The sequence below is a fragment of the Taurulus bubalis genome (genome assembly GCF_910589615.1).
Source record: "Taurulus bubalis genome assembly, chromosome: 9".
Taxonomy (NCBI): Eukaryota; Metazoa; Chordata; class Actinopteri; order Perciformes; family Cottidae; genus Taurulus; species Taurulus bubalis.
In genome coordinates this window covers 11,865,176-12,009,354 of record NC_136597.1, presented here as the reverse complement: position 1 = coordinate 12,009,354, position 144,179 = coordinate 11,865,176, and the positions used below count along the sequence as shown (strand labels likewise).

Genomic DNA, 144,179 nt, shown 5'->3' with positions numbered 1-144,179 from the left:
ATGATGAAATGTAAAATCAAACTAAAGATTGACTCATCACAAAAGGGTTAAAGACAGTGTAGACAAACCTATCCGCGTATGTAAAGGAGGCACCGGAGGCAGGTGGAGCAGCCATGTTTGAGCCACCAGTGTTACCTCTGCGACTGCTGAGCGAGCTTGTGTTAGCTTGTGCAGTGCCATGCTAAAGCAATTTGCAGCCTGCGAGGATCTGGGCATGGCGGACTGGTGTGTGTGTGTGTGTGTGTGTGTGTGTGTGTGTGTGTGTGTGTGTGTGTGTGTGTGTGTGTGTGTGTGTGTGTGTGTGTGTGTGAAAAGAGTAAGGGGGGAGGTCGGTCTGCAACTGTATTGGATAGCTGCGGCATCGACAGAGGCAGCGTGGTCAAAGAGAGGCGGTGACTGAAGCATATTTTGTCAGGAAAATGTATTCGTCCTTACTATGCCTGCTCGAAGAGCAGTCACTATTTCTAGGATGTAAAAATAGAGTGACACGTGCACACACCTGCGCAGAGAATATTTATTCATCTAATGATTACTGTCTGTAATTCTGACTAATTGCAATATGCAGCTTGACATAAAATGAGCGTTAGGGCACAGAATTAAAATAAGCTATCACGGTTAGCTTGTCTAGATTTTGATAGTATGCGATGTCTTTGGTGAAACTGCGTCTGGTTTTAATCCGCTCGGAAACCAACAGAGGTTTCAATCAAGATGGTCAGAATCCAGAGCGGCTGAACAGCGAGGTCAGCTTCTTTGACTCCGTGTCAGGAGGATTTAGGATGTGAACGTCCCTGAATATTCCTCTGCACACTGCAGACACAGTGACTTAAATATTAATTATTCAATTCCTTCCTGTACATTACCTAAACACTGACAGTAAAAATGTATCTTCCCTTCAGAAAATGACAGAATATAGATGATTACTTTCTTTTTCTTTCGTCTCTCTTTCCTGTTATTCATTTATAACTATGTCTCGATTTTGCTACGTGGGATTTTCAGTGCAAGGAAATTATAATGTGTGACATGATGAAGTGACAGTAGCCGGCGCCCACTTCCCATTCTGTGTGGGTGAAGCAGCGTAGCCATAGTAGCGATAAAATGTTAATACCATATAGCTCCTGGGTTACCTCTTCGGATTCTCCTCACTATGTGTGGACACTATTAATGTTTTAACGGCTCGACTGTGATTTATAAAGCCTGGCTCAGGGGCCGCCCATAGTCTTGGATGAGGTCCAATGTGGGTCAAGCGGGGCTCATCTGGGGTTTTTAATGCAACTTTGGCCGAGACTAATCTAGCACAAAGCCTGACATTAAGTATCTTAGAGGAAGATGGAGAGAAGTTTCTACATCCCAGGCTTTTCAGATTACGTCTGTTGGCTGTGGTGTCCCTGAGTAGGGGTCCTGTATGCTCCAATGAAAGTAGAGGAGAATTAGGTGACTGAGCCTTTAATACAGCGGCCCTTTGTAATCATATCAGGAGGAGATGAGGTTCTATAGGGTGATGAGAATTCGGGGGAATCCTTGGTGTGACCTCATTTTTAATTTTTTTGTAGTCTTCTGGTACAGTATGTGCATTTGATACCAGGTGAAAAAGAGGGAAAAAAGTATGTTCATCCTCATGTCGTCAGATGGATATACGACCCCATCACACAAGTTCAAGTTCATGGGTGCAGCCGCTCTGTCTGTGGCCAGTCGGGGAAAGTTTAGAGAGTCTGTGGCCACCCTGCAGTACCGGAGGAGGAGGTGGTTGGTTGGGTAGATGGGGGGTACATAGCCTTTGACCTCTGTTAGAGTTGCTATGGGAAAGAGGCCGGCCGGCTCAGTAATGTACGACTGAAAAGGCCGAACTGTCAGAGCTGTCCAGCAGACGTCAACCCCCCACCACACACACACACACACACACACACACACACACACACACACACACACACACACACACACACACACACACACTAACTCTCACCCATTCACACATACTCACAGATGGCACGGGCCAGCTTGGGAATGTAAGCAGCGAGAGAACGCTTTATGTTCATCAGACACCGTTATAATTCATCCAGCCTTTAGAGTTACACATTACGAGTCTGCACCTCTTCCTCAGTGCAGACCCGCTATTGTGTTGGACCACTCGTGTCTCATTTTTCAACCTCATCCTACACATCTGAACACCCATTGTGTGTGTGCTGTGAACTTATGGGCTTATAAGACAGCAAATATGCCATTGCTGTGGTGAAACAACACTTGTCAGAAAATAAAAGAACTTCTTACATTGCAAAGAAAGAGCTTTGTCTCCCTCCACAAGTTCTATAAATAAAATCAACCACAAAAAAGGCGTCCCAACTAAAACATAGCTCAAGTCCTTTCAACCAGAATCCATTCTCTGTGGCCCACGCCTCCATTCTTGTGGTATATTCTCTGCTTTCCATTTGTCTAAATAAACTGCATGCATAGGCATATAGATAAAATAATCTGTGGCACAATTTAGGCATATATTTCTGTCTGCTCAATTCAACATTGCCAGTGTTCAATGTTTAAGTGGCTGCGTGTCAGAGAGGGCATGCAAATCCACTGATTGTAATATGTGCATGTTTCCATGCCCCCTCTGTAAACGTGTGCAAGTGTGTCCTCATTTAAGGTTGCATTCACTCAGGAATAAAAGAGCGCGTATTTGCATACGCTGCATGCTGTCTGCAGAGAGGGAGCAGTCAAAAAAAGATATCAGAGGTGGACAAAGAGAACGAGGACAAATCCTTCATTGTGGGGTTGGTGGGAGAAAAGGCTTGTCTGAATTGGGGAGTGGGTGAAAATTGACAGAGAAAGAGTTTGGGCTGGTTCCCTGTGGGGATAAAAGCCTTAAGATCCCTCCATGCATACAGCCTGAAAATGGGAGAGAAGAAACAACATGCAGAGCACAGGGGCCTATTTTGACAGGGCATGAAAGGAAAGTTTGTTTTTCTGAAACACTGCCTGCATTTTCTGCAAAACTAAATATCATGCCCAACAACCAATTCAGCTGTTTGTTTGCAGAGGGTTAGGTTTGCAGAATCATTAATGCCGTCTACATATTGGTTCTTAAAACACATCTCCATAGACTTGCTTTGCAGCCCTTTTATGTGTTGTTTTACCCGGTTGCCTTTTGGTTTATTTTTGTTTTAATCTCTTTTATAACACATGTTGCAAGTGCTTTGCAAGTTTAGAAAAATGATTTTTAAACAATGCTTTTAATTATTAGGAGTTTTCAATCTTCTAGTTATTCAATAAACACATTTTCTGTTATGCTATATTGTCAATGGCGTCTAATCCTAATGAACGTATGTATTGTAGTGGAGAAAAAAAACGTAATTCTTTCTTTCTTGTGAAATATTATTACTGTGTAAGAGTTTACGAAACCAAGTTTTATTCTCATGCTAATGAGTCCCTCCATTGTTTATCCGCAGGATGGGACAGGACCTGTAAGCCTTTCTGCACTCTGGAGGAACCTGCTCGGGCACGAGGAAATCATGGACCAAACCCAATGACATGCTGTCATCAGAAACTCTCACCACAACGGGAATTCAAGAGATTATCATCACCTAAATAAACGAGAAGAGTTGCGGTGTGTGCTAAAGGACTGTTGAAACAAAAGAGCTATTCTGTAAGCCTGAAATGTTTAACTCAAATATGTCTGTTATCCATGAAAGTGTATTTCAAGATATATATGTATTCATTTTCAAGTCTGTGTAATTTTCCATGTTTATGTTCCTACTTATTTCTCACTCAATACATTACGTGCATTTTCATAGCTAATGCATGTTTCAATTCATACTTTATGAAATCATTGTTCTCACATTGAAATAGTAATAAATACAATTTAAGTACATTACTGAAAAAGTTGATTTGTTTTAAAGTGACTGCTGACATTGAAATAAAAATAATGGGAAATATTATCATCTCTGTGTTACAGTTGTTTTTTTGAGCAATTCTTTTGGTGATCAATTAGGCAGTGAAACAATAGATTATTACACTGATGAAATGCCTTTTATATTTAACATTTTCAACAGCACTTTGTCTTTAATCTTAAAATATATATTAAAATAAATCTAAAATAGACAATGTATTAAGAGTCAAGTCTGCAGGACCCTTTCTCTCATTCTCTCTCTCTTTTCTGTTTTTAGATTCAAATGGTAATGTGTGTGAGGATCATGTGAGAAAACGTTTGAGTGACCTCACATTAAGTTTTAATTAGGAGGAGCAGACAGAGGGACGTGTGTTGAATCAGTGTGGGAAAAGAAAAGTTAATTGCTCACAAAACTCAACACTATAGAAATGATATTCATTCCCCTTTATTTATTTTAACAAAATATAATCAAATTGTGCTGATTTTTTTTTGCTGTGAAAAATTCAAGTACTAAACGAATAGCATAAAAAAGTGTGTTGTATTTGAAAATATGTGTTGTTTGCTTTCAATCTCAATTGACTGCCCTCCAGGGCCCAGTTTAGACGATTAATCAGGTTTTGGGATTACAGGCCTTCCTGGTGTCAGCTGGACCTCAATCAGTGTCCGACTGATCTGTGTCCGGAGTCAAACAACAGATGGACACGTGCAGGGTCAACAAGAGATTATCTGTCTCTTTAGCATATGTCCCAAATGTATAATGTCCTCTCCATTAAAATTAACAACGCTATATCTTAGATTTAGAAGTTATATATATTTTAAAACAATTAAACAATATTCCTTTAATGGGATCACTATAATATATACTGTATGTATATGATTAATGGGCCAAAATGTATCTTAATTTGTTTTAAAATGTTTCCCTAAAATACACAACACGTTTTTTTTTACTTCTTTATTTGAAATGAATACAATGTAAAAGCATCCCTGTGTCATCATGACAGAGAAATTAAGATAAAAAAGCAAAACTTTACTGATTAACAGTAATCACAGCAGTATAAGTACGAGAGCTATTGCATAAAGATATGCAACTTAAAAAAAACTAGAATACTATATATATTATATTTTCTACGATCGACTAAATAGAGGATCTAGAAACCAACATAAAGGTAAGCTATTGATTACAATAAACACCAAACAGAAAACAAGTTTACAAGCAAAGTGAGGACACATGGGAGTTGTAATAAAGAACTGACGGGTTTTTGTTTTTTTGTGTTCACATCTGCTTGAATCTAAAATCACACTCATGTATCAGTAGAGCTCTCTCTCTCTCAAAGGAGAGCCATGCAGGAGTTAGCATGTTTTCAATCCATCCAAACGCTGTTCAGCGACTGATTTTGGTGATTAGTTCCCCCCTCTGGATGACTGGAAACTAATTAATGAAATCATCCTCTGTGGAGTGTGGATGGAACGAAAGCCCAGCATTTTCAATTGATTTTGTAAAAACTGTTACACTGGTGATTTTCATCATTAAACTTATTTTTCTTTTCCCTGGTTGCTCTGCAAATGTGTGTTTTTTTTCTGTTTCTATTCTGCAAACACGTGTTTGACGAGAGCTCCACGCATAATCACGTCAGCTTCAGTGTCCTATCGTCTCTCTGCAGAAGCAATTGCTTGAATCTGCTACTGGGGTTGAATATTGCTTTTCGATGAGTGTCTTGTGAGGCGGGACTGCTGGTCAGGGACCGGTTGGTGAAGTCCCTGGAAGTCAGCAGGAGGTCAGAGGTCATGATCTGGACAGTCCCCCAGAGGACCTTAAACAGGCTGGAGAGACGTTGAGGTCAGGAGCCGTCTGAGCCAGAGCCAAAGGTCAAGGGCCGCTAATTAAGTGGCTATTTCCTGCTATTCCCCATTGACCACTGGACTCAGAGAGACAGGAAAAGGCCAGGAGAAGTCTATTTACAGGAAGTTAATAAAACCTGGTCACTAGAAAACAAATTTGTGACTGGTCAAGATAATATGGGGGGTGGGGGGAGGGGGACAACAACAACAACAACAACAACAACAACAACAGCAGGTTCACCTCTGAGGATTTGTTTTTAAAAGGAAAACAAATACAACTTCTAAAATAGCATTTAGCTCTGATTTAGAGAGGACACTTTTGAAAATATAGAAAAAATAAAGCCATACATCTTCTTGTAAAGTCTGATTTTTATTGTTTTAACATGATTTAGAATTTCTTAAGTATGCAAAAAAAACCCATAAATGGATGATTTTCAGTTCAATAATCTCAAATTGAAACCAATTTCCACTTCAGAAGCAACAAGAGAGAGAAACAGAGGCGGGACCTCAGAGCTTAAGTTAAAGAATCCAAACCTTTTGGAGGGAAAGTCAGGAGAAGCTGTTTATGCCTGTCCAGCCACTGAATGAGCCTATGTGTATATGTCCTTTAGCATAAGAATGGGGATGGGGCCTGTGAACTCCTCTGACACTGACCTTTCTACCAGGATGTGAATAGTATCGCTCAAGAGCTGCCGGCAGCCTTTCAGTCAGACCTGCGCCTTGCCCTCGCCTAAAACTCCTAATCAGGCTGATTTAATGCATCCTACAAGTCCTTCCTCACCACCCAACTCACTGCCGCTTCAGAGGAGTCGCCCTGCGTCATTTTCTGGAAGCACACTCACTCCTCACAGCCCTGCCTCTGGGCCCCTGCATTTTGGAAAGTTAGAGGAGCTGGTTTAAAACAACAGGGTGCCCTTTCTCCTCCCAAAGAGTCTGGGTCTCTTTATAATCAATTGGTTCCTCCCCTAAGGAGCGGATGCGTATTCCAAACTATGTTGGATTTCTTAAATAGTTTAAGAATGGAAATATGAAAAGAAAACTATTTTTTGAAAGGATCCAGTGCAATGCAGGCTTCTTTCTGCTGTCAGCTGAAATTGACTGCATGATATAAATCAAATACGCCTGCATTTAGCTAATTGATTACATTTGTTTTCAATGCAATGAGTAATTTTAGAGCATATATACAATATATCTTTGTCATGGGTAGAGACCAATAAGAAATTATCTGGAGAAAAACAACTATAGTTAGTGCTGAATGGACAGTGCCAAGGAGAAACTTTATATGTATATATATGTATACACTAATTAAATGAATACACCATTTTAACAAACTCATCACAAAATACATTTACACACCATCATCTCAACATGAGACCTCATGTAAAATGATCACAAAAGAATATCAAAGTGAAAGAAATTTAAAAAAATAGAAACAGGTTGATATTCCTACAATGATCCAATAACGTTTTAGTTAACCTCTGGTTTTGGGGTTTAGCCTATATCATGTAAATAAACTGATCACATGTTTATAAAGATATTGCTTTAATATTCCTACAAAAATATGTAGATATAGCCAGTTTATAAATTCCCTAATTAATGGTTCCATGTATTTTTAAAGTACATGTCAATTGTCAAATTTAGGCTATTTATGTTTTTATTTAATAAAAACATGTATTATTTATTTCTTTTAAGTGGTTGTTTTAGTTTCCTGGATTTTAATTTACACCTTTTAATTTACGAGTTTACATCCGTGTTTACAGCCACAGTGCCTCCCTTGATTGGTGCGTAACAGCATCAGTGCCGCGTGCAGCGCCTCGTGCTGCAGCTCCCGGCCTGTAACACAGTTAATGGACAACCGGTGTAATGTAGTGTTGCTCCTCTGAGAGTCCGCCGCCCGGGCCCCGTGTAGGCTGCTCCTCTGTGATGTCGGCACATTAAGGATTGTCTGCTGGGGTTTAAATGGTGGACAATGACAGGAATTCAAAATAAACACATAATGTGTGATTTTTTTTTTAAGTTTGAATTTCTACGGCTTGCCATGCAATGGTTTTGGGCAACCCTTGGGTTGTTTAATTAGTAATAATGAAAACAAAAAGTGCGATATTTGTATGTATAACGAGACGGCCGAGGATACAAAAAGCACAGGAACTGTTTTGACGTAAGAGAGACCTATATGCGTGTGATACATATGTATTCTCTCCAGAAATAATCAAGCAACAGTGTGCTCAACCTTTTGATTCTAGTCATAACCTAAAAAATAAATAAAAAAGATCTATTTTTATTGACGATATTTTCTGAATAGATTTTCGAAAACGAAGTGAAATCGGATGTAGTCTTGTAAAGTGCAAACACGCTGTCAACACGACAATCAATGTCGAGTTTACATAAAGGACAAACTGAATTCACTTTTAAACGCGCAAAAAAAAAAAAAAAAACGTGAAGTCTAATTAACAATTCGGTAACACATTATAATAACTGCACAGTATGAAGCATTAGTTAAGTATGAGTAAACACTTAATTCATCATTCATCAAGCATTGTCCAACACTTTATGAATTATGGATTGACCATTTGTGAATGAAGTATTAACTAATGCTTCATAGTTATTATAAAGTGCTACCAACAATTCAAATAAGAGTAATCAATTCCTTTTTTATCATTTTTATTAACAAAATTAGTACTTGAAGTGTTTTTCTATTAAGAGTATTGCAAATTTAAAGTGCAAAATTAATTACATCCAAAATGTCATGACACAACCAATCCAGCCTTTTAAGAAGCTTCCTTACTAATAAGAAAAAGCAGTGGATGCAGGTTGAGGTTTTATGTAAAAACCTCTGAGGGTTTGGAGCAGCACAGGCAAAGCGACACCACAAAAGGCATTTACTTGTTTGTCTAAAGAACACAATAACCTGATTTGTGAGTGAAGAGAGGAAGCTGTGTGTGTGTGTGTGTGTGTGTGTGTGTGTGTGTGTGTGTGATCGTGTATGTCTTTTTTGTCACCTTGCATGTCCACGTCTATAATGTGAGCACAAGACTCAAGTGTGACATAAACACTGTTGTGACTGCTGTCTTGTGGTCTTCTTGCACCAATCCTCAGGTCGTGGTTTACATCCAGACTTTAAATTGGCTTTACTTGAATGTAAAATGCCCCCAGAAAGAAATTAGCTCTTTTACAAATGTACATCTGATTAAATGGAGAATGACAGAGGATCTCAATTAGACATTATATTTGTTTTGATAACAAAAACAGTGACACACGTCTAAAAGACTTTCGAGACAGGAGGGGAAAGAAAGAGTGACAGGATGTGAGAGGGAGAGATGAGCCATGTTGAGACACAATCAGCACTGTGCGCATGCTCATGAGGCTCATAAGAGCTTCACACTGTGCCAGTTGGCATTTTTCAAAAAGCCTCGTGCAGCCGTTCCTTTCTCTCACAAATCTGTCATGACATGCTGGTTATAGCTCGGCCGTGATTGGCTGAAGACGATGTGAATCAGCAGTCAAAGGTGAAAGGTAAAATGGAGCATGGCTGCTTGGAAATGGTCCTCAATGCGGCTGAAAGCTGATTCTCTTCATGAATAAACAATAATTCTAGATGCTTAAATCTACAATTTAGTTCTGTTTAAATCCGTATTCCTGCTGGATGAGCCATAAGCAAATGCTACAAATGCAATACAATCAAACCATTTGATTTTACGGTCTTCATATTGTCACAATAACGGTCTCCCTCAGGTCTTTGGGTCCATCGCTGCAGGAATTCAAAGCCACATTCCAACAGGCTGATTTTAGGGTGATTTACCATTCAGCATTCATATGGACACAGGGGACTTGAACCGTGTCTGATGTGTGGCTGCTGTGTTACCCTTTGACCCCAGACTGTCTGGAGGGCCACAGTGACAGAGAGTCAAGGTCAAGGGGACGAGGGGATGGGCATGGGCGTGAGCAGCATCTGATGGATGGAAGGGCTCCCTGTCTGGGAGTGCAGAACCCAGACTGTCCCAGACGTCTCTCTGAGGGGAGACGGTGTCCTGTGTGAACCCCTTTAGATCCCCACGTCCTACCCTGTCTGTTCCCACTCACCTCCGTGGCCCTGGAGGGGGAAACAGGGACTGCTGGTGTCTAGAGAGTGGCGGGGGAATAGTTCCCAGGCTGGGGAGAGACACAAATCTGAATATCACTAATCCTTTTGATGCAGATAAACACAAACCGACTTAATTTACCCTTTTTTGATTTACAATGCGTTCTCTCGGTCTCACTTACACAAAGCTTTTATCTTTGTCTCTGACAGCGGAGACCTTCTTTTCACTTAAATTAGGATTAGTTGTATTAATTATTTTATGTTAACTCAATGATGCTTATTGTCCACTTTCTAACCATAACCACAACTGTATGTTTTATTATTATTAGTATAGTCCTAATATCTTTATTGTTTTTATTCAAATTTCAGTTTGTATCAATTTATTAACAGATAATAATTTAAAATGTTGAAATGTCCAGCATCGTATATAATCCTTATCTATGAATTGCTATAATTTTCATTAAAACCTCAGATGGTTTCATTTCACAACAGTTCGGAGGCCAAAGGAGGTACAAGTATTCATTTATTTCACAGAAAAAATGAGGCAAATTGTTTTGGTACTTTTAGCACCCTTATCATCCAGGCTCACAGTCAAAGACACCAACACAGTAGATTATTAGTTATTCGGGTGATTGAACAGCTGTTTGAAGCAGAAGCAGCTCCCTCTACAGGTAATAGACGATATTTACACTTTCATATCAGCAGAACCCAAGTATACTATATGCCCCAACCCGCATGTTTTCTTTGCCAACTAACATAACCTGCCATGGACACACACACACACACACACACACACACACACACACACACACACACACACATACACACACACACACACACACACACACACACACACACACACACACACACACACACTCACACGGTCACAGACATAAGGCCCCCCAGACCTCCCGGGTGATCCGCAGTGGAGCGTGTAGCCACCTGTCAATCACCAGATCGCGGCCGCCTTAAGAGAGACATTTCGTCTGGGACAACGGCGGCTCGTCCCTCCCCACACATTCTGCCTCCCCTAGCAACCTTCACCGGATGACTGAGAGGCTTTGTCCCCTCACAACGGGAGTCCACCATTGAACCCAGGAGCCCGTAGCAACCAGAATTAGAGAGTGCCAGAAAGGGGTCTTTTCTGTGAAACGGGGGTGAAAGCTCTGTTCTTGTCCCCTTCGTCTGGGATTCATATCAGGAGCCTGAATGGCGTCCCCTCCTCCTTTTAAATGCTGGTGTAACGGAGCGTATGAAGGGCTAGCGGCGAGCGGATAGGATCATGGTTAATCTGCTGTTCCTCTCCACTGTGGTCCGATAGGGACACTTAAGCAGCCTCTGTGGACAGTTAGTGACGTGGGGAGGCCTGTAGGTACCTGGGGAGGCCGGAGCGAGGAAGTTCATCAGCAAGTTGCAAACAAGTGATGGGAAGTGGTGAAAGAGGGAGCATCGGATCATTTACTCTGAATGTACCAGTAAAACAATATGTATAACAATTTTGTACAACAAAAGCCTTTCACTCAAAAGTCACACAAGCCACAAAGGTCGGAAGAAAATTCATTATATCTTATAAGCTTATCATATATTTCTGTCAAATAAAATCCCTTCTGAAATCCAAGTATTATACCTAAAAACTTCACTGCAATCCACGTTGCTTACTTTTTATGCGTTCTACAGCTGCCCTTGAAAAGTGCTACTGTTGCATGCAGTATGCATTCAATTAGGAAATGACTACTTCATCAGTACACTTCACCTTGAACTTTGGCCCTCTTGTTCATATATCCGCTGCGCAGAGGATTGTGGGTCAGAACAGCCAAAAAAACATGCTTTCAGGCTTGCATACAGCATAATGCCAGGATATCCTGGTGTTTTGGGTGTATTGCATTTGACATGCTATTTATTGGGACACACTAATTTTCTGGCATAGTATGGCAGTATGGATATGGACAGCACAGTTGGGTCCACTGCTGTAGATGAGGACAGGACTGATGTTGGGACTTTATGGCACTTCCTAAGTAGTATTGGGCATCAAAAAGACAGTCCAGATCTAAATGGTCAGAGAAGTTTTGGAAATCAGATGCACCTGCTGAGAAATGACCTTTACGGGACACTGAAACTGCACAACACGTGAGCAGATTAAGTATAGAGAGAAGAGAGTATGGGCTTGAATGGTTTATGACTAGTTCTATGGACTTGTGGTTTCTTTCAATTGAGGCTTTTACTGCTCTCTTTATAAGGGAGTGAACATGGATCCCTGAATACTCCTCTAACCGCTGTAGAGCCTTGTAACTGTAAAGTGAATTCAGGGGAGTTTTACTGCAGAGTGACTGACACCTGTGTGTAAACTGTAAAACAATCAAATGAATACGCTGACCACATAATCCCTGATAGACATATTACATAGTTTTCTAAGAATAATGGTGAAAAATAAGAAGACAAAAAGCCAAATAGCCACTGCCAGGTGCTCTGACGCGACCTCCCACGTTGGACTTAGCCCTGTGATGCTCTGTGCATCTTACATCACACGATTACAAACTAATCTCAACCTACAAACAACATGCAGAGAAAACATGCTTTCCCTGGTATGTTCTTTATCATTAATGAGCGTCTCCGAGGCCCCCTGTATGGGAGTATGTTTTGTGCAGCTCCCATTCTACGCTCTCGTCCTAGGCCCTCTTTCCCACCCTCTCTTTCCCTCCGACCTGCCAATCAAAGATCATGATTGAGCCCGGATGGCAGGCAGTCAGTCATCAGCAGTGAAAGTGAGGCCTCATTCTCCGTCTGTCCCTCCCTCTTTTCATGCCCCCTTGCCTCTTCAAGTTTTTCCATCCCACCTTCTCTGTGGCCTCTCTGCTCCCCTGCTATCCCTGTACAGTTTTTGCTTTTTCCCCTGTGCGAGTCAAATCGGTGGTCAGTGTCTTCAAACATGGCTGTCATGATGCCATAAGGCTCGGCTCCATCAACCTCAGAGAGGATGGCCCTGTATCATTTATAAATAAGAGAGATTTAGTTTTAATAGGCCTCCGCATTTGCCCTGTAAGTGGCTGATGAATAAACATGAGCGGAGTTGGGACGGGAACGGCATGGGGGTAGTATGAGAAGAGGCCCGGGTTGTGTGTGTGTATGTATTTTGGGGGTATTGGGGGCAATGAGGGAGCCTTTCTTCCCAGCAGGGCTGCATCTTGTTTAATTGGAGCACTTGTGGCACCATTACCTCCTTTACTCAAACACGTTACTGATGACAAAAGAAAACAGCACTAAGCCGGCCTTTGTTAGCGAGGAGACGGGACGAGGCGATGGATTCCTCACTGCTACTCATGTGTGGGAATCATCTGCACTCCCACCATGAGCCGCTGCTGGCCCTCAATCAATGAGAAGCACTGCGGACAGGTGGACAGAATGGAGATCACTGCCATGATCAGGAAATGAACAGAAGGACAGAAATTAACTGCATAGGGAAACAACATTCTGTATTTAAAGACATCATGGGCCATTTATTGAAAGACTATGGTATGAAACTACTCCTCCATATTTCTAGCCAGCCGTGTGCAAAAAATAGCACCAATATTCAGTGATGAATCCACAAGAATTATCTCTATTAATCAATTTAAGTTGATAGACTTCAGCATACGTGTGCAGCCCTGCCGGTGACCTTACTCTTGTGCTACTCTTTGACCAGAGGTCACGATGATGACGCTGGTCTCTAGTTTGTTTTTGGTCACACAGTGTCCCGAGAGAGCAATAAGGGTGTGACCTTTACCCTCCACCTGACTCCACGAGAGAGGGGACACTGAAGGGCTCTTAAATGAGGGAAACTACTTAATTCCTTCTCATTTAATTGGTAAATTGGGATGTTTTTAATCCATTATGTTCTGCAAAATGTATTTATTAAAGTGGTTAAAGTTATTCAATTAAAAAAAAGAAGGACACTAAATTATATATTACAAATGATGTAATGAATAACTCTTTATTGATTCTCAAAAGAACATTACTACGAACAAACTTTTCAAAACAGGATGACGTAAATATTTCACTGTGGAACGTCTCAATGTAAAAACAAAATCCTTCAATGTCAGAATAATGCAAATTCACTGACATGTTACTTTAACCCTCATATTTAGCATTTATAAGCAGTATGCACATTTAATAAAGGGTTTATAGTACACTATAATGTGGTGTTTATGAATGTATTCCTTAGCAACTCGTCCTTTAACACCTATAGGTGGTAAATATATACATTATGGTGACATTGTAAAACCTCTCCATGAAGACACACACAATTATTTAAGTTGAGTTTTTTAATGCATATAATTGTAATTAAAGGAAAAGCATATGCAAATAAACATTTAACAAATTAAGCTGACAGCAAAAAAAAATGCCCCCCAAAAAGGTCTGTGTATTGTGAATGTGACCTGCAGTCAGTTATGTCACACAGACAGAAAAAAAAACAAAGATTTGAAAGCTCCTGTGGAAAATCCACTGCAAAGTGAAACTCAAGTGGTTTTGAATTAAACGTAATACAAAACATGGTTATAAATATTTCTCTCAAACCTACTTAAAGGAACCATTATATTTTCATGGTCATGTTTAAATTCGTTTCATCCCTGTTCTGAACCTTGTATTTAACAAGAGACAAATTCAGCAGTTTAAATAAAATTTACCCTACATTTTTAAATGAGGCAAATCAGTCCAGTAATGCCAATCACACTTAATACCAATATTTAATTGAATATCAATTGATTTAAACTGGAATAAATATCTTGGGAAACGAGATAAGATCTTATTCCATTGGCAGATTTTTTTCACTTCAAAATGTTTTTCAAAAAGACACACTGTATGAAAAAAACAGGTTTTGATTGGAGATAATTAACTATATGAAATGTATATTTCTGTCTAGTAAGAAAATTTAAAGGAACAAATGGGTCATGTGTGATAAACATGATCCATTAGGTCTAGCGTCAGGTCTGCTCCACAGAGAAATTCGACTCCACACTGAAAATAAAAGAGCATCACATAATTAGTGAAAAACAATGAAACTTCACAGACAAGTTGTGGCTCACAGTGTGTGGTGTCGTGGTTTTGATAAATGTATTTTTCTCTTTGGCCTGAGATTTGGCCTCTCGTTCTTCCTGCATACTCTATAACTCTACTGGGTCGATTACACTGACTGCTCAGCTTTTTCTAATTGTATCATTTTTATTTCCACAGTAAACATGACTTCAAGGTCACATTGAGGAGCGGCACATGCAGAGCTGTAATGTGAAAACCTCTATCAACAAACAGCACAGGTGAGCGTCACAGAGCGCAGGATCCACGTCAGTATTCACAATCTAGCCCACACTGAGTGACCGGGACACTGCAGGCCTCTGAGGCAGCATCACACACCATGAATATCTATTCCCAACAAAGGGCAGGAACTGCAATGAGTCACATGTGGCCTCCACAAATGTGGATCTGCTGCCACCAAGAGGACACTGAATGCAACACATTGCACAACAACAAAGGCACGGCCGGCATGGTTTGTGTGTTGTGAGAATAGCATAAGTGCATGACTAGAACACTGTTGTCAGACAATTTAAAAGGACACTTACATATCTTTGTTGCGCATGTGGTTGTTGTACTGAAGGATTGGTGGGACGGCCTCTTCCTCATCAGGGAGCTGTGGACAATTAGAGTTTCAACGTATTGATTCAGGAGCAAAGAGGTGTGAACAATGATGTGTCCCAAATTGTATCTAGTGAAATGCATTTTAACAGACCTGCATTTATCAAACATTACAAAAACACCACTCAAATAAGATCATTGAAATATAAGATATCTGGTATTCATTCTGGTGAACTTCACAATTTCTGTGAACGTCTGACTGAAATGATTTGATGTGATATTGACGTTAGAACTATGAAAACCTCTTTATAGTTGTAAAGAATAGTCTCTCACCTCCCAGTAGGGCTCATCATCAAAACAATTGTCATCTGCAGGATCTCCCCAGATAGGTAATCTTAAAATACAACCTGAGAAGAATACAAATGAAGTCACACAGTCAAAGACAGTCTGTCAGCACACACATCCACCTTGTTCAAACACGGTTATGTCACAGTTATTTACAGTACATACTGGATATTTTCTGCCTGGTTACTACTTACCGACAAGGATACCTCCACCCACACCGAAGCAGATGGCCACACAAAGACCCGCAGCCTGGAGACCACCCTGGCGTGTGGGTAACATGTCTTTGAAATCACCCTCAAAGTCAAAGGTGTTCCTGAGCCTTTAATACAAAAAAAGGGGTTACTCACAATGTTTCAGAAGAAAAGACCACATTTGGACAAAAAACTAAAATATTCCTTTACCGGTTGATAATCTTCTATCTATTAAAAAAGTGTAAATTACCTTGACCTCTCTATTTGTAGGACCACTCACCCCTCAATACCATAAACAGACTCTGTTGCAGACGCGGCAGTAATGGCTCCCACGATGCCACCTATGACGCCGGGCATGGCATGCAGGTTATGGATTCCACACGTGTCCTGGATCTTCAGGTGCTTCTCCATGAAAGGCTGAGAGAGACAGTTAGGATTAACTGAGATGATTTGAAAATCCTAATTTCACAGCAAAAGTAATGAGGTAAAACACATGATGTGCTATGTTAATAACTATAACCCAAAGAAAAAAATAAACAAAAAGTTTGAATTAATCAGCAACAAATATATAACTTTCTGTATGTTAGTGGAGGATAAAAGGGTTTTGTATTTTCATTAATATTGCTGCATTTCTGTAGCGAAGTGATGGCTTAATGAACACTTTCAAAAACTAAAGTGAGGCTTATCTCATGATAACTTTATCACAATAACCCAGATAAATGCCATACCGTGAGGTAGACATATCCCAGCGTGGAGATGGTGCCACAGCAGAATCCTACGATCAGAGACCCGTAGGGCATCAGCATGAACTCTGCTGCAGTTCCTACAGCAACACCTCCAGCAAGAGTGGCGTTCTGGATGTGGACCTGAAAAACATGTGCAGAAGAAAATGCATCTGTTCATCACAGAAGAAAATGCGTCCATCGACTTCAAAGTGGGGCACAAAGGTCATTGAATGTCGTGTTCACCAATTCATCAAGACGATCTATTTCAGGGCTGTCGTCTTGACAAACACACACACACACACACACACACACACACACCTCAAACCAACATGTCCATCGTACGTAACTGCTTAACTTTACGATTGTGACTGACATTAAAAAAAACTATAAAAACAGTGCTGGTTATTACCATGTCTAGTTTTCCGTGCTTCTGGAAGAGGCTGGAGAGCGCCACAGTAGTGAGTACAGTCGAGGCCAAAGCCAGGTAGGTGTTCAGGGCTGCTCGGTGCTGCCCGTCCCCGTGGTCTGTGATGGCCGAGTTGAAGCTGGGCCAGAACATCCACAGGAAGAGGGTGCCTGTATGCAGAAAGCAGCTTGGACCTCAAACATTCTGCACATCCACAGTAGATCCAGAACAACAAGAGGTATTATGAAAGTAAGTATGTCTTTAAATCATGCTCACCAATCATGGCAAAGACATCTGAGTGATAGACGGAGCCCTGCAAGCGATCGCTCAGGTTCAGGTTTGGCCGATAGAGCATCCACGAGATGGAGAGACCATAGTAAGCTCCAAATGTGTGGATAACCATGGAGCCTCCAGCATCTCTGGCCTTCAGGCGAGTACATAATAGCATTAGTAGGAGTAGATACAATAGTTACAGCTATAGGAATATCATGAGGTGTTCTACTTAGTTATTAATAGTTTAGGCGCATGCTTGGCTGCAGAATCAGAGAGCAACTGAACCATAAATACACAAATCTGAGAACGACATTCGACCTGCTTTGGGCAAGTTGTAAAAACCTTTAACTTACATGTATGATATCTAGGATTATATATTCCTCAACAGCAAACAATGTGATCCCAAACAAGGTCAAAACCAGCAGCTGGACTGCACTGACTTTACCAAGCACCGCACCGTAGGCTATTAAACATCCCGCCACACAGAAGTCTGCGTTGATCATGCTAAGGAGAGGGGAAAAAAGTCCAAATTTAACTGACGAACAAGGCAATATGGAAATCTATTGCAATCTGTTCTGCCCAAATATTAGACTAGGATAAGGAGGCACCTATTCAACAACAGTAAACCGTTAACAATTATGACATTTTGAGTACTGAAGTAATCATGCACTTATCTAGTATACTCTTTCTTTTTCTCATACTGCAATCACGTTGACACAGAGTTATTCGGCTGCATTTTAGAAGTATCATCTTCTCAGTAATTTGAGTTTCTGTTTAACTTCCAGCTTCTGATTCCACAAAAACTAAATATACAGGGGTATGGACATATCTTTACGAGATCCTGCCAGTTAGTAGGATCGGTTGCATTGAATACATTCATTAAAATTAAATAGCATAGGATGAAGGAATGATTCTAAAGTAAATACAAAAACATGATTATTTTGACTGAGAATAAAGCAGAACAATCACTTTTCAATTCCAATTTTGATCTTTCCATCACTGTCGAGGGAGTGGAACCAGCCTTGCATCAGCAGCGCCCACTGGAGGCCGAATGATGCGATGAGGAAGTTGAAGCCCACCGCGCCGAAGCTGTAGCGCTTAAGAAATGTCATCAAGAAGCCAAATCCAACAAAGATCATCACATGGACATCCTGGAAACCTTGCGACAGAAGAAGGGAAAGAAGAGGAGGAGGATGGGAATTTGTACAAAGAATAGAGATCCAAAGGAAATTGAAGGCTATTATCAAAATAAAGAAACCAGGATTCTGCTAAAGGAGGTAAGGAAAGTCATTCAGAGACATGTCTCCTTATTAGAACACCAGTACTGCCGTACATTCTCAGCTTATATCGGTATCCAACCATTTGAATTGTCTTTTGGTATAAGTATATCTATATATATACACTACCGTTCAAAAGTTTGGGGTCACCCAGACAAATTTTCAGTTCCTTCGCAATTTCTCTCATGAAGTAGCCTTCATTTTTAAGAGCAAGAACAGACAAGAGCGAGATTCACATGAAAGTTCTCTTTTTCTGGACATTTTGAGAGTATAATCAAACCCACAAATGTGATGCTCCAGATACTCAACTAGCTCAAAGGAAGGGCAGTTTTATAGCTTCTCTCACCAGCATAACTGTTTTCAGCTGTGCTAACATAATTGCATAAGGGTTTTCAAGGGTTTTCTAATCATCCATTAGTCTTCTATGCGATGAGCAAACACAATGTACCATTAGAACACTGGAGTGATAGTTGCTGGAAATGGGCCTCGATACACCTGTGTAGATATTTCATTAAAAACCAGGCGTTTCCACCTAGAATACTAATCTACCACATTAACAATGTATAGTGTAGTTCTGATTAATTTAATGTTATCTTCATTGAAAAAAACAGTGCTTTTCTTTGAAAAATAAGGACATTTCTAAGTGACCCCCAAACTTTTGAACGGTAGTGTATGTATATATGTATGTGTATGTATATATATATATATATATATATATATATATATATATATATATATATATATATATATATGTAAATATATATATATATATATATATATATATATATATATATATATATATATATATATATATATATATATATATACAGTATATATAATCAACATAAATATACAGCCTTGATTAGTGTCAATTCCATCTGCTGAGGAAGTCAAGCTGCTGTTTCCAAGACCAAGAATGAACCATCAAGCTCTAATATTAGAACAATGACCTTCACAAACAAACACATAATATGTAGTTTGATTTCTGGAACAGGTGGTTTCAGATGGTTTCTGTGAGACAGTTCACATCGTACCAGCAGTGTGGGGATACCAGCACAAACTAGACGGTATCAATTACAGCGTAATACAGTATCCGTCTGACACACCTCAGGGTACAGTCGGTTCCCACTATACTGTGAAACAATACATTTGCCATATAAAAGAATTGACCGCCCAACTCTTCCATCACATTAACTTGGATGCATTTTTACATTTCAAACAACACATTCTGCAGACATTTTCAGACTGTCTTCATGTCAACACTGGCGGTGGGCGTTGTGTTGAAAAAGAAGGTCCCGTGACTCCAGGATGAGGTCTTTTCAGTCACCCAAATGTGTCAGGATGTCCATTTATCAGCTGACACCCAACACCACTTCTGAGATGGCTTCACGATTGCCTGACACTGACACCATGGGTCATTGGGAAAGCGTAGAATACAACAACACCCATATATGTATATATAAATCATTGTATTGTTGTATTAGACGTGTCCCCCACAAACCATGGTGCTAGTGTCAGGCTATAAAACATTTGTATGTATTTTATTTATGTTATCCATACGAATACAAAGATGTAAACATTGCCACAGTTGAACTGGAAAGAAGAAAATGATAGGAGTCAAACCCCGCCCCAAGGGAAATGTGCACCTGTGGGAGCCGGAGCCTTGTCAGCCTGTAGGAATAAGCTGATCGGTCAAAAGACGAAGATAAATAAAATGATACATAAAAAGCTAAATGCGCAGCAAGAGGATGAATAAAGATAGATATTGAGTTAAGAAGTGCTATAGGTTGCTTTAACAAATTAAGAAATAAAAGTCAGGATTGAGATAATAGACATTTGGAAAAAAGAGAGTACAGTGAAGCGAGAAGACAAAAACCAAATGTAATAACTTACTTGGATATCTGTAGTAGAAGTCGTTCTCCAAGTCACTTGATATATTTTTAGCTTTTCTGTACTCTATCCAGTGTGGATCCGATTCTTCATTGTAGCGAACAAATATCCCAAACAAGATGATCATGGCTGTTTGCCACACGATGCAAACTGCTGGGAGACTGACACGGACATTAGTATTTTTTTGGCGGTCGCACAATTCCCTGAAGCTTTGAACACAGCCCATTGTGTTTTAAATAAGAGTTATAAGAGCTGCAGCTGAGTGATTCAAGTGTGCCGTTCTCTGCAAAAGTGACTTTAAAGGCCCTGAGCATCTCACGCTGAAGTGAAGAAGGGTGTTTGCTTTAATAGGACCCTCCCACAGTCACTCCCTTCCTTATTGGAGGGAGTGACTTGGTATGGACTAGACTTGTTTCAGGTAGGTGACACATCTCAAAGTAGACATGCATCTTACTTCTTTGTAATAATTTAACTCCATGCTTGTGATCCAGCCGACAGACAGCAAGGTATTGGAATATTTTCTTGGAACATCGTCCCTTTACACAAACCCTCTGAGAAAGATAAAAAAGTCATATTTGTATAACACATGGAGCTTGTCTCTATAGTGAAGGCTTCGACAGCACTTATGCACACTTGTCCTTTTCTACTCGTCAGAGGGTGGGAACGCTCATCTCCTTCAGGGCTGTGAAGCATCAACTGTAAATAATGCGTCTGCATGCCCCATTAGAAAGATGCACAACAGGTTTGACTCAGTCGACCATCACAGACGCAGGCTTCAAGAATAAGATGAGGGTCTGGTTTTTCCTTGACAAAAGTCTCTGCACTGTTGTATAGGCAAACTGTAAAACAATATATTTTAGTTAACATTTAAAGCTTTTATTTAGTTTAATTGCTCAAATAAATTACCAAATCATGACATTTGTGTAAAATAAAAAGTATGGTGCAGTATTTACAACTGGAACAATAAAAACATAGTAATTAAAATCAATATATGAAAATACACTCTCATAGGAGTTGTCATTTGTTGTATAAGGAGGGCGTTGCGGAAAAAGTGTCGTAATTTCCACTCAAGAGATTCAATATTTCGGACATAATTATGAAATTCTGCTGATTAAGACGGCTGATAAAAATCACGTCAATCCCTGTGTCTCAGAGTTAGATGAGAAGATGTATATCACTCTCATGTGTGGACAGTAAATATGAGGATGGAGCCAGTCGGTGAGCTTAGCTCAGCATAAAGACTGGAGCCAGCAGCATTTCTTAAGTTCACTTATAAAGCACAATACCTATGTTGAAGCTGTGCAACAAGCTCAATGTAATCTGAAGCTTAATGGAGGAATATTTCTCGTCAGTGAGCAGTTGTCGGGCAAACAGTGGTGAAAATGTGAAACTATTGCTGTATTATGGAAGACAAACTTGAAGGAGCGTGTAACTAATCCCTTGTTCATATACTGGCTGCTGACTTCTCGGGGATTACTGCATGACTGGCACACGTTAACTTGATGCTTTTGTCGCTTTCTCAGTCTTTAACAATGGTGATGTACCAGCGAGAGGAACCGCTCTCACTCCAGTGTGCACTACGTAACCTTTACAGAAGAGAAAGGGTGAATGAATACATTCAGCCTGCTTAATGTAAACAGTACATGTGATGCAGACATGTCCCGTTCTGCACTCAAATGTTATGTAAGTAAGGTCAGCGGACTTGAGAAAACCCAGCAGCTCCCAAATGTCATGTGCATGTTCCCACTGTGATGACAAATGGCCTAACAATTAAATAGAAGACTATGTTAACTGTTAACATCTATGGATCAAGAGTTGTAACTCAAGTGTAATTTTCTTATTTATCACTACATGTATTAAAACATTTGCTGGAACAGATCTGCAAAGTAAATTGTGAAACATACAATCTTCAATACCCTTTTGTGACATAACAGCTATTATACCAGATATGTCACTTACCCCTATTGAAAGGTGAAACCAACCAGCTAGAGTTCTCTTTTTCCAAAAGTGAAACACTCTTTCCCAGGAAACATGTCTTCCAAACACTTAGTTGGAAGACAAGCGGTAATAAGACTTCAGAGTCAACCTCAATGTCATTATTTTTATTTGTTTTAGCTTTTATTGCCGCAAACATTTTGAGGTAAATATGCTACAAGGAACATATATTATATATAGGAGTAGGCCTTTTTGTGAACTGCCAGTCAAATATCTTATAAACTGCATGGTCTCATGCTGTTCGGTAAGGCAGAACAAAATAACTGCAGAATGAAATGTCTTGTTGAATCATGAACTCACCAGGGTGAAATGAGCATGTCAGCGTCTAAACCTATAGATCATTGCACTGGTTGTGCGCTTACCAACGAGGAACCTCATTAAAATGAGTGAGCAGTTAACTATGCACATTGATCTTACTGCTCGGCTTAGCACTGCTACCTTGGTGATGTCATTTTGGCAGATGATATGCTCTTCAGGGATGATGTGTAGCTTTGATCTGCCTTGATCTGAGCACCGCTGTCAGGCTTGTTGAAGCAGCTCTTCATTTCTTCAGAATAAGGGAGGACATGTGGGGTCATTTCTTTTGCCAGTGAGTTATGTTAAACAAATAAAACATGACTTACGTTATATGTAGAGCATGTGTTTTAACTATGTCTGACAAAGTCTTTCCTAGCTTTTTTTTAACTTTTATTTATTCAGTGAGGTTTCACCACCAGTGAGGGGCAACTCACTGGTGATAGTGAGGGCGTGCAAGTGGACTTTCCTGACACAGATTACTCCTGCATCAAGATCTCTAACCTTCAAATCACAGGTCCACATCTCTAACCTTCACATAACAACAGGAAATACCAGTGAATTCCCAAAATGTGCATCCAGTGAGTGAGGTGATGAACTCAGTCTAAACATCCTGCTTTATAGGCTCTTCATCACAAGTCATTGTCAAGTGCAGGTGTTACTAATCTCAGTTTGTCATTACAGTGTGACCGTGAGCCAGCATGCATAATACCAGGACCTTGAAACTGGAACAGTGAAATGGAAATCAGCCGTCATTAACTGCATTATTTACACCCGTGCTTTTCCCCATTATCGTGACGAGAACACCCCAAACAGCAACACATCTTTTTGACAAGCCAACTTGTGTGTTGGCGACTTGCCTCCATACACAACTTACAATAAATACAAAAAATGCTTTTGCCATTTTATTTGAAACCAGTTTTAATGCAGCACATCGTTTAGTCCATTAATATATTCTCACTGATAAATATATTTGTCTCAGAAGGTATTTCTCTGCATGTTATATTTAGGCCAGATGCAGGAAAGATTCAGTTTAGCCCCAAAGCATAATACAGTGTGAAGAGACACATTTTCTTAATTAATGTCACCAAAAACCTAAACACATTGTGAATTTGTTGCTTCTAAACCAGTTGATTTAAACTCCAGCACATGCATTATCAAGGCTTTAACGGCCACTCTTTATAAATCCATCAAATGACGAGTAAGCTGCTGTTCCAACGTGTGAAACTCTGAATCAGGCAGAAGATACCTCTGGATGATATCTATTACAGCTTTCTCAGAAATGAACTCGTAGTCCTTCTTGTTCTTAAAGGGTAAATGTCCAGCGAGCTCACAGAGAGCAACATTGAAGGCGGATTCCTCTTTGGCACCGAAGCACGCTGTTCTTGGCCATACAGCGATACGAACACCTTTTCTTGAACAGTGATCTTTTTCGTCCTGTGTGCGATCACAGGGCGGACATCCCCTCGTCACGAACACATTGTGTGCAATATTACGGTCGACAAGAAAGTCTGTGACTTGACAGATGGCTTCGACAACTCTCTCCACCCTCTCTGATTCTGTGTAAAACAAAAAGCCCGCAGGAAAGTCCAACAAGCGAAAAAAGCTCTTTTCAGGAACCAGAAGCTTGACTGGCATAGATTCTATCTTGAGCTCATGATCCAGGTAATACCCATGTAGGTGTAAATGATTGACAGACGCAAATGCTCCCAGACTATTGAAGCCCACGCGGAAGCCAGGATCAGAGCTCAGGAGCACGGATTCAATACCAACCTGGATGGCAAAACTTGTCATGACCTGTGGGAAACAGCTGGACGGATCTGGAACAAGAAGACAATGGCCAAACTCCAAAGGGCTGACATTGACCAGCACAACCATCCTGCAGAGTTCATGCAATGTTCTCTTTTCATTTCCTCCCTCAACCTCTTTTATCATCTCAACTATAATTTCTTCTGGATTGATTTTGTTAAAGTTAAACTGCTTGCCATTGAACTCCTGCTGAATGCTAAGTATCTCCTGAGGCTTTCTTCTCTCTATTCCTCTTTCAATATTCAGCTGGGCCACAAAGCCATACGGGCCCGGCAGGATCCGGGTTTGTAAATCCCCCAGATGGTAGCGGAAGAGCCCCCTGTTCATCCTGTCTGTCCAGCCGGCTTGGACGGTTGTGTCAAACTTTGTTGCCGGTGATCCAAGTCTGTTCCCACTGCTCCGGTGCACATCTGCGACAAAGTCCTGGTTGCTATACACAAACTGGAGCGGCATGGTTGGATCTGCTGGGGAACAGTGAGGCAGAGAGGCATGGGGTTTGACAAAAGGGTCCACTATGGTGTCATTCTGCTGAATCATCAGAAAGAGAGCCTGTGGACATGTGGACACAATAAAGATTAGGTTAGTCTGCCATGATTTTATTGATAAATTAATCGTATAGACAATTAAATTGACTACAGTTTAGTGTTGATTACTATCGTAGGAGGACAAGAAAACCAGAAAAAGAAAATATATATTTAAATGGTTGCCAGTTCATTTTCACAGTAATTGATTAGCTGACATATTTAATTCCAGCTGTAGTATACAGACAATGACAAAGAGGACATGCACCCAAATAAATCCCCTTCACACTGATATGGGGTGGAGGAAGTATTTATTTCCTTTATTTGAGTAAAAACAGCAATAACACCCTGTTAATAATACTCAATTACAAGTAAATGTTGTGCAATTAATTCATAATTAAGTACAAGTGTGTGAATATGATCAGCTAAATGTACTTTAAATATAAAATGTAAAAGAAGTTGTAATACTGAGCCCAGCGTGTGTTTTACTATTATTGGATTATGACTGAAATGTTAATATATTTAACGTACAAAATATATGATGAATTTATAAAACATGCATTGTTATCATATTTTCATCAGATGTGATGAACAGAAAATCATAGTCTGCAAAGTAACTACTATCTAGCTAAAGCTGTTAGACTAATGCAGTGGAGCTAAAAGTACAACATTTCCCATGAATTGGAGCGGACTAGAAGTAGAACAAGTGCCATGAAATAGAAATAAGCAAGTAATACAGGTACCTCAAATTCGTACTTAAATACAGTACTTCGGTGAATGTGCTTATCTACGGAAGCGCATTGCATTCACTGGATAAAAAAAAAATAGACCCCTTTTCTCGTAATTACGACATCCCGATCTCGTAATTACGAGATCTTTTCTCGTAATTACGAGATCAGGATCTCGTAATTACGAGAAAAGATAAAGAAAAAGGAAACGTCTGTAAATTCTCTCTCAGTGGCAATGATGGGGCTATCGCAGTTAATCTGCTATTATTACCTTCTCGGTTTGAGACACTGGGAAATACTGATGTTTCTAAAAAATGAGGATGGTATTAAATTGAGTATGTCAACACTGCGCAGGCATCTCAAGGCGTTAGGATTGTTCAGGCGGAAAGCCCAGTCTGACGTGCTGGATGTCGCTCTGTTTCTGCAGGAGCAGTTGAACCAACACGGGATGCTTCATGGATACAAATTCATGCATTTGAAATGCATCCAATCTGGTTTGGTAGTGACTGTAACGGACCTCTGAGAGTTTAAAGTATTGTAATAGTTTGTTCCTTTTTTGTTTTCCTTTATTTTAGTCCGTTTTGTTACTGCAGTCGGTGCATTTCCGGTTGCGCTCTTATTTTGAAGGAACAAAAAACGGAAGTTGTTAGTAAGAAACGGGCAGAAAGGAAAAGTTGCCATAACAACGGAAAACAGTGATAAAAAGGTTACGGATGTATTAGTTTAGCACCTGGCTGATATGGGCACAAGGTTTGCACCTGTTCAAGTTTATATTTTGAGAAAACATTGTTTTAGATTGTTACGTTTTTTTGTCTGTGTCAGAGCTTAAGCTAACCAACTGCTATTTCCGTTTTTCTTCATAGTTCTTACGGTGACTTCAATAAACCTTTACGAACCATCACTTAAAGACTCCAGACTATAATTCTGCCGGGGATGCCAGAATGTCGTAATTACGAGAAAAGGGGTCTATTTTTTTTTTATCCAGTGATTGCAATGCGCTTCCGTACTTATCACTGATACTGACACATATTTGTGACATAAGTTAGCTTAGTTAAACTATAGCTCGTCAACTCTATATTACGCTTGCCTCCCCCACGAGCACGAGTTAATATAAGGTGTACTCACCTTTATATTTTGACATTATATCACTCAGATTCAGTGTCGAGAGACGAAAAGCGGATTAAACTCTTTGCTTCCTGAGTGAAACGTGTTCTTCTTCGTTGGTGTTATTGATGTATTTCCGGTTTCTTTTTTTTCAGAATAAATGTTTCTATCAGTTTCTAATAGTCTATTGTATTTACATGCTTATTATTTAATTTACATTTACATTTTAATAATCAATGACGTCCGTTGGTCATGATAGCGACAGAAGAGATTCTCATAAACCGTTATAAACATACATCATCAATTGAAAACAGGAGACAGTTAGTGATACCATCTTTACAAAAAAGGTAATGCTATATCATTTTGCTGAAGAAAGACCACTGTAGATCCCATACACTTAGCTAGTAATACAAATACATGTTAAGTGTTTTGTAATCTTCACTCAGTGGTAGAAGATGTATTCCAATAATTTAAGTATTGAAGCCAAACTAAAGAAACACTCAAGTAAAAATAGAAGTCTTGCATTCACTTATCAGCTAAATATACAACATATCAAAAGTAAAAGTCTTTGTTTGTCATCATGGGTTCTATCAGTATTTGAGTAAATGTACTTAGTTCAATTCAACCACTGCCTTTACCTAGTGTTGTAGTGGCTGCACATTTGTTTAGAAAGGCTCTTGTGCGCCTAATAAAGGCACAGATATAACCCAACCAACACCCACACACAAAGCTATTTAGAGGACATCTAAACTGTAAAGCCAAATGGTATGTGGGCAATATTTTACTGTTGAGCACCTTTCCAGTTTTTCACAGCTGATTCATGCGGGCTCAAGTAACTTTGAAAGAATGAGCAGCTAGCCAATCAGGCATCATGGTTATTTTAGTCTCTGCATACACATTTTGGAGATAAAGCAGGCAGTGATTGGCAGAGCTGTGAATGTCTGCCATAGAGTCCGAGTGCTCATCACAGTCAACAACTAAACTAGCTGGATTTTGAATTCTCGTTGAATTTCTCATACATAAATAAGGACAACGATGGAAGCCAGCAACAACAAAGTAAGTTGTGTCATTAATGATATCTTAAAAGTTATTGAAACATTGTAAAGAGAGTTGAGGGCACCTAACAGCTAATTGTTGCTTTTTCTTTTTTGTGTTTCTTCTGAAAGTGAAATGATTTAAACCGTGTGAGCGCTTTAAGAGTTAAAATAATAGAGTGTTGGTGGAACAGATGGCACCACCATGCCTCTAGTTATTTTTAACAGCATCAACAGTTTCTGTTACCAATACATCACATGATAACCTACATTCTAGCTTGTTAAATATCTAAGAATATATATTTTGTTTAAATTATATTGTGATTAAATATGTGTAGCAATTTTTTAATGGTTTGTAACCAAACAACATAAGTCTTAGAAAAATAGGAAATAAAGAAATGTATTGCCCTGATTGTTTTAGTTGGTATTTAATTACATTTTCATTGAGTTTTGTTCTAATCTGTTTTGTAGGTGGGACAACAAGCAGAAGATAAAGCTCACACTCTAAATATAAATATGACACCGAATACTGATGCAGAGCTCACAGCAGAGGATTCTCAGTCACCCCTCACAGTCATTGTCCAAGGTATGTCCTGCCTGTGGGGAACAAACAGTATAAGACTCATAATTAAAGTCTAAGTTGTTATGTTTTTGAGGCTTTCATCTGCTCCATAAATAACTCCAGCAGCTTTATTAATGTGAGATACAGTTGGAAGTTCTGAAAAGTTAGAAGGAAAAAAAGATTTTTTTATTTTTTACTCCATATATGTTTATTCATCAGATTGTGCTCACTCAAATGCATTTAAAAAGCCGCATAGATTAATTTGGCTTATCCAGTACCACATGGATGTTTTAATAATTAGTCTGACTCTGCACAGGGATCCTTTCTAATGTTTCCCTATTTGTTATGCTCCCCCCCCTCACACCAGGTCAGCCTGCCATTACTGCAGAGAATGGAGATCCCAACCCCGAGGTCCAACCTGGCCCTGTTACAGATAAGGAAAATGCTATTAAGCCAAAACTGCAGATAACCTTTGGCACATTTACTGTCAAGAATGGTGAAGATCAGAAAGTAGAGATCCCAGTGGTTGGGCACCCAGCACCAAAGATTGAATGGAAAAGAGATGGTCAGGCAGTCAAAGAGACATCAAGGCTAGAGATTTCAAATACATCATCATTAACCGTTCTTCATATCAGACATGCGGCCAGGGAGCACTCCGGTCAATACTCTATCACAGCAAGCAACAGTGCTGGAAAACATACAGGAGACATCACTGTGGTTGTTCTTGAAAAGCCAGACCAACCCACAGGGCCCGTGAGGATTGATGAGATCAGTTCTGACTACGTTGTCATTTCCTGGGAGCCACCAGAATACACAGGAGGCTGTCAGCTGGACAACTACATAGTGGAGAAACGGGAAACTCTAAGCACAGAATGGCAGACTGTGTCAGCAACGACAGTAAGAACCACAATCAAAGTCACCAGACTGAAGACAGGAAATGAATACCAATTCAGAGTATTTGCAGAAAATAGGTATGGAAAGAGTACTGCAATCACTTCTCCTATTGTAATTGCACAATATCCTTTTAATGTGCCCACTGCTCCTGGCACCCCGTTTGTGTCCACAGTGGCAAAGTACAGCATGGTGGTTGAATGGGCACCTCCAGAAAACGATGGAGGCAGCCCTGTCAACGGCTATCACCTTGAACGCAAAGAGAAGAACAGCATTTTATGGACCAAGCTGAACAAACTTGTTATACCTGACGCTCGCCTTAAAACAAGTGGACTGGAGGAAGGGATTGAGTATGAATTCAGAGTCTTTGCTGATAATATTGCTGGACTCAGCCCATCGAGCAAGATATCTGAATGCTATGTGGCAAGAGACCCCTGTGATTCACCTGGTAAACCTGAAGCTGTTGTCATTACGAGAGACAACATCACACTTCAGTGGGCAAAACCCAGGTATGATGGTGGAAGCACCATCACGGGCTACATTGTTGAAAAGAGGGAGCTCCCAGATGGAAGATGGATGAAGGCAAACTTCACCAATGTTATTGAGAATCAGTTCACAGTTACAGGTCTGACAGGAGGGCAAATGTATGAGTTTAGAGTAACTGCTAAGAATGGTGCTGGTGTTTGGAGCACACCTTCAGAAAGTGTAACCATCGTTGCACAGGATGTTATTGAAGGACCCACAGCGTTCATTGACCCTAAGTTCAAGAGTACCACTGTTGTTCAAGCTGGTGAGACATTCGTCATTGATGCTAATTACTTTGGGAAGCCCCTCCCTGCAGTAACGTGGTTAAGGAATGGAAAAGAAATTGACAAAGCAACACAGAGAACAGAGGTTAAAAACACCCTCACTCATACAACTCTGACAATCAGGGACTGTACACTAGCGGATGGGGGACACTTTGTCTTGAGCCTCAGTAACATGGGTGGAACTACATCAATCCCTGTTATTGTAAAGGTCCTGGATAGACCTGGTCCTCCAGATGGACCTCTGAAGGTGAAAGTTGTCAGTGCAGAGAAGTGTAGTCTTCACTGGAACCTCCCATTAAATGATGGTGGCGCCAGCGTTTCCCACTACATCATTGAAAAAAGGGAGACCAGCCGTGTTACATGGACAGGGGTTGAGCCTCACGTTGAAGCTGTCAGTTACAAAGTTACAAAACTAGTGCCTGGTAAAGAGTACATATTCAGAATTGCTGCTGTGAATAAATTTGGTGTTGGCGAGTTTCTGGAATCAGACCCCTTCATTGCACAAAACCCTTTTAAAACACCGAGTGCACCTTCTACTCCTACAGCCAGCGCTGTGACTGGTGACTCTATAGTGCTATCATGGGAAAGGCCTGAGACGGACGGGGGCTCAGAGATTGATGGCTACATCCTTGAGAAATGCGACAAAGAGGGTGTCAGGTGGACTAAATGCAACAAGAGAAGACTAAATGACCTGCGCTTTCGTTGCACAGCACTTGCTGAGGGACATTCCTATCAGTTTAGAGTATTGGCAGAGAATGCTGCTGGTGTTGGTCCACCCAGTGAGCCAAGTGAGTTTATCAAAGTATGTGAAGCTACTTACCCTCCTGGCCCCCCTACCAACCCCAAAGTGACAGACTATTCCAGCAGTACTATGTCTCTGACCTGGTCAAAACCCATCTATGATGGTGGAGCACCCATCCGTGGATTTGTCATTGAGATGAAAGAAGCAACAGAAGATGAGTGGATCGCATGTACACCAAGCACAGGTGTAGAGGACACAAACTACACCGTGAAGAGACTGAGAGAAAATGCAAAGTACAATTTTCGTATTTGTGCGATGAATGCCGCTGGAGTTGGGGAGTATGCAGATCTACCTGGAACTGTGATAGCTGCTGAGAAACTGGAGGCACCTGAGATTGAGTTGGACACTACCTTGAGGAAAATTGTCAGTGTTCGAGCCTGTTCCACATTACGTCTCCTTGTTACCATCAGAGGAAGGCCAGAGCCTGAAGTCAGATGGTCAAAGGAAGGCGGCACAGTCAGTCAGCGCGCTCAAATTGAGATCACAAGCTCCTACACAGAGCTATTGATCGAGAATGTCAACAGAAACGACACTGGAAAATATGTGTTGACTGCCGATAACTGCAGTGGCTCTAAATCTGCATTCATCAATGTCAGAGTGTTGGACTCTCCTAGTGCACCAACAAACTTAGAGGTAAAGGATGCAAAAAGGGACTCTGTGTTAATCTCTTGGGAGGCACCTCTCATTGATGGAGGAGCAAAGATTTCGCACTACATCGTAGAAAAGCGAGAGGAGGCCAGGAAGGCATTCACGAGTGTCTGCAGCAACTGTGTGAGAAACTCATGCAAGATTGACAACCTCCATGAAGGGAGCTTCTATTATTTCCGTGTTCTAGCTGTAAATGAGTTTGGCACTGGACTGCCAGTGGAGACCACTGAGGCTGTTAAGTTGTCTGAGGCGCCTCTGCCTCCTGGAAAAATCACACTCAGTGATGTTGCATGCGATAGTGCAAGACTCTCTTGGGAGAAGCCTGAACATGATGGAGGAAGCAAAATCACATGTTATATTGTAGAGATGCAGGCTAAGGGAGATGACACATGGACAATGTGTTCAGAGAGTAAAGCGCTGGAAGCAACTATTAATAGGCTGGCAAAAGGAAAGGAGTATATCTTTAGAGTGAGTGCTGTGAATGAAAAGGGCAAAAGTGAACCGAAGTCCCTTTTGGCACTTGTGACAGTAAAGGATACCGGTACTGAGCCCATCATTAATTTGCTGTCCAAGACATTCAGTGTGAAAGCAGGAAATGATTTAAAGATTGATGTTCCATTCAAGGGTGTACCAACGCCAACAGTAACCTGGAAGAAAGATGGTACCTTGCTGAAAGAGACAAGCAGAGTGAATGTGAACACATCTGACACATCATCTCAGATCGTTATCAAAGATGCAAGCAGAATAAACGCTGGCATGTATGAGGTGGCCCTAACCAACTCGATTGGAACCACATCTGCAGAAATCTTTGTCAATATTTCTGAAAAACCTGGACCACCCAGTGACCTCAGTGTGGATGAAGTGAGTGCTGACTTTATGTCTTTGTCGTGGCAGCCCCCACATTACACCGGCGGATGTCAAATCAGTAATTATGTTGTTGAGAAGAAAGATACAGGCAGCACAATGTGGCAGACTGTGTCAGCGACAGTTGCCAGAACATCAATCAAGATTTGTCGTTTGACACAGGGGACTGAATATCAGTTTCGTGTTGCTGCGGAAAATCGCTATGGCAAAAGTCACTTTATTGAGTCTGACCTTGTTGTTGCCCAGTATCCATTTAAGCCCCCTAGCCCACCAACAAATCTCTGCATCGTTAGTGCCTCAAAGTCCGTCATGGTGGTTGCATGGAGCAAGCCAGACAGTGACGGTGGTAGCCCTATTATTGGTTATCATATTGAATGCAAAGATCAAAGCAGTATTTTGTGGTCAAAGTTAAACAGAAACCCAGTGACTGAGAACCAGTTCAAGGTAACAAGTGTTGAAGAAGGTCTGATATATGAGTTCCGGGTCTTTGGTGAGAATATGGCTGGTGTTGGGCCATGCAGTAATGCATCTGAGCCTGTAGCAGCAAGAGACCAGTGCGATCCCCCACATAACCTCACAGTCACCAATATAACTAACAGCTCTGTTTCCCTCACTTGGGACAGACCAGAATATGATGGTGGGGCTAAAATTACTGGGTATATTGTTGAGCATAAAGAGCTGCCAGATAGTTGTTGGCTTAAGTGCAACTTTACCAACTTACTGGACACCTTTTTGGAAGTGACTGGCCTTTCAGAAGGTGAACAGTGTGATTTTCGTGTGATTGCAAAGAATGCAGCTGAGCAGTTCAGTGCGCCCTCTGAAACCACAGGACCTGTTACAGTACAGCATGATGTGGAGCCACCCAAAATTATTTTGGAGGACAAATTTAGACAGGTGGTGGTTGTCAAAGCAGGAGACCTCCTAAGAATAGATGCTGACATCTCTGGTCGCCCCAACCCTACAGTGTTTTGGTTGAAAAATGGTAGAAATATTGACACCAAAGGACGGGTTGAGATAACCGCAACAAAGATGCATACCTCTCTACTGATCAGAGAAAGTGTTAGGAAAGATTCCGGACAGTATATTCTGACCCTACAGAGTACAGGTGGCACCATATCTAAGCCTATCACCTGCAAGGTTCTGGACAGACCCGGCCCACCTGCTGGACCTCTCGAGGTGTCTGGACTTTCAGCAGACAAATGCACCCTTTCATGGGACCCCCCACATGAGACTGGCGGTGCTGAGATTATCCACTACATTGTAGAGAAGTGTGAAACCAGCCGCGTAGCTTGGACCCTTGTGTACGGTGACATGGTGGCAACTACCTGCAAAATAATCAAGCTACTAAAAGGAAATGAATACCTGTTTAGGGTGAGAGCAGTGAACAAATATGGGGAAGGCGAGACTTTGGAAAGTGAGCCCAAAAAGGCCATGGATCCCTTCACTATCCCATCTGCCCCGACTGATGTTGAGGTCACAAGTGCAACCATCGAGGCTATGACTATCTGCTGGAAGAGACCTGCCTCTGATGGCGGTAGCCGCATTAGCGGTTACATAATTGAGAAGAGGGAGAAGCAGGGTCTCCGTTGGGTTCGTGTTAACAAGAAGCCTGTCTATGATTTACGAGTCAAAGCATCCGGCCTGCACGAGGGATGTGAGTATGAATTCAGAGTCTTTTCTGAGAATGCTGCGGGGCTAAGTGAACCCAGTCTCCCATGCCCACTCACTTTGGCAGACGATCCCAAGTTTCTCCCATCCCCTCCTGCAAAACCCACCATAATCGATTCATCCAGGTCTTCCATCACTCTGTCATGGAACAAGCCACTGTTTGATGGTGGAGCAGCAGTAACAGGTTACAAAGTTGAATTCAGAAAATCAGCAGAAGAAGACTGGACTGTTGGTGTTCACAACACAGATAAAACAGAGTTTACAGTAACTGGACTCACATCAGGGACGGAATATGTTTTTATTGTCAGATCCATAAACAAGATTGGCATCAGCGAGCCCAGTCCTGAAACAGACCCTGAAGTGGCCATGGAGAGAGAGGAGGAGCCCAGGTTTGATATTAGCACAGATATTAGGAAGACCCTGCTCGTTAAAGATGGCAGCTCCTTCACTTTGACTGTGCCTTTCACGGGCAAGCCTGTTCCTAGTGTGACATGGGACAAAGCAGACGTAGATCTGAGAGTCAGAGGAATGATCAACACCAGCAGCTTCGTCACCTCTATCACACTGGAAGGAGCAACACGCGACGACTCCGGCAAATATGTAGTCAAACTGCAAAATGTTGCTGGATCTGCCTCTTTGATGCTAAATGTGAGGGTTTTGGATTCACCTGGTCCACCAACTCATGTAGCGGTTAAAGATGTGACCAAGAACTCTGCCACTGTTACCTGGGACATCCCCGAAAATGAGGGCGGAGCCCCTGTCAATAACTACCTTGTAGATATACGGGACATCAGCAGGAAAGGGTGGACAAGACTCACAGACAAATGCCGCCGGCTGTCCTACAAGGTGTCTGACCTGGAGGAGGGAGGGGTCTACTTCTTCAGAGTCACCGGGGAAAACGAGTACGGGATTGGTGTTTCAACTGAGACCAAGGAGGGAACAAAAATGACAGGTACAATCTGTGAAGACACATAAGAGATACTATATTTCGTATAAAAAGCCTTTTTACTGTGATGGGATTAGAGCCTAAATAGAATGTGAAAGATCGTAGACAACAATTAGATGCTTTAAGCACTTATTTCGCTTTTTGCACATTTCCTGCATTAAGAATATTTTTTTTCTTTTCAGATACAACAGATTGGGAGACAAATCAAGGAGCTTAGCTCTTCTTCTTTCCAGGGTTGAAGTAACCATCTTCTGATCTTCCAGATCCTCGTCTATATTTCTCATCTCACCCAGTATTGTTCCGAAAAATTTGTTAGCGAATGTGAATTAATGCGAATAGTGAATTAATGCAATACCAGAATAAATTAATGTTTTTAATTTGTAATTATTACATTTTTTAGAAGAAAATGCATCAGTTTGTTGGTTCACACAATAACAGCAATAACAACTAAATGTATCCTGTTTGTTTTAAATCTTATATAAAATTAAGACGTTTTTAACACAGTGGCGGGCCGTGCATTTTCGACCTAGGCCTTCAGTGCCGTCTGATATTGTTTACATAAATGTGTGCATGACGGGATGCTGCGTCATTAACGGACAATGCATGTTGTTCAACAAGAACCAGTCATATTTAGTTATGTAGCCAAGGGTTTATCTTGCGCCTATACTTCACTTTATTAATAAAAAAACAACACGATGCTGCATAGTTTGCACAAGATGGCAACCACTTTTATTCTCGTTCCACACTTCACTAGAACATTTCCTCTCCTTCCGTGTTTCCCTTCACAATAAAAGCCACCGAAATGTACATCAGAACACTGCTTCCTAGAGAACTGTCCAAGTACTCAATATAATAGCTTAGAGTTATAACAAAACATGACAAAACAATCCAACAAAACTGTGGCACTAAAACACCACACCTCTCTGCAGCAGCAGAAGCAGCCCAACTCCCAGCTGTTCTCCCCCCGGAAAAAAGCTGAGGTCTTGATCTTAGCAATAGAAAATCTTTGATGTGACGTGTCGAGTCTTGGCCAATCAGCATTAAGATGTCTACAGCGTCTTAATTTCCCTCAAACTTGTTTTTAATGGAAGCTAGTCAGCTTGCTATCACGTTAGTTACTTGTTTGGGTTGTGTATTGGCGCTGAAGTTACTTTTTGTTACGTTACAGTTTAGTCTTGCTTGGAAAAAAACGTAACGTGAAAAAACAGGCCTTAACCCCCTGGTCTGGTTCAGTTCACGCTGTCACTCGTTAACATTTAACCGGTACACCGGCGGATCTGGCTGTTTTTTTTTACTCAAAGTAGAATGAATCAAATCACGTAGTTGGGCTTAGCCAACAACGTGATGTTGTGGTCATAAGAGGCCCAGATATTGATAAGATGATGTGAATGAAAGAGTTTAAGGAAGGTGGAGGTCAAAACAGACGTGAGAGGAGCAGTACAGCTTCCCACTGTCCCAGTATTTCATACATATTGATAAAGCAGGGTATGCTAAATTCAGCCTCTGCTCCAAGGAGATTAATTACAGTAAAAAGGGCTCACATTTGGCAGATGTAAAGCATACATGTGTATGTTTTTTGTGTTAATTCATTTTTTTTTTAACATTTTTTATTAACAGCTCAGGAATGTTCAAGTAGCAACCTGTTTGTGCACTTTCTGAAGATGTTTTGCACTGTCAGTTCTGTTTTTGAATAAAGGGTTGGAAATTAATGCCTTTTTGTTTTTTTATCCGATTCATCGATCAATCAAAAAAATAATCAACCAATTAATCGATTATTAAAATAATAGTTACATGCAGCCCTAGTTACCACGTATACTGCCATCTACTGGTAGAAAGGGCGAACCCTTTACCCTGGTCTCATACAGGCTCTGCTCTGTGTTCACTCAAGAAACAGCACATTAAGATGGAAAAATAAATATGATGCTAACAGCAACAACAGCAACAACTACACACAAATTACTTTTATTAAACTATAATACGAACTGTGTTGCATTGAACAATGCACCGATTAATTGAAAAGTTTTCAATAAATCGTTGTATTGTTTAATGCAACACAGTTTGTAATATAGTTTAATCAAAATAATGTGTGTGGGTAGAGTTGTTGCTGTTAGCATCATATTTATATTTCCACCTCACTGTGCCATTTCTTGAATGAACGCAGAGCAGCGCCTCTGAGGAGACCAGAATGCAGGTTCACCTTTCTACCAGCAGGTAGCAGTATATGTGTATACATTAAGTTACATTTACTTGTGTCTTTGTTAATTAACTAGGTTATTGATACAGATGTATTTTATGACGTTTATTTCCTCTGATATGTAATGTTCATGGTTACTTTGCAGCATAGTTGTATACATCATGTATTTACTTTTTATATTTGTGTCATTTTAGAACCAAACATTCCTACATGGAGCAGCATGTGTTGCTCACGAGGCAATAAATGATGACAATTAAAAAATAAAGAGACAGTTGGTTTATTCTTATTAAACACGCATATAATTGACTTACCTCGTACCGCATTGAATGGTACAGAAGAGGTCAAAGGGCCAAGATGAGAAAATATATTTTTACATTATCAGTTCAAGAAAACTTTCCTTAGCTAGTCAAACAATGCACATTTGTGCTTTTATGTAACACAGTTACAAGTTCAAATAACTTTACCATGTGTGTACACTTGCCATCTCAAGTTAAGAGGACTTACATTCCAAATTTGTTTCAACTTGCATATGAATGTTATTTTGACTGATAATTGAAAGTGTGCTTGCTTTATAAAAAATAAATGACCAATAATTCTTACTTCTGTTCAAAAGATATACCATTTATTTGAAGAAAATATAAACAGACTGAAACATTCGCTACAAGTACATCTTAAAACACCCAAATAGAAACTATATATAGAAAAAACATGACTTTTTCACTGAAGGACAAGAGACTCAAATTATTTAAACTGAAATCTGTGCACGGTTTTCCTTAACATTGTTTCCACATACAAGTGGAGGCAATCTGACAGACACTGACAGGAGGTGTGGTTGTACTCTGACAAATTAGAGATAAATACAAAGGTTCATACATTTTCAATATGTGTGGGAAATGTGGGATACTGAGAACTTCATAAAACCATATAATAAAGTTTTCATTTTTATAACATTTCTTAAACATAATTCCAACAGCTTCACAAAAGGTTTTACGTGTTAAAACAACCAATCTACAGTTTAGAAGAGTTTTAGTCTACGGTTTTCACATTTTACATTTCTAAACCAAGCTTGACTTTGAGATGTGTTTGAGATTTACTGGCTATATTTATTATGATGTTATTATAATCTCGGGCGACTGTGGATCAGCGGTAGACGGGGACGTCCTTCAATCAGAGGATCGGCGGTTCGATCCCCAGCTGAGTGGTCGGAAGACTAGAAGAGAGAAACACAAGTACAGTACATTTACCATTTTTCTGAGCCCATGGATTCTTGCTGAGCACCGGTCTGGTTTAATGTTCATGAAGGAACTCAATGGTGTCATTCATATTACGGGTTACTCCAGGTCAAGGCAGTAGATTGTGCCATCAACATGAAGCCTGTGGGCACGTCTGAGCTCATGTTGTAAGATCTTCTCTGCTGCCTCGGTCACATCGAAGACTTCCAAAGGAAGTGAATCATGCAGAATGCCTTCGTGTCCCATCAACAGTCCAACCTGCATTCATCAAGGGTTTCTCCATGAACCTGAAGACATATAAAGACATTCACATTCAATTCAATTCAGTTTATTTTGTATAGCCCAACATCACAAATACAAGTTTGCCTCGGAGGGCTTTACAATCTGTACACATGACATCCCTGTTCTGGGACCTCACATCGGATCAGGAAAAACTCCCCCAAAAAGATGCTTTTTTTCCCTTTCACAGGGAAAAAAAGGGGAAGAAACCTGAGGGAGAGCAACAGAGGAGGATCCCTCTCCCCGGATGGACAGAAGCAATAGATGTCATGTGGCCAGAATGAATAACGTAACGGAGTTACAGCACATTCAATGAATGTGACAGAAATGATTCATATCATGAGTAGTAGGCATGGTCCATGATCCAGATAGCCACGACCCATTAAGCAGAAGAGAGAGGAGGGGCATCCCAGGGGCAGTGGGAGGAGAAAGCAGGGCCATGGCAGCTGGCAGGACGGCTCCAGGCCAGTTGCGTCAGCAGGGCCATGACCGGGGTCCTCCCCCTGGTTCCAGGCAGCCACGAATCCATGGAAAAAAAAGTAGAGTTAGTAATATGCATTGAAGAGATAATCATTTATCCAGAAGGAGAGAAAGAAGAGGTGAAGAGGAGGAGTGAAAAGAGGAAGAGAAGGAAAGGAGGAGCTCAGTGTATCCTAAAATGTCCCCCAGCAGTCTAGGCCTATAGCAGCATATCTAGGGGCTGGACCAGGACAAACCTGAGCCAGCCCTAACTATAAGCCTGAAACAGCCCTAACTATAAGCGCCATCAAAGAGGAAAGTCTTAAGTCTACTCTTAAATGAGGTGACCGTGCCTGCCCCCCGGACTGAAAGTGGAAGCTGATTCCACAGAAGAGGAGCCCGATAACTGAAAGCTCTAGCCCCCAACCTACTTTTTAACACTCTGGGAACCACAAGTAACCCTGCATTCAGTGAGCGTAATGCTCTTGTGGGGTAATATGGCAATATAAGGTCCTTAAGATATGATGGTGCATCACCAATTAAGGCTTTGTAGGTAAGGAGAAGGATTTTAAATATGATTCTCGATCTTACAGGAAGCCAGTGGAGAGCAGCTAGTACAGGAGTAATGTGATCTCTCTTCCGCGTCCTCGTTAGTACACGAGTTGCAGCATTCTGCATCAGTTGAAGAGATCCAAGGGATTTACCAGAGCAGCCTGATAAGACGGAGTTACAGTAATCCAGTCTTGAGGTAACAAATGCGTAATATTTGTATTTTATATAAATATAACATGTGTTTACGCTACGCTTAAATTATCAATCTTTTTCATTTCTAAATATTTAAAACGAAAACAGGGATCAAGCAATTCTGAAGCAAAAATCCTCTAGTTTACAAAAAGAAGTATAAACCAAGTATTACACATCTAATTTTCAAATACACTTCCAGTTGGTTTATTGGGTTAGCTCAAACATAATATTCAATAGTTTACATTAAACTTGGGTGCTTCGTTTAACTGTGTAAAACATAGCAAAGGGGATTTTAAATTAATGTTTTTAATCTACAACAGGAGAACACTATTTCCCCAAATCCGTGTCATCATCATCGTGGCTGAAAAGTGAGGGAGTCATCAATCAGAATACCCAGATATTTATAAGAGTCAAAGACCTCTATTTCACTTCCTTCAAGAGTGACCACCGAAGGGATATTAGGTGGCCTACTACGACTGTTTGAAAACAACATACGTTTTGTCTTGTCTGTATTTAGAACAAGTTTCAGTTGAAAAAGGGTATTTTGAACAACATTAAAAGAATTTTGCAGGAGATCAATTGCCTGCACAAGAGTTGACGCACAGCAATATATCAGTGTCATCAGCATAGAAGTGACAGTCAGCGTCCACCACATTTTGGCAACTGCTTGCTCTGAGAGCCCTGAGTTGAGGCGCCTCAGCCTTAAAACATCATGCTCAACTGTGTCAAATGCTTTGGACAGATCAATGAACATTGACGCACAGTGTTACTTCTTGTCAAGAGCAATACAAATGTAATTTACCACTTTCAATGCAGCTGTAATAGTGCTATGTTTTTTTCCTAAAGCCTGACTGGTAGGTTGATTAAATGGCATTGGTGTACAAGAACTCCTTAGGTTGTTTGCTCACAAGAGTTTCAAGAATGTTTAGCAAGTACAGATTAATTAGATATTGGCCCAGTTATTTGAAATAGCTGGGTGTCCCTCAAATGTAGTAGAGATTGCAGTTTAGTGACATTGGAATGTATTTTTTGTGGGAGATAGGAATGTTTCAACAGGTTATCTCTAGTGACAGAGAGACACCATCTTGAAATACAATATTAGTTTCCTCTTTTGTTGTAAATTTGATTCATTTGACCTATCATCATAAAAGGTCAAATTTAGCCAGAGCACACTATAGAACTGTCAGCCTCTCCAGGGGAAGATCTCTCTGACCTTTACGAGACTACAAAGGCAATCTGAGATGAGCAAGACTGGACTTTGGTCGGAATGTACGAAACACAGACCAGTTTTATTTATTTTTTGCAATAAGAAGAACAAATGTTTATAGAAATGGATAAAGTCAAAATAAGTAAAAGAAAAGACAAAATGTCAAAAGTTAATATCCCCCAAAAGACCATAAAATATGCCTTCTAAGGCGAATACCTCAACAATAGTTTTTATGACGTGTGACAGTTTATTGAAGAAAAGGAAATCTACTCAAACTGAGAATGGAGTCAGTCCTCTCTCCGACCATGGACACTTTACTGATGACAATCATTTGTGGACAGACGAGTGCTGTGATTTGGAACAGCTCTTGTAAGTCAACACTTTGATGATGTAAATCATGCGAGCAGATTAACTGCAGACAGAAGAATCAGAAGAATTGAGATACAGCAATACAAGTCAAATACAGGAATGTAATCGCAATGCCACCACTAATTCTGAAGGTTTCTACGCATTTAGGGGATTATTTAACTTGTGCTTGACATACAGAATTAGAAAATACCAAAAGAGTACTTTGCCATCTATTACTTTCCTGTTACCTCATGTGGCACCGTTGTTTTGGTAAGACCTTGAGTTTCTCAACTGTTCCACCAGTTAAAAAAACTTTTTACCCCATAATGCCTTTTTCTTTTAAGTTTTGTAGGAGGAGCCTGGTGTTATAATCTATGAGAACAGAATGTTCTCCTCATAAGAAGTGGAAACCGGGCGTCGTGGAGTCATTACCAGGGACAGTCACTACGAGTAGGTGATGCTTTTTTAATTGAATTACAGAGGAGTTGCCTTGAGGCCATTTTCTTTTTATCCAGGTGTCCATGCAGGAATGATAACTACTTGTCCTCACTGGTTCCAGTCGGTCCCTCCTCTGGTCTGGACTTTCCCAGTCACTACAGATGTTTCTTTTTCAAAATGTTTACCTTTGTTGACCCCAATTCAATGCACCCTATGAGGGAAAGGTAATACTTTAATCCACTGATGATAAACTGATTCAACAACATATGTTTGTATTGCTCTGCTTACATGGTTTTCTTTGTTCAGGTGTACATTCACTGCAGTACAGCTGTGTGCACTCCTGCAGCGGGCTACTCCTGTGAACCAACATGCTACAGAAAACGTAAGAGATTGATTTATAATCTGCAGAATTAAAGGAGCAATATGCACATGAATCTGAATATGTTTGTTTGTCTGTTTGTAGGGAGAGATGTCATGGCTGTGGACCAGACACATTCTGAGCCAATGGTTGTGGTTTCTGTAGGACCAGTGAGCATGGGAGCCTCTCCGGAATAAATAGCAGTGTCGAACTCAAGAATTTGGCCCAGATCATGAAGCAAAAGATTTGCATATGTGACATACTGTATATTGTAATGATTGCAAAAATACTACCAACGTGTGCTGCAGGAAGAATGAAATTGATCCCCAAAAATATTGTACACACAATTTATTAAAAGAAATTGGCTTTGATGTGCTGCAAATACTTTTTGATAACTTTTTAATTATGAATTGTTAGTGATGTTCTTACAAACAGGTTCCACTAGCAGTCATATTTCATTGTTCTTCTGAAACAAAACAAAATACAACAAATATTTCTATAGATAGAAATCTTTATTTTCGTGTGAAGCACATAAAGTGCCCAACCCTCATAGGTTTATAAGACACCAAAAGTACAGCTGCGGTGGACACATTTCATATAGTTTCATTCAATTAGAAATGTACTGGTTACCTCACCGCTGCATCTTAAACTAAACATGATGCCTTCTCTCCCAGGCCTTGCAAATCAAATCGGCTACAAAAAAGATTCCTTTAGGAATCCTTTGTTGTTTACTGAAACAACTCAAGTTTTTCACAGTTATCCGTCCAAAAGAAATCAACATAAACTGAAATTATTTTACTAAACAGTACATCCATTAAGTCCTCGTAGATAGGAGAGTAAAACAAAATGTGAACATCATTCTCAATTTCCCTGAGCTCACACAACAAACGGATTATGTCCTCCTCTGGAGTAGTTACACCCACTAGTCTCAAACTAATGGCAATGTTCCTGAGCATAAAGGTGCACATTGGGATATTTGTCTTTTGTTTAAGTTATATTTCACATAAAGTTTCACACTAAAGTGATCCTTTTTGAGACAATAAGTTTGTAACTTTAACTTACACCATACACCAATAGACTATTGTTGTTTATACATGAGAAACAGTTTGGTCCTAATCCTCTTAATATCACAAAGTAACCTGAGAATAAATCACAAATCGTTCAAATTAAACAGAGATGGATGGCAATGCAAAATGTCCCATTGAAATATATTTTTAGTTATTCTCTGATCAGACACCTTCACAACTATATTCCAAAGTTGAAGCATTTGACTAGTACAGTAGTTACAGGACAGGTAAGCCTTTTGGTAAATACAATAAAGGTAGCATCCAAAGTAGTTTGTCACATGTCATTCATCATGTTTCTCTCCCCTTGTTTATTGACACCTCTTAACTCTCACTCTCGAGTAAAGCGAGAATTTCCCAAACGTACTTACTAAACTAACTAAAAATCCGTGGCAATCGAATAAAAAAACAACACGAAATCCGGCTTTTCAATTTGTTATACATACGAACAGTTTCAAGATAAAGACACTGTAGGATGAATACGTTTTAACTACACAGCTCCAACTGTCATGACAGGTGCCGTTTGCGACTACGTCACGAAGAACGGGAACTCTACCGGAAGTAAGCGGTGTAAAAAAAAAAAAAGGAAAGAGAAGAAGTCGCCCAGTAGTTAACTCCACACAACAACAAAAGTACATCTTCGAGTCGAAAGTCTTCAGAATGGGCACTACGGCAAGTCAACTCGGGAAGGATTTGCTCTCAGAATATCAAGTAAGTGCCCAAAGAAAACACTCCATCGTGATGCGTTCACGTCCACCGAGAGGCTCAAGTTGTTTGTTTTTACGCTCCGTAATAAAGTAACACAGCGGTGTTAGCCCAAAGTTTAAAGGTAAAATACAACAATCAGCTGGAGCCTTAATGTATTTTGAAGTAACGAGTCCGTGTGATTTAAACTAAACATAACGCTCATGACTCAATGTTACCATACTTTATCTCGCTTATCAACACAGTAAAAGCTAATTGCTAATATCACCAATGTTTAGGCTAACCATGGATGTATTATGAGGAAATAAGACTCAAATGTATTGTAAGTATTGTTTCAGGTAATCTGTGGTCATTGTAATAATGCTCACTTTGACTTTTAGGAGCTGACATTCTTGACAAAACAAGAAATTCTCCTGTAAGTGATCAGCAGCGTGTTATATTACAAATATGTTAACTTTTTTTAAATTAAAAAAGCAATGAAATCCATGATTAAGCTCTTTTTTTGTTTGTTTGTTTAGTGCTCACAAGAGATTCACTGAACTGCTCACAAAAGATGAGAAAGAGCTTCCAAACACCAGAGTACCAGTGGAGAGGATCCTCACTCTGCCAGAGCTCAAGGTGATAACAAAGCAGAATAAATACTGTTCTCATTGCATGACTAAGACCGTCCTGTGCTTTGTGCCTTCTGGGGGAAGTGCTTCAAGTACTGAAAAACACCACTGACCCTTGTACTTGTTTCTGGCACAGTCCAACCCTTTCAGGAGTAGAATCTGCCATGTTTTCTCAACATCTGAATACAAAGACGGAAGCCTCACATTTGAGGACTTTCTGGATCTCCTGAGTGCCTTCAGCGACTCTGCTACTATGGAAATCAAATCCCACTATGCATTCCGGATATTTGGTGAATAACTTGATTTAGTTGGTTAGTAATGATATCTTTAGGGCTATGAATCTGTGTAATAACTGTATTAATACTTTCAGACTTTGATGATGATGGAACTCTTGACTGTGGTGATCTGGAGAAGCTAGTCAACTGCCTGACTGGCGAGACAGACGACACAAGGCTCACCACGGAGGAAATGAGACAGCTCATCAGCAATGTGAGTTCTCTCAGTCGTCTGCTCTTTAAAGACGTGGGGCGGGACACTCGGTGGCTAAAACAGCCTGTGGTTGGTGCACTGATGTGTTAGTGTAACAGTTTCCCCTTCATGTTTTTCAGATTCTTGAAGAGTCGGACATCGACAAGGATGGAACTGTGAACCTCTCAGAGTTTCAGCATGTCATTTCAAGGTCACCGGATTTTGTCAGGTGACTAAAAATCTAATTGCTGCCATCACTGATATGTACTTTAATCGGCACAATTATGTTCACTCCTAACCACTTCCGTTATATTTTGATTTCTTCACAGTTCTTTTAAGATTGTGCTGTGAAGACCTGCAGCGGGCTGAGGAAACACATCTACTTTTAACTCTCAAATGGTGTTTCATTTCCAATCAGAACAATTTTAGAGATTTGCCTTAAATTATATTTACCTATAGATTTTATTGCCTTAACTATTTGATGCATCCTTTGTGAAATATAAAACCTGTAATTTTTTTTATTTCTATAAAGAACATTTTAAATACTTCCAAAAAGTGCTCATTTATGAAGTTGCCTGTTTTTAACAGAACAAATACGAACTTGTATATCACAAAATAAATTCAGTCTTTTGCTGTGATAATTTACACTTCCTGGTATGTTGTCCAAAGTCCAGTGTCCACGTTTATTAAGGGGATTACATTATACTTTTAAGAACAAGCTACTTCCTCCTTGGCGACGGCAGCAAAGGTGTTCCATGCCCCACACACAACGTCAGCCACACGCATCCGCTGCTCCCTGAAGAACTCCACCCGCTGGGGCTCATCTGAACTCATTAAAGTCTGGTGTCCAAGTTGGCCATAGTCGCCTGAAATGGTGATAAAAGGAAAGACTGACCGGATAAGTTCAACATGTACTTTAGTGCTCTAAGCATATTCAATAATTAAATTGGTAACTGTGCTATAAAGATAGAACACATTTTCAACAGTTTGAAAATCGATTCGGGCGTCAGTTTAGCTTAAATTCAAACTTACCCCAGCCCCAAGTGTAGAGGTCCCCTGTGGCTGGAATTAGAAGATACGAGACAAAGGTAACAGATTTTCCAAGAACATGTGCATTAGTATACAAGCATTGTAAAGTATGGGTTCTCACTTGTTACTGCAGCTGTGTGGCGGGACCCACAGCTGACGGATCTGATTTCACATGAAGGCGTGACGTCCAGCAGAGCCGGGAAAGCCTGGATTGATATGAATACGTCTTCATGTTGTTCTCCCTCCTGAGGCTCTTCGGCGGGAGACGTGCTGTCATCTTGATGCAGTGCCCCTGTTCAGGACAATTAATGTTACAATTAAGGGGGTAATTCATTTACGAACAACGTAAAGCATTTCCCATACCATCTGTACATTTAATTAGTATTGTGATATTTCTACCGTAGCTCACCCAGTACAATGGAGCTGGATGACATTTAGTTTATGGGGCTTAAACGGCCAACAAATACAAGGGAAAAGATACAACAGAGAATCCTAATAGTGACCATATTTCCCCTGTTGTTCAGAGTTAATTATGCTGTGGAAATGCTCATATTGAAGCATGGGGTATTGTAACCATCATACATGCCACATACATGCCACACACACAAAACGATGCAGTTGAGTGCCGTGTATTTGGGGTGAGGTGCATCATCAGCATTGATGGATAGCATCGTGGTTAAAAATAAATAGGAGTTTGATTGTGCTTTTAGGTGAAATATCCCTTTACTGTATTTATTTTAAACTACTTCAATAGTAAAACAGATTTACCTGCTTGTTGGCTACTTTGCGGCTGCAGTGCTTTCCTCAGACCTCGTGATGGAAGTCCAAGCTGGCCACTCTCATTCCAGCCCCACACATAGAGATCGCCCCCATCTGATGGAAAAGGTAATTTGAGGTTGTTTTTTTGTTTTTTTTTTAAACACTGCCAACATCCTGGAAGACACTTACCACTAATACAGACAGAGTGCCAGCTTCCTGTAGCTATGCAGCTCATGGGCATCCCCAGGAGAGCCTCCACCGCTCTGGGCTCCTCCTCAGAGGCTAGGCCTCCGTGTCCCAACTGACCATGGCTGTCAAACAAACACATGCACACACAATAGATCAAGATATGCATGAGGGTGTTTTTTTTTTCATTTCTACTCGACAGATATTAGGTCTACCTGCCCAGTCCCCATGTATACACAGCTCCAGAGGCACTGAGGAGGATGGCATGCTCTGAACTCAGTGCCAGACTCTTGGCCCTCAGGTGTGGGCATAAGGTGCGGTAGAGGGGCGGTTTCATGGCTATATAACCTCCAGGGACCAACGGGAGACTCACATAGGGTCCTGGAAAGCAGCGAGAAGTGCACCGTTTAGCCAATCACCACATTATACTTTTAATAGCTGTCAAATGAGATTGACGTAAATTACCAGAGCTCTCGGCGGGTGTTTTTATTTCCATGCTCCATGATGGAGTCTTCTCTTCCTTCTGCAGATCCCAGGACTCAAGTCGGTCTGGGAACGCGAGGGTCAAGCACGACTCACTGATGAGGGCGTCCCTGCAGCCGCGGCTCTCTTTCACAGGAAGCCCGCTGCATGACTCACTGGAGACGAAGCCCGCGAGGCACACACAGCCCTCACCTTACACACAGGGAGGTTAATATCTAGTGTATGAAGAGTGTGATGTTATAGACGCATTGAACAAGGAATACGAGTCACAGACAAGAAGTGTTCGCGTCTCCAATATACTTACTATCCAAATGCAAAGATGCTCTTCGACTCCAACTTGCTCTTATTTGACATCCAGTCTTCGAGCCGCCCCGTCTGTCCGCCTGGCTCGTCAGCTCGGTTGGACCACTCACTTTGACGTCATTAGCAGCGTCGCCACGCGCTCCTTTCACCAACTTCTCGTGGACATGTATTTGTCCAAATGCGTTGAAGCCAAATCCGAACCACCGCATTAACTCTGTTTACACCGCCTGAGCCGTGCGACGCAGTTGTCCGCAAAGTTTTAACACTCGGATATGTAGCACCGGGATGTACTGCGCATGCGCTACAGTATTGTTGCAAAGTGACTTGGGTGACAGAAAAGTGACAATATAATTCGGGTGCAGAGGTTTTTATTCAGTGAATACTAAAATATACGACCAACCGTACAACCCTGTGAATGTAGTGGAGTGATAATAATAGTTATAACGAATATTAATAACAATAAAACGGACACAATTATGTGAATGACATGTGTTTATAAGACAAATGTGTGTTAATGTTGAAAGCTGCTTCGTCAGAATTCATACTATATATAGCAGTGTATAAAATGGAAAATAAAGATGACGTTTTTTGGGGAATAATCATGACATAAAGATAAACATTTGCAAATATCAAAGAATAACAATCCATGGTAAAGAATGTATAGAGTTGCCTTATTGGTCTCTAAGTCGAACAAAGACTTGGTGGTGGTCCATCATCATACAGTGCACGTAAATGATTTATTTTCTAACCCAAAACATGATCTTTTCCTAAACCTAAGGTAGGTTTGTTGGATAAACCAAAGGATATTTCTGGTAGAAAGCCCTTTCTCTATGTGCACATGCACAAACTTCTCCCATGTGCACATAGAGCACAATTTAGATGAATAAAATGTGTGGAAAAGTAATGTGAAACAGCTAACTACTTCAGTGAGAATATACTAGCTGTCATTTACTACCTTTCTTCTTTCATGATTTTTTTTACTGCTTTTCACAGTTTTTGGTTAAGACACGTGAGCATTTCAGGGTCGGCTTGTACACATTCAGACCAAAATTGATTTCCTGTAATAGTGAAATGATTTCGCTGGTCCCACATAAAGCTCAAAACAAAGCACTTTAACATTACCAGGAGGCACATTCACACGCTCCAGCTGTGTTTTCAGGGTTCGGTTCCTTTGGCTTTTTCACTCCCTTCCCTGGTCATGATGATGCTGTACTCCACGGCCTTGTCCAGACAGTTCTGAGCAGTCTTGGAAACAGGCTCCGGCGTGCCCTCTCCTCCCTTCGCCAAGACAGAAAGTATCTCCAGAGCTTCACTCTCCATGATCGTCTCAGCCAGACTCTTCTCCGCCTGCATCAGGTTGTGAACTATGACCACTCCACGGTGACACAGGTCGGTTATTTCACAGAGCAATAGCGACTGTATAATCTCTAGCCAGTGGGTTGTCTGAGAAGAGAAGAGGAAGGGATGTTAGCATAAATAGAGAAATTAATCATTGCAGTATGCCACAGTGCTGAAGTAATGGCTGTGTGGGACCAGTGAGCTGCTTACTGTTCCAGGGATGCGTGCACAGAGCTCAGGCTGCTCAGCGGTCAGCATGGCCAGAGTTCCCGCAGCAGCTTTCCGCAGCCTCTCATCCTCCTCTCCGCTGTAGAGCACCAGCAACTTCAGGCGATCGTTCCCTGTGGCCAGGTACAGCTTCTGCACCTGAGGACACACCACTTTTACTTCCACTTTTCAACACATCTGTGCCATGCAATCATCTATGGATACGCATCTTACCTCTGTGCTTAAAACCAGATTACACATGCACTCTGTGGCAGAGGCTCGGACCAGGTCATGCTCCTCAAACATGTAGCCTTCAATTTTTGGGACTGCCTTCTCCTTTATGATCTTTTGTCTGTAAAATTACATATGTGATCCATAGAGAAAAGAGACTTAAAAGACTTGAATCTTGACCTGCTCATCTGCTCATGACTTAACTTGCCTAAAGTCCTAAAAAATAGCTCTGGTAAAAATATATTTTTATGAAGCAAACTAGGATCCTGCATGTTTGATCATTACATTATTAATCTGTAACAATTTATGAAATGATGTTCCTTTCCTTGAGGTAGGTAAATAAGTAGGTAAACAAAATACATAAATTGCACTCTGGTTTCTGTATACTTGCAGGTTATGTCCCATTACAATTGTTTTGTACATGTATTCTGATGAGACTCCCCCTAGTGGCCAACCTGAGTCTTTCACTGATGCCGGCCAAGTTGGTAAGAGCCATGAGTGCCTCGAAGTTCTGCAGCAGCGTGCATTCAAGAGTCAGAAGACTGACAAGGGGGCGCACCATCTCATAGATCTGACAATAGAAAGTTAGACACGGTTAAATAGAAAAAGGTCTTTAAGTTTGTTTGTAATTGAGAGGGCTTTTCGTAGCATGCAATTCTTACCCGTTCTCCTGGGAAGGCTATCTGTGGGTTAGATGTGATGGTTATTTTTGCCAGGGCTTGTGCTGCTTTGATTTTACCTAAATCGGTGTTGTCAAATGCCAGTGGGATCAAAGCCTATGAAGGAAAACAGTCAAAACATATAATGTAAGCCTACTAAAGTAGGGTGTTTAGGTCAGTGTGCAGGCTAAACTATCAGTGTGTACTACCTTTCCTCCACCCTGTGCCACCACTGTGCCTCTGTCTTCCTGTCGTTCCACCAAAGCCAAGAATACCCTGTTGTGAGGAATGGCATTAACAGAAATTCTACAGAGAGAACAGTGAGTGAAAAATACTTAGGTGCCATTTTTCTACCTGGAGATACAGTCTCTACAAGCTTCAGTGAGGGCAGGACTTTCCTGTTTGACCATACACACCAATGCAGACACCACACCACTCTCCAGCAGCTTCCCCAGTCTTTTCTCAATGTAGGAAGGTGCATCCTGACACATGGAAAGACATAAATATAGGTGCATATAAAAAAAGAAATATGGATGTAAAATTGTTTTGAAAAACAACATAAGAAACAGGATAGTAGCAGAGCTACTGTGCAATATTTAACTAATATCATGAGGCGTTAGTATGCGGCAAATGTAGCTCTATATGAAACATTAAGAATTTAAATGGCACCTTGGGGTGCTCCTCAGGCACGTGCTGCTTTGCATACTTGGCCAGCTCCACCATCTGAGGGTCTGGCTTCTCCACTTCATAGCTGTTGGTGCAATTCACTAATGTGGAGCCCACAGCAAAGAGCACCGTCTTATCCTCAGACTGCAGGAACACAAAGAAAAACAAGGTTGTCAACACTACAAAAGTGTTTTGGGTATATTTCTATAGTGGTGGTTTCAAATACTACACACAAATACATATGAAGAAAGTCACTAAGATGCTCTTCTGAGAGGAACTTACTTCCTATTTGCACTGTATTGTCCATGTGTCACAAGTATTAAAACCTCCAATTACCTTTGCCAGCTCAAACATGGCCAGGAGAGCGTTCTTGTCATCCACCAAGTCCTCCTTTACATCGGCATCAAAAGTGAGGTAGGCGAGGCCTTCCACAGACCACCGGCGGGAGGTTTGGGGCAGAGACTCATTACACAGCCACCTAAAAGAGAAAGAGATACAGCTTGCTTCATTATCTGTTGCTTTTCACATTGTTTTCACAATGTGGACCAGGCGTGACACATTTCTCTTAATCTATACCCATGCTCAGGATTCAACAATCAAACATACTTCCTACACTGCTTGGCGAGCTTCAGCGTGGATCCCTCCGCAAACTGCTTCATGCTGAAGTCTGTCCCTCCAGCTGATCCAAGCTTGCACAAACCCTGTGTAATAACCATCAGAGCACCATATATCATTTCTCTTCATTTATAGATGTTCTTTTCTCCAACTATTTTTGATAAGTATACTTGCTTTGGTGCAGCACTTACCACGAGAGCTCTCACGCGTATCCTGTCGTTCTCGCTCTTCTTGTAGAGATCCTTCAGAAGTGCCACGCCGTTGGCAGTGATGAAGGAGGCTCTCTTTGCCTTGCCGGCCGCATGGATTACAGTCTCCACCGCTACCTGCTGGTGAGTTACATCTTCGGAAGCACACAGAGCGATCACTGCATCCATCATTCCTGACATCTCCAGAGTTCTGTTACCCACGTCGCTCGGTCCTTGGAGGAGCACCGACACTGTCTGGATGGCTCGCAGCTTGCCGTCTAGGCCATGTCGGCTAAAATGTTGCCTAACAAGAAATATGTCAAAAAAGCAAGTTAGTTAAGGAATGAAACTGTTCGGTCTATCGCCTGTATGAAGGATTTTTTTTTTATTTGTTCATAAATTATTGCAAAATAAAGCCGCCCAATTAACATAAACATTGGAAATTGGGAAATTTCCAATCTTTTAGTGCTCAACTCACTGTACATATTCTTCACATAGCTTGTTGAAATTCTCCCTCTCTCCGTCGCTCTTCAGGTCATCGTAGAGTTTGCTGAGTAAGACAGAGCAGCTCATGTGGGAGTTGTCTGTAAGTGGTGGTCCTTCTGAGAGCTCAGGGACTGTCCCAGCCACCTCCAGGATTTTCTTCAGTCCTGCAGAAGAACAAGGAGTTTATTAATCTAGCTGGAGCGACGCCAGATAAAAACTGGTGACAGAATGGCTGAGGCCGCATGCAAATTTAATTTGGAAAGAAACACTTCCTCTTCTTGCCACGGTAGTGCAACCTACTGAAACATTTAAATGGGTCTGTTTGGCAGAAGGACTGTTTTGTATCCGCCATAGCATAAAAATGTGAGTCTACATTCAGTGCAGGTGTGTTTCATACCCTGGTCTATCACCCACAACGTGAGGGAGTTATTCGGGTTTTTCAAGGACTTTCGAGGAACTTGTTTGACCAGGAGGTTGATGGCGCTGTCTCTGCCCGGCCCTGACACATTAGATGCCGGCATCATTTCCATGAGGTGGCGTAGCATTGAGCGCAGCTCCTTGGAGGGTTCTGTGTTACAGCCACACAGTCAATAACGTGTGAAGGCACAAGACAGAAAGCTCACAAAAAAAAAGCACTTTTTACTTTCATGTGTGGCCAACTCCAAAATTAAACATGATCAGAATCGAATCCAAACTCACCAGGAAGTATGGCTTCATCTTTCCCTCTGATCTCTTTGTTCATGCCTTCTGTCAGAGCCTCAAACATCACCTGCAGCAGGTGGCAGGCAGCCAGAGACACAGTGGAGGTTCCTGTTCCCATTACTGCACATAGCTGCTCCATCCCCAGCTCATTCACTATGGCCATGGTCTGGGGACATAACAGTGGGTGTAAGCAGTAACAAGCAGTAGAGGATGAAAGTAAAATGAACAAATTAAAAATAAGACTGTGGATACACCGCTTGTTTTATATATGAGTTCAAAGAAAAAAACACAAGTTTCTATGCCAGTTAAAAACAGGACTTTGAAGATGATGTAGTAAATAACTTTAAAGGGAACTGTCACACTTACTCTGGACTGATGCCCTGTGCATAACCCAACCAGGGTCCTCAGGGCAGAAAGGACAACATCCTCCTGCTTTGACTGGAGAAGGTTCTGAATCAGCTTCACTCCATCGTTACGGAAGATCTGCTCAGCTCCTGCATCCTCTCGAGACAATACCACTAGATTCTGAGCAGCCTGAAATTGTTTAATGGATGACATATTTTGGTTTTAATACAACTTTATACACAGATCAAGATGAAATGAACAAAAATCAAAACACATAATAGAATAGCAAATGATCACACTTTATGTTCCTGCCTTCTGAGTTGCCTTACCTTTTGTCGATCTGAGTCTTTTGCAGATGCATCTAGGAGAAGTGAAAACATTTGCTGCACACGAGCATCTGTGGAGTTCAGTTGCACCGACTACACGGAAGGAAAAAAATCCTAATTAGTAACAGTTTCTTCGGGGTACTGTTTCAAATACAATCCCTGACACATCATCTACTCAAAACACATCACCTTCTGCTGGATCTGTGCTCCCAGCTGTCTGAGCAGATCGTGGAAGGTTTTGTTTTTGGGCTCCATCTGGGCACACCTCTGAGCATCCAGAAACGCTTGATCAAGCCGACAGAGTTTCTGGAAAGCCTGAGCTCTCCGAAACCTGGCTTTAACATCCCCCGGGTCAGTATCGAGAGCTGAATGGAGTGACAGGCGTGACATTTAATATCGCAGTGTAGATACATCCATAGATCTCAATACAGAGTGACAGTTCAATATACCATGTTTACTTTGACCTGAAATGTGAACTATACACACACTTAAGAGTAGCAGTAAACAGTGTATTCCATCAAAGATAAGAAGGTAGGTGGGGGTCTGTGTTTTGAAAGTGATTCACAATTAAACCCAAGAGTCTCAAGATCATCATGAGTATCGTCATTTGAAAAAGCTGCTGTTGAGCATTCAAAATGTAATATTTTGTCACTTTAAGCACCCCAAACCCAATGTCATTCAGAATCCAGGTTAGGGGTAAGATACAGCCCATAGGTCCAACTAACCTCAGCAGGTATCTGGATGGATATATGTCAATTCAGGTAGCAGTAGGCTTAATTGTGTAATGGGAAGTGTCCCTTAATTTAAACTTGGATTACAACGTGTTTTTGTGCTCAGTGATCTCTGAACTCTACAAAATCCTCGGCTGTGATTAATCCCACCTTTGGAGGCATCCGCTTCTGCCTTGCTGTACTCCTCCTGTTTCAAGTAGCAGGCAGAGCGGTTTCGGTACAGGACAGCCCTCTCTGCTGGGCTGTCACTCCGCTTTATTGCTTTGGTGTAACAGCAGACAGCGCCCTGAATGTCTCCTGCCTTGAAAAGGGTGTTCCCGTCCTCCTTCAGGGCTGCAGTGTCCTGAGTTAAAAAGTAGGCATAAAAGGGCTCAGGACGACAGAAATGCTTCGAGTAAATGTTATTCTGATAAAATCTGCTAAACGAAAAAAAAGAAGCTCCGTAGCTAACTGCTTTTGTCTTACCTTTTCGTTTTCGCTCGCACTCATCTTCGAAGTGTAACACACAATATAGCGTTACTTGGTGTGGCGAATATGTAGTTTAATATTCCTCTACTTGGTCACAAACACCGCTAACTTCAGTCAAACATGTTACATCTTGCAACACTTCCGGGTTTCCGGAGCACGTTGATGACGTTTGGCTAACAGCCCCGCCCCCTCCGCCCACGTTCTATTACCATAAAAGGAAGAGGGGAGCCAGAGGACGCCTGACTCCATCTCGTCTTTATTTGGGTACATTTTCATTCTGTGGCTTTCTCCAGTCCATACAGATGGTTCTTATGAAAAGAAGAGAACTAGCAATTCAGGTTATGGATGCACAACCGAGCAACCTAGAAAGTTGCTCTTATTTATGGTTTTAACAGATGCACAAATGATTATTAAATGATGTATTAACCATTAATAAAGATCCCACAGTGCAAGAATATGGCCCCATGTTTGGTTAAATGTATAGTTTAAGAAGTCAAAAGAACTACTGGATAAAATCTAAAATAATGCAGTACTAACAAACATACAATGCTGATACAACAAAACCCAAATCCACTAATCCACATAAATTAATCCAGCCTCCTTCAGTATCCTTGAAGGGCGCTGGGTTCCTAGTTGTGAGATTCAAAATGTATGGTGCATTCATTCACACACGTAAAAAACACAAAAGGAAGTGTCCTGGTATGGCATTTCCTGCATTAGTCTCCTGGGGACCTTCATTCACCAGGACAGCCAAGCACCATTGTTGTGCTTCCTCTGTTGCTGTGGAGACAGGGCGGTTGCCTTTGGGATTTGTGCAGGTATACCTGTTAAGAGTCTCAAATGACCAGGGCAGCTTTGTGACTGTAGAAGAATAACCAGCAAGTTGGGATAGATTTCCTCAGGGTTGGGCTTGTTGTGAGACCTCATACATACCAGATCCACAGGATATCCACAAGGCTCAGCGACAACACCATAGACCCAAAGAGACGAGTCCCAGTCTCAAATCAAAATCAAAACCAGCTGTGTAAACATTTGTTCCTTATCATTACTTTGTTGTGTGAGAGATTGTGCTCTCACAACATGATTGTGTCAATACTGGTGTACTTAGTGGTACCAAACCTATTTTTTAAGTCTGGAAATATCTCTCATCCATTTCAATCACACACCGAATTTGAATAATTTTGTAGAGCTGATGAACAATGATCAGTCTGTTGTGACGAGAGCAAAACTAAAACAATACCATCTGTTCCTGTCATTTCGCCCACAATCTGCTAATTACTTATTTAAGTGCCAGCTCCTGTTTCCAAAACATGTAAATAGTTCCTGAATGATCGACCAAAAGAATCCATGCAGAGCATCAGTACATTTTCCACATGGGCTTCTCAGGTGTCATTCACCTGCACGCTGGTGTTCTCTTCTCTGCAGCTGTCAGGCTGGTCTTTAGCTTTGGTGATATTGTGACAGACTAGGCAGCACCGCTTAAGATCTTTTTTATTTAAGTGCTTCAGACAGGGAGGTAGTGACACCAGGGGTCAGTAGTCCCTCTCCAACAACATTATAAAAGCTGCATGCTGACATACCTTTCTTAAAGACCCCTCGTCCCATGTTTTAAAGTACTGTATAAAAAAAGAAAGTCTATCAATGTTCAAACTAGCTATTATCTTTCCCATCTTTGATTACTGGACATCTTCAGTACACCGTCAAATGAAGGCACAAATTCTTATTCACAATTTCCCTAAATTACAGTATATTTTTTACTCAAAATCTGCCACTGCACTGAATGCACAACGGGTGAGAAGTTGCCTATTATTTTCCAGATTTCTCTCCATTCACACCAAAACATGAATGATGAAGTTATTTTTTCCAAGGAAGGAAATTAAAAGGGTATTAATTAGTTAGTTGTTGAGAAAGTTTAGACTTGTTGGCAGATTGTATATAATTCAAATAGATTCAATTCAATTTATTTTTTATAGCCCAAAATCACCAATCAGAATTTTGTGTACAGAATGAACAATGTAACAGAGTTACAACACATTCAATACAACAACTACCACTACAACAACTAATAATAATAGCAGCACTGGATGTCATAGAATAATAATGATAATAAAAGCATTAATGGTATCGGCAATACAACTGTTGTTTGGGTACAACACTCAGAAGTTACTTAAAAATAAATGACATTTTGTGTCTTGTTTTTAGCCTACAACAAGAAAAAGCAGAGCAGTGCACACTGGCCCTATCAGGACATGTCTGTAATATAGCCTACGTTACTTATACCTTTAGAATTTTGGATTTTGGACTCTGGTGTATCAGGTCAGGTGATCCAGCCTTTTATCGCAGGTATAGGGCGGGATATGTGACTCATAGGCTGACTGCTTGGATCTGCTTGTTTACTGTGTGTGTAACCTTTTTTATGTTAACTATCTTTTTGTAATTATGCTTTCGTATATTTCGTGGTTCAACACATGTCACTCTGTGCGTTAAGCTGTAATATTTACAATAGTGCATGTATTCTACAATCTGTTAAAGCTGTTGGCCAATCACCGACCGATGCGCAGATCCTCACTTCCCAGAAGCCTTAGCAGCAGCAGCTCAGTGGTGCTAGCTGCTAGGCTAACTGGTTCAGTTGGTAATCTGTCAGCCTGGAGCTGCGAGCTCGCGCACCGCTGGGCTCGTCACTCTTCCGGATTACTCTCCTTTGATGGGTAACGTCAGAGCTCTTTTATTTTGTCCACGAACAGACGGGCTCCCAAGGTCGTACGTAACGTAAGTGTTAGCCGAGATTTAGGATGGAAAGTGGGGATCCAGGAAATATCAGCCACGTATTGTCCTAATGTTATCAAGCCTCCTTGCTATCGTCCGTAACGGCGGACATAAATCTGCCGCTCAGGCTGCTTCTCACGGATGCCGAAGGACAACTGTCCTGATACAACACCAGAGGTATCAGCCCCGACACTAAGGTTGTCCAGGGGCTCTCGAAGCTAGTCGAGTTGATGTTGTACCTGAATAACAGAACATCTGGTGGCTAACGCTAGCTTGTTGTTCAGCTGCATATTCATGACATCTGGTGACTGTTACAGGGATTATTAAAGTTTGGCAGGGTACGTTAATGCGGCTAATAGGTTAACGAGCCAAATGCACGAACTGGCTTCCTTGTATCCGAGCTCACACAGGATAAGGTCCAAATGCAGGCATTTAGGTGCTCTTAAGTTTGGAGAAACGCAATGTTGCTGGCTAGCTGCCCAGCGATAACGGTCGAAAAGTCAACCAAGTTGAACTGTAACAGAGGCGCCCGTTGAGTCAATAACCAAAAGAAGACTGTGAAAGGGTGATTTTGTAGTTTACAGTGGGAGGTATTGTGAATATTGAGGAATGTCTCCCTTTATGCTAATGTCCATCATGTGAGCAGTTTGGGATATGTGGTGCATTCACTTATTGTCACATACAGAGTTTGTTATATCTCTGTCAAGAACCTCAATTTGCAAAGCCTTTCTTGTTGGATGTATTCATCATGTGGCACAGACGATCTCAGAAATATTCGTCCTCTTGAGACTATTTTTCAGTCAGCCTGAGCAAAATAAGTGCCAGGTTATTATCCCCAAGCCCTGTGGTACTGCTTAGATAGTCCCAGTCGGAAAAGGGAGAGGATTATGATCGTATTGGATTTGCACACCGAAGGGATACGAGAGCACCTATTATTGCTGTGAGGAGATGCAGGACACTGTGATCGTCTGGTCCCTCACCCCCCTGATGACTTAACTTGTTAGATCAAAACAAAGTGTCTCTCACTCTCCTACACAGTTTCCTTTCACTTGTGCTTTTTGTGACGGTTCCTCTCTGGAGGCTGAATACATATTCTTTTGCATGCTCCATTAATCAGAAATTCTTTCTAAACAGCTGAAGAAGACCCTCTGATGTGATTTCAACGTGGCACTTGTGATCGAGGTCAGCCATACTGCCCATGCTGCCCCAGTAGATATGCTGTCACTATGCTACTGAGAGAAAAATGACATTTGTTACATTTAAATTCCTGGAGCTGCCTCAAGCAATTGAGCTTTGATTTTTAAAGAAGAAAAAAAGATGCTGCTCTGAGCCAAATTGGTCTATCTCTCGGCCTATTTCTTTGCAGTGCTGCAGCCCAGAGGGCAAACCGCTACGGCACTGGAGGCCAACTGATCGAAAGGGGACTGGAGCTGTACTGGAGGATTAGACTGTGCTGTGGGAGTGGGGACTGGACCCAGAAAGCAGGCCCACGGTGACACACATCATGCTACTGGGACACTAGACTCCCTGTTTGAGCCCCTTCTGTGTGGAGTTTTTTTCCTTCTTCTCCTGCAGTCTCATTGGTTTGGATGTTTGAGCACAAGAGCTACTTTGAAGGAGCCCACCGGTGGCTGTGGTTTGGCCAAAGCTGACAGACTGCTTGCCAGCTATTGCTGATTTAGTACTCTTGTCCACTGCTGTAGACCCCTTCGTTGTGGTCTCCAGTATGGTGAGTGGAGGCTGGAGGCATCGAAGGAGTGAAACTGAACCATTAACACTGGCGTAGCTGGTTACCTGCCATATTTTTTTCCTGCACTCTGAAGGATTGCATTCCAGGACTTTTTTTTCCTTCTCTGTCCTGGAAAGAAACAGTCAAGGTCATTTTTGTTTTATACATTTAATCTCTGGAAAGAAGTCAGCTGCAGAGGAGGATGAAGTTGAGAAAACAGGTGACAGTGTGTGGAGGGGCCATATTCTGCGTGGCTGTATTCTCACTGTACCTGATGTTGGATCGAGTCCAACATGACCCTGCAAGAAGACAGAATGGTGGTAACTTTCCAAGGGTAAGAATATTGCTGTGATGGTGGTGCATATTATGTGGAAACTCCTTTCTCTAGTTATGTTGTTGCACTTTTTTGTTGTTGCATGTTTTGTTTACCACATCTTAGAAAAATCATAATTTAACATATACATTATTCTAAATAATTGAATTAAAATTAAAAGCTTGATATGTCTTTTTTTCAAAATATATCAATGTTAATAGACATGTCCAATCATTTCCCTTTCGCTGTGTGGATATCTTTAGGTCGGCTTTGATCTCATCCTGCAATTTGTTACCTTGGTTGAATCTGAAAGTTTTCATTGCAGGATGCAGGTATGGTTAAGAGATGTTTTATGATGTAATACATCTGTGATTTATGATTTGTTTGTGGGTTTAGAGCCAAATCTCAGTTCTGCAAAACCGAATAGAGCAGCTGGAGCAGCTCCTGGAGGAAAACCACCAAATCATCAGCCACATAAAGGACTCTGTGATGGAGCTCACAGACACAGGAGCTGTGTCTCCCAGCGGCCACCTGCCATTTAGAAGTGCCAATGGTTCCTGGGTCCTACCCTTTGACGGCCGTCCCACTTTCCTCGCTGTCAAGCCCCAGGATTGCCAACCCGCTTTAGGCAGCCATGGTCAAGCAGAGGTTCAGGTGAGTTTGTGGTATATAAACTATTTTCTCCCTGAAGATCAAATGCTTAGTAGTATCACTACTATATGTATAAATGTCATTCCATACTACTTTTTGGGGTGTGTTTAGTGAGCAAATTATGATTTGTGTTTCATTTTAGATGCTGGACGTGTACTCCATCCTCAAGTTTGATAACCCTGATGGTGGCGTATGGAAACAAGGCTTTGAGATTACTTATGAACCTGATGAGTGGGACAGTGAATCACTGCAAGTGTTTGTTGTCCCCCACTCTCACAATGATCCAGGTGAGTTGAAAGGACATGACACACACACAGCAAAAGTTTATTGAAAGCTATAAATGTCTCGACTAGTCTAAATGTCTGTCGGTGTCTTAAGATGCAGCCTTGAGCATGTCCGAACCCTTTTTTTCAGGAAGTTAAAATTGCCTCTTCTGTAGACAAGCCAACTATTGTGAGGCTTTACCTGAGTGGGAGGCCAGTGATGGGGATGCATAAATCATTCAGAACTTGATTAATTTGTTGTTCTTATTCTTATTATTCTTATTAGCAAATGGTGACAAGACTGACAGCTTAGCTACAAACAATGGAGTTAGAAAGATATTGGCAGTGGAAAACTCTATTTATAGGTTGGATTGGCTAAGATTTTATTTTAGAATGACATTTTCATTAAGCTTGTTTACCAGCCTGTCACATGCTTACTAACTTGACAGTTGTTGACATGTTGACAGGCTGCAGAGACCTGCACATTCTGTTCATCAATAATGGGAATGGGTGTCATTCGGCGCTGCATTTGATGATTAAACTCTGCTGCAAAGTTTTGTGTCTTTGTAGGCAGTATTCAGTGCCCCAGGTTAATGGACGGTAATGTGTTGCAACCAGAACGCATATTGTCAGCTCACACTGACGACCTGTGAAAGCAGGTTAACTGGTAATAGGCTCATTTCACTAAATGCAAAGAAGGGATTTTAAGGGTTTTAATCCACTGCAGGTAAGCAGCTCAAACCATGCACAATGTTATAAAGACTGCAGTAAATAGTCCTGTCCCTCACAGCTCACTACGAGCACTAGATGCCATTTCAGTGGCTTTTCTAATCAGCATAATTGCAGAATGATGTACAACTTAGATCTCTTTAAAATATATTAAATTACAATATATGAGATACATATTTGAAAGGATATTTACAGACTGTGCTAGTCTACACTGTTGATCACCAAAAGTGTATAGAAAGTGATTTTAATTCACTTCCTTTGAAACCACTCTGCTAAAAAGCTTTCTAAGGGGAACAGCTCAACTTGAATTAATTATGAGTTTTATTTTTGATCCGTTGCGGCACTTTTCCACAGCGTTGAGTCTCTTACCTTCCCCCTTTCTTCTTGCCTTTGTATCTGCCAGCTCCATAAAGGGATGTCTGTTTGCCAACAGTTGTTCAAATTTCACATATTTATTCACTTGTCTTATTAGGTTGGATCAAGACTTATGACAAGTACTTCACAGACCAGACGCAACACATTTTAAACAACATGGTGGTGAAGCTGGCGGAGGATCCTCGCAGGAAGTTCATCTGGTCTGAGATTTCATTCTTCTCCAAGTGGTGGGAGACCGCAGACATACACAAGCAGGAGGCTATGCGCAAGTGAGTCACAGCTTAGAAAAGCCCACAGTTTGTTTTGCCTTTAAATTACCCACCTGACAATTGGTTGAGATTTCTTAATGCCTACTGGCCTTATGTGCAGTATTTTAAACAATAGTACCTGCTTGCAGAATGTGGTTGCTCTGAAAATAGTTTGTTATCTGGTTTATGTGACCTCCACCTTAAGGGCCGGATGATCCTCACCTTGCTTTTTTAATCCTCTCTGTTCAACAGACTGATCCTTGGAGGGCAGCTAGAGATTGTCACAGGAGGCTGGGTTATGACAGATGAAGCCAACGTTCACTACTTTGCCATGATAGACCAGCTCATTGAAGGGCATCAGTGGCTGGAGAGAAATCTCGGTACACAATCTGAAATGATTCCTTGCTTGAGCCTTTTAGATCATATTCAGACGAATGATGGTTAAATGTGTCTTTTTCTTCTCTCAGTGAAATGTTGGACCTTTTTCATCACCCCAATTCCTTTCACCACATTTTAAAGTTAAAATAATGCCAGTCGTCTTAAGGTTTGATGGTGTAATCTGAGCTTGTTATCCCACATGCAGCAGGTGTAGCTTCTCAGTCAGTGGGTGATACAATACTCTGTGCTACTTTAAGTGCTCCCTGCTGAGGATAATTATTTTTTAAAGGATGCATTCTTCCTTTATCTGAGCATAAACCTGAGCTACTTGCTTCCTGCTTACTGTCATAGGTGTTACTCCGCGCAGTGGGTGGGCGATAGACCCTTTTGGTCACAGTGCGACCATGTCCTATCTGCTGAAGAGGGCCAACCTGACCAGCATGCTCATCCAGAGGGTCCACTACTCTATCAAAAAACACTTTGCCTCCACGCGCAGCCTGGAGTTTATGTGGAGGCAGGCCTGGGGTGAGTGGCCCAGAGCCAGTGATGTCATCTGATTCATGTGCTTATCTTTGCTAAGCTCATTGCAGAATGAGTCACGCCACTTGTAATGGCCTTGTAAAGAGAGAGACGTTTTGGAAGAACAACCAGTGGGCAAAAGCCTCAGAAGCGCTATCGCCCCTAATTTCTCAATAAATTGGACATCGGCTGAAGATATTGCACTGTTAGATATTATCAATTTGTGTTGTGTTTTTTTGGTTCAATTTGTTCAGTTCTTTTTGCGGCTGTCATTTGCTTTTTGCCGCTTTGTCCAGAATGACCTTTGACAGTCCCCGGTGAACAATGTGGGTTTGATTGTGAACCTAGATTGCCAGCAAGTTTCTGAGCACGGTCAGAAATACCGGCCTTACTCAGCAGAACGTGCCTCATCATTGTGTTTGATTCGTGCCCTTTGAGGCTGCAGTCAACAATGGATGTCTCTCAAGCCAATGTTTTGATTTTGACTTCACTGCTTTGACAGACACGGGATCGAACACGGATATGTTTTGCCACATGATGCCGTTCTACAGCTACGACGTGCCTCACACCTGCGGGCCCGACCCGAAGGTCTGCTGCCAGTTTGATTTCAAGAGGTTACCAGGTGGTCGGATAAACTGTCCTTGGAAAGTGCCACCAAAACCTGTGGTGGATGCCAATATAGCAGAGAGGTGAGACATGCGGGGTGTTAAGTCTCCAAGTTACAGGGTGGAAGGGATCGATCCTGACTTTGTCAGAGAACACATTTTAGCTGGTTAGAGCTGCACTAATATATTGTCTGGGCTGATGTATTAGCTGAACATTTATTATTGGTCTCTATTAGAGCTGATTAGTTGTTTAAAAAAATATATATATCTGCAAGTATTTCAAATATCAGTTATTAATTAAGCAAAAGCTCCACATATTCTGTAGGTCTAGCACCCTAAAGGTAAGGAACAGCTGATTTCCTTTGCATTATGTAATGACATAATAAGACATTTGAAGACGTCAGGTTGGGCTTTAGTTCACTGTTTTTTGCCATTGTACCGACCAATCGAATACAGAGGCAGCTGTTGTGTATATGTTGGCCCTTTTTTTTTCTTTTTGATAATAGTAAATGTCAATACAGAAATGCAAAACATACGTTTTTATTTTTCCATTATGTTGATCCACCAAAGTATTTTTTTCAACTGTAAAACTGCTCTGTTTGTATCAAGAACGAAAGTTACGAAGGTAACTACGGTTCTATGAATCCTGGATATCTTCCGTCTTGCGCTTGCGCAGTCTCTCTGGACACTTCGCCACTATAACAGCCGCAATATCTACCGACATTGATGCACGCGCTCAGTATCGTCAACGACTCAACCCCGCAGCGCCACCAAGTCAGTCCGCACGGGACTCTCTGGTCGCTTAAGCCGGCCGCGACGGTGTAGCAACCTAGCCGCGCCGAGCGGCGCGCCCGTTAGCACTCCGCTAATTAGCCGGAGCGCTCCTCAGAGCGCCCTGCCAATCGTGGGATCTGCTGCTGTCGGCAAATAATGTTAGTCGATCTCACCCGATACTTCACGGCTGTAGAGGTGATGACCGGGGATAGGTACGCTGCCCGGCTCGACGGTCCGGATGCCGAGCGCACCGTTCCCTTCTACGAGGGTACAGCTTGTCGCAGCCTTTGGAGAGAGAGAGACCTGCGACTCCGACAGGAGGTCACAAGGCTACCAGTGACGAGCTCTGTTTACACAAGTTCAGCTTTAGCTGATGCTAACACATTCGTTAGCCTGCGTAGCGAGAAGATGAAAAAGGACATGATGATGACAGGATGAGGCCGGAAGTTATACCCGGCTGGGGACTCATCCGAGGTCACAAGCGCAAGACGGAAGATAACCAGTGTGAAAACACTGCCTCTGACGGTCAGTAAGGATGAAATGGAACTAGTTTTAAAATCGTAGGGAACGTCGTCACAAATGTGGTTTTGTTTGTTTGCTTTGTGTGTAATGTGTGTGTATTGGCCTCCAAAGCATTAGTCGGCCTGAACTTGCGCCAATGACAACAGCCATAGAGGATGGATGAACTGTGGGAGACCGACATGGACTGCAGATAGTCTTGCAGCTTTTAGAGGACCGAAAAATTTCCACAGGACATATTTCAGTTGTTAATGGAAAGGACCCTCGGGGCTAATTTGATCCTCCTCTTTCCAAGGTCACTTGTATAACTGGCGTATACAAAGTAGGGCAGTTTGGATGCCAAAAATTGTGTCCCCTCAGTTTTTCCTTTTCTTTTCTTCCCTCTCTCTTAATCAGGGCAAACCTGCTCCTGGATCAGTACCGTAAGAAGTCCAAACTCTACCGCAGCAAGGTGCTTCTGGTCCCTCTGGGAGATGACTTCCGCTATGACAAGGCGCTGGAGTGGGATCAGCAGTTCATGAACTACCAGAAGCTATTCGACTACATGAATTCTCACCCAGAGATGCACGTACAAGTGAGAACATTATTTGTGTAATATCACAAACAGTGTTGCCATAACAGTTTGGATCTTTCTGCAAGACCTTTCTTGTGGATGGATGGATGGATATATACTTTATTCATCCCCAAGGGGAAATTTGTTGTCGAAGTAGCAGCTTACAGACACAAAAATAAAAATAACAGGGATGAAAGATATATACAGCACAGAGAGTATTAATTTAGGAAATTAAATGTAAACAATAGAGAAAGTGCAAAAATGCAAATTATGTGTAGTATAGTGTACATTAAGTGTGTGTATATAAACATGTACAGTGGGGAACAAACAACAAAGCGATGCAAGGGCTATTAATGTTGATTAATTAATTTACAGAGGATCTGGCCAGCGGTGAATTATTGTAAAGTCTTATTGCCGTGGGCAGGAATGTTTTCCTGTAACGGTCCTTGTGACAACGGATAATGAATCATGCGGCGGTATTTTAACTTGCTGACAGAACAAGGAGTCTGTCACAACTCGATGTTCGGTTCAGAAGATGCCTTGTAAGATGAAAGGCGCATGCATTTTGATGAGAAACTTCTTTTTTTTTTACCCTGTGCAGCTGTTGTTTTGATGAAAGTCTTTTTTGAACAATGTGTCATGTTTCTGGCAACTCCTCCAGGCTCAGTTTGGAACTCTCACAGACTACTTCAACGCTGTCTACAAAGCACATGGAGTGGCCCAGGGTTCCAGACCTGCAGACTTCCCAGTGCTTAGTGGAGATTTCTTTGCCTATGCAGACCGGGAAGACCACTACTGGACTGGCTATTTCACCTCTCGGCCCTTTTATAAGAGCCTGGACCGTGTGATAGAGTCACATCTGAGGTGAGGCAGATTTAATCACAAGTCATTTAGAACTACAACCTGCAGCCTATTAATGATGATGTAGCTGTTTATGTCAGTGAGTTCGACAACAGGCACTTTGTTTCTTTTGCATTGCAAACAAGACGTAGGTGTGGTGTACGAGGTTAAGGGGCGTGCCTGCACCTGCCAGATCCTGTGTACAAATCAACCACACTGTAATTTCATCAAGATTGTTCTCTGACGCTGCTTAGGGTTTTTCTTTATCTTTGAAAAGAAATATAGATATGAAGAAAAATGCAAACTCATCAGAAAAAGGCCTATATTATGAAATGCAACACAAAATGCTTGTTTTAAAACTTTTTAGTTCAATGTGTGAACATGCCTTTAGTTCATATGATCGCACACATTATTGATTGATTACGCCTTTAATTCTCGTCTTTCGTATTTCTCTCAAGTGTGAACAATCACAATTAAGCAATACATCAAAAACCTATAAAGCATTCATTAATCCCAGAAATATATTTCTGAGCAATTTGAGGGATCAAATCAAGTAGCGAGGTCCGAACCATCTGTTCAGTTTAAAGACATTTTTGAAAGAACCAGCAGCCGTCTTAAGACAGACACCTTTTAACCTTTAAAAGCCTTTTAACCTTTTAACTGACTAAACAAAGCTACTAAAGGTCTCCCAGATGCTCACTACTTTTCAATGTCCTTCAGGGGGGCAGAGATTCTCTACAGCTTGGCGGTTGCGAACGCTCGGCATGTGGGCATGGAAGGACGCTACCCGGTCTCAGACTATGCCCTGCTAGTCGATGCACGGCAGTCTGTCGGCCTCTTCCAACATCACGATGCAATCACTGGCACTGCTAAAGAGAATGTTGTCACTGATTACGGCACCAGGTAAGGACCTGAGCGTTGAGAAATAAATGACAGTTTACATTGGATAGATTAAGTTCTTTAAAAAATTAAATTTGTATGAAATAGAAAAACAGCATCTCCTCTTATCAATCCTCTGTCTCTGGGGCTACTTCATGGTTGCTCGTTCAATACTTTGCAGCAGTCACACCTTGTTATTTTGAGCCATTGATTCCTCCTCCTCCTCTCTAGATTACTGCGTTCACTCATTGGTCTGAAGAGAGTAATCATCAATGCTGCTCATTTCCTGGTGATGAAAAACAAGGAGTTTTATCGGTTTTACCAGACGGAGCCCTTCCTGGAGACGGTAAGAGGAAACACGGAGGGATGCTTCCATCTCTGTATAATAAACTGTTTTAATACCTAAAACATGCAGTTTCTCAGTGTGTTTTCTGTGTTATGTACTTCATTTTGTAGGATGACAGGCGTGCAACCCAAGACTCTCTGCCTCAGAGTACTTTAATCGAGCTGGATCCAGCAGGACCGAGGTACTGTCCCCTGACAGCTTTCATCTCCTCTGCCTCCGACCTCAGATTGCTTATTTTTCTTCTCTCCACCAGATACATGGTTCTGTTCAACCCCATCGAGCAGGAGCGCCTGTGTGTGGTGACGGTGCTGGTCAACACGGTCAGGGTGCGGGTTCTTACTGAGGATGGACAGACCCTCCCTGTGCAGCTGAGTGCTCAGTGGAGCTCTGCTAGTCAAATGAGTGCGGAGGTATTTGAGGTAAGCGAATAGATTCAATCGACACTGCTGCTTTCCACGTAGGGATATTAATATCACGAGCTCGGCAGCAGTGTCGACACAGTTCTCCATCATTGTCTACACTGCATCTGTAATCGTCACATAGAAGAAAATAGACAATAAAGACACTGTTTGCAGCCGAGTTGCATTTTGGGTAACGTAGACACCAGATTTTGAGAAGGAAGAACAAAAAAAATGATATTTCTGGTTCTGCTGAGAATTATTAATATAAAAGCATCAACTAGTTTTGACTTCTTTCCTTTGATATCTACCGGTAACTGCAAGCTATCTCTATAAACAGATGTGTTTTCAACACGTATTGCATATTATATCTGCAGTAGTTAAAAAAACATCTGATTTGCTTCACCACGTCTCTGTAGATTAATTTATTGTGCCCAAATAAAATTATCTCCACCCACGGAAAGCAATAAAATGTAAATGTTGAAGAGAGATACTAATAGTCTCATTAACACCACCGCTAATCACATTTTAATGACAGCACACTGTTGCTAATGTTAAAATGCTTTTAACTTTTAATGAGTGGCTTGTGGTCAACGCTTTCTGTTCATCAAATGTTTTCTGTTTCTTTTAAGAGTTTTGTGTTTCGATGCTTTATTAATTTGCGTCCAACTGTTCTTCCACCTTCCATACAGGCAACATTCATGGTCCGTCTTCCACCGCTGGGCCTGGCCGTGTTCCATCTCTACGACTCCCCTGACTCGCCCCTGACGCTCCGCTCTGACACCCTGCTCAGGCTGTCTGGGCGGAGCGTCACTGCTCGAGCCGCGGACCCACTTCCTGTCCGCTCTCAGCAGTCCGACCCGCAGACCTTCTACATCAGCAGCCAGTCTCTCACTCTGGGCTTCTCGGGAGCCACTGGCCTTCTTGAGGTTTGTGTTTTGCCACCTCTTACACCGGTTGACTTTATATCTAAATTAAGGATTTGCTCATCTGTTTTTATCTTTCATCATGATTAATTTCCCAATACACCCATGCTGTTTGATCAAAGTGAACATGGAATGTCTTGTTCCTGCTCAAACCTTTCATCTCTGTTCTAATTCAGTTTTATCCTGTGCACTCTTCCTCTTTATGGCTTTTTCACTGCAGAGTATCAAGCGAAAGGATGATCCTCAGGAAGTAAAGGTTCAGATGCAGTTCATCGTCTATGGCACCCGTCCCTCTAAAGACAAAAGTGGCGCTTACCTCTTCCTGCCTGATGGGAAAGCAAAGGTATTCTTTTAGATGCTTACTTGCCTCTCAGAAGGCTTTGGTAGTGTCTCCCTTGTGTATTGCGTCGTTGTCTCATGCTGGGGTGCTCCGGGTGGAGAGACGGGCAGACTGGGTGCTGCTTCATCTTTTCTTGATTTTTAAAGACAACAGAGCCTCGGGCTTCGCTGCCACTACACACTACTGTATGTAGTCATCCATTCGGTTGGTGGCTCCTTTAACTTCTCTCTGTGTTGTTCTTCCTCCTCCATTTTTAGCACAAATTCTGCTCCTGACGTTTTTCTTTTTTTTGTTCTCTCTGCTTTCAGCCCTACAACCAGAAAGAGCCACCTGTGGTGCGTGTCGTGGAGGGGCCTCTCTTCTCGGAGGTGGTGGCACACTACCAGCATTTCCAGCAGACTATTCGCATACACAATGTGCCAGGTAATAACCAAACTGCATCATGGATTCAGTTCAAATGGACCTTGCAAAAGCTTTTTATGTTGAGGTAAATGCACCAGATGATACATACAACAAGCCTATAGGTTTGACAAAATGACAAGTTATAATTAAATTACTTTGTTCCTGTAAGCTACACATGTTTTGACCTTAAGGAGGGAAAATGTAAATATTATTTTCAGTTAGCATTTGGCTCACAGTTTGTAGATCACATGTTTCCATTCACTTCCTTCTGAAGTTTGATCTGTGCTTTTATATTTTCAGGGGTCGATGGGTTGTCGATAGACCTCACCACCATGGTGGACATCAGAGATCAGACCAATAAGGAGCTAGCAATGCGACTGGTCACTGATGTCCAGAGTGGAGACGTCTTTTACACAGATCTCAATGGCTTCCAGGTCAGTCCCACCCTCGAGAAGAATAACTTGTATTTCTTTGCATAATATAGCAATATGTATCTCTAATTACCAACATGGTGATTGGTTGATAACCCTCTTGAAACTGAATGTCAGTTAACTATCTGTGACCTGAACATTTCACATCTTTCCTTGCACAGTAGGTTTGACTTATTGTGTCATTCTGTGTTTGATCTCTTATTTTAGATGCAGCCTCGCCGCCACCACCTAAAGCTTCCCCTGCAGGCCAACTTTTATCCCATGCCCAGCCAGGCGTACATCCAGGACAGTAATCACCGCCTCACGCTGCACACAGCTCAGTCCCTGGGTGTCACCAGCCTTGAGAGTGGTCTGTATTTCATTACATTTAATGTTGTGTCATTTTTCTCCATTTCATTTTAATGAAAGTTGTCACTGAGATGCACTCTTTTTCTTTTCCTTGTTTACCCTTTCTGGCCTGTATGGAATAGTATTGAAGTACTTTTCTGAGAGCAAACAGTTCATCCTCTCACGTTAATGTACTGAGCTAATCTTTTTGTATCATCGTTATACGAATAATGGAGCTGTTTCGTAAATGACAAATAGCTCAAAGTGTTTGTCTTCATCTACTGTTGTCTGAACGTTTAATACACAGGCTTTGTGTAATAGATGTCGTGCTTGCTCCATCTTCTCCCTCAGGCCAGCTTGAAGTGATTATGGACCGACGGCTGATGCAGGATGATAACCGTGGGCTGGGTCAAGGTGTAAAGGACAACAAAAAGACAACCAACCGTTTCCGACTGCTGCTGGAGAGGAGATCCACGGGCAACAAGGTCAGTAAGGTGGCCGTGAAGGCGTCGATGGCAGCTGGGTGTGCGCCCTTGAAATTCCAGCTCACCAAATCTAAATATGGGGTGTTGAATGACTTTCTATGAGAGCTGTGTAAAGCTGTGGAATATAAAAGTGCGTTGTCCTTCACTCTGTGGTCACTAACACCTTTGTTCATATTGTTCATACCTTATGTCGGTATTCTTTACCCCATCTGTCCTTTTGTTATTCTCCCCACTCTCTAACTTTGTTTACCTTTTTTTGTTTCTTTTACTCCATTACCTTCAGCATGATGGCTTCTTTGCCAAACTCTCGTCCTTGTTTCATTCTCTCTTCTCCAAAATCTTGAGTGACGGAGCGCAAGAGGTAACGTTGCCTTGGCAACTGTGAAAATGCTCGGTAGCACTCGTCAGTCTTTTGCCGTAGCTCAAGTTCCTACCATTTCTTTCTTAGCCGCAGCCAAACCAGTCCATCTTTACGACGGCGCCATTGAAAGCAACGATGTGATTTATCAAGTGAATGACTACACATTGGCAGAGAAGGAAAAGCATTGGTTGCAGTTTTATCATACAGCTATATGGTTAAACTGCTGACGGCATTTGGGATTAAGTTGCTCTGGCTTTTCGAAAAACATCAAACATCATGTTTCAAACACTGAAATTCTCAATTTAAAAATGACACCTTCGTGCTGTAACAAATCCAATACAGATTGATTGGTACTGTGTCTGTCTGGTCTAGAATTAGGAATTTACGTTGTACTCTGACAAAGTAGTTAGAGCCTATTCCTCATCCTGTAGTGCAGTAATGGAAGAAGAACGACTGTAGAGGTGAGTCATTGATGTTGTACTTACGCTGTCGTTTACTACTGTGGCTTACATCTGTCTCTGCCTTCCTCCAGATGATGGATAGTGCAACAACCAGCTTCCCGTCGATACTCAGTCACATGACCAACTCCTTCCTGAACCACAAGGTCTTGGCGCTGCCCGTCCTGCCAAAAAGACGCGGCATCCCTCCCTTGCAAACCTTCGCCCCTCTCACGTCCAACCTCCCCTGCGACTTCCACCTGCTGAACCTGCGCAGCATCCAGAGCCAGGTGACGAGAGAAAACAATGAAATGCTGGTTTTGCTTTTATTGACGTTAAAATTGACTGGTGTCTTCTGTGTGAGCAGCAGGACCCCCACTCGCCGTCTCCTTACGCAGCCTTGATTTTTCACCGTCTGGCGCTGGACTGCGGCCTGGACTCTCCCAACCTAGGCTTCAACTGCACCACCACACAAGGACAGGTCAGGGCAGACACACACACACACACACACACAGACACACAGACACACACACACAGTGCGTTTGGTTTGGATGGGAACTATATAATAATATTCAGAGCTTATCTATTGCCTCCAGATAGCTCTCAACATGGCGATGGCTGAGTTAGCGACGATAGGCTAACGGTGTTAACAGCACAAACAGAGCTGACAGAGCTAACCGTGTTTACCTGAGGGGGAACCGGAGGGCCGGCGCTACTCTTTGGGGACGACGTTGACACCACTTTATACACTTCTACTCTACATTTCAGAAGGAGTGATTTCACCTTTACTCCACTATGTTTGTCTGATGGCTGTAGTCTGGTTGTTTAGTTTTCAGATTGATATTTTACATACCAAACATATGATTTTGAATATATGAATTTTACAAAATATGATTCTTTATTACTGATTTTAAACTGTATCTAAAGCAGTTGGAGTTGGCTTAGAAGTTCTGCTTAAATATTTATGCATTACCAATAGTGATAATCAAATAATATACTCCTGTCAGGGAGGTGACAGGAGTTGTTGCCAATACATCTGTACTTTTACTTCAGTGAAACATTGAATGATTTGTACTTCCAATCCAGTATTTTTTTTAAAAGTGTGTTATTGCTATTAAATACTTATTCCACCATTTAGATGAGTTTTTTTTACCTGCTGTAAGCTAAACTTGACATTTCGTCATTAACATATTGTTTTTTCCACCTACTCCACCCTCGGCCTTCCTCCCTTTGCTCGCTGCAGCTGAGCGTATCGGGACTGTTTAGGAACCTGGACCTGCAGCTGCTCCAGCCCATGTCCCTGACTCTGATGCACTCCAGCACGCCCCTGGCCAACGACTCTACCATCAGCCTGGATCCCATGGAGATCTCCGCCTTCAAGCTCAAACTGCGCTAAGCGCCGCCGGAACTAAAAAGAGGCAACGAAAACCCACCAGACTCCTTGGACCAAGAAACAGGCCCACGCCGGCCACAGACTGGCAACAAAGGGGGTCTGGGTCCCTCTGTTTTGTCAAGCAGAATCATAAACACTACAGCTCGGAGAAAAAGGATCCACTGTAACAGGACTGACTGCACAGCAGGGGGCAGGCAATAGCTGTTACTGTGGACGTCTCCCGGGTGAACTCGCAGCTGTTCTAAAACAAAAAAGACTGAATTGCTCATCAGATACAACCAGGTGTCTGTCTGTTTGTCCGTCTGTCTGTCTCTGTAATCGAAAAAAATGAAATCTCGTTTAGTTCTGCTTCGTAAGACTTTTCTATCTTTGCGCCATCCTGGACTGAACTAGTGAATGTAAATATCCCAAAAGATGGGACGGGGGGAGGCTGGGACTTGTGCCACATCAGAGTGCAATTTACAAAGCTTTATTTGGTGTAAGGGGTTTGTTTTTTTATGTATGCAATTAAGAAGACGCATCACAGTGATTTGGTTTTTATACTTGTCAGTCAATTTCTTTTTTTTTTTGACAAACTGGAATGCAGCAAAGAGAATGTGAGGTCTCTTCTCAGCTCGCGAGGAGACCCATGCTGCAGCTCTTGAAGCTCTTAATCGTATGTCTGAGTCCAAGAGTCTCACATCGGTCACCATTACTCATTAATCACATCGGATGACTTTTACCTTCTGTCGGCTGCATTTGCTTGTAGATAGTTGGCAGACTCTTTCCTTCACTTCTTTCCCTCCCTCATCTTCTTTGCTGATGAGAAAACTGTCTGTCAATCATTCCTGTGCTTGTGCTTCACTGCTTCGAGGGAGGTTTGTGTACTATACTGTATGCAGGAGAGGACTGTACAAAGACTTTACCTCATAACCACAAGGCAGATACATATGTGTGTCTGTAGAGTATGTTGATGTGAATATTTGAGGATTTATCTTGATTTTGGGGTGTGTTGAGGTGACAGTGCACACTATCAGGGACCATTCTTAGCACTGTTGGATGTCTGTGTTGAGCCGTCAGTCATTATCATTGCAGCACAAAGGGAGTGTCCCATTGGAGATGAAGAAAAATGAAAGGGTTAGTTCACCCAAATAAAAAAATCTGGCGATGCAGATAGGTTGGGTTTGGAGCTGCCACTAATGATTGTTTTCATCAAGTCGAGTCTACCAAATGGCAGAAAAAAGTGATAATTGCACAAGTTTGTCTTTTCAATGACTTGTTTTGTACCAACAACAATCCAAAACCCAGAGATATTAAAGATGTTCAAACATTTTCAACTAAAAAGTAGCCCTCCTCATTTGAGAAGCTGAAAATCGTAGATTGATTGCCTTTTGCTGGATGCACGTATTGCATTAATTCCTGCTAATATATACTATAAACATGGGCACATAGTACATCTAACTATGCAGTCTGGGACACAGCAATAGTCAATGTGAAAACTGTTGGTACGGCTGTGTTTCTGGAAGGAGACGATGTATTTATTTAGTTTCTCCTTTCGCAATTGTTGTGAATGATATGAGTAAAAATCCATTTACCTCCAATTAGTGGTACAAAATCTTTGAGAGAGATTTCTCAAAACCACATCAAACCAAAACGATCTGTATGCCACAATACCACTAAGTGATCAATGACTAAAACTTCAAAGATATTTTTGTAATTTGGGTGAACTGACCCCTTTTAAAAATAAGTCTCATCAAATCATACGCAGGGATCCTCAACACAGTAGAAATACTTTCAATAGAGCTGCAGTTAGTTTCTATAATTTCAGCTCCACGGTGCTTCTTAATCCGAGGCAGTCTTGAGGCCCACGGCCTTTTTCTGGTGCACACCTGCCTCTGCAGCGTCCGTGGAGGATGTTGTCATCCGTGTCCAAAGCCGAGGCGGGACATCTCACAGCCCACCTGTGGGCCACTTTGTACTGAGCCAACATCTCACGGTGTCCCTTCACTTTGACTGGTCGTCTTCATTCTTCAGAGGGAGTTCTGCTGCTTCTTTGCTCTCCCCCTCTGCCCTGATATCTGGGCTGCTGTAGCTCGATGCATTCTGCTTTCTCGCTCCGCTGTGAGCTCTGCCGATTCCCTCTCTCGCCTCCAGCTGCTGTTAATGTTCAAGACCAGATTTCACTGCATCTCAAGTTGCACTTTCTCCTGTTGTCGAACGTCGTCATAAGCTTCTCTCCTTCTGAGTCTCTGTATAATGTAATTTTCTTTGTATGTAATGTCCGTTGTAGCGCTGTTTTTGTTTGAGCAGAGGTAATATATGAAGGCAAGGCATCTGTTTGATTATTCATGATGGATTAAAGCTGCAGTAGAACAGAGATGGGGATTGAATAAAGATAAAAAAAAAAATACAAAGATTGTTCCTATATCTGAAATTAATTAGATTTCCTCTTTTTAATGCACTTGTGAATCTGCTGTATTTTGAAGCATTTGATTTTTGTCTGAAGCGCTCAATGGATTCTGTCGCTCAGTAGGGGGCAACATTGAGTTACTGCAGCCGCACAGTCTGCACAGATGCTGTCGGTCAGATAAGTGTCACGTTTAGACTGCCCACTGCTTCACTTGTTGCCGGTTGGCTGTCAAGGCGTCCACCTGATATTAAACAGAGCAGAGTGTCGGCGTGGAAGCTCACGCTTTAAATCTCACGTAGTTAACCGCAGCTAGTCTCCACCCATGTGTACACACACCTTTGTCAGGTGCATCAGTATGCTCAGGGTGCTCAGCAGCGTTACTGAATATGAAAAGCAATGTTTCTTTGTTCACGCTTCATAAAAATGGGTTCAGCAACACGGAGGAATAAAGAAAGTGTGGTGGTAGGGACCCCTGAGGCCTGAGTGATCACTGCACTGCATGTGTGCAGGAGAAAGGAAGATCTCTCTGTCTCTGTGTCTGTGTGTGGGGAAGTGATGCCTGTGGTGGCACGCTGGGGACACTCAGCCTCTGCTGGTGTTTCGCAACCTTTCCTTATCCATGAGCATCAGATTCAGCACAAACACAAATAATGTTTGACTCGCTGGAATAATGAGACTGGAACCTCAGTGTCCAATTGAGCTGCATGTGAAATCAGCTAACGGGGGCCCTTGTTCTTTTAATAATCTAATATTTCCCCTTTTAATGGGAATTATTGTTCAGACAATGACTGCTAATTAATACAGAACCAACGAAAACCAGCTCAGAGAAACAAAAGACTTTCAAATCTATCTAGTATTTGAACTACTTGAGCCAATACACGCACACTTTTATTTTCACACGTACTGCATTTATAATGAAAAGCATGATGCATCCGAGGGACGCTGAATTGTGCAGCCAGTTCTCCCGGCAGATCTAATTATGGACCACAGAATGAATGTACCTTCACCCATGAACCCAGTTACCTGCCTCTGCAGAGGGTGTTACGAAGAAAAGTTGCTAATGAACAACGCTGCTACCAGCTGGCATTGTTTTCCCATGTGCATACAAACCTTTTCCATTTATATTAATTTAAACTTTCAGGAGCCACCATATTGAATCTTGAGAAAATTGTTTCTTCAAGGCTTTTTAGAGAGCTGGAGAGTAGGGAGAAGACGACAGAATGCTCGCACCCCGTTAAACCAAATGCCTCGGAGTGAAGGAAACACACTTTTTACAATGATATATGGCCATGAAGAAGAGATGAACCATCTGCTCTCTGTGTGTGTGTGTGTGTGTGTGTGTGTGTGTGTGTGTGTGTGTGTGTGTGTGTGTGTGTGTGTGTGTGTGTGTGTGTGTGTGTGTGTGTGTGTGTGTGTGTGTGTAAAACACTAAAAGTTTTCAAATCTGGCAGTTAAGACACAAAACAGACCATCGATGCAACAGCCAGGAATTTTATTCCAGCATGAATCTGATCTCCACAATATTAACATCCATTGTCCGTTAAATAAAAAAGGATATAAAACAAACATAGAAAATGTGATACAAGATCTCATTACTTAAATCACTATCACCATTCTGCCCTTTGAATCGAAAAGGCTTTGATTCAACCTGCGTAGCGGTAAAGTCTGCACTGTTGTACATGAGGAAATTAAGCATGTATTTGTCTTTCAATGTACGGAGCTCACAATAAAGAGAGAAAGAGCTTTTCCCTGATGAAGATGTTCTGCAAGAGAAGCCCCAAAATCAATATATGCTCTGTGGGGGAAATCATTTCTTACCAGCAGAAATCTGGAGAAAAATGTTGTAAAGGTCAGCCAGGCCGCTTTGGGCTAAGTGTTATTTTCATTTCATTCAAAAACAGTGTTACTTTACTACAAGTCAATGAGATTGTGTGACTATGCTGCAATTCCCACTGTGCATTGATTGAAAACAGAGCATCCTCCACAGTGTCTTGCTCATCAAACAGCCAGCAGGATGTTTTATCACGCTGTCCCAGTACGCTGCAGAAATCTTCCATTTTAAGTTTCCTTACTATTAATGAATAGCGTCTCAACTTCATGACCGCCGGCCCACAATTGGCCAGGAATCTGAGCAAATATAACGTCAATTTACTGCTGATGGCCGGGTGTTGGTGACAACTCAATACATATTGTGAAGAGTAAAGCACTCAACTGGCTTAGAGGAGCTGTGTACTTGTCACAGAAAGTACTGCTCAGCATGTTCAGGTTGTATAATGTTCTTCTGTAGTTCTGGAGGAGCTTTGACAAGTCTGAAACAATAACACTGATGATGTCATCATATTTTGAGCTCAGATTGGTTATCGGGCTTGTAAACTCCAGTCCTTTTCAGAAACTGGGAGTGAGGAGATTGAAAAACATGGCCATTTAACAGGCAGAGGGGCTCAAACAAAAGATGTACTAGTCATGGTATTTTATGTATACGTGGGCGTAAAAGCCAGGATATCTCGGCCTCTGCTGCTTTGATTTTGATTTCTCTTGTAAGTGCTTCAACTTTATGGGAGTGGCCCTTCAAACAAACTGGACAATAAACTAAAAAATAAATAACACAGTTGCATAACACCTCAAATTGGTGACAAAGAGTCAAATGCATCATGAATACATCTGTCATCTGATATTAAGCAAATAAGATAAATGAACATGTTAATAAATACAGAAGAAACTAATGGTTGGCTCTTTAATGCATTTTGATGGGGTGCTGATGGGACAGTGAGGCCTGCGTTTTGGGTTGATTCTGAGCCGGTGTGATTCTCCTATACGGTCAGATCTAACTGCTGATGAGACGCAGGATGCCGTGATGTCAGACACCACAACAGCAGATGCAGGATCAGCTAGATCGAGCTCTGGGTCTTGATGAACGCTGTCCGCTCGCCGTGACCGTTCATTTCCTCGCTGTCTGATTCAGACTGGTAGGCGATCATGTCCTCGTCCCCCCACACAGTGGGGATCCCCTTGTAGCATATCCGTGCCTTCCTCTCCCGTCTTTGGCCGCAGCCAAAACCGAAGCCCATCCGCACGCCCGTCTCCGAGTACACAGAGGGCAGTTTGGTCCTCCAGCCCAAAGAAGTGCCGCCTGAGCGCATCTGCAGCAAGAAGAAGACCCCGACGAAGGCTGCCAGGATGAAGGCACAGCTGAGCACGGCAACGACCACAGGCAGCTGAGTGGGCGGAGCCACACTGAACCCCGGAGGTTCCTCGCCTTCTCCGCTGTTGTCCACTGCTGTCGGGACCTCGCCCTCCGGCTGGGTGCCGTCGACCTGAAGGTCCCCGACCAGTGGGGATTTTCGCTGGACTTGGTTCTGGTGCAGGCAGGAGGTGAGAACGAGGTGGCTGTGAGGCGGGCAGGACAGACAGTTGGTGGGCCCGGTGCCAGAGCAGCTGAGGCAGGCAGAGTTGCACGGTAGGCAGGCCTGGACCGAGGACAAGTCCACCCAGTTCTCCAGGGAGAGGTTGAGGAGCTGCGGGCCCGAGGTGAAGCCCGGCGGACATAGCTTCACACAGCCCTGGAGGAAGAGGGAGAAGCCGGGGCTGCACTCTGCGGATGAAGCGTGGCAGATGAAAGCAGAAGGGAGGTTTAGTCTCACGCATCCAAATGAAAATCTCTTTAAAAATGGCAGTTGATTTTTTTTGTCGGACCAAACTCAAAATATTTCAGTTTTGTATGAAAGATAAGGACTGATCAATTCATTATCACAGTAGTTGCCAATTAATTTTCAATTAATTAATTGATTAATTAATACTCATAATTTCCTCCGTAATTAAAATTGGAAAACAGAGTTTAGAGATTGTCCACATAATAACTCATTAATTTGAGTGTTATCAGCAAGAGTAATAATAGTGACTGAATACAGCAGTTGGACCAATTCAGAGGAATTTCTTTGAAAGAACGGCTCAAATCTTAATGACCAGAAAAATGAAAATCCATTGAAACCCACGTTACTATTGATTTATTTGTTAAAAACAACATTCTTCATATTTGTTGAATTGTATGTGTACCTTCACTTTACAACCACGCAGAAAGACATTCACATTTTCAACTGATCTCCTGTGCACTGAATATAAGATGGCTCATTTGATAAAAGAAGGCCTTTTCTTCCATATAATTATCACCAAACTAAAAAGTCCTTTCTAGAAAGCTTCCACTTCCAGGTTTCTGTAAAACAAAGTGTAAACACTAACTTTTGTAGATTCAAACAACATTTTGGAGAAGTCTGAACTGATTAAGAAGAAGCGTTTGAAGCTTACGACTTCATCTGCCTCTCGTGCTGCGGAGTCGTCCTCCTGAACAGTTGTTGACAACGTAGCACCTCTCACACTGACGCAGTTTAATCTCCCCTGCTGCTCCTCCATACGTCCCACACTCCGATTCAAACTAATATGACATATGGCAATATTCATATTCATAGTGTGCGGTTAAACAAATGCAAAAGAAGCTTATGATTGGACATCTGTATTCACAACATTCTCTTTCACAATTTGAAATACCCAACGCAGCCTGACCAAAAGCCTGTATTGTAAGATCTACTGCAGTGCCCGTTCCAAGAGCATGCCTATTAAAAAAATCCCAAAAAGTAACTCTTTCCAGCTTGGTCCAGAGATTTCCTCGACAGGAGTAGCAGAGAAACCGATTTGAACACAATTCAAAATGGCGTGAAATCAATCGAGAAGCAATTGGGCGTGGTTTATGTGGATAGATTCGTCCAGAGCCACAAAATCCAAGAAAAACTATTATGTGATTTTTGAGACTGATGGATCATAGTAACTGGTCAAAACGTAAATCCAGTGTTATAGAGACACATGTTGTACCAAATTGCACCCCGTTCAAAAATGCTGGCTTTGGCTCCCCAGCAATACCGCCGCCTTGTGTGAAGCAGCACAGATGAACTGTTTTGCAGATATGGAAAGGCCACAGACAGATATACAGATGTACTATGACTTTTTTTTTACATTTATATGGCATCCTTTTTCCATTCCATTATCCAACCCGCGTATCCTGTATTCAGGGTCGCTGGAGCCGATCTCAGCTGACATTGGGCGAAGGCCCGGTTCACTTCAAAGAAGTTTTTATGAAATGTTTATGACATACATTTTTATGAAATACTTTAATTTCATACTTTTTAATTACTTTAGTTTTGCGAGATAAGCGACTATCATACCTATAATATACCATGTCCTTTTTTTGACAGATTCTTATGGCATACTATACTATTACATTTTTTATGACTTTTTAATAATACATACTACTCATTGAGTTTTTATTATATTTTTTAGACTTTTTGTGACTTATTAAGGCATTCTGTACCATCTCTTTTTCATACATAACTTTGAGGGTCAGCTATAGCAAAACTGTATAGAACATTACAAAAAATGATGATTCTTCACAATTTGTGGGACGAGTAGTAGTAGAATTAAACACAATTAAAAATGACGGAAAATTAAGCGAGACCCAATTGGGTGTGGTTTATCAAGATACATTTATCTGGACTCACAAAATCTAAGAATTATATTGGCCTTAAGATTTTACAATCTTAAGGCCAAAACATAAAGTTCTTTGTTAAAGTGCTATCTTCTTGCACTGCACGTCCTTGTTCCTCAAACAATACAGCAACCTTGTGTGAAATAGATTGAATTCACAGTTCTTAAGACATGCGAAGGTCATACCCACACAAACAGACAGACAGATAGACAGACAGCAATTCCTTGCTTTATGTTAGATGACTGTGTGCCATCTGCAGCTCAAAAGAAACCATTCGTTTCAACGTGTGTGTGAAGCCTGAATGATCTCACCGATACAGATCTGCTGGGCATCAAAGGTCTTGCAGCTGTTGTTGGACGGCCGAAGGAAGTCGGATGAGGAGGGGTTGACGACGCTGGATCCAGTACCCCACAGGATGAGGGTGAACTGACTTAACACAACTGAGAGAGACAGAGAGACAGAGAGACAGAGATAGATACACACAGGGGGGAAGAGAAGAGAATGTTAAAGTAACACCTCTCAGAAAGGGAACAGTGTGAACTGGCTGAGAAGAAGAGGATATGGGGGTGGGTAAAAAAGGAAGTGATGACAGCGGACCAAAGACAACAGTGGAGGAGGAAGAAATGAGATACCTTCATATCTCATTTCCCAAAAGTCACACAGGAATTCTAGGAGTTAGTAAGCTCTCCTGAAAATATGCCGCTGTTTGCCTTTTGAACGAAAATGCAGCCCGATGATTGTAAAAAAATAAGTTGATAATCAAAAGTTTACCAACCATTTTCTTGCAGAAAGATATTTATCTGTCCAATAGCTTTAAAGTTTTAATCCGTACACTTCTTAGAGAAGCTTTCCTCTGGTGCCAAAAATGATACAAACTGAATCAGAGCTACTGAAAGAGGGGAACTGAGCAGAGGGTAATTTGAGAAGCATGAAAATATGCAAGATGATTTATAATGGGGCAGTACATGCCGGCATGAATGTAGATTTTATTTGATGTGACCAGACTGAACAAATGACGGTGATGAGTGGGGTTACCGAAATCTCGTCCATTAGCTGCTACATTTTCTATTTCCAGGGTCCATTCCCCTTGAGGATCCTCGCCCCATGAGTGGGTGGTCATGAAGGCCCAGTCGTTGAATCCCTCTGAGGAGAAGTCATTGGGCCTGAGAGAAAAGGGGAGATGAGGTGTTTGTGTTATTTTTTCTCAGGTAGAAGGCAATTTTTTCCAGAGAGTATACTTGAGGGAGTATCTGTGCACAGATCAAATTGAGGTATATGCACATTGTGTTTGTCTATGTGTGTGTGGAAGAGACACAGGCAAAGAGATATATATACCAGGGCCCGGCTGCTGGTGTGTATAGTGGTGTATTTTACTGTGTACCTGGGAAACAGCAAGGTGGAGCGTGTGCCCAGTGGGCTGATGAGATGAATGGCCAATTTTCCTCTCTGGTTGTGGGAGAGAGTGAGGCGAGCCTGAACGTGTTCCAGGGAGCTGACATACTCCGGTCGTCCCCAGCAGGCATTCACGGTCTTGCTGAACACCAGCTTGCTCCCGATGTCTCTGCAAGTTTTGACGCGAGGAAGGTGGTTAATGTTGTGTGGCTGCAGAAATGCTCACAGACAATAGCAATGCACTACAAATTCACATGAAAGTCCCAGCTCCAAGGACAATACAGTGACATTGATCAGTCAACCTTCTAACCTTGGTTCTGCAAGCATGGTGTGAACACACTGATGCTGTGGTCCCACTGTGGTCCAGTTCTGTGCCAAAGCCACCATGGCACCCGCATCCAGAAGCCCATAGCCGTACGAATGACTCACTGTAGGGAAAGAACACAGAGAGATAGGAGAATGACAGGTTGGTGGGCAGTAATGATGAGATAACATCACAGAAAGAGAAATAACTGTCTGGCAACAATCCACTCTTTACTGGAATGCAATGGCATTACATTCATTGCAGTCCAGAGCATGATTACAGTTCCTTTGATTATTCGTATAACATGTAGACATCCCTTTCTGACAATATAGTCAAAGATCATGTCAATTAGTTTTTGTCATTGAAAGGAACTAAAAAAGTTCTTGAGGAAATATCAGAAATACTCCTTTTGGTCTCCTCTGTCATGAGCAGACATTGCTATTAAAGAGTCAGCTTCAGCAGCATCTAAATGGACCAAAAGAATATTGGCAGACACGCTGTTTGATGTGCTGCAGCTTAACAGCTATTTTGTTTTTCTAGCCTTAAAAGTGACGTTAGCTGTGCACTTTTCCCACTGGTGAATGTCTGTCTGGGCATGGGACACGACGTGGGCTCATGTTTGTGAGTTAGATAACAGGGAGACTTAAGCAGGGAAGCTAAAATGGGTTGTTGTTCAGAATCTGTTGATCTTGTGTTGTGGAGCAGGCTGCCGTCTTGTTCGCTGTGGCCAACAGCTCCGTCTATGACAAAACATTCACGTTACTGATCTATGCAAATATGGTTTAAAATGAAGCCATCATGAAAAATATAAAAACTGAATTATTTTAGATCTTTTCTCAAATGACAACGGGCTGAGTGATTTACAGATAATATACTGCAGCAGACAAAAACATGCAAAAAACAACAACCTAAACTAATATAATCCTACTGGCAGAGTGGAGACAAAACAGCTAATTTGATCCAAACTTTTTGACTGAACTTGTGACACGCTGTAACACTTTGTCAAGTTGGTTGCAGAGCATGCAGAGACCTGAGGGCACACCGAGCAGAGATGTTGAGAGAACACCTCTCCAAGGATTTGGGAGTACACAGAGCAGGAGTTTGAAACAGAGTGAGAGGTGCGTATTGTGTGCGTAATTTACTGTGCACATAATAGAGTTTTATTATATAAAGATTATTATATAATGCATGTGATCACAAACAAAGTCCCATTGATGCCCAGGATAAAAGCACAAACACTACGCCATATAATACAGCATCTGTGCTTATTTAGGACCAGCCAGCCTCTACCTTTGCGTCCCACTCCGTTGGTCTTCCAGTCTCCGGCGCTGAGGTGTCCGGGCCGGGACGTCCTCACCACCAGGTGCTGCATGTCCCTCCAGGTCAGGTTCATACTGCAGAGATACAGGAAGGAAAGCAGAGGAACTGTACTGCCTTTCTGTCTTTTAATAGCTAATATTTTCCACATTATGCACATTGTGAGGAAAAAACAGGTTTTGCCGACCTCGACTGTACGACAATACAGTAGAGGAAATGTGAGGAGCTGTGTGATATGGAAAAGGTCAAGAGTCTGTAGACACACCTGAAATATGATCCACCTGAGACATACATTTCTGAAATGTTATACAGAGACGTAGAGGAAGCCCTGAGGGATATGCCAGTAAACCATAACAAATGCATGGGCTCACATTATGGTTTAATACTGGTGTAAAACACCAGTATTAAAAGGTACATCATAACATATTGTGTTGAAAGGTCAGGGAAGACAGTAAAACAGTGGATACAACAGTGTGAAGGACTGTGTCTAGACCTCTCTGTCATGATAGTTTCTAATGAGGTTGGGACTGGGGGATGAGGTCACCTACCAACAGCAGAAGCCCAATAAAAAACGTGTGTTTTTTATATTTATAGATGTATTAAGAGGCGCGGGAGGGAAGCATTCGGATGAAAAGCCCTTGAGTTACCAATGATGAGAACACGGCTCTGCGGTTTAGGATAATGCTTACTGAGTGCAACGCCATGTAGACAGATATAGAAACAGGATTGCACTGTTGCGCATCACCTCTGCCACGCTCTGCATCAGCATTCACATCTCACATCCTCTCATGTGTTATTAATGGACAGGATTCCCTTGTCAACTCCCCCCCCCCCCGAATCCACTCAATGTCACCTCAGCCAAGAGCGAAGGGGGAAATAAAATAATAAAACACCAGAAAACCAAAACACTCTGCCTATTAAATGATTCCATCTCTATGAATTCCTGTGTGGTGCCAGTCTGATAAACTAGCTACCCTGTTATTAATGCTGCCTGTCAGGAGAACAGAGACTCTACTGTCGTGGTAGAAGTGAGAGATAGTCTTCGTGGTAAAGGTCTGTCAGGCACTGCCCTTCTCCCATGATATGCAAGGTGAAGCAGTGTGTGTGCCTGAACTGAAACCCGGGTTGTGAGGTAATAACTGGATTTAGTTTTGACACTTGTCAAGTACACGCTGATGTGGAAATGAAGTCAATTATGCAGAGCGGAGGATGGCTGACTGATAAAAGGACTTAGCACAACCGCGAGATACGACTGAAGATACGAACAAAATGGAGAACACATTAGCGCTACTGACAGGAACTTGGATACTGACACCTGGAGTCCTGTGTGAGCGATAATGAGAGATGCTCTCCAGTTTCAAATCTTCACGGTCGGCCCTACAGGTATTCAGATGTCTGTGTGCACTGCAGCTGCTGATTTTTGTCTGGCTAATTAACTGATTATCAAAAGCTTAATTTGCTGAGGAAAGAATTTCTGGGCTGGGATTTAGGCCAATGCCAACTCCCAGACGTGAGTACACACACACACACACACACACACACACACAGACACACACACACACACACACACACACACACACACACACACACACACACACACACACACACACACACACACACACACACACAAATGCTGGTTTCCGACCAAATAAAAAGTAATCTGCATTTTACGGGTTGAAAATGGCCCAACACGGTATCTACTGTTTCAAATTAGCTTTTCAAAGCCAATCCCGACAACGACTGGTGAGGACTTACTTACATCGTGAAATTCATATGAAAAACCTGACCGCTCTCCAATCAGAGCCGTCACTGAGCAACTCCTGCTTCACACATCAACGCCATCCATGTTCACTGTAAAAGTGAAATGCCCACAGGGTTGACTACAGCAGCTTTGTTAGAGGAGGAGGTTGTGTTGTTGTCACTCACTTGGCCTCCAGAGCCAGAGCAATGATCCCAGCAGCCAGCGGGGCAGAGGCGGACGTCCCCGTGTGAGAGTCTGTGCACTTTTGCCTCAGGTCTGTGGTCACCTTGGAGACAGGAGACACACATAAATGCAGAAGGTTACACACAGTGAATATGACACAATGAGTTTTCCACATCAGCATGAGAGAAGTTCACAGTGAGAGAGGTGAGACCGGGGGAGGGCCGGGGACAATGGGAGCTCTGCCTGCAGCGATCGCAGGTGGGAGGGATGAGGCAGAGAGAGAGCAACGTAGCTCAGCTTCAGGTCTGTGGAGCCCCGCCAAAGGGTCACAGCCAGGGAGGTGAATGTCAGCCAAATCAGCCCAGTCAGGTCACGTGGTGGAGAGACAAAGTATGTTAGTACTCCGCGTACAGCCCTGCTCTCGGTCTCTGCCAATGCCAAAAGGCTAATGAGGCCTGTCTGGGTCACGACGGGTACACGACAGAAATGAGAAAAAGCCAGAAGACAAGGCGAGCTGTGAAGGTCATGGACGGCTTCTTGGTTTGCAACTGTTGGCCTGACAGATTGGGGCACTAATGGCCATTATCTGTGGAAAGAAGTCTACGTGTCGGAGGAGTAAACAAACAAAGGTGTCTGCACACAACGGTTAGATATCAGGACTGGATAAAACAACACTGGAACACTGTCATGTGCCATTATTTGTTTTGACTAACTAAATCACTGATATAGTGATTATTTATTTATCAAGATCAAGGTTTTTCAATCATTCTAATTTGGGATTTTGTTCACATCTGACAACATTATCTAGGAACTTGTGATGGACATTTCTTTTACTTTATACTGACATTTTTTTTATTACGGCTATGTGAATAAATGATGATGTGAAAAAAATCTAATCTAATAATGAAAACCGTTGCAGTCCGACACTGATGTTTGACGTTTTCCTAGCTACTTGTGAGTCCATGTTGGTTTTGTCTAAAAGCCTGTTCCTGGTTTGCTGGAGATTTGACAGTCAAGACACAAATGTACCAAACACAAAAATTTGACAAAGTGAACATAAATCCTAGTTTTGGATAAACGAATGCTGTATGAACTCCCTGATTTAACAAATGCAAGCTTCTAGCTACCGACGCAACAATACAACAGCTCCTGTACATTTTAGAATGACTTCAATTTCATCTATTTGATGAGTTGTGTTTGCTCGCCTGCAGCAGGCCTCTGGTGTATTTTGAAGGAAATGGCAGATTTATGGTTTGTTTTATGCTATTCTATGTCCCCGAAGCAAGTCTTTCTTCAGCAGACAAGCAGCTTGGAGGAAACATGTGGCATCTCTCATTGTCTGTCAGCTTTGCTCACTGCATGTTACACATCAGTCACAGTGATTTTAACAGGTTTAATACCTATTTTTGATTTCCCAGAGATGAGATTAATGTCTATGCACACTTGAAAAGGTTTCACTTCGGATGTATCAGCATACATACATTTCTGGCTGACTAATAATGGCATTGCAAAGTATGAGGAATATGTTTTCTTTTTGCAATGCTGACATTTCATAGAGATTCAAAGTATAAAAACAATCCTACACAAAACCTCAGATGTTCAAAGTGTGTGTGTGTGTGTGTGTGTGTGTGTGTGTGTGTGTGTGTGTGTGTGTGTGTGTGTGTGTGTGTGTGTACACCCACTATCTGTTTCTCCCCAGGGTTTCCAGAGCTGAAGGTAGTAGCGAGGGTGGAAGAGCAGGGCTCGCTGTACCACGGCACGTTGCCGGACTGCGTGGTGCTGCTTATGGAAAGGGTGTAAATGCTGTTGGTGTAGCCGTCACAGTTACAGCTGTCCTGCTCCCGGCCGCCGTTACCCGAGGCCCACACAAAGATGGAGCCTTGTCCGCCACGGCCCTGTGGAATAGAAGCACACACAGGATAGGTTTAGAGGAAGAGACTAACAAGAAGTGGTCCAAGTGTGAAACATTGATTGTCTGACTGCTTAAACACTTGTGTGATTTCCCTCCGAAGCAGTGAACCGCTGGAGGCACAACTCGTATTAATACATCATAATGTCAGGAGACTTATTGTGGCACAACATCAAATAACAAACAGATGAAATGTAATTACAAAATCTACTCGGGCAGAATATAATTTAGGGGTATGATAAATGACAACATGATATTTGGCAATGAGACTGTACGCTCCGAACATACACACACAGTATGAGACGCACATTTAGTCGGGTTCGGTCTGGACCTGCCAACAGGAGGCTCGAAACATTTGAGTAACAAAGTAACAAAGTGTATCGTTTGTCAACGCAGGAAGACTGCTCAGATGAGATTGTTTCCATTATTCCAAGACACAGAAAACCTTTTTTTATGCATTTGTCTCCAGCTGATTAGATTACTGCAACTCTGTAATCGCTGAAATGCCCCAGCAATCAATAGATCGTCTTCAGCTTGTACAATATAAAGCAAGTTGTCGATTTTTTTGCACATTTTCAGAATTTTGGCATTTCTTCCTGCACTAGCTACCTATGATCTTTAGAATCAATTTTTAAACTTGTACTGCTTATTTTTATGGCACTGGTTGGTCTGCATAGTTGACCTTGTTTCTCTCCCTGCATAGCTGATATCTGCCTAAGGTCTACAGAGCAGTTGTTGTCCCTCCGGGCCGGGCTGGAGACACAGGGCAGAAGGGCATCTGCAGTCAGAGCGCTGAAGCTCTGAAAGAGCCTCTGGATGGAGGAAAACCTCAGTGTCCATTTGTTCAAGTTATGAAAACACATTTTCAAAAGGCCTTTTTCTTCAATATATTGCCAGAGAGCCCTCTTCTTATTACACTTTATTATCTCTCTGCCTTTGATTGGCTCTTCTGTGAAGTCCGTTTTGAGTGTTTCTTAAAGTGATGAGTAAATATAGGTATAATTATCATCATAATCTACTAACATGTCACATTTCTTTTCAGCATTAATCACAACCTGCCATTCAAAAAATAAAATGAAACACTGAAAGTAACTTGAAAGTGAAAGCAGCAACACAGACACTGACATTCAGAATGAAACTGAAAGATTAAAGCCTTTCTTCTGCCACAGACCAAGTGGGCGGATAACATTTTATTTTTCTATAACAAAATAATGAACCAAGAAATACATACTCTGTGATGGAGAAACAGATAAAAGGAAATGGAGGGATCTCTCTAAAGCCCACATACAGAGAGCAGAAATAATTAATCAGTTAATGGCAAACAAGACATTATTAAGAAGAGAGAAAACATTCAGTATATATTCCATTTCTTCCTCCCTTCCTCTCCGTCACCCACAGAACTACACAAAAAAGGAAAATAAAAACGAGTGTTTGATGGAAAAAGCTGCAGGAATCTTTCGGCTTGTGTAGTTTAAGGCTGAGATGGTCTGTTTTGCTCTCTGCCTGCTGAAAAAAATAAAAGTCCTGTCACGTCCTCAGTTCCAGTATTTTAGTTTAGCAGTCCCGACAAATACAAAGATACATGAATCTGTGCTTCCTTATCACTGATGTTGCAAATGTTAATCACATTTTAAACCTGCATATGTACAAAGGGACCTCATTTTCACCTCAACTCAGAATTCAAAAAAGCTTGTTCAGAGTTGTTGAAATAGGATTTTCCATTTAATTTTCTTAATGTATTCCTACCTCTTCATCTCACAAATTACCACACATTTAGGGGGAGAACTTCCTTCTAATTATTGTGTTGATGCTGTCTGAATTGTACTGTATCATAACACAAGAGTCTTGAAGCTCTAGCTAAGCTTTCTATCCCAATTGATGGTCTACCACTGGCTTTGCTGTAAGTTACAGAGGCCAGACGATAACACTTTGGTGCCAGGGGTTATCTCACTGCCAGGAGAACACACGCTGACCCAGAAAGGACCTGTTGTGCTGCTGTCAGGCAATTTATCCTCACTAACACACCATGATATGTGCAGCGATTCACATTTTGGATGTGACATATGAATCATTCTTTTCCACAGAAAAATGACTCCAGTCTTTGAATCTAACTATTGTTCTGCATCAGTGACTGCTGCTCTGATTCCCTTTGCTCCCATTGATCATTTAGCTGTTCTTCTAACGCCTTTTGATGCAGCATGCTGACACAAGATAAATGATGACATTAGCCTTAGATAACGTGCCATACTCTCTAATGTCTTACTCGATCCAACCCTGAGGGCAAATAACAAACTCACATACATGTATAGGTGGAAAAAAGCTTATTTTTGCTGGTACAAGATAAATTGCTCCACATATAAGGAACAGTTGTGTTGTGAAATACTCTGAAGGTATTTGCTTCCTTGCCAAAAGCTAGCTGAGATGATCAATACTACGCTCATGTCTGTATGGTAATTATGAGCCTGCAGCTGGTTAGCTTAGCTTAGCATAACGACTGGAAACAGGGGGGGAAACAGCTAGCCTAGCTCCAAAAGGTAACGTAATCCATCTTCCAGCACATCTGAAGTATATACATTTAGCATATTGTTTGTTTAATGTGCACAAAAACTGATGTTGCCACTCAGTGTTATAAGGCATATTATGTCTTGGTTCGGACTGAAGTTACCAGGCTACCATCAGGAAGTTACTCAGTGTTTGTGTCTCAGTTTGCTTCCGAATCGATTGGTGGTTTCCCTCCATTAACCTGAGCTAAAACACTTGCCTAACACCTAACAGTCCTTTCTGCTCCGCTTAACCTCAGCTCAGGCTTAACTTAACCCCAAGCAGTTATTTCAGTGATGTCAAACCTTAATGTAGTCTGTGCCTTAACCCGTGCTGTGGAGGGCAATGGTATGGGAAACATGGTTTGAATGAGAAACTGACTTTGACACTAGAATGGATAAGAAAAAGTCGAGCACATAACAATATAAATATAAAATAAAACTGTTTTTTGTATGGATCAGACAAGCAAGATATAAAATGTAAATTAGTGAGCTTTAGAGGTCCAGTTAGGCAGATTTTAATACTTTTGGACAGAGCTGGCGGTTTCCCCTGTTTTCAGTCTAAGCCAGTGGTCCTCAAACTTTTTCTGTCACGCCCCACTTTGGAGAAATTTGTGAAAATTGTGACTCCTGCATCCGTGCTTTTTCAAATAATAGAATAAAGAAAATTGCAATCCCTTATTAAAGTAAACCAGATCGCTCCATCAGACAAAAAACGAATAACATGTGCAATCACTTTGTTAGAACAATGCAAATAAAGTTCAATCTGTGCAAAAAATAACTAATATTAAGAAAAAAAAATTACTTATTGTGGCTGCAAATAACCTGTTTTGCACTGATCGTAAAGGTAATGTCAATAACATTAACAATAACAATAACGTTCAACCTGTGCAAAACAGAATGAGTGCAGATGTGTGAGCATCAGGTTTGATCAGTATTAGTGTCTCCAGTGAGCTGCTTTCCTCAACAAATATTTTTTAAATGGTTGTAGATTTGATCCGGCCGCTCTCAATTCATGCTCAATGTTGAGCTGAGATCTATATTCTGTTTTGAGAGACGCAACAGCAGAAAAGCCGACCTCACGGAGGCTTTTAGCAAAACCCCAAGAATCAGCGAGTCGCGCATGCGCAGCGTAACCTGTTAAATCTAAAAAAAAAAATATTCAATTTTAAAAAATTTTTTTTTAAACAGCATCACCCCCCGCGCCCCACCTGTAATACCTCCGCGCCCCACAGTTTGAGAACCACTGGTCTAAGCTAAGCTAACAATCTGATGGTTTCAGTGTCATATTTACCATACAAACATAAGAGTAGTGACAATCTTCTCATCTATTTCTCTTCAATAAAAGGAAGGGCTTATTTCCCAAAAATATCAAACAAGTACAAAGCTATATCAAGCCATTAAGGAGCTGATGTGAGTTTGAAGGTGATGCAAGAAACAGGGAAGATATTAGTAGATTAAAAGTTCAAGTTCATGCTGTGACTAACCTTGGTGATTCCCTGGAGGAAAGCCTCCTTCGCCAGCTTGGCAGGGCCGTCCAGTGACTTGCCGTCGTCCTCTGGGCCCCAGCTGGCACTATAAATGTGGATGTGCTGCGGGTTCAGGCTCAGAGAGTGGGCCTCCACTACGTCCGTCACCTCCCCATCTAACATACGAACTCCTGTAAAAATGAACAGGCAATGCAGAGCCGAACAGGTTACCACACTAGAGATGTGAAAAGTTGTGGAGAAATAGTGACAGATGGTGAAGAGATAGAGAGCGTATGAATTCGAGCTTTAGACAGACGTGGGGAGATGTCAAAACCTGAGGGGGGAAACACAGCGTGAGATGACAACGAGAGGAAACGTGTCAGAAAAAGTCTGAAAGACATCGGTCAAATGTTATCTTCTGCCACAAAAAAACAAAAGACCTCACAGGAAAAAACTAATACTTCACAGAATTCCAGTTTTAATGACTAAGCGTACAAAGCTTCACCCGCAGATGCTGCTCCGATGGATAAATTGTTTTTACCGTCACACATACAAAAGCCCAGCTGGTTGTTAAACCAGGAAAAGCTAGTTCCCTAACCCCAATGAACACACAGAAAGGACAAGAAGACACACCCAACAGACTGCAGGAGAGAGAACATACACACTGGTATAAATGAGCTGAGAGTTTACAAAGCCTTCAACAGACTGGTGGGCCCACACAGGGTGGCGCTGAATGTCACCTTTCATCATACCTGATACACAACCCAGTCTGAGCCTTTGAAGTGAGCACCCTCAGATTCCGCCTCTGAACATTAATGGCTGTAGAGAGGCGTGAAATGAACCAACCTCAAATAAGGTCCATTACTGGAATGAAGACCCGCGAACCCCAGAGGCAACACTAATACTGGCGACGTCCACAGTAAGACTTAAATAATCCATTCTAGACAACCTGCCTGGAAAACCACACGCCAGAAGAGATGGAGCCAAAGCAGTAATTACTCTGTGGGCATGGGGATTCGGCACAACACAAGTTTGCATAATGAGTAGCCTGAAAAAGAAAGTGCTTAACTGGGCTAAACATGCGACATAAAGCACAATGTTTGCTTGGTAAATCATTATTCTATGGCTGTATTGCAGCGGTAATGATAATCATTGTCGTAGCAATTCTCATCAACTTCCAGCAGCTTGACGATTCCTTATTAAGACACTGCTGTGCGAGTTTTACTCCAGCAAGTGTGTGTGTGTTTGTGTGTGTGTGTGTGTGTGTGTGTGTGTGTGTGTGTGTGTGTGTGTGTGTGTGTGTGTGTGTGTGTGTGTGTGTGTGGAGGGAACACAGGTACAGTGGGTGAAAGGAAATGCAGAGTGAGCCAAGAAGAGTCAATTAAACACTAATCATGGCTTAGTAAGGATACACACATGTAGGCTTCTCCCACAAACCTGACTGCCTGTGAACGAACAAACACACACACAGACACACACACACACACACACAGATATTTGGGATCAAATCAGAGCTACTGATCCACTGACCCCGTGACGTGAACAGATTCACGAGGAGTACTTTACGAGAACCGGGCTAATGCGGCTCCGTGGGGAGATGAATGGTAATGAAGACAAAGAAGGAGAATCATGAGTAACATCTGTGAACGGGGCTGCTCAGGGCTCCGCTGAGTCTTGTTGGCTGCCATCATGTCACTGACAGATTGTTTGGTGACTAAAGTTACTAAAAGCCTCCTTGGAGCAATTTATCAAGTGCAAACATTTTCAGGAGGAAAAAATAAATAACAGAAACCTTTCAGACTTAATTTGTGATCATGTTTAAAGGAATGTCTTCTTTCTTTCATGCATATCTGACTGCTGTATGACTGTTCAATCAAGCGACTGTGTTAAAGATCGTGCTTTTTAGGCAGATTATTTACACAGTGGTACGAAAGGACGTCCGCTGGGTTGAGAAGTCAGTTTCATGGCATCAGCATAATACTACATTTAGGCATCACAAAGGACTCAGAATTTATCTTGCTTTTTATCAAGTGTCAAATAAAGGTAGAGTGAATTATTATATTTGCTGATTTGAAATAAAAAATGATTCTTAAACCTACACGTTTCTAGGCAATGTCCAACCAGTGTTACCAAAGCCACAATATACTCCTTTCCAGAGGAAAATCTGCAGAAAGCCAAGCTATTTTTCGCAGGAGCAAATAGTTCAAGGACAATTCACTGCATGCTCTTGCCCATCTCTGCAGCACACTTTCACTTGTGCATCTGAACAACAGGGAGTTAATCATGCAGTAAAAGATGGTCAATGATTCAGAAAAAAACAACAGAAATCTCTGACTGGGTCTCTAACAAAATGTGAAGACAGCTGAATCTGTGATTTGGACTCCGGTGCTGAAATGTAATGTTAATGGAGTTTAACTGAAACAAATTCTCTTCTATGTTAATTAGTTTGAATGCATGTATATCATTTCTAATTCAAATAATATGAATTATTTCTATTTTCTTCCAATTAAAAAGTGGCATTCTTCACTCACCTCCTATCTTAGCATTATAGGCCACACCGACACCACACACACCGTTGTCGGCTGCTGCTGCAACTTCTCCTGCACATCGTGTTCCGTGTCTGGGGGGAGACACAAGTCACAAAAGAGAGTATTAAAAAAAAAAAGGAGGAAGATTACAAAAAGACAATTTACACATTAAGCAGGAGCATCACAATAACTCAACCAATTACTGACAGCAATAAAGCAGCAATCGTTTGTAACGTCCTGATCTGAGCTTTTAAACAATACTGATAAGAATTGTTGTTTAGAATTGTTGAGAAACATAAACCCACGGGCCCTTTTGTGACTGCAGCAGACTCATATTAGAGTTGTAACAAGAAGTGCCAGAGAGCCTGATATGCCTTTTAGAAGAAAGGAGATATTAATCAGAGTATAATTGAACTTACTTATATGCAGAACGCAGAGAAAGGCTCTTCGAGAACTCAGCTTTTTTCTGAATAGCTTTGGCTGTTTCACATGATAATTTGATAATGTATCACTGTATTGTATAGTTACTGTATATCAGTGGTTCTCAAACTTTTTTGTCACACCCCACTTTGGAGGAAGAAAAATGTTCATGCCCCACCACAAAAAATGTGCCTATTGTGGCTGCAATTAACCTGTTTTGCACTGAATATCTTTTTAAGATTATAACAATAACGTGCAACCTGTGCAAAACAAAATGAGTGCAGATATGTGAGCCATCATGTTGTATCAGTATTAGTGGCTGCAATGAGCTGCTTTCTTCTACGAATCTTTTAAAAACAGGGTTGTAGATTTGATACGGCCGCTCTCAATTAATGCTCAATCAATCAAGCTTTTCTGTATTCTGTTTTGAGAGACGCAACAGCAGAAACGGCGACCTCACGGAGATCGGCTTTTGGCAAGACGCCAAGATTCAGCGAGTCACGCATGCGCAAGCGTAACCTGTAACGCTGTAATGTAAACATTTCCACGAAAGTACAGGTATTTCACCATGGATTCACCCCCACGCGCACCTGTAGTACCTTCTCAAACTGTGGGGTGTTTGAGACAGTTTGAGAACCACTGCTGTATATTGTATATTAAGCCATATAGTCGGCAATAAGAGTTTTGTAACGTGTATCAAAATCTGGTGACAGCTGTGAGGAAAAACCTTGTTGTTCCAGCCAATTTGATCGTGGACAAATGCTCTGTGTGTACTTTATCACAGCATGTAGAACGCTTGGGATCTATGCACTGTATGCACTTCCAATCCTCTCCTGCTAACACAGCCACTTCAGACAACTCCTCCTTTCACCTCTACTAGCCTATATCAAAAATATAAATATATTCTTCTGTTGTACAGGCTGCAGGTGCTTCCAATCAGAAATAACTGAGGAGAAACACAAAGACCTTTCTTAAACTTTACCTTGACAGTCACCGGCCAGACAAATGAGATATGAGATGTTATCGATGGACATGAATTATTCAGAGTCCCTCATTAATACTGTCGACCAGCCTTGTGTTTCTGAGAACAGACAGTTTCCCCACAGAGCGCCTCCAACACACCAACACATCACAAACAAAAACACCTCCAACCACAGATCGACTCTAATAAAAGCCAATGACAAGTCTCCTCCTTCACAGCTTTGCATCATTCCAGACAAAAAAACGTCATCGTTAGTGAAATGAATTTAATTTGTTTCATTGACTTTGGGGGTTAAAGTGGTGTGATCAGACTGTGAATGGATGGAGCAGAAGGAACATTTGCCATTAAACACAGATCATTAAGATTGTCTGCTGATTACAGTAGAGATATCTGATTAGGAGGTGTAGAGTTTCACACCCACTTCTGGGTCGTGCTGTGTGAATGTTATCAGAACAAAGCTAATTAAGTACACAGCATTGTTTTGGAAGAGACAAAAATGACTTCCTTTTTGATCTCCCAACCTCCCCCTGATGATGAGGCAGAGGACAAAGTCGTTTCACAGGGTCAGAGTAGGCTGCGCCTCCAGCTGCGATCCTGATTAGACTCTGTGTGGCTCTGTGATATATTAACCACCCGCTAATTCCCACTTTTGTTCACTGAAAAACATTTAAGCAGAGGAGCACTGCTGTTTCCACCCGTCTTTTTCTTCTTCTTAATACTAGTTCAGGATTTACAACGTCAAAGAACAAAACAACAACAAAAAAGACTGTGTGGAATAAAGAATATTTTGCCTCCTAACAAATCAAAATAATTAATTAGGCTGTCAACAACTACAAGCATTGAAGGGATTTGTAAACAAGTAATCCCGTGGCCTGACAGGGCGTATTTTACACTGACAGAGATGCCCTTATAAGGACCTTGGCACAACATATGGCAGGGTGTAATACATCACACATGCAATTAAATTATTATTATTGCTATCAAGAGGTTAAACTACATTGTTATACAGCTAACTAGCTTGTATAAATTGCAGCAGGTGATGGGGAGGTGATGGCTCCCTCAAGAACAATATATAAGTACTCAGGGGTTAAATTGGGACTTATTACGTGGGGAGGACATTTGTTAGCAGCGTTTATGAACTATAGCAGCAGTTTTTTGTGAAAGGTGCAGCGTCAAACACCATTATGACCAAATAGGCATTAGATAACCAATATTATTCACGCAGGTCAGTCGATTTGGCTGATTGTCAAAGACAGAGTGAATGAAAAAGCTTGAAGCGTAGTGCACACTATGTTCATCTCTGTACAGCTTCACATCCCGGTCTGCATGTGAAGTGGCGAGCGGATCTTTAAATGAGTATTTATTGTTTAATCAGAGCGCTAAAGAGGCACAGACCTGCCCACTCATTACATCATTATATTTTAGCTCACCACTGCGCGCCCGACAACGTCAGACTGACTGGCTCCGCGAGCTCGTCCACACAAGTCAATCATGGTAATATGTGCTGAAACACCACCGAGGAGGTGCTGAATGGTCACGTCAGTCATTTCAAGGCGGAAAAACAAAAGATTTGTGCGAGAGACAAGCTTGTAAGTAATATAAAATAAAAAAAAATATGAGCGAGAAGACTGTGAAATGGTATTGAGGAAGCTTTAATGCCCCTCAGGACAAAGCACACTTTCACATACTGCAATAATGTGGCTGCTTAACATTACAAATAAATTGTAAAGAGAGTAACAGAGATCTATGTTTGAAGAGATGCAAGACACTAAGTGCTTCCTCTGTAATATAATGTAGCAGAAGCATTCTCCATTTTTATGGGAAGGGATCCAGTGCAGGTTCCAATTCATGAGCTATTTTTCTTGGAAATGATACAAGTGTTGCTTTAACGTTGTAAAACATAGTATGAAGCTACATTTTAAAGCAATATACATGTCACATTTTATTTTGCAGCGTTGTTAATTTACCTTACAGTGGAACAGTACCGAGTAAACACAGTGGAAAATAAATTATAAAGGGAACATTATTATAACATTATTTTACTAGAAAGAGAGCCTGCGACTCTCCACACTGTCCAAAGATACATATAGGCATCCCCGTGGCCAGCCAGATGGCGTGCTCCAAACTACTACGCGCTTGCAAAGTGCAGGCATTTGCAGATGAATTGCACCGCAAATAGCAGCTTCAAATGTCAACGCTCAATGACTTATGTTGAAACAAACAGAAAGCCTGGCTCACAGCTCTGCCTTTTGAAACAAAGATGCTCTGAATTTGTGTCTGGGAAATACATTAAAAGAAATATCTGATTATTGATGCTGTGATTTGAGCAAAAGACGAGACGCGTTATGTTTAAAATTAAAACGAGAGCCCCTGATGGTTAATTCTTTGATTTGAGGTCTGCAATTCCTTGAGCTGAAAATACCTGCACGTACAGTTATTGTTTCATCCACAGCGTCCTGAAAAAATGCCAGATAACATATATCCTCAGACCGATGAGCTGCGGACACAGATGTGATGCCAGGCAGGGGATTCAGCCAGGATGGGCAGAGTGAACACAGAGCCAGAGGCCTGGGAATACGTTTATAGAGAGACCAGGCATAAGCAGCTGGTTTGTGTGTGTGTGTGTGTGTGTGTGTGTGTGTGTGTGTGTGTGTGTGTGTGTGTGTGTGTGTGTGCATGTGCGAATAAGTGATTGGCCTGGATTGAATTCAGCTAAACTAGCCAGACAGCTTAATATATCCAGGGAGGCTCAGACGTTCCAGAGCAGACAAAGGGTGGAGGCGAAGCCACAATTCTGTCTGTCAAATGTCCATGAAATGAAATGATTTCCGAGACACTTTACTGAATGCCCTGAATATCCATTTAAAATAGATTGGAAGAGGTGTCAGACACAGCGACTCTCCGGGTCACGCACAAGTGTAGTCTGAAAAGTTTATCCAAGAGATGCGGGAAAACAACCAAAAGCATCATAATAATGCAGCCTCATCTCGGAGAAAGACAATCAAAGTTAGTAAATATTTGAGTGAGAGCCCGAGGATGGGAAAAGATACAGGCTTTGTCCAAAAGACACGCTGTGGTGAAAAGACCCAACACAGCTTAAACAAAGCTTAAATAAAGGGCTAGAGCCACTCTATTCACACAGCCAATGTGACCTCCCTTATCTTATCAGAAGGAGCAAAGAGACAGTGAAGTAATGCTTTTATCTCTCCTCCTCAGGACAAGGCACCAGATTTGGTCAAGTCATTGGTCTGCCATTTACTGGAGAACGCCGACATGTCTCCCAAAACAATCTCTCTGCCCATGATGCAATGCGACCACAGACCATACAGTGTCAATATACTGTACAGTACACTCTATTAATGCACAGTATGCACGCACATGCAGGTATTGTATAATAATTCTACATTGTCAAAACTGCATCATCTTATTGAAGCCTCAAAGTTGATCAAATCCTCGGCTTTAAGTGTTGACTAACACGCAATTACATAATTAGTTGGGTTAACAATAAGCATAAACATTTCTTATTTGCTTATGAATAATTCAATGATTGTATTACCTAAACTGGCTTTGGAGGGTTTTTTTTTAAATCACTATAAGACCCCATGGATGGGATGGTGAGCACTTAGGTAGAATTTGATAATATACTTAAGTACAGGAAGTGCATTAGATCCAAAGCTGGAAACAGTAGAGACTTGACGCTAAACTTCACCATGGCAGCCCAAGCTGGATGTATTGTATTTGATCAGGCGGTATTGTGGTTTAATTATATTCCTGTCAGTAACTGTGCCAACTTTCTTTTATTTACTTTGTGATACGAGTGGCGGTGGAAACGTTTGCCTTGTCTCATCACTGAACATGAGACTATTTCCAAGCAATCACAGTACTCTGAGATTTGAGTTCCATTTTTGAGGAGGCGTATGTCAGATTTGGCAGAGCATTTAACGCTGCTTATTGTTTAACTCCTTCACAGCAAAACTATAAATCCACCTTTAAGGGGTGCTGCAATGATTTAGTATTGCTCATCCATAAAGTTAAGAGACTCATAGGAGACAGATAAATAATATTCAAAATCAAATAGCAAAGGGCAACTAATCCTGACTTTTAGTCCCTAATGTGGGTCAAGATTCACAGCCTACATTTCCAATAATGGAACTACACAGCTTTCAAGTGTCAAAAAGGTCTTCCAGAGCCACACACACTTGATACGACCTGAACAGGCTCAGTAGTACCGTGTGTGATTAATTAGCTCAACTCAGATAAAATCGGTAGAACAGACCAGTTCTGTGGGTGTTACTACCAGCAGAGGAGTGAGAACAGCTCCATGCTGACATGGCATACTTTCTCATACAGGCCTCGAAACAGAAAGACGTGTATTGAAGCATATTATTTACAGATGGTAGGCGACTATGATCACACATACGCTCATGTAGTGTTTGGGTTGTGTTGTATCGAGCATGTGTGTTAAATATGTATCACCAAGTGTGACTGATGTGTAACCCATGCTTGGCTAAACTGTAGAATCTGTCACATGGCATTACTCTGCTGGGTTATATCTTTTTTTCTCTTAGAGGGACTGAATATTGGAGCTGCCAAAAGGATTAGGCTATTTTCTGCTCAGCTCAGCTGGCCTCAGGCAGGACTGTTCAAATGGTTACACTGGAGTGTGAAGTGGCGATCTCTTCATTGTGTGTTCCAACACAGAGTCTTCAGTGTTGTAGGGAAGAGGATCTGCTTTTTACAAATTTCATATTTGAATATTCTGGGTTTGAGAAAATTACATACAGAATATAATTCTCATTTTTGGCTACTTAAAACGAGGAGACCTTTTCTTTTTTTTTGCAAAACAATGGGCATAAGGCAGAGAAGCACTTTGGAAAAGTTTTCAGACCATCATCAGACAAATGTAGAGAGTGACTGTTCATGCCTTTGGGCAATTTAGAGATTCCAATCCATCTGACTTGCATATCCTTACGTGGGAGGAAAGTCATGTGGACACGGAGGGAAACAAATATAACTCTACAAAGAAGGGGGCCAGAAATCTAAATGTATTTTTTACTGTGAGATAAAAGCTGTGATACTCTCTGAATAAAGATCATCACTGCGATATGGAGCACTATGGGAGGAGAGGAAATAAACAATTCTAACAGCTATTGTGGATAGAATGACCAAAAGGTATCTGAAAAGCACCTAAATGAACACAAGGAGATGTGTGGGGTACTGAGTCCCACTAGATACGGACTGCCGAGCTTTAGTGCTCTTTTCCCCACAAGGTTACTTTGATTACTTTCAAGCCATTTGCAATAATTTAAACATGCTTTTTTTAACGTGAGCGTACAAATTGCTCAACATCGTCTAGCATGTCTAAACTGTACTATCTTTACGCAGACTGTTTGAACACACCTTTCAACAGCATCCAGTCAACTGAGCAGGGTGACATCGACTGACTCCGGGGGAGATACCTTGTCACGATGTTTAGAAAATGGCAGCTTTCAATCACATAGCTCAATTATAGACAAAATAAAATAACGCCTGAAAGCAGACAGAACGCCAGAGATTTAAGAGTGAGGTTCCTGCCAACATCACCTCCAAAAAAAGTCTGCCCTGCTTGTCTGGAAAATAAACAAGCCAACCCCGGCAGAATAAACAAGATGACGAGAGGCAGGATTATATTATTCAGGCCTGACAAAGGGTGGCAGCTTTGTAAACAATAATTGATAAACTCTGTGTAAACAGTGGAAAGCATTTATATGCGGCGTGTGATGGCAAATAGAGAAAGTATTATCCGCTGGTTTTCCGATCGTTCTTTCTTCATTCACGCTGCCACTAGAGTCTGAGACTTTTGTCAAGCTTCAGAATGAAGAATGAAATCTCATAATAAGGCTGACACAAGTTTTTATTTAAACCAACTTTCTTAACTTACTGAATGCAGAGTTCACTTGTTTATCTACCAGGGGCACCTGCTACATACAATAGTGGCTCGAGGAAAACAATTGCAGACAAGTTCTGCGCAGAGTAAGGCTTTTCTATTCAATCATGTCTTCCACTTCTAAAACCACCAAGGACAAACTATATCTCTAATGTCAGAAAATATACTCGACATAAGAGCTTAAATGTTGATGCCTGATGAAAGTCAATTCTGCCGAATGTTGTTTTCTAAAATGTGTCGGCAGCAAAGTCAGCGCAGCGCGACCTGCTGTGTCAAATACTTTAACAGAGGCGCTAAAGCAGACGACGCAGGAGGAAGCTGTCGTCTTTGATTTGTGCTCTTCTTCAGCCTGATTTGATCTGTATCGTACCCTTGACGACTCCGGTTTATTACCATCACACAGACCAAGATATGCATGCAGCGTGTGTACGGGTTTTTGTCATTTTCAGTTGCATTCACGTATATAAAAAGGGAACGTCTCAGGTCTTAGATGCCACGTGTCTACCAGCGTTTAGCCAAAGACAAAATGCATCGTATTTAACCCCGTTGTTATTTTATGGCGTTGCAGCTTGAATTCCAAGTGGATTGATGCGTATTTTCTGCCAACTATGTACACAAAATACCGTACAGTGACACATTAAAAATGTTGTGTTTACAGTGAAGCACATAAACATTTAACCTCTGGAGTCTGTCGCTGTCACAGTTTGATTTAAGCAATATGGTTGGATAAGTAAGAGATAACATCTTGAATCAAAGTCGAATTGGCAAGATATCACTTAAGAAGGATGACAATATTTTAAGAATTATTGTATTAAGTACAGATTCATGAATAATTTCTGTGTTTTATTCATGAAAGACACTCCAGAGAAGTTTCACATTTCAGAAATAGATCATACGATTGATTCCTTGCTTATATATTTGTTACTCCATAAACATATGAACTAATATTAGTGACTTTACATTAATGATTGCAGGGCTTCACCAAACCTTCTATTGCATGGGATGCCTGACCGACTTTGACTAATGTCATAAGAAATCAAGAATTTAATGAGATGATGGCTGCCGGAGGTGCATTTACCATTTCTCCTTTTCAGTGTATTTCTGCTGAAGAAGCAGAACTTTGCTCAGAGAAACAAATGTCCACAAAGGACAAAGCAATTTGATAGGGAGAGAGAAGCATGCAAAAACGTCTTTTGCTCTATCACTATGCAATCAACCTGATCAGCCAATATCGTCTTCCCAGCCTTGGGTTTAAGTCCCTTTAGTATTTGGGTGCTGATGGGGTTGGTTAGACTGAAGGGCAGACAGAGCTGCGTAGCATGCCAATCATTTTCCAATAAAGGCTGTCACTGCACAATCTTATGGCGCATCTCAATTAATGGACCCCTGTGAAAAGTTCTCAACGGGGAAGTTAGATGGATGGAGACGGTAAAACAACCTGAAAGAAAAAATCCAATCATCCCAGCACATCCAAATAAAAAAAAAGTCAACTGACAGTCCGCACAGTCTTGTGCCGTTTTAGATGTTAAATGAATGTGATGGGAGCAGATCTATATTGTCTTTCACATCATCTTCATCAGTTTTACCCAGTCACGACCCCAGAGGAGTCAGGATGACTTAAAACAGTTAAGGTTTTATATGACTGCTTTATAAAGATTCGGAAGATTAAAAAAAATATTGTAGAAGGTAAGGGTTATGGATTATATTGTTAAGATTAGTGTCAAGATTGTACTGTATTTATTTAAATACACTATTGGATACAGTATGAATAGGTTCTGAAGACATGAAATATACTACAGGACGTTTATCACTATGAACTGGGTTTATCACCAAGATTTTGGTCTCATACATCGATCGTTCATACTATCACTAGTTAAATCCTTATAATGACAATGACAATACTGCACAGCCCTCTTGTCACTCTTTGGGTTTTTTGTAGATATATATAGAGTTCTGCTTTAAGGTTTAGGTTTAGGTTGCGGACAGGAGGTGAAATAAATGATGTTAGCCTCTGCTCTAGCATCACCCTCTACTGTACATCCACACCATCCTGACAGAATAGAGGAAAAGTGAAGGAAATACATAAAAACATTGACACGATGAAGCACAAATGGATTACCTGCTTGGCCAAACTTCCACCAGTCGTCAACTTGGCCTGCACCCCCTTAAACAATATCTGCAAGAGCTGCCAACTCAAGACTACAGAGCATCTCTAAGGATAAACTCAGATATGAGAATTCAAAAATCAGCCTTGCTTGTCATCAGTACAAATGAACTGGCCTTCATGGCAATGGAACATGTCCGCCTCTGACTCTCCTTTGCTTTTTGTTGTCCTATGAATATATTCATATAATCTCATTGTGAAGAGGTTGTCAACATTACTCAATATCAGCATGTATTTCTATCTTGTGATTTACATAACTCATCGGATATAATGCGTTACAGGTCACACCAAACACCGCAACTCTGAGCTGTAGACGGAGACACACCCTTGCTTTTCATTCCATGCCCATGAATTGATCCAGTCTGAGATAATTGCTCCGGCAATTCCACCGACATGGGTAGCAGAGTGTGTGTTTCTCTGTGTTTGTATTGTATGTGTGTCTTTCTGAAGTAATAGCATGGTGCAGTTGGGGAGTCCAAGTGAACCAGAGGCAGGGAGTAATCCCGTCCAGTAGTGCTTTGTTCCATCAGCAGGACAGAGTGGGATCTACTGTACACTGACAGAAAGGACGAGGGTCGCTCTGCATGGCTGCTCAAGCTGTTGGCAAGGACAAGAAACAAGGCCCCTGCTAAAAAAAAAACTGCTGATGCTAGCATCTTTTAAGATTAATAAATACTGCAGATGAATAGATCATGATGAGAATAGAAAAACAAAGAGAGAGAGAGAGAGAGAGAGAGAGAGAGAGAGAGAGAAAGCGATATATTAGTGAGATACACAATGTCAAAGTTCTGTCCAGATTCTATTCTCATACAATAGTTTCTATAATCTCACAAAAACTTGTGACGCTGATATTGTTTCTCCCCCTGACCAACTGCAAAAGGATGCTGCGCTTTGAAACCCACAATAAAGAACAAAAGCAAAAAGAGTTGGTGGAAGTCGTCCCAGAAAAGAGAGATTTGAGAAAAATCCTGCTGTGCTTTTCAGAGGCGGGATGTAGCTTCTCATCTGCTCCAGGGGGATTGGACAAAGGCAGAAGACCATCGTGTTTGAAGACACAGGGGAGAAGGGAGGAGGATTCACCCTCGCTGGAGCTTTAGTGTTCCATCAATAAATTGGGGCGAACTTGTTTTAATGTGACCAAAGTCTGGTACGGGAAGAGCATGAATCACTGAGGGCAAGTAAACAAGTATTGTATTAGCAACAAATAAGTGGCTGTGGGGAAGTGCGGGCTGGCGCTGGAAATGCTGCTCGAACAGCTTGGCTTGTGTACTGAAGCAAGAAAGAAGAAAATGGGGAACAATCTTTCAAGACTTTGCAGAATGACTGCACTAGTGCTTTCAAACTTTATAGAATTGGTTTATAAATGTAAATGCTTTAGCCCAAATCACTGGACCACATGCCATATAGACTTGGTGCTTTCTTACCAGTGTCGTTTGCTATCACCTAACATTTATTTTGAGTCAAAACAACAAGCGTTACACAAGGGTTGTTTGGTCAGAAAAAATGAAATCCCAGTCCAAATGATTTCTCAGTTCATGAATGTGCTTGTCCACTCTCACAATGAAATTAATCACATCTGCCCCCGTTTGCCAAATTCCCTTAAAGATTCAAGCAAATTTTTTGAAGCAATTCTGATCTATTCCTAGTGGTGTTGCCGGATTTCAGTTTTCGCTAACTTACCTGTTTTCATTTCGCTGCGTGTATCTTGGTTGGGGGTCAGCATCTCCGTCATTGACATCATAGCTGGCCTCGGGGTCCTGAGACAGATGTGAAAATGGTTAGGACACCAATCATGGTAATATAACTTCAAGCCCTCATTAGATTTTTTTTTCTGTACATTTTGTCGTCCTTTTTTGACTTACATAATTGCTGACGAGGTCAGGGTGGTCTTTCTCAATGCCATCGTCCAGGATGGTCACCACTACACCTTTTCCTGTGTAGCCTTGAGCCCAGGCTACTTTAGTATTCAGGTCTTGATGCGTTGGGGTGGACTGAAAGAGACACAAGGCTTTTGTTCAGCTGTCAATCTGCTGTGCTGACACTTCTCAGACAGACCAACAGAAAAGGGCCGTTGGTGTGAGAACAGCTTAAATCATCTGCAAAGGCCTTTTACCCGCTGCAGAGCGTTATGTTAAAATCAGAAATGCGCAATACAAACATAAACACCAAGACATAAAAAGGGAAGATCAGGGGTGATTCATGGACACTTAAAATTCAATTGTAACGCATGGCCCTGACATGCGCTGCCACTTTGCGCTGACCTGCTCAGTGTGAGCATTCTATTGTAGTTACGCTGTCAGAAAAAAAGACAGCTGTGGGTTAGGAAATCTCAGTGAGAGCATTTGCCTCTCTCGCAATAGAAATAGCAATCTGTGAACTTATAAGAGGATACGAAGTAGAAAAGCGTGATTTGTATGAATAAAAGAAAAGTCGTACAGTAAGAAGTATGAAGAGAAGTGAGCGCTCGAGGTAAAAGAGATGGTTAAAGATAAACATGGGTAGAAATGGAAAATACATCACAGACAACCTTCTCTACCCTCTCCCGTTGTTCCCTGCTGATTTTTCTCCACATGGCATAACTCCTGCATGTGCGCTTCTGTGAGAATGCCTGATGCTTGGGTAAGTAGCTTGAATTCTAGATGCAGTCTTTGAACTGGCACAGATGCCATTGAATACCAGTGGCGGGCCGTCAGGGCCTGCTAAGCCTTCTCTGCTGGCCTAAACAGAATCACAACGTTTAAATTAAAATTTGTTATAAAAGAAATGTTTTAAATAATGAATAATGTAATACAGTTATGTTATGCCGGTGCGCTGGTTAGACAGCAGGCGTACGTCCAAAACCACAGCTTGCCACTGTTAAATACACATTTTAAGCAAATGTTTGCAAAAAACTGCTGGGGCCCATGTACAAGAATAAGCCAATATAACATCCCCTAAATACAATAAATTGGTTTTACTACCAAACGAAACATCCGCATGGGTAGCATATGCCTTCAACTAAACCCTTGTTTGGTTTTCAACTCAGATGTGTGGAATACTTGATATTGTAGAAAAAAAGGTTTGCTTTCCCAGAAGATAAGAGGTCTAATGCTGAATGGCAGAATTGGTTTCACAACTTCTATTCACTGGTGATATATGTCTGGGGTAGTTAATGTTGTCATTAATCCCTGGCAGTGACAGAGGTTTTGTGGATATAAAAAAAAGGAAAAGGGGGAGATTAGGACACATTTAAGGATATCAGCGAAACACTGTGAATAACCAAACAGACAGAGTCAGGACCATGTGCTATCAATGTTTCACAGAGGAATAGAGTTTAGTAGTCAATCTGTCTTGACATTTCACTTTCCATTCAACCGGGCATCCTGGGAAGCATTGTATTGTACCTTAGACTGTGTTGGTGATGAAGCTGTAGTAACTAAAGCCTATATGTTTAGTCCAAAAGACAATTCAATCTATGCTTATCTGACTGACCATGAGGAAATTAATAACTTGCCACTGCGATAATGAATACGTCTTAAATCAGATAACGCGTCGGCAGAGCTGAAACTATTGAGAGCTGTACGGGGCTGAATACGAAGGCTATCAAGGTTATAAATAATTGCAGAGCAGAAACTCAAAATATGGAAAAAATACTGCTCTGAACAAATCTGAATGCAGAGGAGGACCTTCTCCTTGGCTTCAAAATCTTAAAAAGGCTATCTAAATGGAATACAGAAAAAATAAAAATCGTTAAATATTCTACAGACTGCACTTACTAATTTGTTTGCTGCCGGTAATGTTATACAGAAGCAGCTTAAAATGTTATTGCAAATTACACTATGTATGCCATTTTAGAAAATAATATCTACTGAATGTTTGACATTTTCAACGTCATCTTTGCTAAAATGTCAGGCTAATTAAGTCTAGACTATAAAGAGAAGAGACACACACCAGGTACCACTGCTTGGGGAAATCTGGGTCTGTTGGGTCTTCATAGATGTCCCTCTTCTTCCTCTTTTTCACCACTTGCTGCTCCGCCCACAGGACCTGTGATGCACACACACATACACAGATCAGAGACAATTCCTAGTTTATTGTGTAATTACTAATGTTCTGATTTCAGAAATTGTTGCAATGTCCCACAGACTATAGACGTGGAAAAAACCCCAGCTGTGTTCCAAAAGCAATAACGAGAAGGAGAGGCAGAAATGTGAAGCAAATCTAATTTATTTTATTCCTAAGATGCTGAGGGAAAGTGGCTGCTGTACAGAGTGCCAGAAAGGGCCCTTTGAAGTCCTGGAGGCTGCAGGGATATGCACACGACTGGTAGGGGTGGGTGACAGTATAAATGGTAGTACAAAGAATAGGGAATGTCATATCATGGTTTGGTTTATATATATATATATATATATATATATATATATATATAGTGCAAAAAAAAGAAAAACACAGTTCTTGCCAAAAGCCACACAATAGCAAATAATTTAATGTCCCCACGCCAGTTAAAATGATTGGTCCACTCAGCATTTCTCTGTTCCTCTGCCACGCTTGTCTCTAGATATTTTGACAGGTATTTTGTTCTGTAAACATGATTGACAGTGTTAAGAATGATCAAATACCTTCATAGACTTTCATATTTGTTCATATTTTTCCAGACAGCCAAATATATATTTGTGTATTGATAACCGAGCATTTCATATCCAAGATGCGAGACAAAAATCAGCTGAGAATTTGTAACGCTAATGAAGCCAGCCTTCTGAAAACAATAATACTCCCTATTTCCAAAAGAAACTTGTCTTGCAATAATACCGTTTTTACAACAATAAATTAGACGTGTGTGAGCCAAAGAACGAGATGTGAACTGATTCGGGAACCACAAAGCAAAATGGATGTAATGTGAAGGTACTGTGGTATTGCTTTCACAAACATTACACTTTGTTACACTTAAATCAAAGCCAATCAGCTTTCAGAAATTAAGGAGGAAAACAAATCAAATAATATTGGAAAGCTGAAGTGGTCTGCTGCAGTGGGGAATTTGCATAGATGGAGTGTGCAACTATAGACACTTATCCTCTGAAGCACTTTAAGCAAATGCTGTTGTGCATTAGTATTGTCAGTGATGAATGAATCCTTTGCTGAATTTTTGCTGAAGGTGACAAAGCTTAAACTGATTCCACTTTTTTGTCAAGACCACTCAAGCAACGCATGTCGAAACTTGTACATTTCATGTACAATGCCCAGCAGATACGGAAAGTCCAACTTGTTATTCAAGTAGTTAAGTTCTTTTCAATATAATTTTTTTTCCCACTTTCTCTTGCTGCTGTTAGAGTTGTTTCTAGAAGTGAGTGCTTGTTTTATGATTACATGCTCTTTCAGTATGAAGCCCGTGCTGTGAATGACTAGCTTCTGAGGGCGGTGCAGCTCCTAACCTAGATGGAAACTTTGCCTCGGAGAATGAAGCCATTGACCTTATTCAAGTGACCCTAGATAATTAACATTTATCTCATTTCATTACATTTATAACTGCACACGACTGACCCTGCTGCACTGCTGACCACTGCACACAACATTATTATCAGAGATAAATAACCGCAGATAGATGAATCAGATGATGAACTGGATACAGTCATCTACTTTGGAATATATAGCGTTTCATTTGTATTCAACATTCAACTCACAGCTTACTGATATAACAATGCCTTAGGAAAGCTGACAGCCAGAGTAATAATTTAAATGGATGTCTTTGATTTGGCAATTTGTGGGATATTTTATATATGTGCAAAAACCCGCTCTTAATGAGAAAAACAAGGTCTAATCAAATAAAACCAAGCCGGTGATGGTAACTAATTAGACGACAGTATATACAGTACTAGTACCGCCCTGAGGTCTGGGACAAGGACAAAAGGGAGCAATCATGAGGCAAGAATGAGGTCTCGGGTCTGTGATCCGCTTGAGCAATAAAGTACTTGTTCCATCTCTCTGAGTGTCCTGTGGGCTTTCCTGTCTGATGACTAAGGAGAAGGCATGCTGGTATTGTTGTTATAATGTAGAGAGACTGGCAGCCTGTGCTTTGATCTGTAAATCCGTTTCCACGGTTTAAGGAGAAAGATGATATTTTAAAGGATAAATCTGGTGCTATTTTAGTTTTTAATCAATAAATCCTATATGAAAAGACCCAAAATTAATAATGAAATGATCCAACAGACAGTATATCCAAAGTCTGATGGTGTATTGCTTATTACTCTGTGTCATATATCTCTATTGTGGTCCGAAGACTATTAAAAAACGATCAGTGAACAACACATTTAGATGGACATGGGCACTGAAATGTATTTTGAGTTGACATTTCTGGTAGCGTAAATCAGTGTTTCCCAACCAGAGGATCGAAAGTCTAAACAATGTATACTTGTTTAGACTTTCCTTTAATCTTTTTTTTTTTTTTTTTTTTTACTGGATAATCAGATTCATGAGGCCTCTATAAATAATTCAAAAATAACAATAAGAGAGGAATAAGACACTCTTTCAGTCTTCAGTTGAACGACTCACAGCCCGTGGACCTGTGAGACCTGTGATAAGGGCTTCTGCCTCCAATGCTTGTTAGTGCAGCAAATCCGCTGCTGAAAATAGTCCCCGACAAATACATTTTTGCTCCATGTCTCTCCCGTGACTCATAGTGAGACATTGCTGTCTTTGGAAGCAACCACTGGGCTTGTGGCTGAGCTCCACAGACAAGCTGGGTATTGAGAGATGAAAAAATGCTTTGTTGGTTTTGGTCTTTTCGTGGGATTTGTTGACAATAACTCAAATACAGAATATTGCGAGCCTTATCCTTTACCGGTAAGGCATCAGCACAGTAAAGTGTGCATGTAGTGCACTTTTATAAACACACACAGAGAGAGAGAGAGAGAGAGAGAGAGAGAGAGAGAGAGCAAGAAACAGGTGGGGGGAGAGAGAGAGAAAAGTACATTAAGGTCCCTCTGAATCACAGCATGCAGTACTGCCTTACCCTGCGGTTTGTGCAAAACCAACAGCAACCACCCCAAAACAAATTGATTTCTTCCTTCATAGAGAAGGTACAGGGAGCGGAGAGGCGATGACAAACAACCCTTGCATGCATAATGGCAAAAGCTTATGCAGCTGCCAGTGTAATTTTGCCACTGTGTGATAATTCAAAAGGGATGGTGATAAGTGGCATGTTAGCACCACGGAGCTGAGGAAAAGAGACAATGGAGGTAATGTGTGAGACAGCAGCCGGACGACAGAGAGGCAACACTGTAACAAGCTCAAAGCTTAGCATTGACTAATCTAAATCCAACCACTATGTTCTCACTGCGTTTTAAATGTGCTTGCTTTGAACCAGGTTTCTTTCCCCTTTTCCAGGGATCAGTTGGCCACACACACACACACACACACACACACACACACACACACACACACACACACACACACACACACACACACACACACACACACACACACACACACAAATATGAATGTACAACTCTCCTGAATAAACACAAACCCACTCACACTGGAGTGTTTTTTGGCAGTGGTCATGCTCTGCCTGAGGTTCGGTCTGTTTCTGGTTGTGTAGGTGGATAGGTAACCTCGGACAAACTGTTGATTCTCAGCCAGAAACCTGGAGCCCTTAATAGCTGTGGGTTAAAGCACGTTGTTAACTTGAACCGCTGACAGAGATGAGCCTGTGAGAATGAATCTCTTTTGTCAAAAACGTCTCTATCTCCCTGGCTCTGCTGTTCGGGCTCCAGTTTTAAATTGTTGTGGAATCATGTATTAATTGAGGATGAATACTCTCTAAGAACGATACTGGATAGACTTTAATCTATCTACTCATCTGACTGCGTGTTGAGACTCCACGGGTCTCTCAGCAACTCAGCATCGATTCCCCACAGAACACGAGAGAGACTGGATTGCAGTTCAATTCACATTGCATTGGATTTATTTGCAACGATCATGTCACAAACAAAACTGGCTGGTCCCGGTAATTCAGACAATAGCTCCCGCCATCATCTGTCTAACACAACCCTCGTACCACCACAAAAACATATCATTTATAACACACACTCAGTGCAGGTAACGCCCCCGTTCCCTCCCTCATTACATAATTGGCGTCACTTGTTTTGACCACATCAAATCCCTAGAAATCAGTGTTTGTGTGTGTGATACCCAGCTGTTCCCAATCCTTTGCGCCATAACACGCTAACTTCTCGCTCAGACGCCAATTTTATGGAGATACAAAACCACTCATAGGATTTGATATTAAATCATAAGTACAAGACATTTATATATGTTCGTGACAACACGATTATATAAAACATTTTCTTCCACAAAATTCAAGATCCTTTGTCTCTCAATCGGTGTTGCCAAATTACACAGATAATATAAAGACAATCTGGCCACACAGTCAACCTCACTTTGCCTTATCCAGATTTATTTTGCTCCTTGCGGGCCACTTATTAAAGAGGACACAAATTAGTACTGCGGTTTGGCCAACAGTTCATTCTGTATTTCATCCTCACCAGTGCATGCAACCATAAAATCCATTATGATAAATCATTAAATCGTTGGTAACAACGACAGAATCCTCACCTCTGTCAATGCTCATTCTAGGTCTCATTTGTTGCAGATTTTGGAAATCTCAGAACAAATCCTAAAACCATTTGAGGGCCACAGTTCTCTCCCAGCTCCGAGGCAGACACCTCTGGACCATTTGCTCTCGGAGCCTTGTTATCGTCCACGTAGCCCGACCTCTGACACCACTGGCCTCACCAAATGTCACCATATCACACTAATGATGTCTTGAGGCTCCAGCGCGTGTCACACCACATCAGTCCTCTCCTCAGCCAGCTTGACTTGCTCTCAGGCAAAGCAACAGTGGGATTCTTGGGATCGACTTAGCAGACCTACCTTGCTACAGATGGCCCAAGTCTGTTGTCACTTCGTAATGGCCCCCTTTTTAGCACCAGACAGGTACTTCTGAAAATGCTTTTAAACAGAGGCAATTTACACAACTGCCAACAGTGTTCCTAATGTAAACATGACAACAGCGTGTTGCTGAGTCAGGTGGCAGCAGCACGGAGAGAGAGGGTGTTTTTGTGACGAGCGTGCACACATGCATACCTGGAGTTTATTATTTATTTATTTATTACGGTTGATGCCTGTGTATGAGGTAATCCACTTTTATTTAACAAACATAAATGGGGACATTTCTTTAAAAGTTAGATTTTTAGTGAGGGTTTCTACTGACAAAACTAGTGATGTTGCATGAAAACAACATCGACATCACGAATGGCAGATTTAAAGGGTCATTTCCAACCAATCACAGAGAAACATTTTCCCTTTTACCTTACCGTAGGTGTAGTCTCACGTAGCCAGACCTACCTCCACAGCCCTTTGACAACGCAAAATAAAAGTCTGGCTCGAAACATTATCATTCTAATAATACACGCTCTGGCTTGTTTGCATTTCCTTGAACCAATCACAATCCTCTTGGGCGGCGCTAAGCCCGCGATACAGCTACGGTGCCCGTGCAAAATAGATCACCCAGAACGTGAAATACACGACCAATGGCAAGCTTATACCCACAGTCTGCATCAAGAGATACTGCATCTTGCCATGCAAATAGATTTGTTTTGTTTTTTGCCACTAAGAATTCACACACACAATGGAGGTGAAGAGCATTTTGCTTGTGGCACTCAAAGACATTACACTTGTAAAACGTCAACAACATCTCTTCCACAGTTCTCACTGTGTCAACAGAAGACTTTATAGAAAATGAATACAACTATTCACAGTTGGGCTTGGATGACAATTTTTTGTTCCTGGGACCTGTGTGCTATTTTGCTCTCTCAACGGCTCAGGTGAGGATAAAAGCAGCGAAGCCCTTGAGTACAACTTGCAAAAAAGGTTATGACATTCTTAGACTTAAGAATACACCATATTAACCACAGTTATTGGCTGCGACGCAAAAACTGGAGAAGTATAAAGTTCACCTAAAAAGGTGAACTTCCTTGGGTTCCTTAAAAATCTCTTCTGTGTTGATTAGATAACATAGCACAAATAATGAGAGCTTCTAATAGCGAGTAAAATCACATTTTTTATATAGACCTGGTATTAGCATATCTCCTGTTGATAACAATGTAATAATCTATAACTTTCACATCTAATTACCACTTTTATGTGCAGGGGAATAATTTCCCCTTGTACGAAAAAAGAAAAAGATTGTATCCTGTAGTGTGAGGCGGCTCAGGTGGATTTGCTTTGATCTGAACTGCTGGATTGTGTGTGTTTAGTTGCAATAAAGAGTCTGCTTTAACCAAACTGAACCAACACAATTATTCAAAGCCAGTGCATGAACGTATTTATGCAAAGAACCCCGAGACATGACTCTTGTTATTCATGAAGGCTGATTTACACAGGACAGACTAAGTGCCATGCTTCCCTCCTCCACTCTCTCTTCTGGCTGCTACTGTCATTTTCAACACTGTCATTTTCAACACTGTCTATTAGAAAGAAATTCTGTTCGAAAAATAATGTTTCCTCAAATTTGACAAGCGTTGAATTCTCTTTGATTTAAGAAATAAAATCAATACTTTTTTTCCCAGCTACAACAGAATGTCAGTCAGTCAGTGGATACTGCCAGACACCTCCTGGATAGGAACAGTGCAAATATAGTATTGTTATACAGGTCTGGCAATGAAAGACTGCTCATCTCTTAATCCCTAGTAAGAAAGAAAATGCTTCCACAATGTTGGCATTTTCATGCCGACTCAACTACATCTCCTATGTATGTACAGAAGCTGAGATTTTGCAGAGTTATAGGATGCAAGTTATAAGTTGGTGGTTGGGCCGTATGCAAATTCAAGAGCAGATGTCCAAATGTAGATGACATTCAGGGATGGAAAATGTTCTTGTTTTTGGATCTTACTTTCCAATGATGAATGCCAATTTTCCTCTCTAGTCAACATTTAAATGCATATAATGATTTGACTAGACTAGAGAAATAGCAAAAGCAAACACATAGACACTCCCAGCTGTTGTGTTGTTTGGCTGCCTGTATTTTGCATATTTACAGCTAGGTGGTACCTCAGATTGGGTCATGGGCACAGATGGAAGGACTGGCGTGGACTGAAAAGAGCACAGAGTTTGACAAGCTGTCATTGACGTTGGCATCCTTTTCTCTTGTGATATATACACTCTCTGTGTGTAATCCAATCTGTTTTTTTTCCCTTTGTTGCCAACATAGAGTGCTGCAATGAGCTGTGCGAGAGCTGACAACAGTCTTACCTGTGGTTCTTTTTGCAGTCTGATGTGCATCCCCCTGTGGCCAGACAAAGCCCTCTTCTCCACAGCATGATGCCTGAAGTGATAATAATCACCAAAAACCTGCACAGACATAAAAAGGGAGAGGCAATGATTTCATCTGCAGCGACTGGATGGCCAGATAACACTCTGTGCTCACCAAAGCATTCATGAGCACAGGAGCAAATGTGCAAACTGTGTTAATTTCAAAGAGCGCTGAAAGAAGACACATCCATTTGTACATTAGAGTCTGGCATTCTCTGCCCACATTCAAAGTTAAGTGAGTATCTATTACTGCACTGGCTGGTAGAAAACTGTATTTTATTAACGCATATTGTGTGAGTCTTGGCCAGTGGATTGCCGTAAACACCACATACCATAAGCTCTCTGGAGATGCCGAACACACACACACGCACACACACACACACACACACACACACACACACACACACACACACACACACACACACACACACACACACACACACAAAAGTGAATAGACATCCATTAGAGTGTCTATTCAGAGCGAGACTGAAGCGTTCCACGTGCTGCTGTCATTGTTCCATTACACAGCCTGCCCATGAAATAACTTTTAAAGGACAAGCGGTTGGGTGACAGCTGTCACCAAACTGGCCAAAAACATCCGGGAGGGCTTTCTTTTTGTCAGCCCTGCTCTTAAGTGACGCACGGAGCAGCCTATGCCCCCCTCCCTAGTCATCATGGTCAAGGACAGCTGACCTGAGACCAAGATAGAGACTAAATAATACAGACATCTCGAGACAAGTGAGCTGCAAAAGGACTAAAATAACCAAACAAAAGTTGGAGGAAGAAGACGAGGAGGAGCAGCCCTGATTCTCTTAACACAGGTATTCACAAGAGAGAGAGGCCTCCATTTGAAGAGGAAGCATCGCAATCTGTACAGTAGTGCCGCTGGGGACTGGCTCACCTTCACAAGCCCAGTGGAGCGGAGGAGGAGAGGAGAGGAGGAGGAGGAGGGGATGACGGAGGGAGGCGAGGGGGATAGGGAGACGCGGGGTTTGACAGGCCGACCAGGCAGGATGGATGTGTGTGAGGAGGGAGAAGAGCAGACGCAGCAGGATGGAAGGCTCTCCAGGGGCTGCCGACTGATTCTGCAGGCTGGCTGTCTGCGAGCCGACCAGACTGGAAGCTGGAGCTCAGAGGGCTGGTCTGGCAGCGCTGATATAAAGCTGCCAGCCCGGCGTCGGCCAATTTGACTTCATTTGTCAACTATTAGTAATTAAACTGGGTTTTAAATCACTCGCTACGATAATTTTCACATAAACCGTGTGACAGTCAGTCTTAAATTAGTCAGCATTGTGCAAAAAATATATTGTTTCCCTTGGAGATCAGGTTGCACACAATTACGTGTGGGCTAGATGAATAAGGCTGCTTTTGTGAAGCGACAGCTCTGCAGAAGGACACTCCTTAAATGATAACAAATGTGGCAAGAGCAGGGGAAAATCTCAACATAAAAAAATGATATACTACCAGATATAAAATATGCCACATAGGCAGTATACATTAATATGGTTTAAGTAATATAGCCAGCACCGAAACAGAAAAGTGAATTTAAATAACTAAAACAGGATACTTTCCTTGGAGGCAGTGTTGAAAAAGATCCTCTGTGGATGTTGACTTTGTGACATCTAAAGCCTTCTTCTCTACGTCTTCCGCCGCAAACTAAAAACACATCTCTTCCGTCTATACCTTGAATTTAAAAAAAAAGAAGTTTTTTTTTTACCTCGTATTCACTTTCCAGTTTGGCTTTCTTGAGGAAATCGTACTTTCTTGATTCTTGGTGTTCTGAGTTTGTACTCTCATGGTTGAATGCACTCATTGTAAGTTGCTTTGTATAAAAGCATCAGCTAAATGAAATGTAAATTCAGTAATTCAGGGACTGAACACACAAACACCCTGTCTAGAAAATAACATCAAAGTCATGCAAAAAGGAAATAGCCTTGAATGATGCATGATTGAGGTGTGATGAGGGATGTGACCCAAGAAAATAATGAGACCCACTTTCACATTGATTGCGACAGGGCAGGAAGCTAATTTGTGCTGCACCGCGGTGGCTTTTCTGTGAGACAAACCTATTTCCTAGAGTGCTGATGTCCTCATTTAGACCTCGGCTCTTTGGGTCTTGGGAAATTAAGATGGAGATAGAAATGTTGGTGGAGCGGCCCATGAGTGTGGGTGAGTCATGCCTCGCTACAGTCTGAACCAGAAGGAATCATACGAGGCGAGTGTGTGTGCCAGTGATAATAATTGAGAGCACTGTAGGCCATTAGTCACCCTGCCACTACACTCTGAGTCGGCCTTATAGGAACACTGACCTTTACACTCGTATCTCATATCTTTAGTTGTTTTGCACCCATCTCGTCTCGTCTTTACCTCCTTGTAGCCTTGAGCTAAAAAAGCAGTGTGTATGTATAGGACTAAAAATAATCTAGAAAAGGGAAGTAGGGTTGCAATTAAAGATTATTTTCGTTATCGAATTCATTTACAAATTGTTTATTCAATTAAATGGTCAGTTTGGTGTTTTGATTGACCAACAAAAGATAATTAGCTTACAATGATATAAATTAATTGACAATTTTTTTCCAGCTATAAAGGGAAGTGACACTTATTTGGATGAAGATAGTTGTGCATAGTCAGCACGAAATAATCCTTTCACAATAAAAGTGCAATTAACTCTAAATCTAAATCAATTCATATTTGATTATTCCAGGGTAAAGCATGTCAAAAATATGTATCTACACGAAAGAATGTTTCAGTATGAAAAAGAATGAATGTGTCAGATCTGTGAACAGAATAGCTGATAATAATAATAATAATAGATCATAACAGAAAATAGGGACATGCTTTTTAATAACAGCATCATCACGGAATGTCCTTGTATTAAGGTGTATTACCCTTTTCACTATATCCAAAAGAGGATTTCAGTGAAGGGTATGTCCTCAGATAGTGATAGCAGTTGATAGCGAAAGGACAGGCTACAATAAAATGCCCTTGTAAACTCCAATGAAAGTAGCACTTGCAATGTGTTTTAAGATGTAATATATGGAGCATAATAAATTCCCTTTTTTCTTCCTTTGAAGACCCGTTTTCAAAAGAAATCCATAAGTGAACTCCACATTTAACTATATGAATGTTTTTCATCTTAGCTTCAAAATCCACTGAGAATCTGTTAAGATCTAGTTATATAATAGAACCACTGTATTGATCTCAGAAACTTTTTATTTTATTATTAGGAAACTACCAGGTGTACTCACCACTTCTTCAGCCAACTGAGTGTTTACACTTTTATTTGTATTTCTTTAGTAATCCTTTCCGTAGCAAATTTTCTCTACTTAACACTCCCCATTGGGCAATGAAAGTAAGAAGGTGATAATATAAATCGTTATATTCTGTAAATATTCTTCATTTCATTATTCTTATGTCTATTAGAGTTCAGGTTGTGCGAGGTCAGTTTAACAAATACTTTCTGTGAGAAACGTTCCTCAAGGTTCCACGCTCTGCACTACAACACCCACACATTTTATCAGTATATTGACATTAGAGAAGCAGACTGGTCGTTGCACGTTCCAGCCTTGTGAGAAAAGAGGAGAAAACGATTCTCCTCCTCTTAGACGGGTTAGGGCCAGTAGAAATGTTAGATGTTCATGACGGAAAACCGTGTATTAAAGAGCCGAACTTCCGGCTGTTTGGTGTGTTTTTGGACGGTCAACCTGCGTGTTGACTGGACGACTCCCTGCTATCAAGATTGCAGTGCTTGTTACTTTGCTTGTGATCAAGAAAAATAAATTCAGAGAACGAGAGAAGTTGTTTGGTTAAGTTCTTCCGGAGGCTACACCAGGCATCCAATAATTGTTACGCTCTAACAAAGGTCACCAACTTTTTCTGCACTCCACCTGCCATCTGCTGACGTTATCAGTCAGAGTGGTTGTTAGACTTCAAGGTGACGGAAAGTAATGTCATGGTGCATCTCCTACTCCTATTCCGCTGTGTCCTGTTCCGGGCTCTTCTATGGTGGCGGCCTTGGTCTCTGGCCACCTCAAACCATAGTTGTTAAATCAATATTGGCCACAGGGGATTGGCCTCAGATCAGCGGTGCCGAAAACAGAAATGTAGCAAGTTTTCACTGGGTTGTAACCTAATGTTATTTCACATTGCGGTGTGTGTGCATACACAGTGTTGAGGCACCTCTCCAATATCACAAACTGACATGAAATTTGTTTTCTCATCAAAGTCGTGAGGACAAACTTATGCACCGCTCTTGTTGAGAAGTGTGCATGAAATGTGCTTCGTGCCAGACACACTGGGGTTGTCTCAAGTGATCGGCGATGATAATGAAATCTAATTTGTCTTATCGCCGTGCTGAAATTCTGCAGGGAGACTTAAAAGAATCCCAATATTCAGAGACGTGGTAGTGTAGAGGCAGCAGAGAGGATATGTGTGGATTCCCGCCGACTAATGCAATGATATATGTGTATCTTTATGTGTGTTTGTGTGTGTGTATGCATTCAGTATGGAAGCTGAATACAAATATTCAGCCTTCAGCATGGGAGCTTAAAGGTTCACTACACTGATATTGACTGTGACAGACTTTCACATTAAGTGTATTCCCTTAAGCTTGGGGAAAGTGCACAGAGGCAAATCCTCCTTATTGGAACTGGCGTCAATCAGACCCATCTTTCAGGGAAAAACTAGCATCAATGGTTTGTTAGAGACACAGCAATAACAGTAATTCACTCTAAACAGTGAGCACCTTGATTCACAGCCTGTGATGTTTGACTTCACTAACCTTGATGGAAGACGCCATGGTGGGCACATAAATGTGAGACTAACACAGCGATGCACACAATGCTCTTTTGCTCCTCCACTCAGCAGAGAGACACTCAGAGGCAGCTTCCGCTGCACATTGGAGAATGAAATGTCAGCCGGCGCATTGATCGCCACACAGCCCACAGAGCCTCTCCTTCTCCTTTCACACATTTATGTTGCCTGTTTACACAACTCACATCAGTGCAAACCCACGACAGGAACGGGAACTTTCTCTGTTGCTCACAGTTTATATACACAGCAAATGTGTTGTTTTGCGTCGGTTGGTCTGGTGCGATATTTCTGCTGTTGGGTTCATAAAACAGTCGTGTTGTTATCGTCTCCACTGAGCCACTGGGCTTCCATCGTTTGGACTAATTACAGCTGAAACTCTGGGGTTCTGCTTGGTGGAAGAAAGTCATTATTTTCCTCTGAAATAGAGGCTAATTGAGTGTTTTCAAATAAAGGGTAATTATTTGTTTGCATCTTAGCTCCAATTCTGCATGTTGCCGCCTCGTCTGCATTCACCAGCTCAGGGGACTTCACGTCTCGGGAGAAGCTGAGCCACAAAACCGTTTTCGCTAATTATGTGGCTGAATAGCAGAGATTTAACAAAATGCCTATGAAGACTGTCCCTCCAGCAGAGGGGGAGTAACAAGACAGAGGCAGCATGAAAGGTGTGGAAACCGATTTGGGCCGTTTAATAAATCTTCTTTAATAGATATGAAAAAAAAAAGTTATTAAAGCAGCTGTTGGAAAAGCACAAAGACCTTGAACAAGGTATAGAGACTTTAAATCACGATGTGTCCGTCCAGACCCATTCCTTTTCTGGGAGAGTAGGACACATGGATGGAATATGAAAGAAATGAGAGAAATGAAAACGAGGCAGGGGAAAAAAATACATCACAGGAGAACACTGAAGAAGTGAGAAAATTACATTGGAAATGGCTACAAAAGGCATGTGTCACGCGAGACACTAAGAGAGCCCCTACTGATGCCTGACCTTTGGCTAATAGTACCGTGAAACTAAATTCAAACTGTCACAGTAAATGACTGCTGCCTTGTAATTTGAATCAATGATGGCATCACCCTCTGTGATTCTACGCCTGAATAAAACATGGTGGATCTACACCACATCTCTTATGTCTTAATGCAATGGGGTTAGAGCTGGATTCAACCATAAAATAAAATGGCCTGAGTAAAAGAATCTCATGCATTTGCGGCAGACATTAAAAAATAAAATGTAGAAAAAAGAAGTAGGATTCCTGATGTACTTTATCTTTGTGGCGTGATTTTTCAGAGAACAGATAAGGGACAGAGCAAGGAGAGCGGGCTTATCAAACCCCCCACACACATCCAGTATGAAAATACATCATCACTCTCCTAAAGCTTGCTCAAAGTGCCACTGATACAACCAGCCGGCATATTGAACTCACACTGGTGTTCAAAGTCATTTACATATGCGAGCACGAGCACACACACACACCCCTACACACCAAATATCCAGTGCTTTGAGAAAGGGAGACAGACAGATAAAAAATAAATAAAGACCTTGCATGGGAGGGAGAGTTTGTGTGAGAGAGACCTTTTTTAATATTTCAGATCACTCCTAGCCTTTTTAATTTGATATTTATCCCACTGGGCTGACTCTTCATTCTCAAATCCCTGTCTTGGTCAGAGAAATGTGCCAACCAAATTAGTAAACATCCAACTTTAAATATTCTTCGGCGAAGCGTTGAATATTCATGGAGACAAGGGAAATGGAGCCATTGGTATTTGCAGTGCTCCAGAACAGCAGTTGGGCTTGTTCCCCCTGTTTTTCATTTTTGTAATATCAGTAATCATGCTGTTAACCTGCTCTCACACATCACAGAGCAATAGTCTGTCAAGCCTACGGGTGATGGAAGCTACATATATGCATCTCTCAATACAATGAGCAAGAAATAGAGACACAGGAGGAAAACAGATCGACTGCATGCATTGCTAAACAGAATCTTTGCTGGAACTTGGGCCACAAGGGGCCTCTTCCACTTGCCATGAGGAAAATACTGGGTTAATTTTCAAGCCGTCTGGAGAAGGAGAGAGAAAACAGACATTCGGAACAGAAGAGCATCGGTTCCCTTTGGACCTGAAGAAGCTATGGAAGCAAACGTGCAACCACAGTGAATGAATCTGACAAAAGAGCTTAGGCAATGAAGCATAGCATTATGTAAATGAAGAACAAAAATGCTGGAGAGCGAATTAAAAAAAGAAGAAAAAAACCTCGTTGCGACAGGAAATCTTATGAAATATTGAGTATGTTACAGTGATTAGTATTCTAAGGTGTTGTGCTGTTCGAGTACAACCTGAGCACTGCTGGCCTCTATGCCTGGAGGCAGCATGTCTCCCTGATTGCCATGCCATTTAAATGTAGAAGCAATTGTGATCTGAAGTGAATACCACACGCAATCTGCACTTGACTTAGTCTTGGAAAAAAAAATTATATATATATATATATATATATATATATATATCGCTCTTCCTCCTCCTCCTCCTCCTCCACTCATTTATGTTAATAGCGCCTTTGTGTTCGGACGTGACTTTGTTTCAACCTGTTGTCGTCCGCAGTCAGGAAAGGGCAATACTAAGGAATGAAAATCCTGCTGCTTGTTAGTACAGTAACTAAAGTACATGAAAAATCAATGTGAGGAGCACTCAAGGGGTTCTACTATAGATTTTTCATAGACTCAGATCAGTCAATCTATCAATGGCTGCAAGAACAGGGGCTCTAAAAGAGGAGTGGTGGATGCACAGCTGCAGCGATGGACTACTGAAAGAGAGAGAAGTGCAAATGTCCTGAGCCTGGAATGTGCCCTTCACTTCAAGGTCTCAGCTCAAGAATATTTAAGCTGTCAGCACCTTCAGACATACAGCAAGAAGATGCAACCCTACTGCACCTCACATTTCACTTATACATCACAGCGAGATGAAGAAACACCTGTGTGCACACGCACTCACAGACTCACTCGATATCTCAGTCTTCTGCTCTCCGTGTGCGATGAGGTCAATAAAAAAAATAAAAAATAAGTACAAACTCCAGCCTCCAGCTGTCCCCTCTGGCTCTTTCCTCAGACGGTGGCCTGTTTAAGAGAGCCGGGATCCTGGGAGGCTGCTGGATTATTCAATTGCGGAGTGTAATTCAGCTCACTGCTCTCTTCCACATCACCTATGCTGAATTCCCCCATTGCCTGGACAGCCTCTGTCAGGCTCCGTCACCCGAGTTTTCAAGAACCGAAGTAAATAAGTTCTACTTCCATTTCCATTCAGCACTCGTCAGTTTAATTCCTTTATTCTACATGTCTTTCACTCGCCCCCTAGCAACTCTTCCTCTGGTTTCATCTTTTATTACTGACACACTCAGCGCTTACATTTGATCCCTCTGCATGTTGAGACCCTTATTAAAACCATTCATGTCTTCCTATCTGCTCAGTAGGAAGCCTGACAGATTGAGGCTGGATGTGAACGTATTAAAAATGATCACATTATTTGACAGTATAGTGTGTTGTTTGTATTCAGGACATTGTGGATTATAGGTTTGTAGCATTGCTATGATGTACTGCTGTGATGTTTTGTGCTTCGGTCACGCATTTCAGCCTGTTTGTGTGGGACTGTGTGCTGCAGTGGGTTGAAAGGTGCAGTGGGTTAAGTTTGTCACTGGCAATTGAACAGTGCAATGCAATTTTGGTGTCAAGGTTGTGCATGTGGGGTCAACAGCACGATGTGCAGGCACACTTCTATTCTTAGGTGTTTTTGTCATTATAACTTTCACTCTTTTATACATTCTTCAACCAGTAGACACATCTGATTACAAAGACATACCAATTAAACCTCTTCCAAACACTATCATATATATATATATGCACATGTTTCTTTTATTTTATAACATTACTTCCTCAGAGGTTTGTAGACCAGACCAGCAAATATGTGCATCTTATTACACCACTAGCAAATTAGGAGATCATCTTTTCTGATACTTGTATTGTGTTGCAATAACAACACAATACTTTAAAGAATACCTTATCTGATGAGTATGAAATACAAAAAGAAAAGTCTGCCATTTAGCAAAGTCTAGGACCTCCGTGTTTAATGTGGTATTGACTCTAACTTGGTCTAAAAATGCAATATATGTGATAAAAGAATACATTTTTTGATGCTCGGCAACACAATTCAGTCAGCACTCGAAAGGCACCGTGATCTGATCCGCAGCCGCATTGACGAGCTGTGAAAATATGACATGACAGCTCAAATGTATTCTCTGCATGTGCTACCGTAGATTGTAAATGCAGGATACCATTTTAAATAAAAATTCCCAGTTTAATTCATTCATTACATTTGTTTTCTTAAATACAAGATTTAAAAAGTGCCCGAATGTGTTCTATTTCCATTTCTTTCCAATTGATTTCTCTGTATCTAGATAAAAATAAATAAAATAAGATGTGATCAAAACACAAGTAACATCAACTTCCAGCGATCTATATCAAAATCCATGGTGACCTACTCAAAATATGTTGTGGTTTGAATTAAAAGAATTGTATGATATACAATATAATAAAGCATATTCTTACATTGCTTGTGCACGGCAAAAAAAAGTTTCAGTGGCCTCAGATGAAAAGGAGACTCGAGCTCCCTTGGGTCATTTCTTGAGCGGAGCCCAGGACACAATGTGCAGCGGCCATGGAAGTACAAGCCGACTAGCAGCGCGGAAAGGGTGCGACTTTGAGCTCGGCCTCGTTCATATTCATGGGGCATTAGGGCCCCTTTCTCAAAAGCCCAGAAAGCCGAGGCCATCAAAACATGGAGAGTTTGAGCAACTGGGTCTCTGTGTATTGAGAACGGGAGCTTGAGCTTTGCATCACTTCACGAGTGCCTGAAATAACCTCTGCAAGGGAGCTGGCTCTGTGCCTAAATCAGAGGAGATGCTGAAGCAGTTAAAAGGGTTACAGTGAGTCGGTGCACAAATGGAAATAAAAAAAGGCAAACAAATAAAAATCATATCTTCCACATAAGCCTGTGTACTCAGAATATGATTTATTATGGACATCAAGATCATTCTGCCATAAAAAACCCCGACATAATTCCAAGTGAAAAAAGAACCGCGGGGCACACCTCTCTCACTGCTGCGTGCATCCAGACGCTTGTAAAGAAGCAGGTAGCATCAAGGGCTGTTGAGCAGTGTGATTGAAATTCACTGCCACTTCCTTGACGTGCAGGCAAGAAAGCAAGGAAATATAGTTTGGAGTGATAGACATGTGTATTTATATTCATAGCTATGCCAATGCACTAGTCAAATTCTTGCCCCTCGACTTCCACCCTCATGAGAAAAACTCAAGAGTTCATTGTTTGATCACTCCACTCCATAATTTCTCTGTGCTGTTATTTAGTGTCGGCAAGGTATGAATACGGGGCGTGACGGTGTTGTTGAGACAACAATCAGATTGTTTAATGACCAAGCATGAATTAAGCCATTAAAGAGCGCTTTCTCCCATGGCACTCAGCCAGCCGGATCAGGCACGCTTTGTTACGGTGCCATTCAAAGCAAAACATCCCACTTCGCCGCGAAGGGCATGACATTTACAACCATTTCATCTCGACACAACACAGTGGGATTAGTAGAAGCAGGGATTAACGAGCACAACACAAAAAGAGGAGAGATGACAAAAATAATTGGAAGATGATTTAGAAAAACAATTACAATTGAGAAGGGGAAGGAGTTCAGCCATTGCATGTTTAAATTTAGGACTTAAGAGTTTAAAGATATCACATTGCAGCAGGCTTATATAAATGTAATGCAGCAGAAACAGAAGGACGTAACTACCACTCATAGTCGCTGTGCATTGTGTGCATTCGTGGCAGCGCTGAAAATATGAGAGAACGAAGCACTTATTATAAAGGACTCTTGTGCAAGGTCCCATGATAGCCTTCATAACAATGACAAATGGCTGAAGCCGTCTGGTGAGCTACATCATAGGACTACCACCTTTAAGACTGTTTTCTATTATGCTGAGGACGGGAGCACACTGAGATGGCTTTCTGCAAAACAGAACAAGGGATTAACATCCTCAGAAACCATATATATATTTTTAAACTAATTTTGCTTTTCAATTTCCTTAGAAATACCGGAGACACTAACATTCTCTGAAGATAGAGACAGCCCGGTGCACCACGCCGTTTGTCTTTTCACAATCCTCCTAAAACAATGAAGCCAAGCGCAAAATACCATTAGGTTTGTGACAAAAAACCTGAGGAGAAAAGTTTCAGTCATTCTTGACAGCCTCTGCGGTGCATTCAATTAACAGCGTGAAAGGAATCTTCTCAATTGTCATCTCTCAACAAAAATGTACTCCGCCCCAACACCGCTCTGGAAGTGTGGCCAGGAGAGACGAAGCGGTGTGAAAATTTCACATCACGATTATAGTGACCAAGATTATCACCATTATCAGTAAAGAGTGCTGAAAAAGTACTGATATTGTTATTATTAATATTATTTAAAATAATTAGCAATACTATGCACTTTTTGTTTTCAGAAACATTAAAATAATAACATAGACAATACCTTATGTAAACAGAAAAAAAAGCTTCCCAAGTGTCTGTCACTGTAGACAGTGATGTTGATGTGGTTTTCGATGTAGCAACACTGAGTGGGTCCCCAGGGCTCCATACTAACTTTGTTCACCACCTTTCTGAAAACAATGTTAACCATCTCGAAAAAAAAAAAAGATAAAATGTTGAGGAAATAAATAGTTACATTTATGTTGCTTCATTCACAGAAATAGATTTAAGACGGAACTGAATCTCTTGCCACAACATCTGTAATCTGTGGGAAAATAAAAATAAGATTAAGAAAGAAATAAGATTTCAATAAGATTGCTTTGAAATGTCATACTGTTACTTCTGGTCCTAGAAAAAAGTCAAACTAAAATACAAAGGATTTTTACTGTGACTGTTTGCCTGATAAATAAACCCAACCTGTTTGTCTGCATTGTCCAAATATAGCGATGTATTTATGGGCATATGGGTTGAGCCGTGCAGTTACTCAAAGTGGTTATGGCAAAAACAAAGTATGTACTATGTTGTGGCTAAATTGAGCTTCTCCACTGCCCAAAAGGTGTCGTTTGGAAAATTAAAAGTCCTGTTTTACAACATTCCCAATTAGTTCTAAAAGGGATAAACTGCAACCTCTATTGCAGAACTAATGCAGCAAAGACGGAGGACAGCTGTAAGATGGAGGGGCTTTACAAAAGCTACCAGTGTACACACAAAAAAGTTGACATAAATAATGCAGTCATCTTTCCCATTACAGTATAATGCAGCCTAGAAATTTATAGTGCTCACTATTCTATCCAACCTCTTAATGGGGGAACATTTAAGCAGTGGGTGCATTATTCCTTATTACGACCATGTAATATACATAAATCAAGCTGTGTGGAAATTGTATTTCTTTTATCAGTTCATGAAAACAGTCCCAAAAAAACCCCAAAAATGTTTTAGTTGGTGCAGGCTTCTGCACACAGAACAGAAAGTAGGTTTGGAGTCACAAGGGATAAGCATCGCGGGCTAAGGGATACATTGGAATACAAACAGACGGTACAGCGTTCAATACCCCAGCCCTCTGGAGCCCGTTTCCCACAGCTCCAATCACTGTATATCGGAGACAAACTCTTTATCAAGAGCTAAGAGCCAGAAGGTTGTAAATGCCATTTGAACGAAGAGCCCCTGGTATGTTCTGGGTCAGTTGCTCCATTCTTTCATGTCAGTTTTATTTTAGGGAATACAATTTGAAGAACCTCTGCATCGTTTAAATTGTAGACAGAGCTGCTCATGCGGCTCCGTGCTCTGTCTTTGCCCACAAAGGATTCTAAAGGGGGCTGAAAATGGAAAATGAACACTGCGAAAGTATTCTGCAGTCATCTTCTACTGTGAATGGCATTCTTTCCACATGGCAGACACCCTTCTTCATTATTCAGGCCGAGAATGGTCTGGCTGTATTATACTTTAACTATTACACGCAACTCCCTTTCTCCGGGTGAGGGGCTGCATGACAGCACCCATCCACTGTACCAGAAGAACTCTAATGCCTGCACAAGGATCATTAGCCACTGCTAAAACAATTGTTCACAGTTTCATTTGAAATGCCTACATTTCAGAGAGTAGTATACATTTCAGAGAGTAGTTTGCATCCATATGTATATAAATCTAAATGCTGTGCGTAAATACAGCATAAAGGTCTATTCATTGGACCGCCCATTGTTTGTTTGCGTATAACTGCTATGACAGAGCAGCCACCGGCCACTGAGAACAGTTATTGATGGAAAAAAACAATCCACCAACTTTGTGTATACGCCAGGGAGAAGCCACCTGATCACCAAGAGCACCCAAGTCCGGGGGGCCCAGCTGCCTTCTTATTTCACCATCACTCTCCGTCTTGTCTCGGCTAAATCGTTTCAGCTCGCAATTGACCAAGTGTCACGCTTCAGAGGGGAGCCCGATATCTCCAGCCTCGCAGACCTTTTACTTCTCCATTCTGCTTTCCTCGAAAAGGTCATTTCTTTTTTTTGTTGCTTTTACTGCAACACAAAGCACTCTTCGCTCTGCACAACTTTCTTTCTGCCGTCACATCAGCTTATCAGACTTTTCTTTAGGCCGTGAAAAGCTCACAGACTGGTCTGGGCTGCGGCCTAGCTGTGTAGGGGAATGAAGATACTTGTTGTGGTGGTTGATAAAACTTTCACTTGATTCGTTTTTACTTATTATTCATTACATTATTTCAATCCCTGAAACAGAGCAGAACACAGCAGGGAGGATAGGGACCATGGCCATTTGAGAAAATAAATTCTCAATTACTGTTTTGCTAAAAAACTAAAAAAGATGGGATGCTTGTTTAGTTAGTCACTGTATATACTTATATTTCACTGTATATACTTTATATTTATATACTTTATACACCCAATTTTCATAAATGTAATATGTTCTGCTCTTCTATTTTATTGTATTGTATATATTGAGTATTTTCATACTTAATATTTGTATGTTTACTCTGTAACTTGCTTGCTGCTGCTTCGAACTAATTTCCCCCTGGGGATGAATAAAATATCTATCTATCTATCTATGCGGGTGCTTGATTGCTGCAGCAGTCTTTCGCAGAAGATGACAGAAGTCAAAATTCACAAATAACATGCGTAATGTGAATCCATAATTAAAATGGCCTGACATGCAAACTCACTTGTAAGTAATGGTGAAGTGAGGGACTCATTGGGCACTTTGATGCATCACAATTGAGTCGTCATCTTGTGTTACTAACGAGCCGGATGAGCATGCTCCATAGGACACTTTCTAATGCAGAGGCGTATGTTGAATAACTCTCTTTCATCAAAATTATCTCTGTGTACTTGCTAGAAGAAAAACGTATTTACTCTTAAACAAGTACTGTTTCACAGTTATATTATTAATCATATACTGTGTAAAGGCTTGTGGCTTCGCATTTGAGCTACTCTCCTGTTAAAACATACATAAGCTTAAACAGTGACCTTCTGATGGTCTTGAGACTGTGGATGCCTACATGTCTCTGTGTGAAGAACGTGGTGTTCCTTGTTATCATATGACCATACCGATGCAAGCGAATCTGAAGACGTCATGAGAGCTTCTGTGATTGTGTCATTAATGTATTTAAGAGGTAACTCTCTGCTCATTCAGGGAGCAGTCCAGGATACGCAATTGACATATCATGTTGTAATTCTGACTCTGCTCCTCTTTGCAAAGATTAAATGCCCTGATCAATGATTTTACCACCAGGTGTCGAGTACATTTTTCTATTAGTACTGAACTCTGATTTACATTTCATGGGCTTTAAAATATTCATGTCAAATTGACTGTTACAAAGAAAAGTAGAATCCAAGGCATTATACTAGCATCCAAACAGGATATGATTTTTTTATTTAAATGAAATGCTAAAATATCAAATAAACTATATCATTGTGCGGTATCCAAAGATAAATGACATTTCATGATAGACAGAATGTGGGAAGACGGCAGAAAAAACGAATAACTTCTTAATAACTTCTCTTTTGTCCTCAGTCACAGTCAAATTACGTATCGTTTGTACACTTGTCAGCTTCAGACGGCGCCGTCTTCGCTTTTTCGTGTTTTAGCGGAGCAGGGATAAAAAGAGGTGTTCAGAATGTAATACTGGCTGAGCACTAATCTGATCCCTCACTCGCAGCTCTGGGTAACAATTTCCCCCCTCACCTACAACGGCATTGTTTCATTTCTAATTCTTATTTTCATTCACACCCTTCTTGATACCCACATATTACATTTCTAATATTATTTTCTCAAAGCCAAGATGGGAAAGTTCACGTAAAGAGTGAAAACGAGTTTTGAATTAGGTTAACAGTAGAAAAAAAAAAACAATGGCAATGACGGAGTACCTGCATTGATTGAACATCCCTGTTGTTTGGTATGCAGTATGCTTGAAGTTATTCCCAATGTGGAGAGCCAAAAGCTGACTTACGGTCTGTGCATAGTTTATTTTAACCTGTGGGAAGAATAAGTGATGATCTCCAAAGCGCTACCGTACAACTGCAAAGGAGGACACTTTTTTCACACTAAAAATGGTGTGTGTGTGTGTGTGTGTGTGTGTGTGTGTGTGTGTGTGTGTGTGTGTGTGTGTGTGTGTGTGTGTGTGTGTGGATTGCTGGCATCGATTTAATGCAAATATTCAAGCTGGCAATTGGCTTCAAGAGTGCTTATTCTTATTTTATTTTTTGATGTGATTCAGTTCCATTTGGGGAAACGCAAATTGACTCAATACCAATTAACCAAAATGGGTTCTTCTGTACTTATTACAATTTTATTTAATTGTTTACTTATGCCCAATCAAGGTTTCACCATGAGCAGTAGCAGAAGCTACTGCTCAGGGTGGATAGCGGCAGTTTCTGTTTTTTAATCCTGGCAATGGAACGAGTCGTTTCATTTCAATTTGATGAGTCGGTTTTCAAAGGTATTTTATTATTTTTTTTCGGAGATCAATGTTTTAAATTGCCATCATTTATAATTGATGCATCGATGCAATAAACACGACGACAGAGTAATTCAGAGGCGGAGCTTTCACAGTGATATTGCAAATGTCTGCAGACATTCGTCTGTCCTGATGGACTTCACAAGCCTGAGCCACTTCAGCAAAACGCATCTGACTGCACATTATGCAGCCGACTTTTAAACTGATCGTGCTGTCATGGACTGTTACACAAACTGTTCTGCAGTACACACCTGAATGCTGCAAGGACAGTGCAGGCAAACACTCTGACGGTAACATTTGCAATGCCCCAACCAAGGATTTCTTTGGAATAATACAAGATATGCACACACACACACACACACACACATGCACGCACGCACGCACACGCGCACACACACACACACACACACACACACACACACACACACACACACACACACACACACACACACACACACACACACACACACTCACTCTCTCCACTGCAAAGGACTACCAAGGACTGATATCATGGTAACCTGTACTATCTAATGTAATAAAATAACCACTTTCATGGCTTGAAATGCAGGATCCTTTCCATGACTCACAAGATCATGAAAAAATAAGTTTAGAACTCTTGGACAATGTGGATCAATAGAAATATAAATGTATCACATTCCCGTATTGATATATAAAATAGTGTTTGGCCAAGTGTTTTTAATGCTAGGGCGTGGCACGTTTAGTCTCCACTGTACCGTGCTACGAAACCCAGCTTGCCACAGAGAACAGCTGTGGAAGGGAAGTGTAGTCGCTGAAGAAGAGCACAAACTGGTGGCAGTGGTAGCTGAAGCCAAGGCTGAATTATAACATTGCTACATTCCTCCATGTCAACAGAAGTAAATGTCTTACAAAAGAAACGTTCCATCTTCAATTTACTCAAAGCCATCCTCAATCAATAATGGGCAGATTATGGATGTGAGTAGTCTTAAAAAGCCTCCTTGAAGGAAAGAGACCTGAAATGAGGCAGACAATGCACACGCATGGCTGGCTCCCTATCTCAGAGGAACAGAGAGCAGTCTGGTAGACTTTATCCACTTGGTCTTTTCCGTCTGGTCCTCGAGTCATCCCACCACCCTAACCACGAAAATAACATCCCTCTTTCGAACCTTCCTTCTCTTTCTGTCCAAAACCTGACTGAAAATGTGTTACAAACTTAGTTAACATGATTTTCACGTATAAAACATAGTTTTGAGCACCTTTTGACCAATGGCTTCTGTGGCTCTCTGGCATAGCACCAACCTATTTCTCTGAGACATTTTTGGAAAGATAAAAGGTCTGTGGCTGCAGGCTCCATTTAATGAAGTGGTGCATTTAAATGAGAGACAGCTCTGGGACAAGGAGGCACACTTCCCTCAGATCAGTAAACACTGAAATAAAGTGAAAGCTAGAGGATGAAAGAAGGCAGGCTAGGAAGACTGAAAATTGGCAGACACAAAACCAAAGGAGAAGATCGCTAAGCAACATTTCCCACTGGATTTTATAGGATATTGTGGTGGCGGAAGAATGATGTAGGTATTAAATACCTCATAAGAGAGGATAAAAACCACAAGACAAGCATGAAGGAGGCTTCCACCATTACAGTCTTATTCACATTACATAACCAAGGAAGAGGACAATCTTTTCAAATGCCAAGTGGGCTTGAGAACTATGTGTGTGTTATGCCAACAAAAGAATGACCCCCCTCTCCCAACCCCTCTCACGAAATAAGAGTAAATCTACTGCAAATAAAATATATATATATAATTTTCTCCATGACAATCTAATGCCTTAACAGGCTGCAGATTGGTGTGCCCGTGGGCAGGAGGTCACAAATGCTTTAGAGTACGGCAGCCATGTTAACCCATGTTACTCCGCACACACTACTCCAGAGAAGTATCATTTTTATGTTAATGTCTGCATGTTAAAACTAATGATTAAAATCATCATAATCATTATTTATCTTGATAGAGAGTGATTTGAAGGGTGATCGAAGCAGCCACACAACTGGTTTATGTTAGTTAGTCAGATGGAATAACACATTGGATTAGTATATATTAAATGATTTAGTATTGATGAGAAATGACATTTGAAGTCTGGATATGAGGGATCCTCATCTTCGTGGGGCTATGGATGCAGCTTAATGATGTTCTGGAGGAAATGGCGCTGCAGGAGTAGAAATTAATTTGGGAAATGACAAATTAATCAATTTGTATGAATATTAATATTTTGAGTTGATAAGATGTCACTCACAATATGTTACCCAACAAGATGAAAATGTAAACACACTAAGAACAACAGTGCATATTTTACATTTGTAGCTCCATGTATGAAATAAAGCATTAATGAGTCATATTTCATATTTGTATGTGCTCATTCTGAAAATGACTTGGGACATTAGCGTGACAGAGAGAAAAATAATAATTTTACACTTTCTTAGGATATTTTCCAGGTACCATTATAATATATTAACACCTCTGGAGACTCTTTCATTGTGATTTGTTAGTGCCAACGGCAAGACTTCAGAGCTTTTATGCAGAGAGGCACTCCTCATTTTCCCTTCAATGTCCTGGGGGAAATAGAAGACAGCAAATACTGCAGGTGCAGGCATTGCTGCAGAACAGTGAAGTATGGGTCCAGGAGTAAAACTAGAGTGGCAAAGTGTGAGGATGTGAACACCTCAGAACAAATACGCACTGGAGAGACAACAACAGGGACTGATGGAGAACCAGAGAGTAAGAAGAAGATACGTTTGATGTTCCTTTTAATAAACTCTTACCTTAAAATGAGAACAAAAACATTAAACAAATGGACTGGTACATACACACACGCCTCCCAATTGCACACAACCCAAGTGAAAACAAGATAAAAGTAACTGATACAATCAGCCTGACGGAGCACGCTTTAAAACTCACATCTTATATAATCAAACTCTCCTTACCCACAGAGCACTTATGCATTCCTAAAAGCATCAGTGGCATTTCTTAAGCAATGAAACATGAACTCCATCCAAACTATTGTGATCAGTCCAGCCCACACAGCCGGATAGGTAGATCAGGGACAGAGAGAGAGAGAGAGAGAGAGAGAGAAAGAGAGAGAAAGAGAGAGAGAGAGAGAGAGAGGTATTTCATGTATTTACTTTGTTACATTTCATGCCAGTACACCTCATTTGAATCCGTTCAACAGAGAGAGGGAGGGGGAGAGAGAGAGAGAGAGAGAGAGAGAGAGAGAGAGAGAGCACAAGTAGGCTGGTGCATCACACATTGGCAGGCTATCATGTGCAGAGTGATGCACGATGGCCTTGGAGCACATTGCGTTCTACCGAGCACATAGCCGGTGTGCGTTTGTGTACGTTTTGGGCTGGGCTGTTATGAAATTGTGAAACAGTGGCAATAAAGCTAGAAATTGCAGCAGAAATATTGAATTTTGAAGGAATATTATAGTACAATCAGCCGACACAGGGTGCAATCAAACACATTTGCCGACCAGCTGGAGACTACCTGTCGCCTCGGGCATCACACGAGGCAGCGGACTGTTTTCCTGCAGCTTTTGAAGAAGGCCATGGCCGATGGAGTAGACAGTGGGAAGTTAGATAACTTGTGCATTGTTTATTTCAGGTCACATTTATACTATAGCCAAATTATGGAGTGCGTTAGCTATAAATAGAAAGAGAGCAAAATGTAGAGAGAGAGAGAGAGAGATAGAAAGACACCGAGAGGGATTTGCCATTAGACGTCTACTAGCGGGGTAATTCAGTCTATCAACGCCCACAGAGCCTGCCCATCTTCAAAAAAACAATGACTCTGACTGCTCACCAAGAACACAAAGTGACATTTAGCTCTAAACCCTGGTCTGGAACGCCCACACGGACACAAAATCATTATTAAAGACAAAAAAAACAACATACTATTGAACAAATTATAGAGAAACAGATATAACAACCCTACGTGGTAACTTGTAGAATGCCGATGCACACGGGCATGTCTGGATGGCATTTACACTTAAACACTGGTATTGAACAAATGTGTGCGCACAGCACACACGCACTCACAAAACACACACACGCTCTTTTCCCCTCACGCCCAATCAAATAAAATTAAGCTGAAGCATAATATGTGAATCTGCAAATACTTAAAGACACACCAAGACAATAAGGCATTTCTAAACACGGCAGGGAACAAACAATCAGTTACATGATGATCCCGTAATCACATTAGTGATAACAATCTCATTACCTCCTGATTATAGGCTACATCATCCTCCTTGATCTCTTCGAGGGCTCTGTAGAACAACCAAGGATGACGTAAAAATGACTAAGCTGTTTCCCCTATAGGCCCCCAGCCATACACAACCTCACATAACCCACACTGCACAACTGAAGATCATCCTTTCTCATAGCAACCACTTAGGGAATAGAGACCAAAATAAAACTTATTTGGGTGCCTCTGTGAAACAATGACTGAAGATGTACTTACACAAAATCTAATTTCAGACGGTGGATAATACAAAATTTCACCCTTCCAGTCATCCTGCAGTCAAGCTTCTTAGTTCTTAATACTATACTCCATTCTTATTTTCCCAATGGGAAATTGTCAATTATCTTTCTCCCCTCTTTTCTACTTCTCTCTTTTCTTATTATCCGTCGTCACCGTCTCTAAACTTGCAGAGACATCTGTATTCACTGTTGTAACGTCTGCCTCTCACATCAAAAGTGCATAAAGAAGCTCCACTATAGCGTTTCTTCCACATCTGTAATGGAGACAGACATCTTGTGGGCTGAGGTGAGAACCACAGAAAGGACCTGTTGGTTGGCGAGGATGAGGTGAGTCTTTATTTTTTTTTTTAGGCCCCACTTTGAGGCAATACTCTTGCTCAGGGTCCAGAGTAGCTTCATGTCAGATGCACTCAAATTGAAAGCTGCCATATGGCATCAGGCCGTCGTAGACTTGCTCCTGTGATTGCTTCTCGCTCTACTCGTCACAAATTAAAACTATACATCTCCGCTTTAATGTTGTGGTCTAAGGGAGCAGAATAGAGGCTGATGTCTTTGTGGTTTGGATGACATGATGGAAGGACAGATAAACTGGAGAAAGAAAGCCATTCACGTTTTAATCACATAAAGATTGAAGGACTCTTTTTTTTTTGCTCCACAGCATCATGTCCCTGGGCAGTTGTCTAGAATATGTACGTGTATGTGTGCTCTGTGATCAGATTATTTAACGTTTAATTGTACCCAATTCACTAATACTATAGATTTATTATCCATCTAGAATTCAAAAAAGCATTCTTTTAGAAAATCCCCTTTATTTAAGAGGGGTGGGAGGACATGCAGAACCTCCTACGCATACTCCTAAGAAGTAATCCAGAAGGCTGTTCACTGGCGTGTGCAGCACTCAGGCAGCTCCACAAAGACGCATGCAAATGAAGTAAAGTCACAAAGTCACAAGTGGAGCAACAGGGGAAGAGGGGACCACATCACGACTCACTGTCAACTGCTGAACACAAATATGGAAAAGCTTAGCCTTTGAAGCATTTTGATATTCAAGTGACTTAACACACCGCTGAGAAAATAAGTCACGACGACTCCCCCCCATCGTCTCCCCCCCACCGTCTCCCCCTTATTCTTTACTGCTTCAAATTATTTCTCTTTCGCCTATCTGCTAACTCTATGACACAACAGCTAATTTAATTAAAATTACTTTGGCAATACCAAACGCAGAAGCTGAGGAGGTGGCAATAAAAACTAAACTACCTACATGCTAATTAAATAGAACAACCTTCCTTGAGACCCTGCAATAATGGCCGTGTTATTCCTGTCTATTCCTAACACTGCTCTGTAAACACAACTGTCTGCCAGTGTGTTTGGGAGTCATGCATGCCCCACTTAAAAGACGAGAAGAGGAGAGGGCCATACTTTTGCAATCTGCTGCAAAAACAGGATTGCCTGGAGGGGTCATGTCTGGCTCTCTGATGCTCAGCTTTGATGTGCAATAGTTTTGTATTCACTGATGTTCACCGGCCATCGCTGTGTATGGATAGTCTCACATGTAGTGACATATGTAGTTATTGTGTACGAGAGATAAACACACACACACACACACACACACACACACACACACACACACACACACACACACACACACACACACACACACACACACACACACGCACACACACACGCACGCACACTTGTGTTTAAGAAGGACTTACATTTCCGTGGTTGATGAAACCGTGTTCCTTGGCGATGCGGTCCGCTTCATCTGGCCCCCCATTGATCTGGACAGCCCAGGCGTTGGTGTAGACCTCTGCAGCATCAATCCACTTCAGTTCTGCCGTCAGGAGGACAAAGACTGTCCATAAGTGCAGCAGGGCCACCCTGGCATCCATGAAAAGGAGCACACTTCGCAGGGCAGCCTTCCCGTCCGTCTGTCACTGCTTCCCGGGCAGAATGGGGCTGCTCTACCTTACAGCAGCAAAGTAGAACAGTGTCCTAGAAATGAGAGGACAGAGACGGCTTTAAACACAAACATGGCCTTCCTTCTGAACTGGGTCGCCCTTGGGCCTAATTTACCTACTGCTGATGCCATTTAGAAAGCTCCCAAAACTGAAACTAAAATAACCAGCACACCCACAGACCTTACCATGCATCTCGCTTAGCTCACCGGTCCATTGTCAAACAAAAAAAACATGTCTTCATAAATGTGCAAAAAATAATAACATCAGATCAAAACAGACAGCTGAAAACAGAAGGTTTTTTCTTTTACTTTTTCAGACTTGAAATGGTAATGTATGATAATGATATACAGTAGTCGTGTTGCTGCAATACGGGACGAGCTGCAAGCAAACCAGTACACAGCTAGTTGTGGCGACCAGGCCAAGGCATCTGAGGGAGGATATTTAAACGCTCACTCAGACACTGCTCTTAGGTTCCAATATTCCAAGATTTTAATTCCATCCCTTATCATGTATGAGAAGGTACTGTACAGCATATTTTAATTGAATAGTAATATAACAAGCGCAAGAAGAAAAAGGACCATCATTTGAGCACATGTTGAAAGAAAGAAGATTTTTCAGGTTGAGGCATTCTGCAGGCTTTTGATTTGTCGCAGGAAAGAAGCCCGTAAGTCGCACATAAAAAGGAAAAGCTTTGTGGGAAGTTAACGGACTCGGAGTGAGAGGGAAGATGATACGGTGGGGGAATCCGCTCAGTATATCGGCCCATTCAAAAGAAAGATGAAGAGGAGGGAGGTGATGCAGGTTTACATGCCTGTCCAGTCCTACTGCTGAGCCCACCAATGTGGCATCATAGTGCCAGTCGGTGAGTCAATCCCTGTTACACTGATGTGAAAAGAAATAGGAGCTACTTTAAGTGTTCAGTCTAAGCCTTTTGAATTGAGGAAATGTAAGTCTGTTGTGTTCACTTTTGACTTTCCGCTGGATTTTCTGGAAGGTTTAAAAATTCGAAAAGGAACTGAATTTCCAATATAAACCTTTTTTAGCAGGTACAAAGAGAAGAACGATGGGGGAAAGCTGGCGTGCATAGGGACTGATTGCTGGTTGCTCTAGTGAGTAGGTTTTTGAATATCTAGTGATGTCTGAATACGTCAGTACGAAGGGGCAATAAAAGTGGCTGATCACATTCATGCTCCTTAAAGGATGAGCTCTTTATTTTGAGCACTCGATGGAGCCATTCTCATACTGTTGTTGTGCTCACAAGATATATGGATATATGAATTCAGATTTTGATGATCTTTGCTCAGCAGTTTTAGGCTCCCAAGGATGTAAACCATCTTGAGTCCAATTACCATGTGGTCTTTCCTCTGTCTATGGCCACACTGAGGACAATTTAACATTTGTATCCCCACTCCCTCGATGCAGAAAGCCCTCAGTGCAGTGTTCATTGTGTCAAACAGTTTCAAGTTGTGGGGTTTGATGACCAATGCAGACTTTAAGGGGCTGCTACGGAGCATTAGACTTTCAGTCTTGTTAATGGATTTTTATTTTTTAAACAACGGGAGCCTACCTTCTGCAAGGTAAGGCAAACCTGCTGTAGAACAGACTGTTCCACTGACTGTGCCTGGACGTGTTTGGACTCCTCAGGCATCGGAGGTGAAAGAAAAAAGCTGTGTATTCTTACAGTGCATTCCAATTAAGTGATTATATTGCAGAAGGTGGCAGTTCACCTTGTCACCAAGTCTCTTCCCCTCCTGACCCCAATTTAGACAGCATTTAACAACAGTTACAACACATGGCAGCACCAGAAGCAACGGGTCCAGTCAATCTGGGGAACATTTCAGGGATATGACTACATGTTACCCACAGACATACAATACATGTACATATATACAAATATACACAACATATACACCTATACATATAGACATACATACAAAGACTAAGAAACTGTGTTGCCTTGGGATACTCTTAGGAAAAAGGGGTGACTCTACTGATTTGGTTTGGATCATGTAAAATAAACTCCTTTCAGTGAGTGCATCCATATTGATTTTCCACACTTAATATGGGTCCAGTCAAATAATGGCTTGTTCTTGTGGACTTGGAAAATAAAACCACTAATTCTAATTGAAAGAACACTAATAGCTTGGCAGTGGGCAATTGGAAAAGAAGCGAGGTAAATTGATTTGCAGGTAAGCTGTTGTTTTGCCTTAAATTCTCTCTAAAATCCATTGTTCAAAACAGGGAAACATTTCAGAACTTTTTTACCAGCAAGGAGTTACGCACATCCAAACTATTCAAAGAGGAGAAGCTCGCTGAATCTGAATATATACTGTGGCTGTGCAGATACATTTAGGAGTGTATGTGGATTGGAGAGCAGCAGGAGAGGTGGTGGAAACATGACCAGGGGCTGTCACTCTTCCTGTGGTGCAATTCTTCTGAGCTCATTAGATGCTATGCTGGAGTCACAAAAACAGGAGCAGGGGGTCTGCTGTCACCGAGCGGGCTGGGAGAGGGAGGAATAGATGGAGAGAGTGAGGAGGAGAGAGAAGGGGGCATCCCTCCCCCACACGGCATTGCAGAAAATAACGAGCACGTAATAACGCCCAAAACACGGTCTCTCAAAACAAAGCCTGGAGAGGAGTTAACAAGAGTCTACTTACTCTTACAATATACATCAAAGGCCTGAAACTGAGATGAAGCTTCAACCTCCAAGCCATTGGAGAACTTATAGACCTTAGGATCTAAACTACAACGAAAATAAAAGATATTCGAGATTAGCGCCACGCGTAAGTGAGCCAGTGGAAATGCATGGGGTGGATAGGTGACCTGTGGTCTGCTGAAATAACACGACAGCTTTGAATTATTAATTCCCCACCTTCTGTTTCAAGCTATTGACAAAACTCAAGACATAGTTCAGTATCTCATGGCAATAAGGATGGTGAGAAATAGTTGCTCAAAGATACCTGTTTTTCAAAAAACACTTTCTCTATTACTCACAACAGCAGCAGAAACACCAACAGGTAGTTCCTAGCAAAACATTTGGCTGAGATGTTCCCTATAGAAAATTCATTATGAGCATTTGAGCAATTAATTACTTAACAGCTACTTTGTATTTTCTCATTTGATCAAATTTAATCAGATTTTCAGAGAAATTCTCGTTAGTATTGTGCATTATTAATTTCGACGAGCACAATTGTGCAACACACAAGACGTTACATCATCATCTTAAATTATCACCCAGCCTCTGCTTAAGCAGCGACAGCCGAGGTGCGTTTGAGGAGTGTGCCCTTCACCCCCCAACCATTCCGGTGTAGCTGCTCAGTGAAGAAGTACAAGCTGACCAGAGAGTGATGGATCAGCAAAGCTGTGTTATTTATTGTCTTGATATCATCATTTGAGCGCTTGGGCAACAGTGTCGAGGCCGGCTGGATATTCTACGGACATGCGGCTTTCAGGAACAATAGCTTTTAGGTTACGGGCCAGACTGCTTAAAATTGAGTGCGCAGAAATCTTGAAAGTCTGGGGGGGGGGGTTGATTTACAATGATATCAATATGGTCACAGTAATACTGTATTCATATTTTTCTGAGGTTTTTCTTTGCTGATCTTTCAGGCTGTGTTACGCCCACATGATACAATGGTTTAAACTCTATGGTGAGCTACAGCCAGCCACACACACACGCACACGCACACACACACACACACACACACACACACACACACACACACACACAAGGTTAATTGTTGGCCGATACTGACATGTCACAGATTATTCATGTTGACCACCAGTCAAACGGATAATGTCACCACACTATAAATATCATGGCACCGAGTCCAGCACATTCTAATATTCCATTTTATAAGTATACCCCAGCTCTGGATCGACCTCTTATAAAAGGCTGGTTTGAAAAAAAATTAAGTTCAGAGAACTAGGTTAGCGGAAAGTTGCCAATTACATTTTCTCACCCATCTGGAAAATCTGTATGATCAGGAAAACACTTGACCCCTAACTGCCCCAGAGAAACTGCTTAGTGAACATCCGCAGAGGCCTACGGGTTATATGAACATGTATGAAAATGCAAATGTGTAGCATATGCACTCAGTTAACTTTGTCTCCATTAGGATCTCTCTGGAGAGACGCAATAAACACTATGTGACAGAATCCCACATCTACTCTTGATGGAGGTGAACAGGCGGTTTTTATTTGGCAATGGCAGGCACTCTGAGCTGTGACAGACCATATGCAGCACTCTAACTCCATTTCAGACTGCCCACCAGCCAAATCAACACCCACCATGTGCTCTGGGCTGCACTCTCACAGAAAACCAAGGCCCAGGAGAGAACTGCAGCATTTGTGAAGGACCACTGACAGCCAAGCATCTTCTCCTGTGAGGGAAAATTGCTCCAAGTCAGGGTGCAATTGGAAAACCAGAGGGATTGCACAGGCATGTTGTGCTCTGTCAGGTAAGCAGCGTACAGCTAGAAGTGAGCTGTGCGGCAATCGTCAGAGACACACTTTGAAGTGAGCGAGAACCCGTGACTGAGTGCCACTAAAGCCTGATCCATCTTTGCTCCCACTGCCTACGAGTGGCGGAGATGGAAAAGCCCGATAAAAATGTTGTCGAGGGCAGCAGCAATGTGTCCAGGAGCGAGAATCAATTCTGTAAGTAATGTCCCACAGAGAGATCCAGCTATCTGAATCTTGGCATTGTTCCCTGTGTCAAACTTCCTCTCATCCACAACACTCTGCCCTACTTTATAGATGAGTTCTATATATACATTGTTATATTATATTGTTGAAAAGTGGGACTTCTTACTTATCTCTCTCCTCCACTGGATTTCTGTTTTATGCTTCTTATAAAAATGTGTGCTCCCGAGAGTTTGCTATTGAAGGATTACCAGTATTGTTAAACCCAGCGCTGACGACGAATCATCAGAGCTGGAGAGGTGTGCATGTGAACCACACAGTCCGACTTCCTCCAGCAACATAAACATGGGACCAACCCTTTTTTAATAGCTTTGGTCTATTAACTGACCTGGACAAGATTTAGGGCCAACAAAAACAGGGATAAAATATTAGTTTCATATGGTAATCTGTGATACGATGAGGTAGTGTGATCCAATTGAGGAGGATGCTTAGAGCAATGCTGTTTGCCTCAAAAGCTAGTGACCTTGACTTCCTCCCTTGTTGAGATCCCACTGGGAGTTGCACTTGAGGTAAAAAAACAACAACAATAATAATCAAAGGACAACATGGGAGGCGTTAGATCCCTTAAAGTTGAGGTTTTCCAGCTTGTTGGTTCAAACTGAGCACACTTTACTTTTCTAAAAATACACATGAATATCTGATGTGAGGATGAATAGTGGTCTAAACAATCTCTGCCCCGCCTGAGAGGTAAAACTAATTGGAAAAAGGAAAAAAAGATGTAAAAAATGTACGCGCAAGAGAGAGAGAGAGAGAAAGAGAGAGAGAGAGAGAGCGAGAGAGAGAGAGGAACAAAAATCGGAATAAACAGAATCAAACGCGACATGCTGCAGAAAACCTGCACAGTAAATAGAGTTACAACAAACATGCCGCTATCTTACCAACAATAAACTTCAGCGAGGAAGCGCTGCTGCGGACCAGCCGGTCAAGTCATGTCTCCTCCAATAAAAAAAAGATCCACCTATATTGGATTGAGATTACCCGCACTGGGGAAGGGTTTACCTGACTGGGAAGACTGGTGAGAGCTGTTTGCAACGCTGGGCAGAGACTTTATGCAAAACCAGCTGTCATGCTTTCCGCAAATACTCCCATTGTTCACACCCACTCTGCTCCCCGCCCTGCTTTCAACACATCTAACTCGTGGCTTTTACAGAAACTAAGATGCCAATAAGAAAACGAAGCGTCCTGCCTTCTCATTATCGTCTTCTTCTTCTCTCTTTGTTATCTTCTTCTTCTCTCCTTTCTACTCTTCTTTCTCCTGAGGTTCGACTTCCAACTTTACACCTAACCTGAGGCGGTGTGTCCTCTACTTAGTCCCGGAGATGAATAAAGATGCGACCCGATCACGCCCATCCTCCTCCAGGTGCCCAGTCCAACTCTCCGGTCTCGCTTGTTCCCCTCCACCAACTTCCACCAGGGTTGTTATATTGTGGCCGGTGCTTCTTCTTTGTTCAGTTGTTTCACATGACTTGTTTCTGCTGCCTCGCGCAACGTGAAGCTGGCGTTAATTCACACACAAAATAAATTCACGGAGGGAGGAAAAAAAATGGAGAATGATGGGGTCCGCGTGCCAATACAATATAACGGTTCACTACTGTACAGAGATCACAACAAACTGCCACAAACCATTTTCTCCAGGAAATACGTCACGTTTGGGGCCGACTAGACTGTCGCGTGCGCTTCATTTGCTCACCGCGGTCGTCGAGAGGGGCGGTGAGTGTTTTTATATAGCGAAAAAACAGGAATGCACTTACCTAAGGTCCCGTTTATCCACTTCATGTTCTTCATTAACAGTTAACCTTCCCAAGCAGGTCAAATTGAGTAACAAATACATGATTATGGTGTAATACGTCATTACCAATCCATGGTATGCAACAGTAAACGTATACATTTATACAAGGGGGTTATATTTACCTACAAAGCTTCGGTTAGTGCTTCGCTAATGGTAGGACTGGACTTTTATTATGAGTATAATGGTTGTTTACGTTGATTTAAACCGCTATCGTCGTTATTGTGTC

At 41.6% G+C, this 144,179-nt stretch overlaps 7 protein-coding genes and 1 long non-coding RNA gene across 8 annotated transcripts; 3 read left to right on the top strand and 5 right to left on the bottom strand.

Annotated features, from left to right (window-relative positions):
- Positions 1-14,724: 14,724 nt before the first annotated feature.
- On the bottom strand, positions 14,725-20,728 carry rhcgb (Rh family, C glycoprotein b; the record flags this gene model as incomplete). Its single annotated transcript, XM_079223238.1, has 11 exons — positions 14,725-14,783; positions 15,383-15,450; positions 15,729-15,802; positions 15,935-16,059; positions 16,212-16,348; positions 16,660-16,797; positions 17,066-17,232; positions 17,339-17,486; positions 17,689-17,839; positions 18,305-18,494; positions 20,506-20,728. The coding sequence occupies 11 exons, from the start codon at positions 20,726-20,728 to the stop codon at positions 14,750-14,752; spliced, it is 1,455 nt and encodes a 484-aa protein (XP_079079364.1). The 3' UTR covers positions 14,725-14,749.
- A 3,010-nt stretch (positions 20,729-23,738) lies between these two features.
- On the bottom strand, positions 23,739-25,059 carry gdpgp1 (GDP-D-glucose phosphorylase 1). Its single transcript, XM_079223749.1, has one exon. The coding sequence runs from the start codon at positions 25,051-25,053 to the stop codon at positions 23,971-23,973; it is 1,083 nt and encodes a 360-aa protein (XP_079079875.1). The 5' UTR covers positions 25,054-25,059; the 3' UTR covers positions 23,739-23,970.
- Positions 25,060-34,767: 9,708 nt separating this feature from the next.
- LOC306741950 lies at positions 34,768-36,886 on the top strand. The gene is made up of 2 exons (XR_013771065.1): positions 34,768-35,183; positions 35,360-36,886. It is a non-coding gene; the product is annotated as an uncharacterized lncRNA (long non-coding RNA).
- A 7,198-nt stretch (positions 36,887-44,084) lies between these two features.
- cib1 (calcium and integrin binding 1 (calmyrin)) lies at positions 44,085-45,924 on the top strand. Its single transcript, XM_079223195.1, has 7 exons — positions 44,085-44,211; positions 44,586-44,620; positions 44,724-44,823; positions 44,953-45,106; positions 45,187-45,305; positions 45,425-45,513; positions 45,614-45,924. The coding sequence occupies exons 1-7, from the start codon at positions 44,161-44,163 to the stop codon at positions 45,633-45,635; spliced, it is 570 nt and encodes a 189-aa protein (XP_079079321.1). The 5' UTR covers positions 44,085-44,160; the 3' UTR covers positions 45,636-45,924.
- rccd1 (RCC1 domain containing 1) lies at positions 45,611-48,253 on the bottom strand (the record flags this gene model as incomplete). Its single annotated transcript, XM_079223194.1, has 8 exons — positions 45,611-46,150; positions 46,317-46,346; positions 46,435-46,605; positions 47,082-47,186; positions 47,262-47,383; positions 47,474-47,639; positions 47,724-47,933; positions 48,046-48,253. The coding sequence occupies 8 exons, from the start codon at positions 48,251-48,253 to the stop codon at positions 45,993-45,995; spliced, it is 1,170 nt and encodes a 389-aa protein (XP_079079320.1). The 3' UTR covers positions 45,611-45,992.
- Positions 48,254-48,403: 150 nt separating this feature from the next.
- Positions 48,404-55,027, bottom strand: unc45a (unc-45 myosin chaperone A; the record flags this gene model as incomplete). The annotated part of the gene is made up of 19 exons (XM_079223187.1): positions 48,404-49,487; positions 49,593-49,748; positions 49,824-49,941; positions 50,276-50,391; positions 50,483-50,596; positions 50,689-50,755; positions 50,834-50,961; positions 51,149-51,289; positions 51,482-51,623; positions 51,752-51,846; positions 51,952-52,252; positions 52,427-52,598; positions 52,832-53,002; positions 53,134-53,302; positions 53,503-53,670; positions 53,811-53,900; positions 53,997-54,172; positions 54,689-54,881; positions 55,004-55,027. The coding sequence occupies 19 exons, from the start codon at positions 55,025-55,027 to the stop codon at positions 49,200-49,202; spliced, it is 2,829 nt and encodes a 942-aa protein (XP_079079313.1). The 3' UTR covers positions 48,404-49,199.
- A 4,676-nt stretch (positions 55,028-59,703) lies between these two features.
- On the top strand, positions 59,704-75,350 carry man2a2 (mannosidase, alpha, class 2A, member 2; the record flags this gene model as incomplete). The annotated part of the gene is made up of 23 exons (XM_079223806.1): positions 59,704-59,835; positions 60,211-60,468; positions 60,608-60,752; positions 61,930-62,101; positions 62,333-62,460; positions 62,810-62,983; positions 63,480-63,666; positions 65,272-65,449; positions 66,090-66,292; positions 66,989-67,171; positions 67,379-67,493; positions 67,604-67,674; positions 67,747-67,912; positions 68,584-68,820; positions 69,038-69,160; positions 69,466-69,580; positions 69,860-69,993; positions 70,198-70,339; positions 70,669-70,802; positions 71,086-71,163; positions 71,696-71,890; positions 71,968-72,081; positions 72,844-75,350. The coding sequence occupies 23 exons, from the start codon at positions 59,704-59,706 to the stop codon at positions 72,994-72,996; spliced, it is 3,537 nt and encodes a 1,178-aa protein (XP_079079932.1). The 3' UTR covers positions 72,997-75,350.
- A 1,551-nt stretch (positions 75,351-76,901) lies between these two features.
- furinb (furin (paired basic amino acid cleaving enzyme) b) lies at positions 76,902-137,428 on the bottom strand. The gene is made up of 15 exons (XM_079224299.1): positions 137,212-137,428; positions 115,077-115,175; positions 107,721-107,816; positions 105,653-105,781; positions 105,471-105,547; positions 94,302-94,390; positions 91,789-91,961; positions 87,535-87,747; positions 85,855-85,955; positions 83,902-84,005; positions 82,618-82,735; positions 82,297-82,476; positions 81,951-82,078; positions 81,227-81,355; positions 76,902-78,974 (listed from the first exon to the last, which is right to left on the bottom strand). The coding sequence occupies exons 1-15, from the start codon at positions 137,386-137,388 to the stop codon at positions 78,271-78,273; spliced, it is 2,517 nt and encodes an 838-aa protein (XP_079080425.1). The 5' UTR covers positions 137,389-137,428; the 3' UTR covers positions 76,902-78,270.
- Positions 137,429-144,179: the final 6,751 nt, after the last annotated feature.

Coding starts and splice junctions, on each gene's coding strand:
- gdpgp1 (XM_079223749.1), bottom strand. CDS start 25,053: ATGCCGCTCCAGTTTGTGTATAGCAACCAGGACTTTGTCGCAGATGTG.
- cib1 (XM_079223195.1), top strand. CDS start 44,161: ATGGGCACTACGGCAAGTCAACTCGGGAAGGATTTGCTCTCAGAATAT. Junction 45,107..45,186: donor CTATGCATTCCGGATATTTG/GTGAATAACTTG, acceptor TAATACTTTCAG/ACTTTGATGATGATGGAACT. Junction 45,514..45,613: donor AGGTCACCGGATTTTGTCAG/GTGACTAAAAAT, acceptor ATTTCTTCACAG/TTCTTTTAAGATTGTGCTGT.
- furinb (XM_079224299.1), bottom strand. CDS start 137,388: ATGGATGCCAGGGTGGCCCTGCTGCACTTATGGACAGTCTTTGTCCTC. Junction 84,006..85,854: donor GCTCTGGCTCTGGAGGCCAA/GTGAGTGACAAC, acceptor GTATCTCTGCAG/TATGAACCTGACCTGGAGGG. Junction 78,975..81,226: donor TGCCCAGCAGATCTGTATCG/GTGAGATCATTC, acceptor CTTCATCCGCAG/AGTGCAGCCCCGGCTTCTCC.